The sequence below is a fragment of the Hoplias malabaricus genome, chromosome 4 (assembly GCF_029633855.1).
Source record: "Hoplias malabaricus isolate fHopMal1 chromosome 4, fHopMal1.hap1, whole genome shotgun sequence".
Lineage (NCBI taxonomy): Eukaryota > Metazoa > Chordata > Actinopteri > Characiformes > Erythrinidae > Hoplias > Hoplias malabaricus.
Genome location: NC_089803.1, coordinates 51,481,023 through 51,625,201, shown reverse-complemented (window position 1 = coordinate 51,625,201; position 144,179 = coordinate 51,481,023). Strand labels below are relative to the sequence as shown.

The window sequence follows — 144,179 nt, the reverse complement described above, 5'->3', positions numbered from 1 at the left end:
AGACTTGAGGTTTTTGTAAACACAGTGGAGAACAGCCGGACATGAAAAGAACAGGGCTGTATTAGATGAGAGTTACATAATGACACAGCTCCACTGATGGGCTTTGAATAGAGCTGTTTTAAGAACAAGAAATACAGAAAAAACCCCAAATCACTATTTTTCTTAACAAAGAGTAAACCTTGAACCTTAATGGACTTTTGGAGGTCTCCAGATTTTGCTGAGATTTCTCTCTCAGAATCTTCCTCTGCAAAATCCACAAATGTCCAAAGATAACGTCTGTGTCTATGTCTTGTATTGCTAAGGCATATTTCAACCTAATTAAATAGTTTTTTTTAAAGAAAAAAAGGCTTCAATAGAGTATAATCACCATTTAAACATTTAAAATGCAGTATTTTTATTGGTCAGAAAAATAACTACTAAACCTTTTGCCAAACCAGTTCATTCTGTTGCTTAAGACGCCAGCTCGCTCAAATACGACATGGGGCTAATTTCCAAATGACGCAATCACAGTCCTCTGGTGCTCTTTAATTGGATGTGATGCATTGTCTCAACCGGTAGAGGGCACTAAAACTTTAAATTAATATCCGACTTTGAAAATCGTGTAAGAGTCAAGTGATATTTTATCAGTGGTTCTGCATTGACCGGTGTCATTCCAAATGCTCAGCCTATTCAAGGGGTTTCTAGGTAATTTCATTACAACAAAACGGACGTCGTACCACTAAATGATGAGATACTACAGCACAAATAGAAAGGACACGATTTCTCTCATTTCTTCATGCTTTGCTCATCACTGTAAACACACATTGAGACCCGACCTGAAGCAGTAATGTTTAGACAAGCTACAATGTCACATGATGCAATTTAAATATATATATTTCTTTTGAAACCTTCATGACTCAATAAAACTTATCCAAAGTGAAACATTTAAAAGGCACTAGGTAAGATTTGGTATTTTTGCACCTGGGCTTCCCCTAGAGTTGCATATTTACAGCATTGTAATTAATTGAAGGTGGAAGTGAAACTGAGGGGGGTGCTTTCCAACCCACCTCCAAAGGTTAACATAGTGCAGTTTCTGCAGTGCTGAGCCTGGAGTAGCAATGAAAGAGGGTCTATTCTCCCTGTTACAGGTCAGCAAATATCACAGTCATTTTGAAGCTGTAATTCCAATAAAGGGGCAGTATTAAGCACAATGGCAGGGAGCTCTGCCCATCCTAGTCTATTCACTTCTCTTCCACTTGCATGGTCAAGCAAAGGGTCAGTCTGTAACCATGGTAACAGCAACTTTGCCCTTTTGTAGTTAGTGGCCAGTGTCCCTGCGTTACCCCTGTATTTGTATCTTCCACAGAGCGTGACTTCTTCTGGAGTGGCACTCCCTTATGGAGTGTTAGTGGGGAGAGACCGGTTTGGGAAAGGCTGCAGAGCTTCTTAAATATAGAGGTCAGGACACTTAAGGCAAGTGTGCTAAGTGTATTAAATTAGAGCTGAAGCTAAACTTTTTACAGAACACAGGTTTCTCAGCCCCAGTTCTATTCTATTTAAATGAAAGGTGGCAATTGTTGGGAAATGCTGTTCTCTCTGGTTTGTTCATGTTCAGAAGCTCATTGTTTTTGAAGGTGGAATTATATATTTGAGGAGAAAAATGACTTTGTACATGGCTGAAGTTGAACTGAAATAACATGTCTTTGTTACTCAAGTTGTTTAGTTTTGTAGCACTTTCGGTTTGTGTTTACTTTCACACAGTTAATGCTCACCTGATTTGGAAGAGAAAAAAATCAAGCATACAAAATCAACGTTACCCAACTATGGAGCAGGAATAATGGTAGAAAGTTAAAACTGAGTTCTCTCCATTGTCTAAAAAAATCCAGATGCTTTTTTTCTACCATGAGCAGAGAACAAGAGGAAGCCTGGCAAGAAATATATTCTTTTGCCCATTTACTGACACTGGGGCTTCATAAACATATTAGACCAGTTTCAAGCATGCAAACAGTGGAGAACTAGCAAGTGGTGAGTAAAATCAAAATTTTATAAAATGGTGAACTTTGCCTTTAATTTGTATTGTATTTTTTATAATAAGCTGCTACAAAGTACCTTTCCAGAATACTGGATTGATTGTGAGCAGGGCTCACTTAAAAATAAAATCTCAGGTTGATTACGCTGGATAACATCAGTTAATAGTATGAAATATATAATTAAATAAAATAAATTAAATAAATAAGGAAGGATCTCACAGACAAACCAAGATGAAAAAGGGGAAGGCTTCCTTCTCTGGGTCTGAGCGTGGATTTGACACATGACAAATAATAAAAGCGACACATATATAAAGAGGAAACATTCATGGGAAGAATCAATGATAAATGTCAGTCAAAGAGTTTAGCAGTTCATGAAGGGGTTGGCAGGAGTCAAGCTAATTCCAAAACATCACAGAGGTTCAGGACATGTGGTGGTAGACTATTGTGTAAACACTGTGGAGCATCCAAGTGTGGGTTAAATGGATTACAGCACTCATTTACAAGACACCAAATATTGAGGAAAAGGAATTTTATTCATTTAAACTTTGGGTGTGAGTGGAATGTTACAGCAAGTCTGAATATGACTGATTCAGGATGTGTAGATCAGATCAACCAATTCACAAGGAAGGGGTACTGTTGGTTCACTGAGTTCAGCAAAACGAGCGAAGAATTGATCCCCAGTCATTATAACCGATTTCAAATGGTGCTAGAAGACAAGATCGACTCTAAGCACCAGAGGAAATCAGTCATCCTTTAGTGGGGAGAGCGTGGAGTGGAAGTCTGTGTGAGCGCAAGAGAGGAGCTCTTACCTCACTAAACGCAGAACGTTTCAGTAGATAAAACAAAGATATATCACATCGAATTTAATCATTAATTGATGCAAGGGGCAACATGATTGATACCATTTTGTTTGGCAATGCCTCAGATACAGAACTGTGCAAATGACTAACAAAAGTCTATATTTAATTTATAGTCACCCTCTTATTTAATGGTCAGGACCCCACAGGACCACCACGCAGCTGGTACGTTATGGCTGGTGGATCATTCTCAGTGCTGCAGTGATACAGAAGTGGTGGTGTTGTGCTATATATAATATTTGAGGTCAGGGACGGTCCTATTGAATAGTGCTGAATTTTGGCTTCATTTATCCAGATTTATTGAAAAATCTATCTTTGGTAAATGCTGCCATGGCACTTTCCTTAATGCCTTAATCTATGTGGGCTAATCTGGAGTGTCCAGAGAAATCACCGCCCATTGTTCTTCCATAGATTCTTCTTCACAGCTGTACACTGGTTGTTATTCTTCTCCAGGAACACTGATTTCAAATGGTGCTAGACACGGTAGAACACATCTAAACCACCATATGAAACCAGCATCCAGGGAGAAGTTTTGTTTCACTCGTCACAGAGTTGATGGCCAGGTCCATGACCAACACAACAGGAAAGGAGAAAGGTCGACGACATAGCAGGTGGTACACTCGAACAGGAAGTGGCCGTGTCTGTGAAAACAAATGTCACCGTCATGGTTGCCATGGCAACACACCTCTGAGTGCTGACGTGGACCAAGCCTAGTTTCAGCTTTCAGACATTGTGACAGAGCAGCTGAGGAGAATGTCATCGTGACGCAGTGTCTTTTCTGTACAGAAAGACAGAAAAAACCAAACACAATAATTAAATTAAATCAAAACATACCTCTGACAAAACCCCTCCCACACAGATGGGATTTCACTACTGCTTTCTTTAAAGCTGATAAGGAAGCCAGGCTTTAAATTGAAGAGTTTTCAAATGAAGTGCAGAGTCATCTTCAAGCACAACCACAGCAGCACAGAAGGGAAGATCTAATTCCAAAAAAGAGGATAGCAGTTAAATTGCTGTTTTCCACTTAAGCCTCACTGGGGTGGGGGCATAGCCAGGACTACTTTGTATCTTTGTAATTCAGTGTCTGAAAGGGCCAGAAGTAACCCTGCATCAGCGGCTGCCGTGGGAGGATGACGTCTGCACTTCCAGGGCGACTACCAGGAGTTGGAAAACATGAGTCACGCAGAGCTCTCTAAACAATATCATCTTTTAAACTGGTCTGGACTTCAATCAACGATCCTGCCTGACCCGCGGCGTGGCATTCTGTGGGCTAATTTCAGAATGGCTGAATGAACATGCAACATTTACCTGTTCTACTTTTAGAGAACACAAACCTTCATGAAAAACCGTGTCACTGAAAATGTCAGTATCAAATAGGAATCCCCTTGAAAATTCAACAGAATTCAGGACTTAATCAGTGTACACAAAACTGGCCCTTACTGTATTGTTTACTAGTGTTTTAATACTAATTCTAATAAGGCTCTTCTGTTACTACGTACATTACGTACTTAAATTTGTAGTATAGATATTCAGAAGTTAGTCAGTCATTCACAACTTGTTTTCCTATGTTTAATGCTGTACTCCAGCAAAGCCATGAATTTAACGTAACAAGCTGTTGATACTTTGATTAATTTTATGCAAACAGCATCTTTAAATCATCAAACATAGCCTCAAACCTTAGTCAGTTGTTAAAATGATTCTCTGGTCAAATAAAGATTTTAACCTGTTAAAGTTTTCCATAAATAAACCTTAAACTACCCTAATTTTAAAGGAATACTAGGTAGAATTTGTATCCTAAGTTTACAGCTTAAAAATCATTTAGATGCTTCACTGACCTGTATTTGGGGTGAACAGAGCCTCTGCTATTGCTACTTCAGGCTCAGCACTGCAGAAACCACACTATGTAACTATGGGAGGAGTGTAAGAAACTAACCTTCTTTTTTGATTTGAACTTTACATTTGCTGTGGACTGCCAACATTTGCATATCGATAACTAGGGGAAGATTAAAATGAGTGATAACAAAAGCTGAACATCGAACATCGAAGTATTTCTTTTTTTTTTTTTTTTTAATATGTTTTATGGCATGAAAAGCATTGTAAAATTTACTTATAGACTACTCTGTCCAACATTGTTTTTGCAGTTGCTATGGAAATTGTGTGACATTGCAATGCATACTGGGCAAGATTTGCTTCTTAAGTGGGCATTAGCTTTGACTCGTTCTCTCGTCTTTCTGAAGGATCATATACCACACTTCACTTCAGCTAATACAGAAATGGAACTGCCCTTAAGATGGCGTCAGGGATTCCCCTGAGGGGAAGTAGCAAGGCGAAGTGGGCGAGGACAAGTTAAAACCAGAGTTGAAAATCAGGGCTAGTGTTCCTTTAATGTATCCTGAAAATGTGGTAAACTTCTGTAAAACTACAGCTTTTTTGTTGAGGACACTTGAGGGTGAAATATTCAAGTCGTTGGTTTTTTTGTGTTTGTTTGTTTGTTTTCCCTCACAGGCCCTGGCTGAACATAAATCCGTAACTAATACATAAAAACACTGATAAAATGTGTTCTGTCTATTTTTTAGGAGAACAGTGGACAACAAAATGGACACAAGATTGTGAATGTAAACCAATGGTGCTGCAGTAGAGAATATTACGTCATATGACAATTAATATATACAATTTAATAAGCTGGAATGCCACTTTAAGCAAAAAAAAAATTGCTTAAATGTAGATCCTTAAATTGTAAAAAATGTTAATGCAAAAATATATATACAGACTAGATTCAGGCACAAAGACAACAACTGCTCTCAAATGCTTGCAAATTAATTCAGAAGTATGCCTTTTTTAAGTGAAAAAATCAGACCATGTTAGCTGCACAACATCTGTTAAGACACCAGAAATGAGATGAGAAGCATGATGCACGATTCTGACACTTACCAACGTATTCACATAGACATGGTGTTTCACGCTGCAGCCACCTTGCCCTTCTATAACACAACTGTTGCTTTGTTTTATTGGTTAAATGGCTCTAGACTTTGAGTTCATCTTTAGATGTGATTATTAATCACCTGATCCATCTGCGGTACAGTGACAGGATCTCATATCGGCTTCAGTCGTGCTTTACACTGTAATAGAGGCCAAGTATAAAAGAACTAAACCAGTGCTTATGTAAGAGGAGGGAAATGCAGCCATGACTGCTACACATACTCACAGGTAACTGTCATCTGTTTCTGTTAAAGTCCTGCAGTGAAATGCCTTTACTCAATCTGACTGTGATGGATCTTCCAGTTGTCAACAACTGTCATATAAATTTTAATTGGTGGGTCACTCGTGAAAACCGACAACTGCCCCACCCCCACCCCCACACAAGACTATCAATAAACAAGACAGTGAGAGTTAGCAGACTGGCTAGAAGCTAATTGCTAGTATTTAATTGGCTGTATTAATCTACAATTTAATTGTATGAACTGTTGGTTTTTGGAATCAGAACTCTAGGCCCTTGACAGAAACTTGTCAACCAGTTAAAACATACTTACATTTTTGTAACACTACCCTTTATTCTGAATATAAGCTTGAGTACGTAGCAATAGACGGTACGTAACTGGCATCCTGTAATCTCAGACAAAGATATAATTAATTATTTTCCTCCAATATAGGAGGCACATGATTCAAAGCATGCTAGAATATCTATAAAATTGTTTGTTTAAGCAGCTAATTTTTGCCCAGGCTAAAAGATAAAATAGGAGAGTAGATAGGGCAGTTAGCATACATAGCAAACACTGCTTCACTTTCTATTTTCAGTTTAAAGTTAAATTTCATTAATTTAGTGGTGGAGAGGACATAACATTTAAATGCACTTACTATTAAATTTATGAGGGCAAATAAAAAAATACTCTAAAACCACAGTAGAGCATTGCTTTGACAGCTTTGTCGCATTGTTTCTATTTGACAGCTATGATTACCATAGAATAAACTAGTTTATTTAAATCAGTTTTTAGTTATTATAAAAAGGAATGTAAAAGGGTTTCAACTGAGAATATTCCAAAATAAATCTAATATTCCACAAAAAGGTACAATCCTCTCTTTCTGTCACTTCAAGGAAGTTGTGGAATTATCCTTTCATTGCTTGTGATACTGCATTTTATGTATGTTCTCTTGCAAATAAATTGCAGGCAGCAGCAAGTTTTGCAGTACTGTGAGTAAACAGAAAAAGGCAGTGCTTCAGTTTTAAACCTTAAACATGGCAATGACAGCAGTTAACAAGCTACAACAGAGAAAAGCAGCACTGGATTGTGAATATACTGCCAGCATGTGTGTGTGTGTGTGTGTGAGAGAGAGAGAGAGAGAGAGAGAGAGACCCACCATAGAGATGTTGTTCCCTCTATCCATTCACTCTACTTCCTTCTCCATTCTCTCCTAGGAAGTGACATGCAGAGACACACACACACACACACACACACACACACACACACACACACACACAGATGAATGGGTGATCATGGATCCCTACCATCAATGACATCACCTTCTTTCTTAACGCCTCCTGTCTCTGTCTTGTTTTTTGGTGAGAGTGACGAGAGCTGCCGTTTATGTAACCTCTCTCTCTCATTTGCTCACTCTCTCTTCTGGTGTTTTCGCCTAGTCAAAGCCTTCCAGGCACCCAACCAGGATGGGTAAACACTTTCCATTTTCACACTCCTACAAAGAGTGCTGGGTGTATTTGTGGTCCTGTGGAAGGCATGGTTTTGCCTGTAGTGGTGTTTTCCCTCTGTTAGCCTACAATATTCGTCCATAGCCTTTAATATATATATATATATATATACACACACACTTAGAAAAGGACTATTCTCTGTATGTCTGTACATTGATAATACCATCAATTCTGATGGCTGAAATTACGAATATATAACAGGAGATATGCCTTAACAAAACTCAAATAATATAAAAAAAATGGCCGTTCAGCTGCTTAATCTTTTCAAAGTCCCAACAGATTTAATCAGGCAGCCACCTTCTGATGTGTTTGTGCTCTTTCTTACTTTCTCTTCTCCCACTGACTGCCCCAGCACTGTCTAGGGGTCCATCCTTGTTCTGTACTACACACTAATACTATACAGTATATTGCTTCTGTCCAATGCATCTACAAAAGAGTAACTTCACAGAAGAAAGAACAAACCTTCTTAACTCTCAGTGGAAGTCAATGTGAAAAGAATTTAATTTTGTAATTGTGCATTTCTATTGGTGCATTCTCAATTCTCATGAAGTTGTCACAGAATGCAGGAAGACGGCTGCTGTGTTCAAAAGACATTGTAAGATATATTGTTTTCTTTGGAAACGACATATTAATCTTAATAGTTTGAGTTTGACAGGCTAGTGCACAAAATATTAACATACTTCACAGTTTCCTAGTAACAGGATGCAATGAACTGTTACTATGACAACACCATTTAGTTTTAAAGACTGAAACTCAAATACCCCCCTCCACACAGCATATTGCATAGTGTTGATCATAAAATAAATGTTTTTGCACTAATATATTGCATTGTATGTCAGATAATAAAAGAATTTATATTCAATATAAGTTTCACATCCCTCTAATATTTAGTGCACTGTCTGTGTGTAGTATTAGTTTACAGTGTGCGAAGTGCACTATGTAGGGAGTAGGGTATTATTTTTGACAGAATCTCCTCTTTTTGGATCAGTTGGATTGTGGACAATAGTGTCCATCATTATCATACTCAAACATCAAATGGTTTTAAGTATGCACTGTGGATTTGTTTGTATGCTCACCTTAGACACGTCTAACTTCACAACATACTACATACTCAAACACTAGATATAATTATTATGCATAGGTTAGAATAAGTGTGCAATTGGGATGCAGCTTGGTTCTTTTTATATGTTTGTCAATGTGACTTTGTAGGTGTTTTAAATTATGAAGATGCCGACAGGTAGTGAGCCAAAGTGAGAAGATTTATGTGGCCTTAGCCTCATCTGTCTCTGTGTGATTCAGCTGTGAATCCCTCCTCTTTGTTTAAAGTTTTTGCTTCTTCCTGGGGCAGTTTTCTCATCAGGGAGGTGGGGCACGTGTGGCAGTGCATCTGTAGCAAGCTTCATCCATCCAGCCTCCATGGGATTGGTCCACAAGTGTGTTATTCACTTTAGATGTTACTTACCAGTTGCCACTCTGTATCCAATGTTCCTGTTAGTTACAATATAATGTGACAATTCTGCTATTTTATGCAGTTGAAATGACCTTCTGAATGCACCTTTACCCCATGTATGGATGATAAGGAGAGGGAATTGTAGGTTGTGATAAAAGGAAAGTAGAGCGCTATTAGACAAGGGTATACAGAGGAGGGGAAGGAAAGGAAGGGAGATTATGTGAATGGTCATTATGGTCCAGGCAGGTAGTCTGCACATGTCAAGGACAAATAATCAATTGAGAATGGCTGAGGAGTGAGTAAAAGTAGGATGTGGCCATCACAGGACAGGAAGCATTACGCACAAACACACACACACAAAAGGTTATTCTGCCCCAGAGACAATTACCCACTATCGTCGTTCGTGTGTGTGCACAGAGTTATCATGCTGCCTTGAGGGAGCGGAAGGGTGAGTCATCAAATTTTTCTCTCCGACTTAATAAGACACATTAACAGCACCTCTGCCCAACAAAAATCCCTTACACACACACACACACACACAAACACCTCACACTCTCTCAATTTATTATAACCTGCTCTCGTAGCCTGCCTTGGAGAATTACAAAGGGGAAACAATCACCTATCCCATTTCTGTCATGTCAATGACCTGACATCCTGTCTTGGTGTGTGTGTGTGATAGAAGGACAGCAACATACATGCATACATACGTACATATTTATGTATGTATGTGTGTGTGTATTAATAAAAGCAACTAATTAGCGGATGACGAATTATCAAAGCGTGACACACTTCAGCAGTGAAGCAGTTGATCTTTCACACACACACAGAAATACACACACAGGCCTGATGTCTAAGCTGTGCGTTATTCCTGTAAGTGGTCCTTAGGGGAGCAGTCATTAAACAGTGAAGTTCCAGTAAAGCAGGCAGTAGGGGATGGTGATGACTACAGGTCCTCAGTGCAGCTGAGAGATAAAATGGATGCCTAATAAACTCCAGGCCCTTAAAAACCAGGGCCTCCTTCATCAGCTCTGTGACATAACACACTAATATCTGTAAAGCCACTTTGTGACAACAAGCAAAATATTAAGAGTTGGCTCAACTTGACACAACATTTTTGAAACTGTTATGAATCATTTGTATTGGTGCCAGGGCCTCATGCATGCCTGTGAACAGCCACACACCCACACACATCAATTTGTTTTCATACAGTCTGAGAACACGGGGTAGGTTCTGTAGGTCTCACCATTGCTGTCAAAACCTTTACGTGATTTTATATACATATATATATATATATATATATATACACACACATATATGAGCCAGGCTAATGGAAATAGCTGGAAATACAGTTACTGCCACAGACAACGAAATATTTTCTCATTCGATAAACGTACTGTTTTTGTAATTTCGCTAAATTAGTCTTTTTTGTCCCTTCAGCAGTTAACCGTTCTTATTTTATTCAATATATTGTTGCTGTCCAAAAAACATTTATCTTCAAACTAGTAACTTTATGGCAGAAGGAAAAACTCTTCTTAGCTATTAATCAAAGAAATTTTGGAGCATTTCTATTGGTCTATTCGTCATGAAATCTTCACACTGTGTGAAGGATGGCCACTGTGTTAACAAGATGAAGTTAAATAGAAATGAAGATACATATTGTGTGACAGCAAATAGTGTTTTGATATATTTTACACGAGATACATTTCTGAAGAACAACAAATGTTTTAATGATAATATACTGCATTTTTGCAGATTTGATCACTACATTACATAATACGGGAATTCAGGACGTATATTTTATATTCAATATTTTAAAGTTTCCTGCCAATTAAAGCCTATTAATCTTAAGAACCAAAGTCGAATATTTGATATATTTACCTCACTAAACTAAATGTGCTTTATATTTATTCGAAAAACAACTGCATTTTAAACATTCAACCATTAGTCAATACACAAAAGTATGTATGTTATCTCAGAATAAACCAGTGCTTCTCAATAACTATGTTCAGAATCATGTTGTTGAAGGTTTGCCCTGTTTCTTCTGATCGCTTCAAACTTCAGGACATTCTGTGTCTTGAAAATGTAAAAAAAAACACACTCACTCTCTCGCTCACGCACACACACATGCATTACCACAGAAAGCACCATGAACGGACTTATCAGAATAGATGTTTCCACTGACACAGAGTGAGTCATCTAAAACAAGCAGAGGAAAACTAATTTCACATCGTTTAAAGTAATTTCAGCCTAACCCTACAAACTAAAGCAACACGCCTTTCACCAACAGACATGAAAACAAGCCTATTAGCCTAATAGGCAACAGCCTAATAACCCGGCTCACCAAAGCAAAGAACAGAAGCTGGGAGCAGGTAGAATCTGTGTGGCAGGATCATCTTAAAGACTCCCCTCTGAGAAGGGTTGAGGGCTATTAGTTTTGCCCAGGGCTCACCACAGCACTGACACAGCTAATAAAGCACATCCATTGTGAGGGATGAGGGATTTAATGCAGCTGGGTGTGTGTGTGTGTGTGTGTGTGTGTGTAATAGAGATTGGTGGTAATATAGATCAGCCTATAGAGTTCAGGCTAGTGTTAATGCAGCTCAGCAAGTGCTGCTAGGTTCATGTATGGGCCAAGAGGAGTGATAGCTATAATGTCAGGACATAATGCACACTCTCTTTCTCTCTTACTATCTTTGACATCTCTCTCTCTCTCTCTCTCTCTCTCTCTCTCTCCCCCCAACCCCTTCCTTCCTCTCCCTATCCCTTAACCTTCCTAATATCTATCGTTCACTTTCACACCCTCTTTCTTGCTCTCTCTCTTTTACTCTCTCCCTCTGTCATTCCCCCTTTACTGCTCTTTCTTTAATTTCTCTCCTCAGTCTTTGAATCCCTTTGTTTCTATCCCTCTCCAGTTCCTCCCTTAACCTTCATAATTCCTCATTATTTCTCCATCTCCTTCATTCTCCCCCTTTTTTTTCTCTCTTCCTCTATCATTCTCCCTTCTGTCCTTTTTTCTCCCTCTCTTCAACCCTTTCCTTTCTTTCATTCACATGTTCCCTTCTTTCTACATCTCCTACATTCCCTCCCCTTTCCTCTCTTTCTCTCCTTCCTCTCATTTTCTCAATCTCCCTTTCCTTCCCTCTCACTCTCTCTTATTCATACTTATCACAACAATGAGTTGGATCCTCTACCATTTTCCTGCTCAGGAATTTATGGACTGAGAACTGCAGGTACTCTGACACACACACACACACACACACACACACACACACACACACAAGCTTTTGAGGGAATTCACTCCATATGCCCAATGAACTCTGCAGCTAAGCCTATATGATACAATACATAAGGTTTAATATGTTTTAGGAGTATAAAACGCCCACATAAGCAACATGTGCAGAACATAATCAGGCCGTGCTTTTCTTTCCCTACACTTGGGGCAGAATATCTTCTTCCTTAAACTAGATGCCCCGGAACTTTGGGTTTGGCTACATCTTCGGCCAGCTTTTGGTGTGCAATTTCTCTAGAATTTCTGGCAATTTTTCAGGGGAATTTCAAACATCTGGCTGGTTCTTTTGATGTGTTTACAGGAAGAGGCTGAACCTTGGCCCACTTCAGCTCTGCTCAGTGTGACACAGCCACGAGAGAACTGAACTTTTTGTGGCAAAAACAGATAAACAATCTTAACAGTCTAATTGGAGTGGAGCTCTAAATTTAGAGCCAGAGAAAATATCCAGTACTTCACAGCAGTATTGAGCATAACAACAGAGGGAAGGAGAAAGAGAGCTAGAGAGAGGGAGAGAGAGAGAGAGAGAGACAGAAAGAGAGGGGGGCAGAGAGACAATAGAGGGATATAGACAGAGAGAAAGAGAAAAGAGAGCACTCTCCATGTTGAAAGAATGAGTGAATCTGAGTCTGACAATCACATGTATGAGTGTGCACCCACACACACACAAGTGTGATGTGAGTAGAGGGGATGTCATTTGGTCTGCATCATATTAAACACTGCAGTCTTAATAATCGGTTGTCTGACTCACCATTGCCATTCCTTTCACTCTTGTGTGTGTGTGTGTGTGTTCATTTTCATAAACGTTCTTTATTAGAGGATGTGATTTCTATGATATTTACACAAGGGAGTCCCACAACAAGCCCTTCTGAGAATTCACCTGACTTCTGGGAATTCTGGTCTTATCAAAAGAATCATGGCCAAAAGCAGCATTACAGCATTTCAGTATTCTTTTACATACTCGTGTAAGTCTCATATTGCTTGGCATGACCACATGACTTACCCCCAACAATAACCACAGGTAACCTCCCCCAGCTCGCCTATTAAATAAAAGGGCCACATCAATCGCTCCCTGCCTTGTGTGCTAAAACTACCACAGAGTGCTACTGCAACACTAAACCAGAACCAGACGCATGATGCAATTCTAAACTATTACTAGTAATTCTTTGGAAAACAGCCCTACTTAAACATCTTGTTATTTAACTGTAAATCTTAAGAGACAGGCCAGCAGTGTTTTACAAACTATAATACAGAAAACAGATTTACAGCTAATAATAGTAATAATTTATAATCGGTCACGAAGCCCCATTACACCCACATAAGCATTCCACAAACGTTGGAAATATTGAGTTGAAATAAGAGTTACCAAATATTGTTGGTAACTGCACTGCACTGTTTGTCTCAGCACTGCAATGACGTCTAAAATCATGTGAAGCCATTTAGACCAAGTAACACACTGAACAAAACAAACATATACCACTGTGTCGTTTGCGCCAAGAAAGAGGTGAATCTGTAAAATTTGTCCCAACTTTCTTTATCCCAGTTGCTATGAAAGAATGTCCGTGTAGATGGAACATTATGGATTTTTCCATATCTACTATCTGTAAGCTAAATATTAGTTGTACAAATATGTTTTAAAGCGTTTTTGTGTAAAGTACAATTGTAATTCAAAATTCAAACATTCTCCCACTCTTTTGTCATTTTATGCTAACTGTTGTGTAGTGTTAAATATGTTTGTCATCAAAAATAACACTAGTCATTTTATTAAATATAAACTATTAAGGTGTAAATTAAAGGTGACGTTCACAACTGTAATCATTCATTCATTCATTCATTATCTCACACCTACGGACATTTTTTGAGTCACCAATCAACGTACCAACGTGTGTTTTTGGACTGTGGGAGGAAACCGGACACCTGGAGGAAACCCATACGGACACGGGGAGAACACACCAAACTCCTCACAGACAGTCACCCGGAGGAAACCCATGCAGACACAGGGAGAACACACCACACTCCTCACAGACAGTCACCCGGAGTGGGACTCGAACCCACAACCTCCAGGTCGAATTGCATGTTGCATGCTCCAAACTGGTCTAATGTGTTTACAAAGTCCTGTATTAGTTTTTGCAACGTCAGTTGTAAAAAGCACTATATAAATACACTTTGATTTGATTTGGTGTCAATAAATGGCTAAAGAAGCAAAGACAATGGAGAGACCTCCAAACATTGAAAAGCAATAAGAATATTGCTCTATTCCTTCTTCATACATGGGTAATATTAACTTATTTTTGCTGTTTCAGATTACGTAATTTGGAACTGACTCTAAATTTCAGAAAGCAGTAATAGCATGAATGTAAACACAGGCCGAAAGCGCTACAAAACTAAACAACTTGAGTTACAAATTAATTTTGATGGTACAAATAAACTTTACAGAATGAACATTAGTTAAAATTTAGCCATGTACAAACAACAGTTGGTTTTTCCCTCAAATATACCGTTCAATCTTAGAAGACTTGGAGCTTCTGAACATAAACAAACCAGAGAGAACAGCATTTCCCCAATATCGTAGATATTCCTATTGGTACACTATGTACACTATCTTTAAATCATCTAAACCAAAACTCATACATATCTTTGGATACGATATTATCCCCAAGGACAAAACAAATCAATGTACGTTTTTGCTGTGCTTTTTTCCGGTCACGCTTTATTTGGATGGTACCCTGTAAATTATGTACACATAATTAAAAGATTCACAAATGTTCTGGTGATACTTAGATGATTATCATCAACATTTATGGTTAGGGTTAGGTTTACGAGTAGGATTGGGTTTTGCCTTGAGCTTAACAATAAAGATAGGGTTAGGGTTATGGATAGATTTAAAAGATCTTTTACATTCAACTTCAAGTTCAGTTGCAGTTAATAGGTACTTGAAGATATAGTGAGCATCTACAAACCATCTAGAGTAGACCATCCAAATAAAGTGTTACCTTTTTCCTTCATGGAACTCATAATGAATGTGGTCATGAATATATACAAAAAAAAACCTACTTAATTATTAAGTTAATTTTTGTTAAATAAAATGACAATTGTCATTTTTGAGACCACACAACAGCAGGAGAATGTTTGAATTCTAAAGTATAATTATATATTGTACAAACATTATTTAAACCTTATTTATACACCTAAAAACTATGAAGAATGAGAAATGTTATTGTGAGCCTACATGCAGTAGATGCCCTTGCTAAATGAAGGGTTAAAAGCTGCTTTGAAGTCTGTTTGGATGCTATACAGAGATGCTATATGTCTCAAAATGACTCATCTATAGCTGCCAGCCAGGGACCACCCCTCCTCCCCATTCCAAAGCTACCAGACCACCAGTAGTGTAGTAGCTTTGGCTTCTCCTTAGATCAGGCCCCATTTGCTTTTCATTTCTTGCTTAGAGCCTCACTTCCTCTGAGTCAGGCGACAAGCAGCCCCTAAATCACTCCATCTGTCAGTGTGCCGAACTCTAGTGATGATTAATCGTCAAAAAAAAATAAAAAGGAGTGAAAAAGCAGCCACGATTGCCTGAGTGCACCCAGACACCCTTGTAACTCAGTGGAGCTGCTGATGGGCTGCGTTCCGCTGCAGGCTTCCAACTAACCACGAGGACGACTCATATAGGAGAAATCCCTCAGCTCTTGCCTCTCTGGCCATGACCCAGGACCACTTCCCAAAAACCCAAAGGCTGAGGGGAAAAAAATGAAAGAAGAAAGGACTTACGGTAAACACCCCTCTCTTTCCTGGAATTACTAGGAACTGGATGACTGTACCAAACAACAATAAACTCTCAGACGTTAGTGGATGAACCCTGTAGTAGGATACAGTCAGTATCAAAAAACAATCGTGTGTGTGTGTGTGTGTGTGTGTGGCAACATCAAACCATACACCGCTACGTTGTAGTGGGTGTGTTTAATGATCAACGAATCATTTTATTGCACCCATAAAGCAGGGAATTAAGGAGTGAAATACAGTACCAGGGAAGAAGACATTGTAAAATTAGTCTATGCCACTCAAGCAAATAAAATAAGTTTTGCCACTGCAGATTGCACTGTTCACACAAATTCAAATGTAATGGATCAGCCTGGACTTTGGGTGTCCCCATTATGACAAATCACATCAACCTTTTTAAGTGATCCCTAACAGTTATGCTTATGTGATTTCTGACACAACAGTTTATTTATTTATCTAATAATGTTTATCTACTGTATGCACAGTGAAAAGATGTGACTCAAAATTTGAGTGCTATCTGTTTTCTGAGATAACAATATGACGTACGAGTCACAAGGACAATATGATGGGCAAGACTATTTGCTATTACTTAACAATTTAACACTGCTGAAGGCAAGTGTGTCATGATTTCATTGTGACGCTCCACTGACCTAATATACCAAAATATGTTCTATCTATTACATTCTGGTGGCACGGTGGCGCAGCAGTAGTGACGGGTAGGACATTGGTTTCCTCCCATGGTCGAAAACCACACGTTGGTAGGTGGATTGGTGTGTGTGCTGCCCTGTGAAGGACTGGCGCCCCCTCTGCCTTGCGCCCAGTGATTCCGGGTGGGCTGCGGACCCACCGTGACCATGAATTGGATAAGCGGTTTCAGACAATGAATGAATGAACAACTATCTGGCAGATATTCTATTGTTTGGTACCTACTCTACTGAGCTGTACATGCTTGGTATCTGTTTTTTTTCCTTTTCACTATAAATCCCCCCCCCAAAAACCTTAAAGGAAACACATCCCTAACAGGAACCACATGGATTGGAGACCACAACAACAGCAGTGGTAATGTTAAGTGTTGTTTATTCAGGGCATTTGTGTGTTGTTGTTTTTTTTTTTTTGGGACTGAACAAAGCTTCACAAATCAGTTCAGACAGACAAGTATAATTGTTCATTCCTTGTTGCATGTCCATCTCTCACTGGATTTCAAGGAAGGTTTGAAACTCTTCAAAGGACCACAGCATAATTTGACATGTTGCCTTTGTAAGTCAGATAAAAACAAATGTGATTTCTTACTATAGCTTGGAGACTTTAGTAAACGGCTTATTTGCCTGCATTTCTCAAATCCCTCTGGCCAATCAGCGCTCTGCAATGTATATATGTCATGTTTAGTGCCTACACTTTCAGAAAAATGATACAGAACAGGCACATTATTGTTCACTAGTGTTCGAAATGTGTAAATGTTCCTTTAAAAGTATCACATTGGTCTCAGAGTCCAGCTGTGTTCCCTAGAAGTACATTACATTCTCTTCTCCAGAAGGAGAGGGAGATATTTGCAAGGTTTCATTGCAGAACTGTGTAAAATAAAAGAAAAAAAAAATAAGTTCTGGAGATGAAATTGGTCATATGAGATCAATACAACTAAAAATCTAAAATTAATACAGAATATGGCACAATTATGAGCCCTAACTAAAAGTATATATGTACTCTTAAGGGTACCACCACAGTGTGAGTACCATTTGTAAGAGTGTGCTCGCCCAGCTTGGAAACAGGAGTGAGCAGGGACGAAAAGAAGCTTTACCAGCTTTGCCTAATGGAAAAGCAAAAGAGCTGGGCAAAGCCAAGTTGTGTACTGTAGGGACCATGCAGTGGAAAAGCAACATTATACAGAATGACTTATACTTTTCATTTGGTGTGAACAATATAAATGTGTTTCCACCAGGAGAAAGCAGAACAATAGTTCACTAGCAGGTGAAAAGAGACCCTCAGGGTTTTAAAAACTACATTACATTTGTTTGATGACTACCCAAGTATAAGCTGCTTGTCTGAGGGGGATTCAAATACAATGCCCAAAACGGTCTAGAATAGCCACTTTTCAAACATGGGTTCCAGTATTACACAGCACAACTGAATCAATGCGGTGTCCTATGAGAGTGATGATTCCCCTGAGAAGTTTAACTGTCTTCCTACCTCTCTGCACCCTTCCCACTGTGATTAGCTTCTTAACACCATGGCACCATGCCAGTTCTGATCTCTCTGACATCTTCCTCCAGTAATTTTTCAGTCCTCCTCCATTACCATGGCAATGTCCATAGCTTTTAAAATCAATAACTACACAAAACTCATCCCCTAAGACTCCTTCCACCCACAAATTATTGCACTGGGCTCAATTAGTAACCGGACACTCTGTAAAACACTCAACACTGCGTGCTCTTCTAAACTTACATCTAACATGATTGAATTCAGCTAGTTCAACATCAGACCACAAGAGAGAGAGAGAGAGAGACAGAGGGAATGTGACATAGAATATGGCCAAAGGTTTGTGGACATCTGTTCATCCAACGTTTCTTCTGAAATCTATGGTATATAGAATCTACTTGTCTGGGAGGATTTCCCAATAGACTTTGGTACATTTCACTGAGAATCTGATAGCATGATGTTGGACAATTAGTCTTGGATCACAAAACACCACTTCAGTTCATTCTAAAGCTATTGGATGAAGTTTCCTCCATCCAGAACACACAGTTTCAAAGCTCCACAACCCAAATGCAGAGGGGTTTTTAAACCTCTACCCAGCACTTGGCATTGAGCATGAAGTTCATAAGCATGAACTTGGCATTCAGCAGCTTAACCAAAGCTATCTGATTCATGCTTTTATAAACAGGAATTATATACAAGCTGTGCATACACAATTTGATGTTTGTGTCCACAAAAACTGAGAAAGAGAGAGAGAGAGAAAAAAGTCAAGTTGATGAAATGTTTCATGAATGTTATACACATTTCATTCGATACATTTTAACATTATCAGTAATGATAAACCACATTCTTACCAGAGGCTGTAAAGTATGGAACTGAGATCTCTATCACAAACTATGGAGATCCACAAATGAAAGGGGAATTTGGTAACCCTGTAATATTTACAGTCTAAATAACGAACACAATAAGAACAGTCCAGCTTGACCTGCTCGGCCTCATAAAACAATGAGGTCATGGTTTGGTGCAGCCATGGCGGTCCTAAAGGAATCCAGAAACAAACCAAACCTGTTCCGGACCTAAATACTGCAAACACTGAGGGGTGAGCCAAATCTCACTATAATCCCGCCTGCCTTACACATGCCACAGTGTGTGTTCTCAAACGCACTCATCCATCCAAGCAAATACAGTAACAACCACAGTCATTCAGTCTTCACACTTATTACATCACTGATCTAATCCCATAGTAACTCACCTTTGTTTTTAAATATTTTTAAGGTATTTATATTCAATACATTAAGAATTCTGTGAGTATTTAATAAATTCATTCATACATTTATCATCTATAACTACTTCATCCTAATCAGTGTGGCAGTGGGTCTGGAGCCCACCTGAAATCACGAGGCGACAGGCAAGCTAATAAATGATAAATAATGAATTATGATTTTAATAAAAGAAATCCATATTTATTTATACAGCACTTTTAATCATTAAATCTAAAAGTGCTCTGCATAGGAAGATAAAGTAGAGCTATTCTCTAAACATTATGTGCTCTAAATGATTTAACAGCCCAACTGCACACTGCAAGAAAGTGTAGAATCAGAACAAAACCTTGAATCTTTATTTTTGAGTTCTTCATTGTTTACATAATGAACATGCCAACTTTCGTTAACATTTCCCACAACAGTCAAAATGCAATATAAACACTTTAAAATGACATAAATTTCATCAGTATTTAACTCATACTGAAAATTAAGAACATCTTTTATTGTTATTGTGTTTTTTTTGTGTGCAGGGGGGTGGTATTGTCTTGTCAGCTACAATACATTAGCATACATTTTTTTTGTCTGATTCTTTGATTTTTTAATCTAATGTCTTTGAATTTGAGTTGATCCTAATATTCTCAAGAGTCTATACAGTCCAAAGAGCCGTCCACAGTCCAAAAAACACACGTTGGTAGGTGGATTGGCTGCTCAAAAGTGTCCATAGATGTGAGTGTGTCAGTAAATGTGTGAGTGTGTCACTCTGTGAAGGACTGGTGTCCCCTACAGGGTGTGTTACTACTTTGTGCCCAGTGATTGCGGTTAGGCTTCGGACACACCGTGACCCTGAACTGGCTAAGTGGTTACAGGAAATGAAAGAATGAATTAATTAATAGTTAGTAGTCAGCAAGTCAGTTATTTTAGATGTGTTTCTAAAATTAAACAGTCTTAGAGGCATTACTGATATGTTTCACTGTAAAACATCTATTATGTGTAACTGAAAATCTCAGTTTGATTTAATACCCATTTGTATTATTCTATACATACACCTGAAATATTTTTGTATTGTAATGTTAAGATGTTGGGAGTCACATTAGAGAACCCAGAAATATCATAATGGGTTAAATCCCATTTTCCATTTTCTCATTTCAAATGAAAATGTAGAGAAATATTTGATTTTGCCTGCTTGTTATTTACCCATCACACCTTTGAGGATAACCTATCATAAACACTCCACTGCGTCTTTACATTTATTTGAGGCTCTGTGCTCTTTCTTGAGCTACTTTAACTTGACATGCCCACGGACGATGTCATGTTGAAGAGCCTGCTCTTCTTTGGTTCCAGCTGTGAATTAACTTTTCTTGTTCAGAAATTTGGCAATGTGCCAAAAGGTTTCAAATTATGTTTGCGAATGGAAACCAAACTAGTTCCGCTTTGCTGGAAAAAGGATATATTGTCCTCCTTTGCAAATCATTTGATAGGTACTAACCATTAGGAAACTTGTGTAGTAAATATGTAATTAATAATGTGATTGTTATTACATTGAAATAGGTTAAAAATACAGACATGGGATAAAATGTCCTGATATATGTTCAAGCGCACGCACACACACACAAACACACACGTACACAGATGCCTGGCTGTGTGAAGCTGAGTTTCAGTTCATTGGCTGTTTGTGTGCGTGGCAATGTCGTCATTACTTGTCACGTCCTGTCAGCTGGTGTGAGAACAGTCTAAAAATCCCAGCCAGTGTTACTGAATTGCTCGCCTCCCTCCACAAACATGTTTTTCCTAGTCTTCCTGGGAGCTCCAATTGTCCGCATAACAAGTGAGCATGCATACACACACTCTCAGACACACACCCTCTCTTTACACATGAGCACACTGACGAAAAGGGGGGGTGTGGTTCTCACAAAATTTGCGTCAGAGTGAGTGCCCTCATTTTATCCTTATTTTTGTGTTTTCTCTCTCTCACTCTCTTTCTGTGTCTGGTCCTCATTTGCCTTACTCTTTCATGATATTCCTATTTTTATCACTCCCTCTATCTCTCTACATCATACATTAAAAAATGAACACACACACACACAGAGAGAGAGAGAGAGAGAGAGAGAGAGAGAGAGAGAGAGAGAGAGAAGAGAGAGAGAGAGAGAGAAAGAGAGAGAGAAAGAGAGAGAGAGAGAAAGAGAGAGAGAGAGAGAGAGAGAGAGAGAGAGAGCTTGGCCAGGTAAACTGCGCAGCACAGTGTACTGAAAGTGTGGAGCAGTACAGTGTTAGCCTGAGTTGCCAGATTCAGTTACCTTTCCGTTTGACGTGCTTTCAGCTCTCAGTTTCACACAGATGCATGTACAAAACAACACACACATCCACAAACACAAACTCATTTTTTGGAACCAAATCATACATGCAATTATTAAACAATACATACTCATAATTAATTGTTAATTATTAATTATCTAGTCATACACTCACAACGTATAGCATTCAGGTTTTTCTCTCCAAGCACACAAAGTGTGCACTCAAGCACAGAAAATCACCTGAATTAAAGTAGGGTACCCTTCATGCCTATTGCAGCTTCAACGATATTTGCTATTGGCTGCATGGTTTAGCTCCTTTACAGCTTTTAATCTCCATATTTATAGCACAGTGCAGCGGGAATGTGTCATTACATATCAGTGTAAACAATTTTTTAAATTTTAATTTCAACTACAAGTGTATCTGTCCACCCGATTTTATGGAAATAATGACTTCAAGAGGAGGTCTAGAGGTATGTTTATGAGAGCTGCATATTTGAGAAAGGAAACATTATTAGAAATCCAAGAGTTAACAAGTTACAGAGAGATAAAATCTGTAAAATGCAAGGCAATGGTGAAGAGAGAGGAGGGAGATAATATCTTATCTGATCATTTATCATGTATTTACCTATGCACATACCTCATAAAAGGCCTGATCCTATACCAACGGCTGTGAGTTGGACTTGAGTGATCTGTTTACCTGTGCTCCATTATGCATCCAAATGCAGATCTTGATTGCTGAGAGAGAGAGAGAGAGAGAGAGAGAGAGAGAGAGAGAGAGATTGAGCGCACATGAGCATTTCTTTCTAAAGCTGGGTGTGCCTATCTAAGCAGCACAGAACATCCAAATTCAAAAATACATACAATCATAAAAAAAAAGAGAGAAAAGGAAGCACACACCCATGAGAGAGAATTAAAGAAATATGGCACCACTGTGGAGTGAGCGAGAGAGAGAGAGAGTAACAGAGGGAGCAAGAGAGAGAGAGAGAGAGAGAGAGAGAATAACTCCACCCTCACCCTCTTTGGCAATGTATTCCTCTCTCTCTCTCTTTCTTACTCTCACTCTCTCTCACACACACACCTATACATCTGCAAGTCAGCATTGGGTGATTTCACAACTAAATCACATGTTTATTTAATCAAAAGTGTTAAATAAACAGTGATGGTTTTTGTTTTATTGCTCCTGACCTCAATGAAGCAGCGTGCAGTCCTTCCTTCACAAACCCAGTTTCCTATCTGGATGTTTGTGAAATGCAATAAAAACAACAATCTGTGATTTTGTTAATTCTGTTGGATTTTTATGAGAAAGGGGCAATTAATAAATAAATAATAAAAAATAATTGATAGAATATTTAAAGTACACTCCACTATAAAAGGTGAATAAACAGTACCAGTCAAATGTTTGGACACACCCACTTTGTTTCGGCCATTTTCCACATACTGTGAATGTACAGTACCAGTCAAAAATTTTGACTTCTCATTCAAGACTTTACAACTATGAAGGAACACATATGGAATGATGTAGTAAACAAAAAAGTATTAAACAAAACAGAATATGTTTTATACTTTAGATTCTTAAGTAGCCAACTTTTGCTTTGATGACAGCTTTGCACACTCTTGGCGTTCTCTTAATCAGCTTCATGAGGTTGTCACCTGGAATGGTTGAACAGCTGTGGCCTCATCAAGAGTTCATTTGTAGAACTGCTGGCCTTCTTAATGTGTTTGAGACCATAACTTGTGTTGTGCAGAGGTAGAGACTGGTACACAGTTCTATACAGTGAATAGCCCTATTCTACACTTTTGACTGGTACTGTAAAAGGGTTAAAACAAGCACCTACCACATGCACAAACACAGCTAGCAAAGGTAGCTTGTGGCTCACAATATTTTGGCACATTTTCAACTAGCAAGATTTTATTTCTTTAAAAAGAATTTAGCTTTTTATATATATATATATATATATATATATATATATATATTCTCTGTCCATGTAGGGCAAGGCTGGGCATCACTGTTGAATGTGTGCGTCTTTTGAGCCCTCAGATGGCACTGCATTAGAAACCGTTCTAAACATAGCTCAATGAGATTTGAAGTATGTCAGAAAACAGCTGTCATTTAACACAATCAGCTGCTGCTAGTTTCAGCCTGCTTTGGGGGACAACAGACATCAAGTTCTCTGTGCAAATAACAAAATATACCAGAGTGTTATCAGCGAAAGATGAAAAAGTCAAACTCTGTCACGGTATGCGGGGGCATCAGCGTCCATTACATGAATGACGTACATAGGTAAAAATGTAACTTTGGAGAGAGACCAAAGATGGAGGCACCATGGAAGCATTTATTGACATTTTTGAGAGAGACCCCAGGCCCCTGACGTTAACATCACTGAGTGAATTTGTGATTACTTGGACTGCAAGATGAAAAAGTGTAACCAGATTTTAAGACAGAAATTCGGAGGTGTGGAAAAATACCTCTGCAAGTGTCTTTGAAAAACTCAGGACTCTCTGGCAAAATAAACACTGAACAAGTGCAGGGTGGTCTCTAACAGTACTGCACACACACACGACCGCCTTTGCTGCACACCCAGCACCTCTTGGCTCCAGGCCTCCTGTATGTCACTGAATGCAGCTCAGTGGTGTTTAAATGTCGAGTCGCTCACACACTCTCCTAACAGCAATCCCACTTACTATAACCACCATGCCAAGGTCTGTTGCCCTGGAGACCAGGGAGGAGAGGAAGGACTCACCCCTCATGCCTGGGTGACCCTGTCCTGACCGAATAAATGCACACACACACACCTCTGACTGAATGGAAGTTCCCTTTTAGCTTCCAATATTTCTCTCTCTCTCTCTCTCTCTCTCTCTCTCTCTCTCTCTCTCTCTCTCTCTCTCTCTCTCTCTCTCTCTCTCTCTCTCTCTCTCTCTCTCTCTCTCTCTCTCTCTCTCCCTCCCCCTCCCTCCCTCCCTCCCTCCCTCCCTCCCTCTATATTCCTCTGATTTTCATCTATTTTTAACTATAGATTCTAGAGTCTGTGCAAAACTGTGAGTTGCTCTTTTGCAGGAACCACTTTCCACATCACTAAAGTTCACTCTTAATTGGTTTCAGCATCTTCCTCTAAGCATGGTTTTGTATTCTATATAAATTCAAAGTCTTTTCCCTATATTTCTCGATTTTTAATTATTTGGAAATAGATAGGAGCACCATTTTAAACCCAAGTATCTGACTTCAATACCCTAGAAAAGAATAGCATTTTTTTATTGTTACAGTCTTGTAATGAGAGTAATATAACAATAACAGGAACATGATACGTCATTAAGGCATTTGTTGCTATCAGTACTTGAAGCACTCTGTACAAATAAAAAAACACTAATGATACAGTTTAGAAATCATTGTTTTCTTGTATGTGGAACTTCTGTTGCAATTTCAGATTAATGTGGTACATGATCAAACATTTTCAAGTATTATGCCCTATTTTCTTTCATTTTTTTTTTTTTTTGATAAATAACTCCTACTTGTCAATCAATGATCATAATTAGTGGCTATTGTGGTGGTCTATGGCCTGACATGCTTTGGAATTAAACACTCAAAACAATCAGAGTGTTACCCCTAAATCATTAAAGCCCCATTTGGATGGGATTGGTTTTACGTGGGGTGATGTTAAATGATGTCATTTTACCACAGGATGTCGGTAATGTTTACGATGGATTCACGACGAATAAGAAATTGTGGTTTGAATAACAGAAAATGGGCTGGGTACTCGATTCACATACTGCCGTCACATCAAAGAACACAATATTATGTCGTTTTGGCTGCTTCCTATTAGAATATTTGTGGGTGTGTTTTTCCATGTGGATCAGACACAGCAGTGCTACTGGAGTTTTTAGAATGTCACTTCTGTTCCAAGACCAGCCCACGAACCAAAGCTCTCCAGCCCTCAACAATCTTATTGTCTAGTTTTTCATAACTTATAATGTGGCTCATTCATAATCCTTCAAGCAAGTATTATAACTAATGTTATTAATCGTTTAATTGTATTAACTGAATTAGGCAGATACATATTCATAGTGCATAAATAGGCTGGTACTGTGCACAGCTGCCAGACTTTCACTCCTCTAAATAACATTTTACGTCTCCTTGAGAATTTGAGTGTGCGGCATCCTTCAACACCTGAGATTAGCCATGCACTTGAAGGAGTCATCTAATTTGTGCCATACATTACGTCACCAAATGCCTCCTCTAATGCCTCCCTTCTTGTGAAAATCCATGAAAAACTCCAAACGGTGCATGTTAAAAGATGTGAAAGCAACATTGCCACAAGTAAAACTTACTCCTTTTAAATATTGCTTAAGGGGCCCATCACTTACTAAGGGGCACAATACATACTGTAAGGTGAACAGGTAAACAGCAGGAAACCCCATATACTCAGAAGTCAATTATAAGCCAAGATGAGGTTGCTGTATCTTGAACAAACAAAGCCAACTGGTTTTCTTCTACAGAGCAAAATGTCTCAATTATGGGCCATGGTCATCTACTGTACACTACAGGTGCAGAAGGTAGATTTTAGCTTTAAAATACTGGAGTACTCCTTTAAGATGTATGTGTCTAAATGTGTAATAAATCTAGAGCCAATGAGTTCAGTTACGCGAAGCTCTGAAAGGGACATCCCCTTGAGCCCAGAGTCTGACTACATTTGACCCTGATCTTAAGGATTCCAGGAGCACTGACATCATCACTCAGTGCCACAGCCCTAGTCTCATTAGTGGAGCTTGTGATTAAAGCATGTGATGACGCTGAGTGATGAGGAAGCAGCGTGCAAACGCGCTAACGATAGTGAACTTTTCAGAACCCCAATGAATCAGCAGTTCTGGAGACAGAATTAGGCCTGAGACTGTGCACTGTTCCTGCAAACATACAGACACAGTGGGTTAACTAGGATCTTATAGGCCCCACTGAAAAGAAAATGAATGGGCCCCAGCATATGAAAATTAGTCACTCATTCATTTTCATTCATTAAAGTTAAATTAAATCTAATGTGAACTTGTTCTTGGGGTGACTGGGGTCTAATTGGAATCAGGGCACCAGTCCATCGCCAGACATAGCACACCTGTGGACAGTTTTCCATGGCCAGTCAACCTAAAGAGATGTGTTTCCGGATGGTGGGAGGAAACCAGTGGTTTGTGCTACCATGTCGAAATGTGCTACCATAGTGCAGTTTATAAGTATAGCTGCCTAAATAAAGCAGTAAGTAGGATATTTCGATAGGTTAAATATAGCCTCTCAGAAGGCCACTTTCCGAAAGAAGTATAAGCAGGAGATATGCCCAGCCTAAATCCCAACATGAGGGTAAATATATGGTAATTACGATTATAATACGTTGTTTTATTGTTTAAAAATCACTGATTCACCATGTGCGGTTTTGAAACACTCAAACAAATAATAACAGTGAGTTAAGACTGAGACTCAGTTAGCATAGCATGATAGTTAGCATAGTTTGTCAGGACACCTGAGCATCCAGAGGAAGCCTATGCCACAGGGAAAACACCCCAAAACTACCCTCCTCCAAAATTACATAGTTCAGTTTCTGCAGTTCTATAAAGTTTTATGAAGTTTATATACTCCCCATTACAGGTCCAGTGAAGCATCACAATGATTTTGAAGCTGCAATCTTAAGGTAAAAATACTACCTAGTGTTGCTTCCTAGTGTATTTAAGCTGATGTGCAGCTGTTGTAAAGAAATTCTGATAGAAATTGGTCTATGGATATTAGGTTGCACTGTAAAATAGCTTCCAGGAAGAAACAATTAAGACGTTAACTCACACACTGTTAGCGAGAGGACAGTTAATGGGTGGGGACAAACTGTGTGGGCACCACACCAACACCATGAGTGATATTACATACTCATTCCTGGAGTTTAGGTGTGGATTGTATCAAACGACAAAACACCAAAAAGACCAAACCCACAGTAAGAGACTGTATATATATATATATATATATATATATATATATATATATATATATATATATATATATATATGTAAAAATAAAATATAAAATGTGTATATATATATAAAACAAACAAAATTTTGATTATTTAAAACTTCTTCTCAGTAGCGCCTGAGCACTGCACTGTAATGTTTCTCACATCACATATTTCTTAGCTCTAACAAGACCCTTATCTGACTATTGAGCACCTACAGTGTACAGTTCCTCTCTAAATATTTGATTTCCAGAGAAGCTTATCATTGATTACATGAAAGTATGTAAGCTCATGAGTATTGCTTACAGTAGCCTTAATCTTCCGCATGTGTCACTCACAAATCAGAAATCAACAGAGACTGCACTGATCCAATATCAAGCAGTGGGCCAATATCAGCAAAAAAAAAAAAACCCTGGACTGAAGTTTGGAAAGGAAAAAATGAATCTAATCTAAACTTGTAAAAGACATAGCATGAAATAGTGCACACTCACTTTTTTGTGATATGTTACTAGCTGTGTATGTCTTCACACAGGTTAGTAGTATGTTTAAAGCAACATTAGATAAAAATTACATCTTCAAAATCATTGTGATTCACTGACCAGACTAGAGCCTCTCTCATTGAAACTCCGGGCTCAGCACCGAAAAAATGCACTGTGTACAGCACTGTGTAAACCAATCCCCTCCCTCCTCTCTCCCCCTTGATTTCAGCACTGCGCTGTAAAAAAGAATTACACTCTACAGCTGCAGGGGGAGCCCAGGAGCAAAAATACCAAAGCTTTAAAGGAACACTAGATAATGTTTGGGGGAAGGGGGGTGGTTCTGGGGTTCACCGTAGGGCAATTTATTTTAACAAATCAATATGAAGGGCTGGGGGGGGGGGGGTTACCTACCCTCCTCCAAAGGTTACATAATTCAGTTTCTGCAGTGCTGTGCCCAGAGTAGCAACAACAGAGGCTCTTTTCTCTCAGTCACAATGATTTGGAAGCGGTGTTCCTTTAAGTAGCTTGGGTATATGGTCCAATTTTAATTTTTTTTATTTACTGCAGATTTACGTAACCATATAACACACGTTTCCAATAGTTGGAATTAGGCAAAACACTCAGGGCTGCCTAAAATGGCTGACCACTGTCTTTAATATAATAACACAGCTTCACTGTGTAACTAATGTTAATTGTTTGCACTAAGTCAGTGTGTCTTGTCTAAACCACATCTAAACTTGTGCACAACCTTTATAACGAACTGCAGTGCTGAGTCTAGGCTAAATGCTATTAATGGTATGGGGAAGAGAAATCAGACAGCACCTGTATAGTACATTAATGTTTTGGCATTAAGTCCTATCTCGATGCTCATGATACACAAGCCCACACTGATACATAGACCAAACAAATGTGTATACCACCCCCTTAGTGATGTTTCTCTTATGTTTATGGCATGACGTTGCTGCTCAAGCTGTCATCTGGAGAGAAATAGTTGTACTCTTTACTCTATCACAAACACTGAAAAAGTGTTCCCAGTAAAAACTGATCATTTAAAAGCTTATTTATTTGTAACCAACACATACATCAGATTGGTATCATCCAGTATTCAATGTTTTAACCAAGTTTATCAAGTACACAACATTTATAAAGTGCCAGCTACATATACCAATACCACACCTGCGCACACACATTTACACACACAGTATTCACTTCTAAAAGGTTTCACACACCCACAGCTCTAACTACAGTAACATTCTCTACAAACACCTCAGATGAAATAGTAACACTCACTCACTGAGATCTCTCGATCAGAGCTGCAGTCCATCTTTATCGCCTTCAACAACTTTGAGGAAAACAGAGGAAGATAGAGAGACAGAGAGTGAAACAGAAAGAGAGAAGCAGTTGAGCTCCGTCTTCTACAGCATACTGAAAGGAATGATTGGAGCTGAGCTGCCTCTCCTGCATCTGTGTGTTGTGTGTGTGTGCGCGTGCGTGTAACAGTCATCTACGACACATCCAGTCAATCCATGACTACCAAGTGACTCAACAAGTAAGCCATCTCTTCTCACTTTCTCTTTCTCTCCCTTTCTTTCCCTCCCTCTCCCTGTTTTTCCCCGTCGCTCTTTCAGTAAATGATTTAATTCTGACTCATCACTTGTTGCACTTCCCTCTGTGACCACTAGGTGGACACTTCACACGAAAGCCACAAGCAATCAGGTGCACTGTGGTCATGTAGTTAGTTCGACAGACGCTGGGCACTGGTTTGTGTTTGAAGAACGAGTGAGGTTCAGTGGGAGTGAACACGCTACTACAGAGTGAAAATCAAAAACAACATGTCACCGCAAACAGATGTTTCAGACCCTTTTTGGACTGTACATAGCTCCAAGCTTATAATCATCTGGAAAGCAGAAGGGAGACTTCTGCCCAAACTAGTCGCAAGATAAACACCTACTGCTTCAGTAAAACCAAATGGTCTACAGCACATCTCTCTCTCTCTCTCTCTCTCTCTCTCTCTCTCTCTCTATCTCTCTATCTATCTCTTTATCTCTCTCTCTTTCTCTCTCTCTCTATCTCTATCTCTCTCTCTATCTATCTCTCTCTCTATCTATCTCTCTTTCTCTCTCTCTCTATCTCTCTCTCTATCTATCTATCTCTCTCTCTATCTATCTTTCTCTCTCTCTCTCTCTATCTATCTCTCTTTCTCTCTCTCTCTATCTATCTCTCTTTCTCTCTATCTTTCTCTCTCTATCTATCTCTCTATCTCTCTTTCTCTATCTCTCTCTCTCTCTTTATCTCTCTTTCTCTCTCTCTCTATCTCTCTCTCTATCTATCTCTCTTTCTCTTTATCTCTCTCTCTCTATCTCTCTTTCTCTCTCTCTCTCTATCTCTCTTTCTCTGTCTCTCTATCTATCTCTCTCTCTCTATCTCTCTCTCTCTATCTATCTCTCTTTCTCTATCTCTCTCTCTCTCTATCTCTTTCTCTCTCTCTCTCTTTCTCTCTCTCTCTTTCTCTCTCTCTCTCTCTCTCTATCTCTCTTTCTCTCTCTCTATCTATCTCTCTTTCTCTCTCTCTCTATCTATCTCTCTTTCTCTCTCTATCTATCTCTCTTTCTCTCTATCTCTCTTTCTCTCTCTCTCTCTATCTATCTCTCTCTCTCTCTCTTTATCTCTCTATCTCTCTCACTATCTATCTTTCTCTCTCTCTCTATCTCTCTTTCTCTATCTATCTATCTCTCTTTCTCTCTCTATCTCTCTTTCTCTCTCTCTCTCTCTCTATCTCTCTTTCTCTCTCTATCTATCTCTCTCTCTCTATCTCTCTTTCTCCCTCTATCTTTCTTTCTCTATCTCTTTCTCTATCTCTCTTTCTCTCTTTCTCTATCTCTCTTTCTCTATCTCTGCAGTTTTTACAAAAAAAAATATTTTAAATAATTTTTAAAAATAAATGATAATAATAATAATAATAATAATGCCATGGATTAAAGCAGTGGTTATTTTCTATTAATTAAGATACATTTTCTGTTATATATATTGCTATGATAATATACAGAAGTAATCTATTAATTCTATGAATTAAAGAGACTCTAGGTAAGAGTTTTTTTTATCCTGGGGTTCGCTCTAGTGTAATTCATTTTAACTTTTTTTTTCAGATTCACTTTTACAGATCAGTGAATCGTCACGGATCTGAAGCTTTAATTCTCAGGTAAAAATATTACATAATGTTCCTTTAGTTCCTTTTGTGATTGTGATGTCACAACTCATGGAATTTGTTACACACAATACACAAGCTGTGTGTTACTGTGTCAACTGGTGATGATTGGTGATAAAAAGGTATATTAATAGTTCTAACTCTTTTTCAGACTGTGATTTCAATGCTCATTTTTTACATTCATTATCTGTAACTGCTTATCCAGTTCAGGGTCACGGTGATTTCAATATGGAAATGATTAATCTTTCAGCCCTACATACCAGTGTTTATTACTAATTTTGTGCAGCCTTTCCTGGGAGCACCGTACTGTTGCACATGCTGACATCAAACACACAAATGTAACCCTGACCTTGACATGGAAATATTAGGCTAATTACTTGTACAATAAAAGCAATTTATAAAAAGAAAAACATTAAAACACCGGATATGGTTGGCCGATTCATCTGTCTCTTCTACCTTTTGCTGATGGTTCTTCTACTGTCCATGGAACACTTTCCAACTCCTGAAGGCCTTACTAATGGGAGCGCTCGCTTGACCTAAAAACCATTTTAAGCCCATTGTTTCAAACTAACAGAAAACAATAAACTAGATAGTAACAACATTATAACAACCATATAAACATGCATTCAACACATATTCTTTTGCATGAAAAGTACAACGCCAAATTTTCAGAAACAATTAGGCCTTTACTCTTCAGGTTCCCCAGTACACAGCGCACACGCTAAATATTTACACATAACTGAGATGTTTCAAATTACCATAAAACATGGTACCCATTTTCACATGCCTGCACTATGACAGGTATCTTTGAGCTTGTATTTGAATGGAAAATTCCACATATAGACTCATTTTCACCGCCAAACTGATTGCATTACGGCAGATCGGACACTGTGACAGGTGCCTCTGTAAGTCACTGTTCAGGAATCCAGCGGTAGACCTCACAGTCACACACACACACACGCACCAGAGCAGATGGGGTCGGCTCTGGCGCCGCAGTGGAGCAACTCATGCTGTGGTCATGTGACTCAGCTCACAGGAACGTGATGGTCAGTCACTGTGGAGTGTGGATGTGTGTGCGTGAATCTTCTTCTCTGCCCACTGACCCTTTACCCAGTTAACCCCTCTTGGTTCACTCCATTTCTCTCTCCCTGTCTCTCATACACACACACACACATATATATATAAATCAGCAGGTAGTGTCACTGTCACACAGCTCCAGGGGCCTGGAGGTTGTGGGTTCGATTCCTCTGGGTGACTGTCTGTGAGGAGTGTGGTGTGTTCTCCCTGTGTCCGCGTGGGTTTCCTCCGGGTGACTGTCTGTGAGGAGTTGGTGTGTTCTCCCTGTGTCCGCGTGGGTTTCCTCTGGGTGACTGTCTGTGAGGAGTGTGGTGTGTTCTCCCTGTGTCCACGTGGGTTTCCTCCGGGTGACTGTCTGTGAGGAGTGTGGTGTGTTCTCCCTGTGTCCACGTGGGTTTCCTCCGGGTGCTCCAGTTTCCTCCCACAGTCCAAAAACACACGTTGGTAGGTGGATTGGCGACTCAAAAGTGTCCGTAGGTATGAGTGTGTGAGTGAATGTGAGTGTGTGTATGATATATATATATATATATATATATATATATATATATATATATATATATATATATATATATATATATATATCACCCGCTCTCATTTGTCATTCACACACAAATCCCACAAATCCCCTCCAGCCTTCAGCTGTGTAACGCGTAGGAATCCATCAGAAGGACACACTTCTTTCCTCTCTTCCTTTCCCCTGTCCATCCATCTATCCATTCTTCTCCCTTCCCTTACTAATAGACCAAAGAAGTGACCACAACCTGTAGCTCATTGCTGAAGATGGGTTTGCAATCTGTCGGTACAGTTAGTACATTATTATTTCTTCTCAAAGCACTAATTGCATTACATATTTGCAGACCTAGGGGTGGCACGGTGGCACAGCAAGTAGGTGGCGCAGTCACACAGCTCCAGGGACCTGGAGGTTGTGGGTTCGATTCCCGCTCCGGGTGACTGTCTGTGAGGAGTGTGGTGTGTTCTCTCTGTGTCTGCGTGGGTTTCCTCCGGGTGCTCCGGTTTCCTCCCACAGTCCAAAAACACACGTTGGTAGGTGGATTGGCAGCTCAAAAGTGTCCGTAGGTGGGGGTGTGTGTGTGTGTGTGTGTCTGTGTTGCCCTGTGAAGGACTGGCGCGCCCTTCAGGGTGTATTCCCGCCTTGCGCCCAATGATTCCAGGTAGGCTCTGGACCCCCTGCAACCCTGACTTGGATAAGTGGTTACAGATAATGAATGAATGAATGAATTTGCAGAACTTATTTACAAGTTGCAAACTTTATGAAAAAACACCACACCTGGGTGTGAACTCAAGAGCTGGAAAGCTCAAGTTCTGCACTAATCTTGATGGTTCTCACCTGTTTTGTCATCAGGGCAACTGAGGCCAATTTAATGCCATCTGTATTATATCTTCTCTATTCAGTGTCGTGTTACGGAAACGTATTGCTGCCAAACACTGTAAAAAAAAATCCTCAGTACGTCACCATTATGAGATAAGCATCTCGTATTATGAGATAGTATCTCATTATTATGAGATGTTATGTCGTAATGATGAGATAAGTATAATTATAGCACTCATATGAGCCTGTAATTATGTATTACAAATGTGTTATTGTGGTAATTAAAACTGTGAATAAAAACTTACAAAGAAGTTAAATTTAGCCATGTACAAACAAAAGTGTGTTTATCCTCAAGTGTACCATTCCACATAAAAAGACAGAGCTTCTGAACATTTAAAAGAGAGCTGTAGTTCCCTGTTGCCCTGTGAAGGACTGGCGCCCCCTCCAGGGTGTATTCCCGCCTTGCGCCCAATGACTCCAGGTAGGCTCTGGACCCACCGCGACCCTGAACTGGATAAGGGTTACAGACAATGAATGAATGAATGAATGAATGTAGTTCCCCTTAGGAATGACAAAAAAAGGACTACTTGAATAGGTAACTAAATCTGTAACATCCAGGTTTTATTTCCTGGGTTGTCACCATTATTTGAAATTATGTGACTTTGTGAGGGGAATCTCATAATTATGACCAACAAAATTCTGTGTGCGTTCTATATTCATATTTCAGTTTTATAAGTGATTCATCTCTTCTGGCAATTTTTATTTACTAATTTATTTATTTTTAATTTATTTGATTTTATTTATTTATTTGCTTCCTTCTTACTACTTTTGATGTTGGTGAAGTTTTATATACAAAAATGTCATATGTCATCATTACATAACCATTTTCCAACTTCTCTTTATCCCACAGCATTAAATAGGCAGTTCTTGTTGTGTTGTTAAACACTGATTTATGTAAATGACATTTACTCTCACTGGCTGTTCTGTATTGTGTGTCTTGGTCAAAAAAAAAGAAGAAGAAGAAGAAGAAGTCTGGGAACATACAGAACAAACTGTTCAGTTCAAGCTGAAATCCTAGCTGAAACTTTCCAACTCCTTCTGGGTGTCTGTACCCTTTGGAAGAGTTTAAAGTCAACTTGTGTTCAAGTTGACAAGTCAAGTTTAATGTCGTGACATGTCTGTTTCCCCCAAAATGGACACTGAATCAGCCACTTCCAGTTTTGGAAAAAGTGAAAGTGGTGGGGAAAACTGAAAGCATTTTGGAAAATTCCACCCCCTTGAAAACTCAACTGGAACATTTAGAGTTCTTTTGCACATAGCTGGGATTCCTGCACCTCAGTCTGATCTGCTTTTGGAGATGCTAGAGTTACACCTGATGATGGACAAGACAAACATTCATTTATTCATTTTCAGTAACCATTCGTCCAATTCAGGGTCGGAAATACACCCTGGAGGGACACCAGTCCTTTGCGAGCAAAAACAACTAGGAACACTTTTGAGTCACCAATAAACCTACCAACGTGTGTTTTTGGACCGTGGGAGGAAACCCACACAGACACGGGGAGAATACACCACACTCCTCACGGACTAAAAAAAAATACTTTAAACATTTATTAAAATATCTAGTTGGTAATAAAATACTGATCACCTTGAATGTCTAGTATTTCAAACTTAATTGTCCACAGCATTGTTCCATTTATGCAACGTGTCACTCTCTGTGCTATGTGAACCTGCTGAATGTTTGAAATACATTCATCACTAATCCTATTTTAGCTCTTTAGATCGCAGTTAAAGTTCAGTGTGGAAGGTGTGGCAAGGAACAGAGGCCAAAAGTCCTTCAGCACCATATAACAACACACAACATCAAGCAAACACTCGCCTACACACACTTACATGTACATTCCTCACATTCTCCGGGCCAGGTATACAAGGAAGGAAGACTCACACTCAAGAGTTTCTCATACAACAAACACAGAGGCACTGCTGGAGCTACTGCAATAAAAACAAAGAAGTGCTATGACTACTTTTTCCTATAAGATATATACATCATTAAATATGTATTATATGATATTAAATAGACGTCATTTTTTTTACTATAAAATTACAGCTTCAAAATTATTACAATGCTCCACTTACCTTTTAAACAGTCTTTGCTTCTCTGGGCTCAAAACCGCAGAGGCTGCACTATGTAAGCGTTTGGAAACCTGGAAACCTTTCCATTGTTGTCAGTACAGTGCTGTAAATATTAATTGGATTGGAGAAGCTAAAAACCCAAATCTTACTTAGCTACTTATTGCATTACTGGCATGTCACCAGGAGAGTAGTACTAATTGCACACAATTTTTTAAAAGTGTGATTCTGTATCATTTATTTAGACCTGTCATTTTACATAACTTGCATGCCTCTGTGAATGTGAGCGTGAACTGCTGTGAACTCTAAACGAGCCATTTGCCAAAACATCTAATCACACTAAAATACAGCTGATGGATGATGATAGCCCCAAGCATAAACAGGCCAGACTTAATTTTCATTCAAAAAGAGCTTGGAAGCTTTACACATAATCAGTGATGAAGAGTGTACTGCACTCTTACTGAAAGTACACACCGACATGGTCAAATATTATTCAGGATAAAGCAAAAGCCATGATCTTTCGTGATATGGGAAATTAATTATTAGTGCACATAGCACAGATAACAGGAGGACATACTCAAATTAATCTTGGGAGATGTAAGGGATTAATTTTTTATAAGAACAACCCCAACAGAGCACACAAGACTAAGCACATTTTCTAGGTATTCACACACACACACACATAAATGAACATATATATCAGTCATGCTGACAAACTGCACAGAGATCCTCAGCCTTATAGATCAGACAACCATGACATCTCTCCCTCTCTCTCTCTCTCTCTCTCAGGCTTCATACATTATGCCCACACACATGGTCACATGTTAGGTTAACCTTGATGGCAGTGACACACACACACGTGCTCCCTGCAATCATCATTAACCTTGATCAGAAGCTGCAGAGAACACTATAAATCTTTCATACACACATGCAAGCACAAAACCCACACTGTGATCGGTCACCCTTGAGCCCTTTCCCACCTTTCGAAACGCAGCTCTCTCACACTTCAGTACAGCACTGAAAGATCCAGAACATTCTCTTTGTCCAAGCAATTACATAACTCCATCATATAACGGTCCGCAGATCCGCAGCAGCACCTTAAATAACACATCTTTTCAGATGTTTATTCACCTGTTGCCATGGAGATAGGGACGGAGACGTACATCATTTCGGGCGACACAAAACACGGGGTGTTATTGATATTTACTGTCATTATGACGGTAAAACAAAGCCTATATAAATTATCCTAAAGCCTCTGAATATTCCCACGCAAGTTGTCAACAGCTGTTGGATTCAATAAAGTAAGTGCGATTGCTTGTGAGGATTCAAACTCATTGACCCTGCACTTCACAAACAGAAGGGGAAGAGATTCATGCTTAATTTGCAGACTCAGTGTAGGAATAACCCTCAAACACACGTACACACACAGGCCAACACATTGGCCTGCACACACAAAAAGCTTTTAGGCCTATACTGTTATATAAATTTGATTCATGGACGTTTACTTCTGGATCACTACCTTCAAATATCCGCAAAGGTACTGGATGGAGCTCCAGCATTCCAAAAAGGTCCAGTGCTTGGGGGCTTTATACACTTCTGCCCATTCTTAGCATTGAATATGGTGACCTTAACCTCTTGTATGAGTGCAACGGTGTTCCATTTCATTTCATGCTTGCCTATAGAGATTATATAAACTGTATTTGCACAAATGAACATCTGTGTTCACAATTAGTTTACATCAATGTAGTTAAAAGAACACTAAGTATTGATTTAACTTAAAAGTACAGCTTCAAAATCACTGTGATGTTCCACTGACATGTGATAGTGAGAACAGAGCCTCTGCTGTTGCTATTTCACAGAGGTGGACAGTAACAAAGTAAATATTCATTATTGTACTCTGCCAGTATGTTTTGTTTATGTGTGAATAAAACCGTAACTGTTTGCACACGATAAATTCGCTCAGCATCGCCCGTGCAGCAGGCGGTGTGTCGCTGGTGGGTGTGTCCAACAGCTGCATATGTGTTGCATGCTTTAAGCTTGGGGTGGTGCCTTTGCAGCATGTGTACCAGAAAATCCAGAGCATTAGCAGCTCCGTTCTCACATGTGCTGACTCTGATTATAACCAGATTTTCGACTAGAACCAGGATTAAATCCATGTAAAGTCCGGGACAAATATTACGGGTGTTCCCAATCAAACATACAGCTTCTCCAGGTAAACTACTGAACATTTCTGGGTCACCGTCATGGGTGAAAGGGGCTTATGTAACTTTGGACGAAGGTAGGAAACCACCCCATGCTCTCTCCATCTCCCGCTTAATTTCAGGACAGTGTATTAAATATGAATTACTGAAGGGTGAGACCAGAAGCAAACACACTAAATCTTACCCAGTGTTCTTTTAATTCCACTGTGCATATGTTGCATAAACCTATGCAAACATATGAAAGCACTGAAACTAAGTTAACACATCCTGGACAGGGAACACCTGTATTTTATTCATTCATTCATTCATTATCTGTAACCGCTTATCCAATTCAGGGTCGCGGTGGGGCCGGAGCCTACCTGGAATCATTGGGCGCAAGGCGGGAATACACCCTGGAGGGGGCACCAGTCCTTCACAGGGCAACACACACACACACACACACTCAAACCTACGGACTCTTTTGAGTCACCAGAGGAAACCCACGTGGACACACGGAGAACACACCAAACTCCTCCCTGGATGTCCCTGGAGCTGTGTAACTGCAACACTACCTGCTGTGCCACTGTGCCGCCCTGTATTTTATTCAGAGAATCATATTTATAACATTTTATTTCAGTATTGGTGCCCAAATTCTTGCTGCCCACTGTATGTGTTCTCACATGTAAATACAAAAAAACAGTTTCAATAGAGCTGCTTCTTCCTTTCTTCATACAAAACTCATGAGTCACTTTACCATTACTACAGCAATCCGTCACCATTTAGGACAGCAGACCTAATACCCACCCCACCCCACTGCCCCCTCCAACAAGAACACACCTCTTGGAATGAACTATCGAGCCACTTAGTGGAGACGTTATTTATGAGTATTTTAAGTCAATACCAGCCCAGAAAAATTATAGATCGATCATCTGCATCGTGGTTCTTAACAGGAAGAGACTTCATGGAACTAATGAACACTTCGCTGCTTGATGAGCTATGAAACCTATTGATTTAGTACAGTTCAGACATATAAGTCACACGCTTAGGCTGAGATGCAATCAGGAGCATACGGTATATAGGCCACAGTCTCTTGTGAAGTTGGCATATTGTAGATACGTGTCACCATAATAAGAAAGTGCTGGTAGAAAGTTACTAATGTGAAAAGTTAGTGATGATCACACCTTATCCACTGACCACAGAAGAGCACTTTGTAGTCTTACCCTTCTCCTCAATGCTCAGGAACCCCACAGGACCACTACAGAGCAGGTAAAGTCAGAGACAGTAGCTGTAGTGTTGCTGTACAGTTTCTATGGATTTCTCTGAAAAAGTAAAGAATGGAGAAAGTCCACAATAGATATCACTGAGGCTTCTCTACATACGGAGCCCAAGCAACTCGGAGAGTGTTTGTGTACATGCAGAGTGTGTAAGGCTGAGAAACCTAGTCGCAGGCTCAGCCAGACCAAATCATCTGAGTAGTGAAATGCCACTGAACAGCCGTGCGGTCAGCTGGGCAGTTCAGCCTCCACTGGCAAATATCAAGAACTGTGCCCAAGCATTCCACAAGTTCCGCCAAACCTGGATGTGTTTGAACCACAGCTATGGACAACACCCATCACCGTCCACAAACCAAACTCACCACTCTCCCTCTCTTCTCTCCCTCTTTCCATGTAATTCTGGCTTCCTGTTTAAATTCAGTCTCCATCTTTCTCTCAAGATCCCTCTGTCACTCCATCTTGCTTTGTTTCTCTCTTTCTATACCACTTTCTCCCCCTCTGTCTCAATTTCCTTTCTTTCTCAACTCTCTTCTATTATTGTTGTCTTCCTTTCTCCTATTCTCTCATTTCCTCCCCGTTTCTCTTTCTCTACTTCTATTATTGCTCTCTCTCTCTCTCTCTCTCTCTCTCTCTCTCTCGTTAATGGATGAAGACATCACGACAAGGGGATACAATATGAGGGGTGTCACCTTCATTTCAGTTGTGTAGGCAGTAATAAGCTTTTCATTAAACATTTCATTGCAATGTGGCAAAGACAGCATGCTCATTTTAATTAGGAATATCGTGAAAGGCTAAATCTCTGCATAGTTTCGGCATGTTTGTGTCTGGGTGCTTTCTGCCCTGTCGCAGTGTGATTACCTTGAGAGAAAGAGACCACTCAGCAACAAGAGCACCTTAACGAGGCCATTCAGAGAACAGAACAGTTATATTATACAGCAGCAGAGAAATGGATTCTGAGAGAGAGAGGGAGAGAGAGATAGAGAGAGAGAGAGGGAGAAAGAGAGAGAGAGAGAGAGAGAGAGAGAGAGAGAGAGAGAGAAAGAGAGAGAGAGAGAGAGAGGGAGAAAGAGAGAGAGAGAGAGAGAGAGAGAAAGAAAAAGGTACAATAAAGGCGCTTTTATGTAAGACTTATTGAAGTTTCTTAGCTGGACTTTAACAATGCTGTTGAACTTTGGAGGCCACATTTACACTGTAGTTTTTTTTTTCCAAAGTAAGAACCTCTCAGTCAGTATAACACTCTGTGCTCTAATAGCCTTTGTTCTGGAACATTCTTGTACTAATGAGCTATAGAAGCTCAGTTTACTGCAGTTACACAGAGAACTGGACTCCAATCACACACTGCACATCAGCTTTTCTCATCACAGTGATCAGATAAGCACCTGAGACGGGGTACATACCGCCCCCTGGTGCGGAGATTCACAACTGCAGACCCACGTCTAAATGAGAGAATAACAAAGCTCATTCAAAGTAAACCATTCTATTTCTGAATAGACAAACTCTACCAGTGACTAAACAGCTTCAGTGAAAGTCAGGCTGAGTTTCCATGAGGTTAAACTTCTCTGGGACGATCCTTATGGATGCAGCTGGGATCACCACTCCCAACTCAGTGAAGAGAGGGAGTATATAAACACTTTTTCAGTATTTATTATTATATTTTATGCAATAATAAAAATAAATATTAAATGTTAATTCACTACATTCATGATCCCTATCATTGAAATCACCATCTTTAAATCATTGAAACCGAAACACACATATTTTGGATGCCATATGACCCCCAAGAACAGATCGATGTACACGTTTGTGCTGCATATTTTTTCTTGATGGAACTCATAACGAATGCCGTGGCCAATAAACTCTTCTCTAGCTTTTGTTGGTTAAAATGTGTCATTTTTAATACCTAACATTTACGTTACAAACGTGACAAAACAACAGGAGAGGGTTTGAAATATGTTACAATAATTAATTACACAAAAAAAACCCTACACTTTAAACTTAGATTAAAAAACTTACTTGTACTAAGTTCCTATAGAAAATAGGAGTAAAATTATATTACGTGAACTAATAGCTTTCTTCCACTGAAATGTTCATCGGTTGCACCTGAAGGGTTACTTGGATATTTTCCCACCCAACACATGACCCTTGTTTACCATGGTGTGCTTCTTGGCGTCTCCGTTTGAACATTGTGTTCCTGAAAGCCTTTTACAACAGCCATCTTACCCTGCCAAAGAATGTGCTTATTGGCATCACCTCTACGGCCGTGCCGGAGCAGGGCCCCAGGTTCCTTTCCTCCATTCTCTGCATCCATCTCTTCTTTTTCTTTCCAGTTTGCCATCAATTTCTTCACTTCTTCTTGCTCTTCATACAAATACACACTCTCTTTCCTTTTTAAACTATCCACCATCACCCCCCACCCCCTCTTGTTCTCTCTACACTACCTTTTTGTTATTTCTTCCTCTCAGTTTTCTAAACTATCCATTATCTTTTCTCCTCTTAATGCTTTCTCTGCTTTAGTCTCTCCTTTCAGCTTCTTCTTCCTCTCTTGCTCAGCATCGCTCTCATTTTTATAAACTCTTCTTTAATTTATCCCAAGTAGTCCTGCTCTCTCCATTTACTCTTCCTTGCCTCTCTCACTGCCTGTCTCTTATAAACATCCATTTATCTTCTCTGTCTGCATTTTTTTATACTATTCAAGCTCTATAGTCACTTTCCCCCTTCTCTGTGTCTTTGGCTTTCCATTTAAACTTTTTACTCTCTCTCCGTGTCTCTCTCTCTCTCTCATATTTTCTGTTTCCTTCATTCTTACTCTTGCTCTCTTGATTCTCTCTCCCTTTTTTATAAACATGCCATTATCTACTTTGTTTTTTCAAGTACTTTCTTAAATTACTTTATCTCTCCTTCATTCTTTGTTCTTTCCCCTTTACTCTCGCTCTTTCACATAAACAGCTCATTTTAAATCCCCTATTTCTAGTAATGAGAAATACAGAGAGAAAGAGATTGAATGTGTTCTGAGAAGGAGAGCTGCTTTAAAGTCCCGTTTGTGGCGAGAGCTTTGAGAGGGAGTGTTTCTCTGTGTGAGACCTGTTCGCGAATCGAGCTGTAGAAGTGAAAAGCGTTTTGTTTTGTGCGAGGGGGCCTCGGTCCCCGGAAACCCCGGCCAACACATCACTTTCCTGAGAAAAAAAAGGTAAAATCCCCGCGGGAGGTCTGGCAACATGCCAGGAAAACCTCATCCAACCACAAGGGCACTTTCTTTGATGGATACATGGCTCAGCCAATCAGACGCGAGTAATTTCCGAAGTAACTCCACGTCCTTCCTGTGCTGTTCTGACTGTGCACACTCTCTGTACGACTCACATACATGTACACACACACACACGCACGCGCACACAGTACTTATCTGTACATCACTCTCCAGATTGAAAAAAAAAGGCGCCAACAGAACTCTTTTTACTCAGTAGAATTTACTATCCTGTACCATTTGAAAGACATTTATTCAGCTTTTGTATAGTGTATTTGAAGCTAGTATTTTCTCTTCTGTGGAGAAAGAGTTAAATTTTTTTTGCAGATTATATATTAAATTAAGAAGGCACTGGTTGAATCTGAACACCAGATCATTAATACAATACAAAAGGTGAAGCGATGGGGACACTGTACCTAACAAATGGCACCATCCGTTAGATGAGACCTTAACCCAAGGCTTTAACTCTAGGCATTTCTTCAAAAAGCGTAGGGGCTTCCAAATCTGGCCTCCTAATAAACCACATATTCCCCCCCAAAAAATATAAAAAAAACCCCATAAATAAATAAATAAAAATTTCTCACACTCACGCATTCCCTCTACCTAAAAGCAAATGTGCGGTGAGCATGCTAGTGTTAAATAGCTGCTGTTGAATCATCCAAGTGGAAGCTGCAAAATGGTGGCCACTGAGGTGAATCCTTAATGTCCTAAAGAATGCAAAGCACTTTGGGTATTTAGAGAACTGTAAGTGTAACTATCAGTAACTTATTAATATAGGTATACGTAATATAGGTAAATAAAGACGCTAAATTACATAAGCACCATTCCACAATTCGTGTATATATATACACATATTCGTGTATATATATATATAAATTTGCCTCATTTAAATTCTCTGCTCCAACTTAAATGGCGCGTCAGTCGTATTCTGGCACTTTGGCACTATTTTAAGTGTAACAGAAATAAGAATAAGAAGCTGGCAAATAGGAAGCCAAATTCAGCCTTGTCTGGAGTTTGTGTCTGACATATTTAAGATTTCTAATAAATTTAATTACACACACACACGCTATCATCAGTGATCCAAAATGGAAATGGATACTTACAGATTCTAGTTTTGCATCAGGCTGAGTTTAAATAAGGCGGTAGTGATCTTTTGAAGGCTGGGCTAGTAGTGTGTAATTATAATGACAGTTGGTGGGCGTGGTTATTCTTGTGGAGGGTGTGGCACAGCTTGGTTGTGTTGAAATTAGTTGTAGTTGAAGCGCACCACCTTTTTTGGAAGAACACATTCCTAAAGAGAAGAGACCTCACTTTTCACAACTTTATTAATGGGAGATATGAATACAAGTAACTTATATGTGAACTGGCAAAGAAAATGTGTTTATTTACTTGGCTTAGTGACTTCGTCTCTTTAATCAGCAGTGTTAGGGAAACTGACATGATCCATGACACCGTTGTTAAGGTCATAATGATTGGTTCACAGAACAGAACCAAATGTTTTACAAGCACAACCATGTAACATTCCAGCACATCAACCTCCAGATCCACATTATTCAACTTGGCAGCTGTGGCCAATGGCAGCCATGGTGAACCCTGATTGGGACTGGAAGGTCGCCGAGTTGGATTCCCTCGACTAACCCCTTAATGCTCCCTTTGTGCTCTCCAGGTGTGTATTCACTGTACCTAATTACCAGTGTGTTTGTGTGTGTTCACTGCCACAGATGGGTTAAAAGCAGATTTCAAACTGAATGCACCGTTATACAATGACAATACAAGCACAGATTTCATTAAAAATCCTATAAAGAGTAAAGACAACCTCAGATTCACTTGTCGTTGCCCAAAACCACAACCTGAAGCAACACTCAGAGTCACTCACATATAACAGTATATATATCACTCACGAGTAACAGCATTAAAAGAACCCTGTCTGAAGAGCTCATCTCCAAAGCCAACTACATTAGAACAACTGCAGACAGAACAAAAGTCCACAGTGGCAAGACTGAAACACTCACCTGTGTTTGTCTAGAGAAGAGAGCGAGAGAGAGAAACAGAAAGCAATGTGGAGGACAAAAGAGAAGAGAAAACACACAGGAGTGAGAGAGACTAGAGACGAGCAAGACAGAATAAGAGAGGAAACAGATTGAAAACGCAGAGAGTGAAAGATAGGATATAAATGAAACAAAAAACAGCAAGAGAGTGGGAGAGCAGATAAAAAGTGAGATATTGGGGAGAGAGAGAGAGAGAGAGAGAGAGAGAAAGCATGAGAGAGATCAGTGTCTGAGAGCAAGATAGCAAAAATAGGGGTAAGAGAGATATAAAGTATATACACACTGTGAGTGCACTGTGTACTCACCTCAGTTATCAATCTGTCACTCTGTTTCAGCTCACATTAATCTCTATTTCTCACAGGACATAGCAGAGAAAACACACAGACGCTGCACTGTCCTTTCTCTTCCTTCACCAGAGAAACTCTCTCTCTGTCAATTCAGAAGTGACAACTCTGTATCTGTTTCTCTCACTAATGAAACTGGAGCATGACTCATGTTCACACACACACACACACACACACAGGTAACACTGTTCCTCCATACTGCAATCTTTGCTGTGATCTGTTATATCACCTATGGCCTGATGATTCATTCAGCATGCACAACTGGACAGAAAACACACACAACAACATTCAACTCCAAGCAGGTCAACAGGGCACATTTAACACCCCCCGCACACATATACATACAGAAGCACAAACACAAACACGCTTAGAGAAGCAGAAAAAGAGAGAAAGAATGAATCGGAATCAACCCAGCAAAGGAATAATAAGAGAAGAACAGGATTTCCATAGGCGGCTACATCCCGTTGAGCTTGCTAAGCAAATCTGTGTCCAGCTATCAGTCAAGAGTGACACTGGCTCGAACAAACACTCACACACACTAAAACATATGCACACACTGTCCCCTACTTCCACATAACACATTTCATCATTTGTTTAAACCTAAAGGGGAACTTTCCAGATCTGGTGAACTTCTTTGGAAAGGGTTAAAATGCATGAAATATGACGTGACATCCCAAACTGTAAAAAACACACAGTAGCTCACAGTAGCTTTAACTGTAACCAGAAGCCTAAATCATTTAATGCATCTGAAGGGCTATTTCACCAAAGGTTTTTAGACACATTGGACCATGAATACACTGGCTGAACCATGTTACAATAATATTGAGATAAATCTTTTGCCTAAATCTTATTTTTTAAAAGCTATAGATGGTGAAGGGGTACATGCCGAGTGATACAAAGACAAAATATTATCCCACATAGGTTTTTCCATAATTACCTATACTTTACCATAAGTAAAAACGTGTTAGATTTTCAACCCCCGGATCTTATCACCAAATCTATGTTCACACATTTCTCTACAATGCACCAATTCACAGCAAATTACTGTGAATGTTTATGTTTTCAACTGTGAATCACAAATCTGAAGAAATTTAGAAAAATGTGTGGGGTAATCCTTTAATTATAGATATAGCTTATGTTAAGCAATTCACATATAAAGCTGGCTTACTGTGTGTGTGTGTGTGTGTGTGTGTGTGTGTGTGTGTGTGTGTATGTGTGTCTTTGCATGCCGGAAGTCACTTTGGCCAAGAATCTTGTGCTCAATCTTATTAGCCAATATGTTGTGCCTGAAAGACGATGCTGCGATGCTGTAGTCATCATATATTTACAGGAGCACCATAGACAGAAACAACAACAAGCCCAAAGAAAACAAGATGCGAGGACACATTTGTTACAAAAGAACAGCACCTGTTTTCCATCTATGGTGACGTATCACTATCAAGCAGAATAAAAGATTATTCAGAGAAAGGGTCCTGTATTTATTAGTAAGTATTAACAAAGTAGTATCTTGCTGTTATGAGAAAATATGCTGTAATAATTAGGCTACCTGTCATAACAATGAGAACATCACCTTGAAATTAGGAAAGCATCTAATAAGAAAAATAATATTGTGAAAAAGCCATAAATAAACATAATTAATGATGTATTATGCCGTAAATATTATAAAGCCTATTAAAGTGTTGTCTTTTACTTGAATTAATTTACTGAATTAATACAGTAGTCCCTTTGTTCAGGGTAGAACAAAATGTAAAATGTTCATATTGTAAATAAAAATAATAATCATCATCATCTTCGAATAACAATGCTTTCTCAAACTAATCATATTTTTATATTATTTATTTTCAAATATCATAACATCGTAAGTTTGAGAAAGCATTGCTATTCTAAGATGATATGTGTGTATACATATTAACAGAGCAAATCTCATTATTATTCAGTAATAAACTACTACTAAAATGAGCTTGAAAATAGTGTCACTGTGTGGGAATTAAGATTTTAATGTTTTCATAGCCCTTCTGTTATGAATGTATATGTTTTCAGTTGCTTATTTTACTAAGAGTGATCTTCATCGCTTCAATAAACTCATACTGAAAGCAAGTTTTCTATATTCACTAATCAGGCATTTGAAATGACAACCTTGTTTCTACAACTGAAGACCATTGTTCTGACCCCTGAACAGCAGGGTGAAACAGGGTAAAAAACGTGGAGCTGGATGAAATGGGAAATGACTTTGGGAACAAGAAAGTAATTTTAACACATCAGTGACAACACATTATTATTTATATCAGGTTATATTATTGACAAAGGTCATTGCTGATCAGCCCTGTATTATCCGGGACACTTATATATAGCTGTACAGTTATCTAAAAGCCACTTTATCCCATTCAGGGTAGCGTTGGGTTGGAAGCCTACCCACAATCACTTGGTGCAAGGCAGGGCCACACCCTGGACGAGGGGCACCATACACTCACATATTCATGCACACACTCACACCTATGGACACTTTGGAATAACCAATCCATCTACCAGCATGTGCTTTTGGACTGAGGGAGAAAACCGGAGCACCTGGAGGATACCCACACAGACACAGGGAGAACACATCAAACTCCTTATCAACAGTGACCTAAGGCATGGCTTGAACCCACAAGCCCAGGCCCTGAATAGTTGGTTTTATGTCATTTTATGATCGTTGTTTTATATCATTCTACAATGAGTTCATACTGACATTACCTACATTTTTCATCTTGAAATAAATATGAAATAAAACTCAATAGAAATGAAAGAGCCCTCTTGAAAATGACAATACTCTTCATAAAATACTACTACAATACTTCAAAATAAACACTAAGACACAGCACAGAAGAAATAAAGTGCCCTATTTCTTATTATCTGCACATTTGGTATCGTTATCACCACAATCCGTGCTGCCCAATGTGAGAAAATGAGACAGAGATGCAGCCAAATAAACTGATAACAGATTTTCATCCAGTGAATTGCATCATGACTACTTCAGAATACAATGGGGAAACATGTAAATAAAGACAAACTGCTACTACTAAAATTAAGATCATTTTTGTTATCTTAACTATAATTGATTAATGATCATTTGAGACATTACTTAACAATTAAATGTTTAATATTAATAATTTTACCATTCGTCACCATTATGGGCTTAGGCTCTAACAGAATGAGTGAAGGAAATTTTTAAGCTAATCACTGTTTTTTCCATTCATTCATTGTCTTAACCACTTCTCCAGTTCAGGGATGAGGTGGGTCTGGAGTCTACACAGAATCTCTGGGCGCAAGGCAGTGTGGAGGGTGTGCCAGTCTTTTGCAGTGCGACACACACACTCACTCAGACACTCACACCTATGGACACTTTGAGTCACCAATCCACCTACCAACATGTGTTTTTGGACTGTGGGAGGAAACCAGAGCACCCGGAGGAAACCCACACAGACACAGTGAGAACACACCACACTCCTCACAGACAGTCACCCGGAGGAAACCCACGCAGACACAGGGAGAATACACCACACTCCTCACAGACAGTCACCCGGAGGAAACCCACGCAGACACAGTGAGAACACACCACACTCCTCACAGACAGTCCCTCAGAGCAGGGCACCACAGTGCCGCCCATCATCACCGTTGCAGCACCTGTGTGAATCATTACCACATACATAATTACAGGCACAGGAATGATTTATTGCTGCATTTAAAGCCATTTATAATATAAACAAGTTTTAGCAGTGGTGTTTTATCTCTCGCTCACTCTTTTCTGTGCCTCTCATGCACTGTCTTTCTCTACCAATGTAAATTTGTGCCCCCTTTTTTGCTTTTGCTCTTTTTTCTTTCTTTCATTCTCCTGCTCACTCGATTTTTCTTATTCACATATTTGCTCTGTCATATCTCCCTTTTGTCCCTGTCACACCTTCTTTAGCATATTTTAGAATATATATATGATCTGTTATAATGTTACGGTTGTTTCTTGAATATGGCAATAAAAATATAACTATTATTATTATTATTATTTTCTTTCTGACATTTCAAAAGTCTCAATATTGACATGGCACACGCAGCTCACTGGTAGGTACAAAGACATGTGATGACAGGTTTACAGTGTAAAGCAGTTAAAAAACCTTCACAGGTTGTCAGCAGATATAACTGTATCATTTGAAGAATACAGCAAAAGAAACAGTAACTGCTGCTGTAGCTGTGGAAGATTGTATGCACATACAGGCACAGTATTACCCACATGACCATGGCTGTGTGAGAACCAGATATGATTCCTTTCACTGATACAGGAAGAAAAATGCATGTCTAAATTATTATGGCTGCTTGTTATTGACCAAAATAATTACCAATCTGGATCACTTTTAGAGTGTTTACAAATTTATTAGCATTACATTTAATATGTGTCTACATACTGATTGTTTTGCTTTATTTTTGTTTTATATCTTAAACTGTATATATTTTTAATAAAATTTATGGCTTATTCAAAGTAGTACCTAATGTGTATAATACTATAAATGTATATCATGCATCATCCTCATCATTCTTTTATCATAATAATAAAATCTAAAGTTATCAAACTATAGAAAATATCCTACAGATTGTAAAGAAATAAAGCAGCAGGTTAATAAAAAAATCATGTTCACGTTGTAACCATTGTGTAAGTAAATATCGCCATCTACTGGCTGAATGTTGCAACTTTAGTGAAAATGCGAAGATGCTGTACAATTACGTCTGCACACGTAAAAAAAATACTTCTGTAGACGTAAAAATATGGCCCTAAATGCATGCCATACTCTTTCGGCTGGATTCTGCACGGCTCCTAAACAGAGAACACGATTTTCATTGGTTGTAATCTTTATTTAGCCAATCAGCAGCCAGAGTTATCTGTCCATCATTCAGTGCTGCAGCCAATGGAGTCACAGTCCCTCCTACAGCGGTTTGTTTTGCGGTGGCACTGAGAGCAGCAGGTCAGAACTGAAACACTGGGAACTACAGCTCTGCTTTAGATAGAACTAATGTTATCTGAAGCTCCCTATGACTTTCTTTAATCTGTACTTCGTCAAAGAAATTTGCTGCTATGAGGCAATTATCCCAGACCTCGCTGTTTTTTTATAGCACTGTAGCATTAACTGTGTAGCGAGTAAATTAGGCGATGGAGCACGAAAAGTAAAACTCCGCCAATCTCCTCCACCTCTGCTAGTATGGCATCCGATTTGTGCCAAAAAGAATTGCAAAAAAAAAAAATCATCTCAAACAATAAAACTTGCAAACAAAATATCCAGCTCTGACGTTTGTGCTCCATGACTTTTGCGTGTGAGTTCTGAGCGTGCTCTCAGTTTTGAGCTGCACGAGTTCTGAGTTATGTGCGTCTGATCCCTGAGTTTTGCAGCATTTTTGGCACGAACCTCTCGCGTGGGCGGGTTTTCTCAGGGGTGCCTTCCTATTGGCTAATAAGTTTTTGAGCGACAACTCAGTGCACTGACGTTGTTCTCGACTCAACTGCAGCAAGTGTGTGTTATTTGGCTTTGGGACTCCGCATGTGCCGAGTATCACGCAAATGAACGTTGCTGAATAGCTCTCATTGAATTTCTCCTTTCCGAATATTTAAACATATAGCCCCTTTTTGCTTAAACTGCATACTATTAGAACATTTTACATTTTTTGTCACTTCAGCTGTTCATGTTTATTAATATTAATAATACTTATTATTATAATTATTGCTGATTGCTAATATTGATTAATTATTTTTAAATGAATCAATCACATTTCTTCACAAAATGCGAAAATGACGATGGACTTTGCAGCAGTTAAATACAACTTTATTAAATTTGCATTAATTAATAGAACAGGAACATCTCTCACACTCCTTATTGTCATGTTTCTCTTTTCTTCGACCTCATGTAACACAAAATGCACATATGAAATGTGTTAAAAACAGAGTAACTCTGATCATCAAAATAAAATTTGAGAGATTAAAAAATAATAGCCGTTGTGGAATAGGTTCAATACGTTAGTACATTCTGAACAGGAGCTCAAGCACTCATATATAAAACATTTTTTCTGTTTCATCCAGAGTAAACACAGACATCACTGTGCATTTACCTCAGATCAGTATCTACGAGAGACAAACAGGGTTGTGTTCACAATAATTTTTTTTAGTGGAAACTACCAATCTACACTGATATCGTCGGACTTTGCCGGTATCTCAGCGTTTTACAACAGTAAATCAAAGAGAGTATTCGCGTTTACGTAAAATCCCCACTGTGTCTCTCCACCGCTGAGCTGCAACGTGGAGTACGCATGCGCAGTCCAAAATACATTGGACACTGAGTTGTCGCTTGAAAACGTATTAGCCAATGGGAAGGCACCCCTGAGAAAACCCGCCCACGCGAGAGGTTTGTGCCAAAACTGCTCGCAAAACTCAGGGATCAGGCGCACAAAACTGAGAGCGCTCGCGTACGGAAGCCGTGCAGCTCGCACACAAAACTTAGAGAGCACGAACTCGAAACACTCGTGCACAAAACAGAGAGCACGCGCAGAACTCAGAGCTCACGCGCAAATGTCATGGAACACAAACGTCAGAACTGGATATTTTGTTTGCAAGTTTTATGTTTGAGATTTATTTTTTTTTGTGCGATTCTTTTTGGCACAAATCTGATTCCAGACGCCGTCTGATCTTCAAGGTAAATACACTTAATAGAACCAGTCTATTTCTTTACATTCCCTTTTATGTATTTTTTTAAATAAATTTTTGTTATTTATAAAGTATATTTTCTAATTTAAAAATACGTTACAAAATATAGGTGTGTTTTTTGTTTGTGTTTTTTTTTTTGGGGGGGGGGGCTGGACATAATAGCATTTCAATTAATTTTCATGGGGAATTTTAATTTGATATGCAAGCAAATTGAGTTACGAGCTCGTTCACAGAACGAATTAACGAATCGTACGTCAAGGTATTACCATATATATACACACACACACACACACCAGCACACACAAATGATCTCATTAATATTAACCATTCTGAATGTCATTTTGAATGGCTATTCTGATCACATTTCCTGTATTAATTTATACAATTTCTATTTTTTAGCTGCACATACATACTTTCCTCCCTAAACTGTACAAACTCTACAAATACTCATTACTCCCTTTTGTCTGTGAAGGTTTATGTATTAGCACTACACTAACTCAAATGCAAACTAAAACGTCTTGAGTTGTAACAGTCATGGGTCAAATGTCTACCAAAAGTCTTAAATTACCCTTGTGCGTAGGTATAAAACGAAACGGAAACCGTTTCCAGTTAATAGGGGAAAAAGTGGTCAGCAAGTGTGTGAACAGAGCAGGACCAAAGAAGACCAGACGGGACCACAGCGAGCTGACGGTTGATTATGTCGTTTGCGTGTGATGACTGGACAGAGTTTCTGGATGAGTGAGTTTAAAGATGACTGAAAGATTAGGCCTATATAAAACATTGTCACCATTACAGAGCTACGCTCATTTATCTTCACCAGATTCTAAGGCTCAAAAGTATTACTTTGCAGACATCATCGTCCATCCAACTAAAATCTTGAGACATCAATATATCGTCGCTGTCCAATTAATAACATGCATTTCCATTTTTGTCGATTTTAAGTTTACTACATCATTTGAACACAGCAGCTGTCCTTTACATTGTATGAACAACAATTTGACCATTCTATGAGTCTATCAAATATAATGTGTTATACTTTGACACAGCATATATGACAAGTGGAATTTTTATTATGTCCTCTGAGAAATGTGAAGCCAACCTCTACTTCTTTTCAAACTACTGCTAACACAGATGCCATTGGGACAGCTCAACCGGCTTAGAGGAGAACACTAACTGTCAAGATCTGCATTGCTAGGTAATAGATGCTCATGCTGGTTATCATTCTGAAGAAATGTTGGATAAGCCATTTACCACAAACTTTTAGCCAAATAGTTAACAAAACAGTTCATTTCCAACCAATTGAAACTTACATTTTTAGTTCTTTTATAATGATATCAGTCATAAAAATATCATATAATTCAGGTCATAGATTATTCTGCTGAAGATGTCGGGCTGCATTGTGACTTGGCAGTTTGTGACATGCTCGTGTTGCCCTGACAACGCCATGACAGCTGGGCTGATGTGTGGGTGGTCATTCTGTCTTTGTGCCATTCTTATCTTATCGGACTTGTTAATGTTTATTAAGGTTGGTGAGTTTTCACTCGCACAAACACCCACATATGAAGCTCCACACACACATAAAGCCAATAGATGCTCAAATAATCTCCCAGACATGGCCCTGGCTTTTACACATTCAGCATATCTCCATGGCAATCGGTGTGCTGAGAGTTTTTTAAGGTGGCAATGTAAAGCTGAAAGAATGAGCAAGTTGCTCTTTTAGTACTTGTAGAAAGTAAAAAAAAAAACATTAAGTTTATTCCTGCTTTTAACTTTAATAAAAACACATCAGCAATAAATGACTACCTCCAACATGTTCTCATCCATTCTCATTATAGAGATATTATAATAAGATAATAATAACTTGCAATAATGTCATATGTTGTTATAAAATTCTGTCATGCTACATCTAAGGTGTCTCACATAGGGCTCTTTTGTAGAGCAGCCGTCTAAGATTTGTCCTATCATCATTTGAATAAAAGTATGAATTTTCATATTTCAGAACCAGAAGAACCTGCTAGTAATCAGAGCATCAGCTGCGATATCCACATTCGCGTCACAGTGTTACATACTGATATTCAAATGGCAGTTTCGACACTCCCAATTTCCAAATTGTTGTTCAGTTTATCAGCATATGACGGAGTGTCTAAAAGCTCATGTTACTTATTATTTTAAGCTTAGTGCTAAATAATTTAAGTAGAATTACTCATTATTTAGTGTTCATTTTGGAATGTTACTTCTTTAGTAAAAACAAGACATGCTACTTTTATCACTTCCAAAAATACTGTATCACTGAAATTTTTTTAAAATGTTCACTTGTAAATATTTTCACAATATTCAGTTGCCTCATTAATGACATCACAACCTTCTAAACACAAACTGAGCAGCTAATAACTAGAATACTAGTATATCGACGCATATATGATACCTCTCAACTTGTAAGGTTATAAAGAACCTAAAAGAACACTAGGAAATGTTAGGTGTTTTTGCTCTTGGGTTCCCCCTACAGTTGCAGAGTGTTTTCCTACCCTCCTCCAAACGTCACATAGTGCAGTTTCTGAAGTGCTGAGCCCAGAATAGAATTGGCAGAGGCTCTATTCTCACTATTACAGGTCAGTGAAACATCACAATGGTTTTGAAGGTAAAAATACTACCTAGTGTTCATTAAAGGTCATTTTCACACAATATTATTGCATCAAAGTGTTAAAATCACCTAGAGAAAAGCTGTAGGCTCTATCTTGTTGCAGTTGAATTTATTCCCTGTTATTCCTGTATATGCCAGAGCACAGAAGTGTCAGGCATTATATGTATCTTGCATCCACACAAGACCAAAACGTCATGTGTTTACACTGCAGAAACAATAGAGTCAATAGCCTGTGAACCTTACAACATCTACGCCTTCTTTTAGTTTGAAATTATGCTACCGGGCCATAGGTCAAGGACTTGACATGGTGTACAATAAACTACGCCTTTGACTGCACACATGGAACAGCTTTGTATAAGTTAACTCTGCTTGGATTCCATTCAATCTGTGCTTGCTTTTCAGAGCATTTCAACTTCTTTCTTTTCTCCTATTAAAGTAGGTAAACACAAGATAGATCTGTATTCTCTTTCTCTCTCTCCCTCCATCTTTTTCTTGTTTTAAATTCAGACATCTTTGCTATCGTTCTTTGTAGGAGGGGAAACACAATGAAGGAAGTTTATTGCAAAATGACTCACGCATGCCTTCCCAGATGCTGACCTCCAGGGGGTTGCTATGACGATCCAGCCCTATGGAGATGGACTTTGACAAAGTTGCAAACCAATGACCCAGATCCCACTGCCAATGCCATGCTGCCATGTGACGACTGCACTCCCCAAAGGCACTCCCGGCAAAGCTGGCAGCCAATAAGAAATGAGCAATTTACATTAAATCTAAAGTGACCTTCATGAACAACTCTTGAAGGAATAGTCCAGTGTCCATCTATCTTCTGTGTCTGCAACATATGGTAAATTACCATGGACAAACATTTTGATGCTTTTGCTTAGAAAAGAACACACAATGTTCATCAATAGAGTGTTTGTCCTTTGCTGCTGTAACAGCTTTTACTGTTCTGGAATGGCTTTATACCAGATGTTGATACATTTCATATACTGTATATTTAATTATTTATTTCATTTTTTTAAATAATTTGATTGCATTCACCCACATTACGGAGATCAAGTTATGTTATTAGAGAGCCCATTTTGTTGGCAGTGCTTTTCTATGAAAATTGCAGAAGCTGTATCTGTGCATCTTTCAAATGACTTTGTCAGCAATGAGTGCATCTAATGCTCTTTACTAATTTACTAATTAGTTTACTAATTAGAAGAGATGTCTAGTGAGATGGAGGAATACACCCTGGAGGGGGCACCAGTCCTTCACAGGGCAACACACACACACACTCACTGTTGCGGACACTTTTGAGTCGCCAATCCACTTACCAACGTGATTTTTGGGACCATGGGAGGAAACTGGAGCACCCACACGGACACGGAAAGAACACACCAAACTCCTCAGACAGTCACCCGGAGTGGGACTTCAACCCACAACCTTCAGGTCCCTGGAGCTGTGTGACTTTTAGAAATTTAGAATTCAATGTAATCTTGCTTTTATCAATTATATTGATTTCCCCTCTAATTCTGTTTATCTTTTTTTTTTGTTACTTCTGTTATATTGTCCCCCACTGTGTGTTCATCATGTAATCACATGATTCTCCTCCATTCAATCTTCCACATGAAAGCAATATGGAGAACTATGTGATTACATGTGTCCAAGCAGCTTGCGTCTAAGATAAATGCTGTGTCTGTAATTTGGACCTACAATAATTACAATACACACAATACATACACATACAATAATTTGACTCAAAAAAAATACCAGCTTTAATTCTTGAGCATATTCACAGTACACAAGCCTTATATATAATTCATTAACCATAATCAACGTGAAATGTTTAATAATCAATTTATCATTAATTAATTATTCATGATATTTGATTTGATGTTATATCACCCAGCACTGCTGTTTACATATAGTGAACATTTTTTCCCCTCTCTCTGAAAAAACCTTCTCATTGTAAAGGGTCTTTAAGTATGTGAAAGGCACTATATAAAAGTGTGCCTTATTATTAAATGAAGCCTATGGACAGTTGCTGATCTGTCCACAAGCTTCTTCTGCAGTTGTGTTTCGCTACTGGGTTTACTGTATTAGCGCAGAAATATTATAGTCTGGGGCAAATGAATGCTACAGATGAAGTAGATAAAGGACACTAAGATATCCACCCATGGCTATTAGTCCAAGAACTAATAATACAAACTAAACCTTGCTCTCTCTGGGTGGGCAGGATGGCCTTCCTTTCCCCTCTGCTGCTCAGCAAGAAGCCAAGTGTTCAGCTGGCCTCAGACCAGGTCCAGTAGACTTCTAAAATGGTCCAAAATGTTCTGTATTCCAGAGTGTGTCAAGTTATGTTGAACCAACAATCTGGATCACCTTGAAGACCTGATTAAGAATGCTTCTATAAACTGGTGTGTTAGAACTGGCACACACTGCTCAACTGAAAGCATTATTAACGAGAGCATAGTTAGTCATGGATAACATGGGAGTGTTGCTGTCCCACAGCTCCAGGGTCCTGTGCTTGTGGGTTCAGTCCCTGCCCCAGCTCTCTGTCTGTGAGGAGTTTGTTGTGTTCTCATTGGGTCTGTGTGAATGACAGGGTGTGGCGTCCTGTAATGGACTGGATCCTCATCACGGGTGTGTTCCTGCCTTAAGCCCAAAGATTGCGGAAGAGCTCTGGACCCACAAAGACAATGAATACATGACTGAATAATTAGTCCTGTTAAGCTAAATTTAGCGCATTACCTCATGTACATGTTGCATTCTTTGTAACAAAATTAAAAAATAAAACAAATTGAATTATCAAAACTCAAAAAACTGAACTATTTTGGCGTATATTTTGTGCTCAAACCTGTGTAGTAGGTGAAAAAGTGGCCCTGACTAAATTGGGGGCAAAAACAATTTGAAAACAATAATATTATTTATTACAGGAGACCTTCTGGTCAGTCAGACGTCTGATGCGTTTGCTGTTTAACCTGACAGCAGCCTCTGTAATTTTCCAAAACTGGTTAGCCGTGGAAAATCCACACAGAATAAAACTGCTGAAATAGGTTTTACGACAAGTCAGCATGACTAAGGCTTTCTCTGTTTGACAATGTTTCCTTCTGTGTTTGCACTTTCACCTTTAACCTCTGTGTACAACACCTAGTGGAATGATGATCAAGTACAGCTTTGTGCTTTACAGGAAGGAGGAAGTGCAAGATTAGTGTGTTTGCACAGTGTGTGTTTGTATATAAAAAAAATGAGGTTTTCAGTGTCGGACTACATTCCATCTTGATTTAAAAATATTATAATGCATACCTTTCTGGACTGAACCAAAGAAGAAAAGCGAGCAAAACACCACATGGCAAATCAATCAAAGTGAAAAGAGAAAAAAACCCACACGTACAAATAGATACAAGAAATGAAGCTTCCGCAAGGCTACACATACGTACTTTGATGTGCTCTGTTGGCAACTGGAGTGAACAGTCATGTGATTTATTTTTTTAGCAAGTGTATGCATTGTGAAACCAGTGTGGCACGAACTCAAACACGACATATGATAATACTGAGTCATGTACATTAAAGCAAATTGTGGACTGCATTACTTTTACACACATACACACTTTTCCCTGAAGCGTACACATCGAGCTCCAAAACCAAGGTATATTTAGTTATTCCCTGTATAAAGCAATTAAGTGAGAAGACCCCAATCATCTCAGGCTGCTTATTATGTCTGCATACATGATGATGTCTATATATGTGTGTGTGTGTGTGTGTGTGTGTGTGAGTGCACAGAAGCGCAAGCATGCATTTTCACAGCAAAGACAAACCACTTCCGAAAAATTGAGCAAAACAGCAATAACAGGACCGTTCTAATGTCCTTATTTAGAAACCTTAGACACTTTTTGGGTTTGGGTTTATTTTGGATTAGGCATAGAAAATCTTATGAGCTCAATTTCCCAAATAAGGATTAAAGGAACATTGGGTATGATATGGTAAACCCCACCCACACACACACACACACACAGGTTACAGAGTTACAGAATGTAATTCACCTTTACAGCATTGTCCAAAAATTCATTTGGAGGCAGGATGGTGATTTCCTACCCTCCTACAGAGGTTACATAACGCTGTTTCTGCAGTGCTGAGTCTGGAGTACAATGACAGAGGCTCTATTCTCCCTATTACAGGTCAGTGGAAGATCAACATTGTTTTGAAGCTATTCCTTTAAAGTAAAAATACAACCTGGTGTTCCTTTAAGCCTAGTACTAGATTACACATTCTGAATGGAGACTCTTCATTGGGCGGAGCCATAATATCAAGCCCTAGGTTTAATCAGACCATGAGGTTTCTATGTATAATGTTTTTGGCTTTGATTTTTGAACATGACACATTCTAAGTGTTAACATTCTGGGTGGAAACATTTAGCACTATAGAATGAAACAAGCGTGTGTTTGGTCTTTTGTCGGAAAGTTGACAGCTCCATTTTTTAGACCCCAGTGCTCATAAAGAACCCCTGCAGTCTGAGAATCTGCTCTCAAAGACCCATGGATAAAAGAGCTTCACTCCGCTTAGTCTGATACAGGCAATACCACACACACACACACACACACACACACTTAGATGGAGAGTGGATGCATGTGGGAGGGTGTGTGTTAAGAGACTGTGACTAATAGGCTATTCTGTGTTCAGTTACACACAGTTAAGGGGATAAAGTGGTCAGAGCTCAAATTCAGAGATGAGGGGCTACTGATGTTTTCAAATGAGCTAGATTTTTAATAAACCTGCATTTATACAACAGAATTCACAATCTCTGTAATTTCTGCATATTACAATACAGATGCAAATATCAGATATATGCAAAAGGCACAACAGCACTCAGTAACATTAACAAAATAAATTAATAATCAACTTCATAAATATGGTTTGCTACTATGACTTGTTTAAAAAAAAAATATGGAATACAACTTTAGGACTATATTTACTAAGGATGCATCTGACATATTCCAGTGGTAATTATTAATACTTAGTGTTACCTAGAGTACCTCCAGAGGTACAACTCCAACTCCAGTTCCTTTCTACAGTTTTTATTGTACATGCGATTTAGTTATTTTTATATTGTTATTTTATTGTCTCTCCTGACAGTAAACCGAGAGGACATGTGATAATAAATTTAAATTTCAGCATGGTGGGGTGAACTAATCTCTGCGTGTACATGCAAATTTTGGGTTTTGTTTGTGTGTGTGTGTGTGTGTGTTAAGGCGTGAGTGTGTTTGTCTATGTAGTGTATATCTTGATGAGAGAATGACACATGCCCTCAGTCTGACAACAACACGGAGCTGTAAACTTAAACCATAAATACAGTAACCAACAGCTTCTATAACTACATTCATTTTTACAGTATATGTTCAAATGTTTGTAGACACCACTTACAGGGCTTGAAAATCCACAGTTTATGTAAATTTCCATAGAAAACCATTGGCAACATTGGGCTGTGTAGCATTAGTTCTCTAGGTTTGCGGTACGATCCAGTACAGTTGGGACTGGTGAGAATAGCTTTTATCAGTCAGTATCTGATGTTACTGAGGTTTGTGTAGCTAACCTCATAACCTTCATGAAGAGACTTTCTTTAGTCATTTGTTTTATCCTAGTAAGAAAAATGATTCAGCCCCATTGAATATAAATGTTGGTAATATATGAAAATATATATTGCATACTCTCAGAAAAAAAACAAAAACGGTCACTGTGGTGGTAGCTTTTGCTGTCACTCCGGTGGTGCCCTCAACGACTTTCAGTTAGGGAACATTTTTCTAGAATATTCTACATTGATTTTATAGTAGATTTTCATTTCATATGATCATCATCTCCAGGACTTATAATTTGTCTTCCACACAATTCTATAATAAAAGATTACAAATTTTACCTCTTCTTCTGGAGAAGATAATGTAATGTACAACAGGACTTTAAAACCACTGTTGTACCTTTATGCTGTTTGTACCTACAGCGAACACAAATGCACCTGTACAGTACTTTTTCCCCTGAGTGTGATAAAGCCCATACAGCAGGAAGCTGTCATATTTTAAATAGTATCAGTGCAGTTTCGCCCTCTAGTGGTCAGACATTGGTCCCAAAGACGTGGATCAGACCACTGCTGTTTGATGTCAGGTATATCTATCAGCTGATCCATCTTACAGCAGTATTTGATATGAAAATCAATCAGTGAGATGATTTGCAGTCTGGCTGCTTTCTCTGTTGAAGGAAGATAAGAGCTGCTTTCAGCTCTGAGCTATCGTGGCTTAGGGGTGGGAAATAAGCAGACGTACATGAGGATAAGATCATGAGACACATGGTTATGTAACGTATATACAGTAGTATGTACAACGGACGAGAGCAAGCACAAAAGAGGAAGAGAGTGAGACTAACAGAGGACAGCATATGTAAACTAGCACAAAAAGCATGCAACATTAATGACCATTGTTTCCTAACAGTAGGGTCGTTATATACAGTACTTTACATAAGGTCATGCATTCAAATGTATACATCCTTTCCACATTACTAAAATACATCATCAGTTATTTGCTTTTAAGTAACTTACTGTTGGCCATATGCTAATATGCTATATGCTAATTATGCTAAAAATGCATGTTATGTAAGTAATGTGAATTCAGTGAATTACTATCTTAGCAACATCTTCAACGCTGAGCATTTTCTCGTATTGTACCTGGTTCTGCACCTTGTTTTTTCTCACTATTCCATATATACATCACTGGTCTTTTTTTCATGCCTGCAATGAGGGCTATGGCCTCAGGCTTTAGTTCAGTGTGTGAAAGAGAGAGAACTATTGGGGCATAACGATACAGGAACAGCCACAAATAACTTCCAACACACACATACACTTCATTTAATCACACTAGTTCAACTTAGAGACTGACTAAAGGGCACAGAATTCAAAGAAACACACAAAACAGAATGAAACTTAAAAGGTACTGATAAGGAACAGAAAGCAAAAGAAAAGCTGACATACTTGAATCTGTGCTGTGTATGAACTTACATGGCTGATCTGACAATTTAATCATTTTATACACGTTCACCGCATGTCCAAAATATAGTAGTGTACAGTTAATTTTAGGCTCACTTATTGTGCAAACGAAATGGGACTGTACACAAAAAGAGCAGCTACACAAAATAGAGGCTGTTACATCTACAAAGGGAAGCAAATTACCTGTGAATATCCATTATTTCCTAAGAAATCTGGGATTAAAAAAATAAAATTATATATATTTATATCTAAATATATGCGTGTGTTTACTAATGCAACAGTGGTGTAACGAGTGGCTTTCTCAGAGCGTGTGCCAGCTGCCTACGTGTCTGGCAGGGAGATCATTCATGTCAAAGGTCTGCGCGGCTGCACTAAAGAAAGCTCTGGAAGCCCTGGCAGGCTCAACAGCCACTGACCCAACTTCCTTGCATCGACTACAACCTGATTTTAGACCTCTCCGCAGTGTATTTTGAAGTTTGGAGCTGCAATAACAGCCACTAGGTGGAGGCAGGTGTGTCCAATCCGGCCCGGACCAGGAGAATAATACATGGTCATGATGACCACAGCGTCAGGTCACTGATTCTTTTTTTGCTGATGTAATACTGTCATGTGGGTGGCCAGGGCAGTGGAGTTCAATTCTGATTCTCAGCTCATCTTTGGGGGAAAAACAGAACAGTCGAGCTAGAGGGGATATGAAAATAAAATTAAAGTAACTGTCTTTACAAAAAACTGTCTTCAGATTCTTGTTAAAGTTTTACATTTGTATTTTACACAGCTGACCATTTTGGAGTATAAAGTTAAATACATCTTTTTTATACTAGTTAAACATAAAATAATTAAAGTGTAAGTACATTTTTCCACCTATTTTCTTCATTGTTATTTATCTATAAATATCTATCTATATACCATAATTTGGATATGTATCTGAAAATAATTATTAAAAATGATTAATATCTCAATATTAAAAAAACACCAAAAATAACGTATATGTTTGACATTTGTTTTAGTAGGCGTCAAGGAAGAACAAATCTAACATTCTTCTGCTGTCACTGCTTAAAACTTCAGCTTCTAAGGCTTAAACGAGAAAGAAACGTGATAGGAACTGTAGGGTAAAATATGGGAACAAGCAAGCAATCGGCCAAGAGTCACTTAGATCTAAGTTTAGTATAATTTCACTTTCAAATATGCAAAACAATTCAGTCCACCTATTAACCTCACTACAACCAATAAGATTACTGCCAACAGGATGTCTTTTTTTGGCCTTATTTCTCATTCTTCTATTACAGTTCTCTCATATATGCTCATGATCTTCATAATATATTCTCATGCACTCTTGTATTTGTGGTGCATGCTTTAAAGCTTGTACACTGATATGGGCTTTACAATTATACTGTAAGGTAGAAAATGGCCCAGTAATTCATGAGGGAGGATGGGTAAGGTGGCTAAATATGGCGGCCATACCAGGTCCATTTAAAACAAATGTAGGCCACTGAGGCAGAGAGATACAAAAAGAGAGCGAGAAGAGAAACAGCTTTGTTGTGTTTCAGTGGGGTTTCGCAACTGTTTCACAGACAAGGAAAAGGAATGGGGAAACGGCACTTAAGAGAAAGTAAGTGAAATACTTTGGGAAAGACAGAAAGAATCTCTCTCTCTCTCTCTCTCTCTCTCTCATTGTTGGAATCATTCCTTGAAAAAATAAGGACCCACAATTTTCTGAGAAATAAGTTCAAACCTAAACTAAACCTAAAGTTATTCACATATATTATTGTTTATTCCATAGTTAATACAAATCAGAATTAGCTTTTAATTGTATACTGAATAAATTATTTTAAATAATAAAATAATCGAAAATAGCATGTACAAAATGATGGGACCTTTAGCCTTGTATTTTGGTGCAACAACCTTTACAGTCAATCACTAAAACTAATCAATCTGCACCTGTTGAGAGGTTGTCCGGCCAAATTTCCCTAAGAAAACTGCTCTAACTGTCTTAAGTTTGAAGGGTGTCTTCTCCAGACTGCAGGTTCAATTTGTTGATGTTTAGTTTACTACATCACTTGAACAAAGCAAATGTCCTTCACATTTTGTGAATCTTTCAAATAGAATGGACCAATAGCAATGCTCCAAAATGACTTGAAATAAAACCTTTATACATTGTCTTCCATTGACAATGTTCTCTCAGCTCCACTGACATTACAGGAGCACATTGTAGACTGTTGTTGTACAAACATAAGAAGGAATACCATGGTTGCCTGCTTTAATTCATCCATTCATTCACTGTCCGTTGTAACTGTTTATCCACTTCTGGGTTCTAGCCATCTATTCAGTTGGCATTTTTAAATAAACTGGTCAAGCTCTCCCTTGTATATATGTGTTGATAATCTTATACTGGTGTAGGCTGTCTAATTTGTCCCATTTAATACATAAGCAAATGCACTGACCATGGAAATGTTGTATGTCTAAGTTGGTGCACTATGAGTCAGCTTTTTTATGGCTAGTCCACTATGGGGCAGTTGGGCAGTGCAAGCAAAAACAAGGCAATTTCGTGGTCAAGAGTCTGATGCGTCCGAGGTAGAGGAATTGCAGTCAGGTGATTGTAATGAGGCACAAATTGAGCTCACTTTGAAGAGACAAACAGCATTCTGCTGGCTGCACAACTGTGTCCCATTGATCTGTTTGTGGGCTTTATTCCTGCCAGTTTACTCGCTTCCCTCTGCTGCATTCAGATCTATCATGTTCTTCAGAGAGAGAGAGGCATGGTTTTAAATATGAGATGAGGCTCGCTTTTTCCTCTGACTGAGATGACCCAGTGGAATTGACCTGATTTCCACTTGCCCCAAAAGGCCTCATCCTCAAAAAAAAAGGCTTCTATATGACTTCTATGCATCCCCCCCCCCAGGTGCAAGAGATGCAAAAGCCAACCTCTGCCATTTTTTTGGTGATGCATCAGTGCCCACAGTATGGGTGACTTGCTTAGTGTGAAGGTACTAATGATGATGTGAAGTCACTTTTTTGGGATTGTAAATAAACAAATGCTGTCATCAACTATATGTGTTTTCCTGTGGAGTTCATGGTTATTTCAGCTTGGCTATGTTATATCTCATTCTGCATGAGCTTGACAGATCAGATTCTTGCTTAATTTTTTTTTCAATCCAACTTTTCAAAAGAAAAACAAGGTTTTATATATTAGTTATGTGAAGATAATATCTAGATTAGAAGGTTTCTGTCAACTCCTCCATATACTGCTAATAACACCTCCTCTAAGGTGTGTTCCATGGTACGCTCCGGACAGACTATGACCCTGAAATTCATAAGCGGTTACAGACAATGAATGAATGAATAATAACATATTAGGTAAGACAAGGTTCAGCCCAAAGTCAAGAACATCTAAAGGAGAGGTCAGGGTCATTCCACTGGCCAATCATCAAGTTATTCAGTTTTACTGAGAACTGCTGCTTTGTGAAATAGCCCTTAGAGTTCAGAGGCAGCCATAATCAACAGTGTAATGCTGCAGCAGGTATTCATCCTGCTTTCCTACTTTCCTAATTCTGCTTTGGGCTCTAACTTAGGCTGAGGGGATGGACTGTGCATAAGGAACATCTTGTCCTCTTTGGTTGGTTGCAATCAAAGCATTCTCAGTGGACTCTGCCAAGTCAAGCTTGTGTCATTACTCTGTGAAAACGTATCCTCTTTATGCCGGTCACTTTCAAAGCTGTGGTTTGTCTTTCTCACTCGTCCATGCCCATTTTGCTCTCTCCTCTCTCTCTCACTCTCTGACACACACACACACACACACACACACACACACACACACACACACACAAAATCTCAGGCCAGGTCTTGATAGATGGGGTTTTGAGTAGGTGGATTGGAGTGCCCATGGAGGGTTGCTCTTTGTCAGGGGCATCCTGAGTGAGATGTGGTTTCGCATTGAATGCAGCCCGACTGCAAGACTGTGCCAGCTTCGCCTGCCCAGGCACATTCTTCTCCCATTCAGAGCTTTGGGAACCGAGGACTCAGTCCAGAAGAGCAGGACATGAATATCCCCCACCCAGTCCTCCATAATCCTCTAGTCCTTTCTAGTCCTTACCTTTAAGCAATATTTTACATACAAATGTAAACATTTCCTCCCTTAACTCAAAGCAGCTAAGGGATGTTTGCTTCTTTAAATTTTGCACTGGAGCTACTCAGGTAATGTAGCTAGTAAATAACAAAACTGTATACCTAGAAGCATTATAAAAGAGGAGGAGGAAGTTTGCAGGTTTATAAATGAAAAAGGAAGCAAGTTACACCTTTTTACTGGGAAAATCCTGCAGCTTATTTAAAAATGAGCCAGCTGGCATATTAGTAAACGAACAAGCAGGAAATTCCCCACTTGTGGAATATATGAATACACATTAGCAGGAATACATTATGCTTTTATTGTTATTTGAGGTTAATGATACAACACTTGATAAGAATTCTGCAGTGAATTAAAAATGCTTTTGAAAAGTTCAAATGGCTTTCTGTTTTAAAGGTGCACTATCTAAGATTTTACACATTTATATAAATTAAACAACTCATTTCAATGAAAAGGTGTAGTGGAGTTGAGGCATCATGAGCAGAGAAACAAGCCACACACAGATAGCCCCACCCTCTGGAAACTTTGGCCCTCCTCACGTTTGTTTTTTTTCTCCCCAACAAGGCTGACCCCACCCGCAAATCTTTCTCTAAGCAAGATGGTGGATTCCACTACCAAATATTCACATGTTCCTCCACTGAGTAAAACTCGTTCTTCTATAAAAACAGCCACTAACACAGAGTGAGACATCACAATAATCAATGCCGGATGCTGTTCCAATAAGTAGAAAATGTGCTGCTGAAATGCTGCAACAAGATTCTGAACTCATGGTTATTCTCCTAGAAGGGCTCTCCCAGGTCAGTGACTCTTGATGTGGGGTGATGGTGCACAGACTAATATTGCTTTCTCTACTCTAACTCCCTTCATTAGGAAAATTTCACCTTAAAAGTTTAAGTGTTTTTCCATTTAGAGCATTTACTCACTTATATTCAGGGTGCTTTATTTACTTTTCTTAGTTGTACTTACCTTTTTTGGGTTAAAACACAATGTTCATCAGCACCATTTAAGGTGGAGTGGAAAATTTGAATGAGAAGCTGACTACTGCAAAGAGGGAGAGCCTGAGGTCACTGCCACTCGGCTCACCGGTCACATTTTTTCCCCATGATCTGGACCTGGTTTATCTACCCTCCCGCCAGAGGGAGAACATCTGTTATCATTGCCTATGCGCCAGTGAGGAGAGCTCCCTCATGCCCATGAAAAGTGCTCACCTTCACGATGATGAGGAGAGCTCAATCATGCTGGTGAACTTTGCTCACTTGTGCCATAACTGCACTGTTTTTAAACCGACAGAGAATGTCTACACTTTGCGTCCACACATTGAGTCCTCTGAGCACATTAAATACTCCTGTTCTCCCTGGACTTCCATATTCGTTTGAGGACCTCTGTAAGCACCTTGGATGATGGAAAAGCACCAAAAAAAACAATTATTAAACAGTTATTATAATGTTCCATGTATGTTTTCTAGATTGACTGGCATAATAACGTGAGCTGTTACAGAGATTATGAGCACCTTTAAATTTATAGATCTCTCATTTTTTCACAAAATTAATTTATTAATTCCATCTCTAATGGGAACGTAAACTACTATAACGGCGGCTGTAACGTTAAGTATTGTTTGCTCGTTGTGTATTCATGAAATGTTTTTGTTTATGACTAAACACAACCTAGCCTCGCATTAGTTCTGACATATCAGTATCTATTTTTGTTCCTTGTTGCACCATCTGGCTCTCGCTGGATTATTTTGTCGACCACCAGTCCAAGGGACATTTGAACCTCTTCAAAAGACCATGGCCTAATTTCAGGGGTTGCCGATGTGAGTCTGATAAAAACAAACATGACAGCTGTAGCTTGTTGATTTTACAAATATCTAAATTCTCTCTGGCCAATCAGTGCTCTGTAAGGTCATGTACCTTTTACACATTACACATCACGTTTCCCTACTCAGCTTGCTTGGAACCATGAGCAAGCAGGTACTAAAAAAGGTCCAGGCAAAATTTTTGCCTAATGGAAAACCATAATGAGTTGTACTGAGTCAAGAAGAGTAGTGTATGTACCATGCATTGTGCCATGAAAAGTGCCATTTCTTATATATCACCAAAATAGCAAACTGCAATTAGCAAATCATCAAAGCTGGGTTAGCTATGTTGCATACTGCTGTCTAATTTTACAGATGATATGTCAGAGTTTGAAACCACATGAGCAAGTCTATTTGAGATCATTTAGCAACTCTGTGTATGTTGAAGAAAGTGTGTTTAATGAAAAGGGAACGTAATTTGCAAGGTATAAGCTCCCATTACAAGGTATTCCATTAGCTTTGTAGCTCCAATGCACAAAGGTAATAAAACCTAGTATACAGAACATGTCTACAATTGAAAAGAGGGAAGAGGGAACCCTCTAAACATTATTTCTTTAAATAAGCCAGTCCAACTTTTTTGTTGCAGATTGTAGCTTACGTAATCAATTTTGTAAATCCTGAAGAGATATTGGAGGGGATTGAATGTCCTGTTATGGTGTTAAAACTGGGATGTTGTAGGAACTTGTCAAGCGTCTGTAAATGACAAGAGATTTAAAATCTACGTGTGAGAGGTGATGGCCGACAGACTTCAGTTTGCAGAGTTGTTTATTTCCCACACACACCACACAGAGATTATTGCCCTTTCTCTCTCTTTTTATCTCATCCTCTGTGTTTTTGTCCTTTTCTGCCTTGTTTCTATTCTACTTTTTTGCTCTCTCACTATTGCCATCTCTCTCTCTCTCTCTCTCTCTCTCTAGCGCAGGGTAATGGCGGCATCCTCTGCTCCTGCGCAGCTCTTCCTGCGTCATCGTTCACTTCCCTCCTGTTCGTCGGAAGTAAACACACAGAGTCACATGGGAACAGCAAGAATATGACCACACACTCACACACACACACACACACACACACACACCCGCAGTTTCATAGCTGAACTATAGAACAGCCTGGGTCACACGCACACATGCACACAGGCACAAATAAATCCCAAGAGGGCTAGAAGTGAGACTAATCATTTACAGGGGAATTCAGCATTTCTGTACAATTTCATTGTTTAAATGTTAGCAAACATGTTCAGAGAAGTTTGATGTAAAACAGTACAATGTGCAGGAATGTACCTACTTGGATGTCTTTACAAAGGTGTTAGGGTATCCAATATTTCCAATGTAAAAGGAGCTAAAAGCCACATTGACATCCAAAGCATCCACTAAACCTACCCATGTTGTTGAATTTTGCTGATAATAGTGAAATGGTAAATTGTAAAATCGTTTTATTTTAGTAGCAATTTCTTAGTAAATTTAGTAGTAATACTCTCCTTGTACCTCTGTTTACATCTGTAAAAAATTATGATTTGGTCTAAAAACATTTAGTAAAATACTGTGAAATTCTCTCTTAGATTTTTACCATTTAGCATGAAGTAACTTTCTGTGAATTTACTTTTATAGACATTAAATGTTTTCTGGGAGTTCATTACTGAGGACTTAATATGCAGCTGAGTCTGCTATTGTTTCTGATAATGATGTTCGCATAACGTTGCTTTCTGCTTAACTTTGCATGACATCAGAATTTTCAAAACGGTGACCAATAAAAAAAAGAACAAGTCAGAGTGACCCAGACTGACCCATGGCATTTGTGATGTCGTAATACACTTACAAAGATTATATTAGTGTTACCACACCAGAAAAGACTATACGCAAACATACACACATTTAAATACGACCAGGCTGTAAACACATGAAAAACCCAGTTTCCCACGTCCTACCACAAGCAGACACCACCTCCTCTTATGCACCATGTTAAACAATTAAACAAACACTTGAAGAAGAACTGTCAATAGTACTCTGTGTTCAGCAGGAAATGGCGCACTAACATTGCCGTGCCTACTCTGGGTTTTTTTTTAAAAAGGTTTTCAGTCCATTTGCATCAGTTGTTTTGCTACTGTTGACTCATCAAAAATCCAAGCAGCTTAGAGCCAGACAGCAGGGACTGGGGAGGCATAATAAGAGCTCATATTTCTCAGATTTGAAATATGGCTGTCACTATTAAACAACTAAAATTGATTATATTATTTTCAAATAAGCATTTCACCTTCTGAATGGTTTGTCATGAGCTGGAATTTGCTGATAATCCGTGTATTTAATTCTCCCACTGATACCTCTAATAATAAACACAGTGTTAGAGACAACCTTTAAAAAACACTACTATGGTATTTTTCTACAATGTATTATTTTTAATACTCTTATTGTAGTTGAACAAAGTCCTCTTAAAGACTCACTAGCTTATCATTTTCCTGTAAACTAATTTGTAATCTTTGAAAGGCTACCCATACTGTGTTACAACTGAGTTACACCCACTTTTATTGTTTGGTCTATTTTTCAAAAAAGTCTATGTTAAAATAATTGATAGATTACTCAAAAAAAATGAATACAGTCATCAGTGACAGCCATACATTCAACTGCCTTTTCTTGTATAAGATATTCTCATAGACTTGACAGCCTGTTTTCAAGATGCAAACCACAACTATTGAGCCCAGGAAATTGTGTGAATGTGGCCGCAGATAATCAGAGTGTTTTTTTTTCCACAGAGAAGAATCTAGAAAACACCGTTCTGGTTCTGGAGGCCTCGTGGCCATTGTATCTCTCATTATGGCTGTTATAACTCAGCTGATGACGCACACCATTATGTCTGTTTGTTTTACAGGCTCACATTTTACACGCATGCGAGATTGTTACCTCTACAACATTCATCCATGCATCACCACCACTTGCTGTATTCAGATGAAATGTTAATCTTGTCATTCTGCAGCATGCAACAGTGATTAAACTCCTCAGTTAATTCTCCCCAGACTAGAAAAATGGCACAGGGCCTAGTTATCCAGCTAATAAAAAAATAACAAAACAACACAACCCTCGTTTGCTAATTTCCACGCATTCCCACAACCACAGGCCACCCTTTTAAAAGTTGCAAATCTTCAAATATACACCAGAAAAACACCAGAAAATTCCATGTACATTGAGCCATTCTGATTATGTTTTTAAAAGAAACACATTTTTTGAACATTGGGTTCCCTCCACAGAGATTATGTCTAGTCCTGGACTACATTTTCATTTCCATGGAAAAATCTCCATTAATAGTATACTGTAGTCCAAGATTAGGTTTAAATTTTGTCCAGGAAACGTACCCGATTACTGGAGAGGTTTTGGTGTTGTATTTATTTTTATAGACGTTACCTACTTCCTGTTACTTGTTTTAAACCCTGGTCTGGGAATGACGCAATTATTCCCAACTTTCCTTGACCACAAAGTGGCCATGAATCTCAGTACAACTCATTGGCCATTATCTCCCAACATGCTCTCATAAACTAAGAAGAGAGTAGCAAAAACAAAAAGGAACTACAGATGGCATACTGTTATCATTGGGTATTGGTGTTAAACAGATATCACCATCAGTTATCAGAGGAAAAAATGATATAGCATAACAACTATACTCTTAGGGCGGCACGGTAGCACAGCAGGTAGTGTCGCAGTCACACAGCTCCAGGGTCCTGGAGGTTGTGGGTTCAAGTTCCGCTCCAGGTGACTGTGAGGAGTTTGGTGTGTTCTCCCCGTGTGTGCATGGGTTTCCTCTGGGTGCTCCGGTTTCCTCCCACAATCCAAAAACACACGTTGGTAGGTGGATTGGCGACTCAAAAGTGTCCGTAGGTGTGAGTGTGAGTGAATGTGTGAGTGAGTGTTGCCCTGTGAAGGATTGGCGCCCCCTCTAGGGTGTGTTCCTGCCTTGCAACCCGTGATTCCAGGTAGGCTCCGGACCCACTGCGACCCTGAACTGAATAAGCGCTTACAGATAATGAATGAATGAATGAATGAACTATACTCTGAAATAGCTCGCACTCACACTGTGAGATAACAGATTGTTACCTGCATAGTTCTTCCTGTGTGGGAGTACCATGCTGGGAATAGTCTGGTTGGCATAGCATACCATGCTCATCTAAAATATGGATTGTTTCCACCTAAGTTTCTTCATAATGAGATCAATCAATGAACAACGGATCAATGAAAATGACGTGAAGTTCAGTTTTAAGGAATGTATTTCTATAAACATTAGCTCTTATTAAAGCCAGGTCATTTTTGAAGAGACAATATCCTACTGGAAAAGTAAATGTGGTATTGTGCCAACTCTAATAGTAACTGATTAAATAAAAGTTAATTCCTTTGGACATAAAAATACTCGTGAGGATATATTATTATTATTATTATTATTATTACTGTTGCTGTTGTTGTTAATAATATTTTAAATACAAATAAAATAAATCACATCATAGTCCAAAGTAAATGTTACAAAAAATGTTAAAAAGATTCCCTTGGGACTTTTGTAGTCCAAAATAAACAATACATTTAAAACAATGTTTATATCAATAAAAATACTATTTTGTTCATGATAGGGGTCTTTTAAATGGCGTTGTCTGAGATCAGACCAATCATGGCCTATTTCTGGAAGCAGAATAAAAAGATTTATGAAACTAATTATTTTTACTTCCTGGTATTATTAATAACATATCCGGGCCTTTCCTAGGTTGAGTGTAATAAATACTAGATGATGTCTGCACAATCATCACCTCTCTCTCTCTCTCTCTCTCTGTACACACTCTGTATAAGTGTTTGCAGTTTCCACCCATAACCCTGTTTTTTTAAACTCTCTTTCCCCTTTAAACCATTTGTTTTGCGGCGCACTCTTGACACCACAGTGCATGCCCTATCAGGTGCCCGTTCACTAAAGCGAGGTTAAAAAATAAAAACGTGTCTATTTATACATAAAGCAGTTTAGAAAGCTACATTGAAAACAAGTGGTAAACCTGAAAACAGAAAACTGTGTGTATGTGTATGTGTATATATAGGGACTAATAAAGTTCTTTCTATCTACGTTCTCTGAGGTTTGATGACATCACAAAGCAGCAGGGGCCACTATCAAACCTAAGCCCTTTAGTCATTTCATTCAGCGTTTCACATAAAACAGGACTATGCTCTTTTATGTGATGGGCAGATGGTTCTATGTTATTAATGATACCCAGGACAGGCACAAAATCCTATACTATACGACTGTGGTACTGAGTACCACCGCTAATGTGGATAGATACAGATACAGTACCCCTACGTATCACCGTAGCATCAGCCATTAAAGTTGCATTAGTCATATATCAGTAATGTAAATGCTATAAGGTATAGATGTCGTATCTCTATATTACAACAAATAGCTACTTGAATATAACTTGCTTAGAGCACAGAATACACACATACAAAACCTCTATACAGTATACTTGCACATACGTATGAATAAACACGTCATTTTGTTAAGGGGAAAATTCAGCGACGCAACCCAATAAAGCTCTCTTCAGTCCTCAGTCTTAAACTGCATCTTAAGGCTCTAACAGCGAACGTGTCCGCCATATTCTCAACACGGTCTTCAGATAATAAAAGAAAGCGAAGTTAAATCAGGGAAATCATGTCTTACCGATTCGTGGTGCGGAGCTGGGTCCGGGTCTTCTACGCACTTCTTTTCTTCAGCGCACTCTCTCTCTCTTCTCTCTCTCTCTCTCTCTCTCTCTCTCTCTCCTGTTCCGCTTAACCTTGTGTAACGATGACGCTCATGGAGAAAAAAAAACAAAAACAAAACAAAACAAACAGCGCAACATGAGGAAAGTCCGCGAAGCCGGAGAACGCCTTCAAAAACATGTATCACCGCCTGAACTCGGGGGCGTTTGGAGGCTGGAGGATCTTTATGGGTTCAGCCGACAGCTCTCTGGTTACTGCGCACTTACGGGGAGCGAGCGCTGTGCGTGCGTGCGTGCGTGTTTGTGTGTGATGGGGAAGGGAGGGTGGTTAACTAGGGCTAGGCAATTTGTCGAAATTTCTAACACAATATTTAAAAGCTCACGATACGCGATAATAGTCACACACACGAACGTGGTGCGCTTGTAGTTTCCCGTTTAAAATGTCCGTACAGTGATTTTCATTCAACCTCTCGCACTTATTCGCCCACTCTTTTCGATGTATAACATGTTGTCGAAACTGACCACCTCAATGTCGCCCACCCCGGGGTTGATACTCGTGGTCTTAAAGGCCAAATCCCAACTTTGTATTTCAAGCTGCGCCACAGCGGCAGGAATGCGGACGTTGGCAGAGACGGAGAAAGACACGCGCGCGCGTTTCCATCAAACGAGCTCCACCCGGCCGCACTGATGGAGCTCAAACCTGCGCTTCTCCCCCCACCCCCGTCTCAGTGGATGACGCTTAAGTTGTCTCCTTGTTCACCGTCAGCATCTTTTCGCATTGCCCGTTCCACCTTAAACGGTACAGCAGTTACACTCAGGTCCAAGTGAAGTTGGCTCCCTATTTGAACAGTCTGGTCCACCTTAAATGGTACCGCGGTTTTACTGAGTCAGAACTGTTATGTGTAGCCGCTGCTACGTGCATTTAAGGTGGAATTGACAACTCAAATAATGAGTCAACTTCAGCTTCGTCCCGAGTGGCAGGTGCAGCTTTAAAACAGCCCCGCGTGAGCGCGTGTCTGTGCCGCCCCGGGCAGCTCGAGATCCTGGATCCGGGCTCCAGGTTACTCCGCCTCCATCTCTGAGACCCAGTCAGAGTTCGGGAACGCTGCTTCGTTTCTGTCTCGCTTGTTTTTCATTATGTCACGTCCATCATGTGACAGCGCAATGGGAACTTAAAGCGACCTCCCACGTGACTGAAGCAGCGAGGTAGCCGTGTTCTGTGGTTGTTTTCCCACCCGATTTCAGACAAACCCCGCCCTCCGGGCCTGGATTGGCTATTAGGGACCCACCTCTTTTGTGCGCGCTCGCGCGTGTGTTTGCGTATGTGTGTGTGTGTGTTTTGTATACACACTGAAAGATCCCTGAATTAAAATCAGCTAGCTTGTGTCTACACTCCTTGTCTAATTTTTCAGCTCCAATGACCACACAAGAGTATTTTGTAGTTCTACATTTATAGACTCTAGTCCACTTGATTCTCTGGATACTTTCTAATCCCAATACCACCCTTTTCTTTAATGGTCAGGACCACCACAGAGCAGAAATTATTTGGGTGGTGGATCATTCTCAGTGCTAAAGTGACACTGATGTGTTAGTGCATGGTGTGCTGGTATGAGTGGATCAGACACAGCAGGGGTGCTCAAGTTTTTAAACACCGTGCCCCATCACTGTCCACTCGGTTAGACACACCTACCACATTGTTGGCGTAAAGTGAGAGGCATTTGTTGCAGTGTGGTTGTGCATGTTGTCCTCTGGTCTTTCATCAGCGGACACATGTCGCTGTTGGCTGAATATTTCTGGTTAAGGAATATTCTCAGTGCAGTGACACAGATGGTTTTAAAAAAACGCCTAGCAGCACTGCTATGTCTGATCCACTCATAACAGCACAACACACAGTAGTATATCACCACCACGTGAATGTCACTGCAGCGTTAAGGATTAACCTGTGGTCCTGTGGTGGAAATGGGCATAAGAAAGCAGAAATGCAGGTGAACCACTGTCTGGAATTGTAGAACTACAAATAACCTTATGACAAACTCCTTGTTTCTACACTCATTAAAATAGCACTTTGTAATTCTACAATTACAGACTGTAGTCCAGCTATTGTTCTGCAAACTTTGCTAGCCCGCTTTCACACGGTTCTTCAAAACACCCAAGAAGACCAACACAGAGCAGGTAATATTTTGGATCATTGATCATCCTCAGTGCTGCGGTGACACTGATATGGTGGTGTGCTCTTGTGGGGGTATGAGACACAGTCGTGCTGCTAGAGTTTTTAAAACTCTCATTGTTGCTGATGGACTGTGAATAGTCCACAAACCAAAAATATGCAGCTGACAGTGTCCTGTGTCCACTGATGAAGGACTAGAGGGCGACCAACACAAACCATGCAGCAACAGATGAGCTACAAGGTGGGTGTCTAATAGAGTGGACAGTGGCAGTTAATTCCATTTTCATGTGGTGTTAATTCACTAAGACATTATGTTTTATGTAGTGTAATTTAATTGCAATGTGTGAATATTTAGCCCAGTAGTTATAGGCCTTGATGCTGTTTCATGTGGTCAAACAAAGCACTCCTGTCTGAGGCTGCTGTAATAGCCTTGGGTTGTTCTGGAGCATAATCTACCCCTTAAAGTGAGATGAAAAATGAGTATGCTGAAAGACTTTTTCTGAAATCCTATGCTGGACTATAAATTAGGCAAGTCACCAGTGGAGCCCCACCATTTACAGTAAATGAAAGAAGTTCTTGCCAAGAGCTTGGCGTGCACTTAGGATAAATTGCATTATCTCCTGCTCCTTACATCAGCAAGCGTCCAGTAAGAGACAGAGTCTCTCTGTGGCATGATTCACCGGAGCCAAAGTGCCTTTATCGGCAAGGTCATTTCATACACTGATAGCAGAGAATGATAATCAGCAGACGGGTACTATAACACTGGTTTAGATGTTGATTTAATCGCATCACATTTATGTGTGCTCTGAGAACATTCTGACCTGGACAATTCAGATATTTGGAGAGTGAGAGAAAGAGTGAGAGAGAGATAGATAAAGAGAGAGTGAGATAAACAGAGAGAGACAGAGAGATAAAATAGAACATGTAAAAGAGAGTGAAAGCAATGATACTACGTAGGAAATTAAGAGACAAATAGAATGAGAGAGATAGAGAGAGAGAGAGAGAGAGAAAGAGAGAGAGAGACAGAGAGAGAGAGAAAGAGAGAGAGAGAAAGAGAGACAGAGAGAGAGAGAAAGAGAGACAGAGAGAGAGAGAGAAAGAGAGACAGAGAGAGAGAGAATAAGAGACAGAGAGAGAGAGAAAGAGAGAGAAAGAGAGAGAGAGAAAGAGACAGAGAGAGAGAGAGAGAGAGAGAGAGAGAGCGAGAGAGAGAGAGAGAAAATACTAAGTAAAGTAAACGAAATACACAGGAATACAAATGGAATAAGTGAGACACATAATGATAAATAACATAAAAATTTATATTAATATATATGTATGTTAACATAGATGTAAAGTATTCTACGCCAATCCATTAGAGTTTCACATAGGGCCCACCACGCTCTCTTACTATCTGCAGCCACAAAAATTCTGTTAAATCCCATCACATGAGTACCCAAACCACTCACTATCACTAGCTCTTCATAGGAGTCATCAGGTAGGCATTGTTGGTGTTTTGATGTTTCGCTGAATTAAGCCCTCAACACCTCCAGAAGGCTCAACAGTGAAGTAGGACCCACCCCCTCCAAGCCAGGTTTACAGTCCTACCTTACCCTTTACCATCAATAACTGTAAATCCACACTGGCCTCCCTGGTAGCTAAGGCTGTACTTAGCCCCACTGGCACCGTTAATGCATGCTCAGCGCCACTAGTTCCATGTGAGCTTTACATGATACATCACCAACAATCCCAATAGCATCTCTACAGTGCATTTCCCAAGTAATCTGTGCTTTCCATATCCACAACCACTGACTAGACCTTTCAGCTATTTCTGATAACTCCTTCAAAGCTGCCCTTAGCTTCCAGCCCCTGATGCCGAACTGCACAAGCAGGGATGTGGCAGACTTGGCTACAAATCCCCTAACACCTATTTCCACTGGCCTTACATGTGCCTGCCACCCACGTTCCCTCACCTCAGCCACCAAGTCCACGTACTTCAGCTTCATCTACTGCGTCCTCAAATGGAACTGTTAACTCTATGAAATAAACTATCCATTTACTTTTAGAATAGAGCACTATGTCTAACCTCAGTATAGTTAACACAGTGCACTCTAGGACCTGCAGCTTTTTTTCCTACATCTACCAGCAGTTTCCAATCTCGTGCTTCACCCCATCTACCAGTATTTGTAGCCTGCACACATTCTAGAAAATATTCCCCCTCACGCACAAACCCAACTGTTTTATTACTACAGTACTACAGTAATTAAGTAGTGTTTTGCTATTTCTGTAATTGTCAGTTGAAATCAATAATTGAAAATGATATTGGAACTCTGCTTTGTTTGGTGTTCAGAGGCTCTGCAGATCATTTGAACTTGTAAAGTAGACAGTTCAGTATCCAGTTTAAAGACCCTCCAGAGCAGTGAATTAGAATGGATTACAGCCCCTTGTCTTGTTTCTCTTTGACCATGGTCATGATTTGGCAAACATTTTCAGCAGACTACCGCTGGACAACACTCAGCAGGGTACTCTCTAGCAACACATGCAAACAGAGGGACCCAGGGAGTTCTGGAGAGGCACTTAGATGAGCTGCTAATAAAAGGATGGAGGATCTTAAGAATTATTGAATTTAAAGTTGTCGTAAGGTATGTTGTAACTTAAAAAATCATCGTTATCCACAAATCTCAATTTTGGTGGATTTTTAGTTCACAACATCATTTGAACACTGCAGCTGTCTTTCACATTGTATGAAAACTTCATGATGAATGAACTTGAATGAAATGTATTTACATTGACACCCATGGAATATTTAAAATTGTTTTCTTCTCTTGTAAAGTTGCTATAAGTTTTTTATTGGACAGCAACAAAAGACAAGCTTCATTGACTAGATAAATGCATATCTACTACATACTGAGAAAGGAAATGTTTATTATAAAATAATTAATTGTGAAAGACTACTTTGAAAAAAGTACATCATTAGCTGTAGCTGTATAAGTTGCATGAAATTGAAAGCTCCACAAAAATATTACTTTGTGAAACCTGTCAGCACCTGCACAGTGTTTTCATATTAGCAGTATTTCCTCAAGTACAGGTCATACAAATCACATCATATTTTCCAATCCAATATTTAGTTCTACTTAAGTATATGATTGAGCAAGTTGATTTGTATTTAGCCATTCACATTTAGTTACTAATTCCCCACAGGCCAACTTCAGATGGTGCTTTTCATTCAGTTTATTGTTTTTGTTGTAGTTAATTCTGTTTTGGTGGTCACGGCATATGTACTGCTCTGTTATTGGTCATAAATGTGTTGGATGTATTAAGATGTTCCACTGCAGTTCTGTGTGTTACTCAATATTTGAAAGCAAATTTTTGAATGGATACTTTATAATTTACTCCTGCTTTTACTGCAGTAATGCGTTTATTAATAACAAAAGATTACTTGAGCAGATTTCTGGTAATATGGGAGATACTTTAAGGGAGAGTATTATTAGACACTTCAAGAGAGAATGCCAGAGAGAAAGCAAGGCACTTTTTGAGGGACAGTAGAGAGGCAGTCGCAGGGGACTGTCTCTTTAAGAGACACTGTCACTCCCACATTAGACTTGTAGATTGCGCTGCTTGTTATTTGTGCTACAAGATGGCGGTGGCTCCTGAGAGCAGAGTGCTGTCCTACAGTGTATATAAATGGAGTTCTTACTCCTCGACATATTTACCAGAGTGAGTAGCACCACGGAAAACAACACCTGGCCTCTGTTGTTCACCCGTTTGCAATGTGGCTGTAAATCAGTGTGTGCTGTTAAATTCGTAGTCTGATGTGGAGAACGGGCCCAGTAATGGTGCCGATACTTCATCTAACGTTAGCAAGGCACTAGGCTCTATTACAGACAGCTTCCAAAAGATAAAATTATTAAGCTCTCGGAGGCGTGTTGTTCTTTGTTTCTCGGTTAACTGTGACCAAGCTCACAGCCCACCTGTTTTAGCGGTGCAAACACCATGATAAAACTGGTTTCTTGGTCGCCAGCTTCTTATTCGAATTTACCTTTCCACCTTAAATGTCTGAAGAACTGCTTCTGTAGTTAAGGTGGAACGGACACATTTCTGCAAGAAGCGTGCTTTAGCTTTATTGGGACAAGTTCAAGCGCGGAAATTGTTTTGCTGTAGTATAGATAAAGCAAGAAAACAGTTTAATAATCTATGTACGTCATGTCTGCAGCCAGTGTTATCGTTAAATAAATCATTGTGAATGGAAAAAAACGACAGCTTGCTTGTTATCGTCAGTTACCTGGTAATTTTAAAAAAGAAAGATGGCATCCTCTAGCTTTGTGGTTTTTTTTTTTCTCCATGAACATTTTAACGCTGTTTTCAAATACTAACAATTTTTAGTTCTTGATATATAGCTAACGTTGTAGATCAACTTCAACTTTATGCTAAAGGTATTAACATGCTAGTACTGTTAGTGTTAGTTTTAGACCCAGTTCGTTTTGACGGTTAAAAAATATATCACAATTTAAACTTATTGACATACGGCGACTTACCTGTGCCATAATTCAATATAGGAGCACTCAATCTTATTCGACATTTCATATACTGCACTGTCTAGTTCAACAGGGTTATTTAGCTTTATTAATAATGTAACACTCCGTAGGAGGATGTCCTTATGCGAGAACCTTTAACACAATAAAATATACAATATTATCACGCACTTCTAGCCTTCACTTTATTGTTGGCCCTCAGTGGATGCTGCTGAAGCAGCTGCTAATGGAGAAATATGACACCTTTTAATTTTATCACTTGCAGGCTATTATTAACAGGTTAGTAAGCAAAAGTGATCTATCCATGCCTTAAATGTGGTAAAATAACATAACAATTGACATTAATATATGTACATAGGTGGGAATTAACTTCTTGTTGGCGTTTTTAAAGAAACAATAATGTGCATCTTCAAATGTGGTGCTCAAAATTAATGCATAAATAGCATTATTTATTAGCTAAATGTAAGACATGTAAAATATAAAATGTGCTATATTTGAAAGCAATACATGCTTTTTTTGTTTTTAAATCTCACTTTGAAATTTACTAGAGGAGCAGTTAATACAGTAAAAGTGTTTTTTCTTGAACACCTTCTTAGCTCACAATAGCCTTGACCAGTGGTGAGAGATATGGCAAAATATAATTTCTCAATAATAATAATTGTAGTTGTCATGAAACATATTGCAATGCTGAGATAATACCATGCAGAAGTAGTGCCAAGTTTAAAAGTTACCATAAAAACACTATTTTATTTGGTATTTCACACTGAACTGAATCCGGTTGAACTCAACTTATTAGTCCTACGTGCATGCTGCTTCCTAGCTACTATTAGAAGTGTAATGTGACACTATAAGTGACCTATGTCACTATTTTTGTCTCTAAAGCTTTTATCCCCAAGTTGGTAAACCAATGTTATGTAACTATGGTCACATTGTAGCCAAATAATCTAAATATAGAGATAATCCATATAATCGTGTCAAAATACATGATAATATTAAAGATCACTTGGCCACGTAGGCGCCACTCACTTTTCCATTGAACTGTCTCTTCGAATTATTTAATTTGCTGTTTGATACAAGTGTCTAAATGACACTTTTTTTTTCTGCTAACTTTGTTCTGTCATTTTACATGTGCTGTAATGAATGTCACCAGTTACAATATAAGCTCATGCTTTTTGTTTTTTTGTTGTCAGGAACATTTTGGTGGACAAACCCAGTGACCAGTCTTCCAGGTGGTCATCTGAAAGTAATTACCCTCCACAGGTAAATATCTAGGCCACATTTAGCTCTATGTGAAAACTTTCACACATACAGTCAAATGGTATGGATAAGCTTGAAAGCTATGTCTAAACAATCTGGAGCAAGTGATTTTTCATACCATTGTTAGTGTAATTTGCAGTTAATGAGTTTCAGAGTATTTTACTTTGTTTATGTAAATCTTCAATTTGAGCAGTGCCCTGCTTTTGAAAAAGCAATTTAACAGATGCAGTGCAATGAGTGTTGTTGGGGTGTGGTGGTAACAGTGAAGCAGGGAAGTGTAGGAGTGCATGTCAGAATTAGCCATCACACTTATTGGCTTTATGAGTTGAGCTCTGAGAAAGCCAGATATGGTGTAGGCACATGTCCTGTTCTTCCTCCTCCAGTGCCAGGCACTGAGAGCCCTGTGGACCACAGGATACCAGCTCCAAAAGCAGACAGCCGGCCTAGGGCCCTGTGAGCTTGCAGCTGCTGCTCTCTATCGGCTGCTCTTTCGCATCTCCGTACTGTCTGCAGCCAAACCCACGGTTCCCTTGTTTGTGAAGCTCACTGTGTCTGAGTCACTTGCCTCCTCTGAGCTGCTCTTGGTCCTCCTCTCTTTCCCAATGGATCCTTGTACAATAAAACCACCAATATCTTTTGATGTAATGTTAGGTAAAAACCTCACTATGTTGTGATGGGTGTTGCCAAGATTCAGCTCACCAAATTTTTCAGTGGTTTGGATAAAAAAACACATGAGTGATCTCAGTTTCTTAATTACATAAATATTTGCTGATAATGCCACTTGTGCCAATGAAATACAACATCCATATTTTTTTTTTAGCAGTTTCCCTTATGATTCTAAATGTAGATCTTTAGTAAGTGAAAATTGTTTTTCCAAATACCTAATCAAAGTCCCAATGATGATACTGGTGCTAAAATCAATTAACTAACTGACTGATCTCTAGTCAAATAGATGAGATGGTTGTGTGAATTTGTATGTGAACAAAACCCCCCCCCAAAAAAGGGATGGCATAGACACTATATGAAATCTTGATTTGAATGGTTCAGTCAAATGCACTGAGATGCATTTTTTCCACATGAAGATTTTCAAATGATGTGAGATGAAGTGTCCTAGAAAGATATAAGCTGCAGTGTGTTCTTTTTTGAGAACAAAGCCTGTATAGCTGTCCCTTCCTCATCTGAAATATATGGCTGCCTTTGCTGAGAGAGGTGAGAGAGGGAAATGGGTAGTGAAGGTTAAATGCTTGTGAGTTGTTTCACATGAGTCTTTAGGTTAGTTGTAATTTTGCTTGCATCTCAGTCATTAACTTATATAGGAGCTGTCTATTGCTGCCTTTTTTTATTGAATTGTAAATGAAGCATTTAAAACCTGTGGTTTGATGAACTCATATCTTTTTGTTGGACTGTATGATGTGCAGCTTGTATATTCCAAGATAATGTAGTGCTGCTGACGTCATAATCCATTTAAGAAGAGTTGACGGGAAGCAGATTCATACAGAAGACAATACACCTTAAATCCTCCCTGTCTTTGTTCAGTTTGAATGCTGCACCTCTGTACCATGAACGTGAATCGCAGGGCAGCAAGTAGAAGTCAGTGTTATAAGATATAGACTTTAGTGTTGATACTTGTTTCTGTAAATTAGGGACCTGTGTCCCCCCCCACCCCCTTCAGTAATATACAAAATAAGTTTCTGTTGTCTCCTTGGCACAGTATGTGCAGGTCTGATAATCTTGTGGTTAGGCATAGAGGAAATTGAAAGTGCTTTGCCTGGGGTACATTCGCATGCATGTTCAACTTTTAACCCCTGTTTTAACTGCACACCTGAAATATTGTGGTGTTACTAAACCACACAATCCTCCGCTGTTAGAGGTAGTGATCCCTGTGGTTTAGGGAAGTGTTAAATTTGCTCATAGTCACGTAAGTTTGACAGTAGGTTTACTTCTGCATGCTTAAACTTCTAGAGCTTGAGTGAAGTGAAGTTTCTGAGCCGATTTGTAATCAGTTACTTTAGCTTAAACCGAGCTTATATGAATATTAAATTGTTAATATTGTCTGTCCACGTTCTTATTAAGCATTTTGTTTCTTCTTGTTATAAACCATGTGCTTCCTTCATGATTCTCTAGCTTGTAGATATGTCTTACGTCTCCAGTGATGTACTGGATGTGGGGGGAGTTTTTGTTGTACAGTGCGTCTTGGAGAGACAGATGTTTTGCATTGCTTGGTCTAAAAATATAATCCTGATACTCAAGACATGACAAGATGACGTGACCAGGTGTAAATGGGGTCACTGAGGTGTTACATGTATTGAGGCATATTGAGCGGTAGTCAAATAACTATCACTAGATTCTTTCAGGAGATTATTGCTCAGATTAATTTCTGTGTGAAACGCAAGCTTCTTATCGCTAATCACTGGGAGTCAGGCTTGCCACCTCCTGACATTAATTGAAAAAATATTATTAATATTACTTGTTGTACTAGTAGAATTGGACTAGTCTTTTACATTATGAAAGACTAATAAAACATTATTATTATGATTAATATATATTATTACCAATTTATAAATGTTATTTATGCTTGATATACTGAATTATGCTGTGTTTTCTATAGCCTAAAATTCGGCAAAGATGAATGTTATGAAATGCTGTATTCACCTTGTCCTGTTTATTTCCATCATTGGTGCTGTGAAGAGAAAGTAATGCTATATAGATTCTTATCAAGTGACAGGGCTTAATTGGTTCTGGTGGTCTTTGTAAAAGCCAAGGCTATATGATAAAATGCTACTAAGACAGTTTTCAATGGCCTGGTGTCCTTGGTTCATGGCTTTCAAAAATATGGTGCAAAAGCTTCATTAGAATTTTTTCTTTCTCTGGAAGTAGGTCACATTGGAAGGGTATTCAGTGTTCAGCTATAAAATTAAAATCACTTTAATGTGCACTTTGTAGTTCTACATTTATAGTCTGTTGTCCATCTGTTGCTCTGTGTACTTTATTAGCCACTCTGTTTTTAAATGTTCAAGACCTCCATAGGACCAACACAGAGTGGGTATTATTTGTGTACTTTATGATCATCAGCACTACAGTGACTGGTGCTATTGCCTCCACCAAGAATTGTCAAATAATATTGACTGTGATTGGACGTTGTTCTAAAAATATTACTCCAGCAGTACTGCTCCACTTATCCCAGAACAACAAGAACACACCACAGGTACATCTGTGTCACTGCAGTGATGACAGTGGTCCTCCACTCCAGTAATATCTGCAGTGTTCTGTGGGGTTCCTGACCACTGTAAGTTGCCTATATGGTTCGTGCAGCAGATAAAATGTACAGTGATTGTACAAAGAAGGTCACTTTAATATTAGTTTTAAGGAATCTCAGCTTCTTGAGTTACCACATATTTATTATTTACAGTAGTACTGGTACCAGGGTATGAAAGTGCATAGTTGGCAGTGGCACGGCTAAAATAATTAAATAAAAAAAAGGGTAATGCAAAGTGCATTTAAACTGAACTGTATGTAAAATGGAAGTCTTAAATAATCTAGTGAATTGGCCACATTTCCTGTAGAGTGGCTTGCAAATGATGAGAATTAGTGCTAGGATGTGTTGTAAGGTTCCCTTTTTTTCCTTAAGTATTTAAGTCTTAAATATGTTTACTTGTGTTTTCCATTAAGTTGTAAGACTGCATGCTTCACTTGAATTTTTTACAACATTGTTTGCAAATAAATTCTTAAACATTGTATGGTTCTTAAACATGACAAATGGTGATTGACATCAGCCTCAAATTGTTTTAATGAACTATTTCTATAAATCTTCTTTTGGAAATATATGGTGTTTTCATATTCTAATGCACATGTAATTTAATTGCTGATATAATACTTTTTCACCTCCTGTAGTACTTGATCTTAAAACTGGAGAGACCAGCCATTGTTCTAAGTATAACCTATGGGAAATATGAGAAAACCCATGTGTGCAACCTGAAGAAGTTTAAGGTTTTTGGAGGTATGAGCGAGGAAAACATGACTGAACTCTTGTCTAGGTGAGTGGAGGATGATGTACAGCTAAATATTTAAACAATATAGAACATGGGTATGTTATGTGTTTAATCATGAGAAAGCATCAGTAAAATGAGATGTAATTAACAGAATTGTCAGGTTGTGTGTTTGGTTTACTCCATTTTTTCATATATTTGTCACAACTGTTTTCCTTGAAGAATTTTGCCTTCTGCTAAATGATTTTTACATGAAAGGTTTCCTGGGATCTTTCCTCTTTTTCTCACAGTGGCCTTAAGAATGACTTTAATAAGGAGACATTTACGTTAAAGCACAAGATAGATGAGCAGATGTTCCCTTGCAGATACGTTAAAATAGGTGAGTGATTCACCACACTGATACAGCAGGATGAGCTAACCAGAATGACTCAGTGAGTGTGACTGTCTTGCATGGCATCATGTTTAGGGGAATAATAAAAGTGAGTAAAAACAAGTGACGAGATGATCAATTTATTGGAAAGATAAGTGAGGTGTTGCAAGAAACAATTCACCTGTAATCTTTTATGGTCCATTGTTTGGGGTATCAAATTAACACATTAATATTGTGTTACTGTTAACGCAAAGTTTTAACAGTGTTCCTTTTTTTATGTAAACAAGTCCTGCTGAACCTTCTTTGGGGTCTGATGTTTCTAAATTGAAACAAACATTTTGCAAAACTAGTGGCAGTAGTAAGTACTTGGTGATGGAATATAACCGGCTAACCGGAGACAAGCTGTAGTCATTTCAGCTCATTTACTTTGTTTTTAAAAATTTTGGATGGTAAAAGGATTTTTACTTCACACAGCTCACTGTAGAAAATAACAGCGGTAATAACTCAGAGCATCTCTATATTTCTTTGTAGTGTAACTAAAATGAATGATCACTGGATTAGGAACATCTACCTTGCATCTTCACTCATCTGTTTTATAAGCTTCATTTAGTTTGTTTTGCGCTGGTATGGATCAGACACACTGAAGTGCAGCTTGAGTTTTTAAACACTTTGGACTCTCACTGTCCACTATTAGACACACCTACCGTATTTTCCGCACTATAAGGCGCACCGGATTATAAGGCGCACCTTCATTGAATGACCTATTTTAAAACTTTTTCCATATGTAAGGCGCACCGGATTATAAGGCGCATACAATAGACGCTACAGTAGAGGCTGGGGGTTACGTTATGCATCAATTAGATGGAGCTGCGCTAAAGGGAATGTCAACAAAACAGTCAGATAGGTCAGTTCAACTTTATTAATAGATTACAACCCAGCGTAGTTTAAGGTAAAACATGTAGTGCAATGTTAATATACCCCACATAGTGGGGGGGGGGGGACTTTTCCTCGATTCAATAATCACAATATAGTAACACTCGAAATAGTGCAAAGCGATAACAATATATCAATAACTCAACGTTGCTCAAACGTTAAAATCACACAGCACACAAAATAAACACGTAAAGCTCACTTTACTAAGTTATTCCTCTATTCCCGTGTTCTTCAGCGTGACTGATCGCCTTGAGTTTAAACTCTGCATCATATGCGTGTCTCTTAATAGGAGCCATTTTGGGGTCTTTACATAAAAAACAAATGGAAATGAAATATATACCGGTATATATCCAGCATGCACCGCGCGCGGAAGAAAATGAAGTAGGCGGCTGCTTACTGTAGTTGCGAGACCTGGCTCAATATTGGTCCATATATAAGGCGCACCGGATTATAAGGCGCACTGTCGGCTTTTGAGATAATTTGAGTTTTTTAGGTGCGCCTTATAGTGCGGAAAATACGGTACATCATTGGGCCAACTTGTAGATGTAAAATGAGAGACTGTTGCTGCAGTTTGTGTTGGTTGTCCTTCATCGGTGGACACGGATCTGTTGGCTGGATACTTTTGGTTGGTGGACTATACTCTGTCCAGTAGTGACACTGAGGGCTTTAAAAACTCTAGCAGCCCTGCTGTAACTGATCCACTCATACCAGTGCAACACATTAACACACCACAAAAACGTTATTGTCACTGCAGCACTGAGAATGATCCACCACCCAAATGATACCTGCTCTGTGGGGTTCCTGAACATTTGAAGAGCAGGGTGAAATGGGGGTAAGAAAGTATTCAGAGAAACAGGTGGACTACAGTCTGTAATCGTAGAACTACAAAGCGCTCCTGTGTGGTCAGTGGAGCTGATAGACAATGAAAGTAAATAGACAATGAGTGTACAAGGTAGGTGTTCCTTTTCCAGTGGTCATTTGTTGTATATTTATTATATATATGTATAAAACTCTTATTTCTATCACTATGTGCACATTTTTGAAACAGGAATATCTATACTTCAGGTTTGAATAAAGACCATAACATCATTTACTTGCTGTTAACTACTCTGACTGATGCAAATAATTTTTATATATGAAACTGTTAGTGGAAAAACATTTATTTTTCATTGCTTTTCATGACCTTTCAAATTACAAATCTTTTTTTCAGTTTTATGCTATTAATTGTGTATGATTCGGGTGTTTACATCTAGCACTTTGGCATAGTGTCAATGGATTTTCAGATTTAGCTTCAAAAAGATCTTGCCCTGTAAATTACATTGATAGTTACAATATATTAACATAAGGTTTTATTTAGATTTATATATCTTTATATAAGTAATTAAAATGGCAAATGTTTTGCAGTGCCTGTTCCTAATTCTATTTTGCTGTCTTGTTTGATTCAGTACCACTGATGTCATGGGGCCCCAGTTTTAACTTCAGTATCTGGTACATTGAGCTTCATGGAATAGAAGATCCAGATGTAGTCCAGCCATGCCTTAACTGGTACAGCAAGGTGAGTTCCCCTGTTATACCAGTGCTGACACCTCAGTAAGAAACAGATGGTTCTTTACTCACTACTGTTTATACAAGATAGATCAGTGCCAGATGGTTGAGAGTGCACCCCTGGTGTATTTTGTATTGGTATATATTGTATTAGTATAATTCCAGTATTCTCAGTGTTGTACATTTTGTGTTACTTTGTAATCCAAATTAATATGGAATTAGAAAATAAATAAATTAGAAATAAATAAATCAATGAATAAAAGTGGAATTAAATAAAGGGGGAAAAATTCAATGAGGAATATTAAAACAAATTAAATAAATACTGAAATAAATAAAAAGACTTAATATGGGACATAAACCAAAAACAATTAATTAGATAAATAAATCCAGAGGTGTGCTATTTTTGGGCAGTAAGCTTGATGTTGTTTAGCTCTTTGATAAAAGTACACTAAAATTTGTAAGCAGTACTACACCTGATGGAGTTTGGAGAGTTAACGTAATTCGTGCTGTATTGTCTATTGGTTGTTAGGGACGCACTGATCCGACATTTTCAGTTCCGATACGATACATAATCAGTCTATACCCCATACCGATCCAATACCATTGTTGAATTGGTAAACCATAAACCTTTTGGGAGAGACTTAAAGCACAAGAATAGACTTAAACATAATTAACAAAAATAATAACAAAATATAACAAATTACCACATAGATATAAATGTACTGAAATACTATTTATTTGTCGCTAAAATTAAAAGTTGTGAAGGACCTTGGCACAGCATTCAAATAAAAAAAAAAAAGAGTCAAACTTCTTAAAATACATGAAAATAAATAAAATGTCAGTCAAAAATTTAAAAATGTAGCTTCTCTTTGACAAACACACAAACAGTAATAAATTTTATTTTTACATATTTAGTGTACAGAAATAAAATCTACCAGCTGAACCTAATAATAAACAACTAACTTGGTTAAATACAATCAGTAATCAAACACTGTAAACATGCAAGCCGAAAATGAGGGGAAAAAAAAGTAGCTTCAATAACTTTTTTGAATTGAAAGTGAGTTGATCTGTCTCATGCATCTACCTATTTATCCGATACCTGATCCAGCGGATTTTGTTAATATCGGGACCGATATTGATCCTAATATCAGATCAGTGCATTCCTTTTGGCTATGGTCCCTAAAAATGAATACGCTGCATCAGAGCAGAATACGCTGTGGCCCAGTTTTGTAAGGACTGGACAAGCAATTTTCAACTCAAAAAAAAAAAAAAAAAATTCTTGATGACACTACATTATCTGTCAGAAAAAAGAAATGTACATGTAGTGTCACACCTGTCACCAAATTCCCTGACTGTGTTTGGTGGGTTTTGAATATTGCAGTGGTAGCTGTTTGTTTAGAAAATACTAATATATCTGAGAAAATCACTAGGGGTTTCAAACAAATGACGTGTACAGTGAGTCGGAGTTGTCACATCCTGCGTAACCAATGAGAAAGCTGATATCTGTTCTGCCTGAAGCACCTTCCCTCTGAACATCTGTTGGCCGATTAAGTGTGAAGTTCATACCCTATAGTGAATGCATGGTAGCTTAGATACAATGGAACTGTAGTATACAGAACTACTACTAAGAACAGTGAAATGCGTTACTTTATAAGCTCCATATCATTGTATTCATTAACGTTTATGGAAAATGAATGAGTAAGCTTGTGAATGTACTAAATTTGTAGTGAATTATTAACTGTATTGTTTGCACCTCAGTCATAACTTTAGTCAGCTATCTAGATAACACAAATCTTTTGCTTTGTTTTGGGTACAAAGTGAGCCCTAAATCAAAGTACTATAGTTTTTATTTTGAACAATTTCTTGTCCCCTATGCAGTACCGTGAACAGGAGGCCATCCGCCTATGCCTGAAGCACTTCCGGCAACACAACTACACAGAGGCCTTTGAGTCCCTGCAGAAAAAGACACGTATTGCTCTGGAGCACCCTATGCTCACTCACCTCCATGAACGCTTGGTCCTGCGTGGAGACTTTGACGCCTGTGAAGAGCTTATTGACAAGGCTGTTAGAGGTAATCATGTACTAATGTATAGCTGTCACTTTGCCTCCACAGTTTTAATTTTCTGACATTAAACTGAGCCAACATTAGGTCTAAGAAACTTTCGTCATATTAACCCACTACATTTTATTGCTAGGTTTAAGCTTAATTTATAGAAACAATTTAATATTTTATGTAAAAACATTAATATTTTTATTAAAACTTCAAACATTAGAAAAATCACATTTAAAAAATTTCTCTTATTTTTCCTCCTCCACTTTTGAGGAAAGACACAGTAAAAGTCATATACTTCATGTACATTTACATAAAAAAGGAGAAAACATTTGCTTCTTGTTTTAGCGTCACATAACATGGCTATGCAAATTTAGGTTGTTGTCCATTTTATCCTCATTTGCATAAATACATTATATTGTGACCTTTAAAAAAATATCTGCATTTATCTGCATATCGGTTATAACAATCAGGTTAGAAGTTCTGTTTTGGAACATTCCTGGTTACGCTGTCAGAGCTGGGATATTTTTAAACAAACTCAAGTGAACTTTCACAGGTTCAGGTTTAACAAGTTTAGTATTGCTGGTTGTCTGGAAGTTTAAAATAAACTATTCACAGCATATGATAAAAGATTAGCCCTTGAATCATCCTGCTTCTCCTGTTTTTGACTTCAAATGTTTGTTTGTTTATTTATTTATTAATTTTTTCCCATTTTGCAGATGGCTTGTTTAATCAATACATCAGCCAGCAGGAGTACAAACCTCGTTGGAGTCAGATTATCCCGAAATGCACCAAAGGTAGAGTACATGTTAACAACTCTTATACAGGCACTCTGTGGTCTCCCAGGCTGTGGGGAGTGCATGGCTGTGCTATTAAATGTCTTGTATGCCTGGAAGATAAAAGACTGTTTTGATATTCTCTTGTTCTCTCTCCCCTTCTCTGTTCATGTCCTCCTCAGCTGCTGTTTTTTTCCCCTCATAAATCATCCTGTTCCTTTATTTATTTTATCTTCTTTACTTTATCTTCTATAATTGTGTTGGACTTTTAGGGTCTGCTGCTTCCTGATCATCCACTTCTTCTGCTTTTTGTTTATTAGGTGATGGAGACGATAGTCGGCCTGGCATGAGAGGTGGTCATCAGATGGTTATCGATGTACAAACAGGTAGGATGCCCTCATGATTTTAATAAAGAAATATTCCCAAAACATTCTTACAGACAATAAACTTGATCTTTGGTTTACTCTAAAAAGGGGGAAACGTGTCTGCTAAGAGTGAATGTGCAGAACAATGTGCCGTTAGATGTGTATCACTGAACTTGCAGTAGGGGGTTTGAGTTGTTAGCAGTACTTTGTCTATATTTACTTGGTAATGAGAATTTGTGCATTTTTATTTTTTGCGTGCGACATTTCTCTGCAGTTTTGCTGCTGAGACGAGTAATCAATTCCAGTGTTCTCTTGTAGCCCTCCGGCCAGAGTGGCCTTGAGTTACCCCTCTGTAGCTGAGCTTTGTAGCTTCAACCCCATGTCTCATTGCCATAGCAATGCTGCCATGGTAACCCAGGCCTCTCAACCTGTCATGACTGTCTACTGCTGTGCTGATCTGCTACTTGAAAAGAGTTATTTTACCATAAGTAACTTCTTTTAATTTACATAACTAACAGAAATGGTGCATGTATTTAATGGTTGTTTTTTTATTATTTTTCTATGTATGAATTGCATATACGCACATATTATGAAAAATATTCTTATTGTGGAAGCAATTGCTATATTATTTGTTATGTATATACCTTATCTCAAGAGCATTGGCATTGAGTTGCTTTTCAAAAGAGGAGAACAAAGCAATGCTGAGTGCTTGAGACTGTTGAAATGAAGACATCTGGTTCCAAACAACTTCTCTCAGAATGACCGCAGGCTATAACTGTTATTATGCTCAGTATAATATCTCTCTCCATTTCTTTCTCTCGCTCTCTGTCTCTCTCTTGCACAGAGACAGTATATCTGTTTGGTGGTTGGGATGGCACGCAGGACTTGGCAGACTTTTGGGCCTATAGTGTGCAGGAAAACCAGTGGGCTTGTATCTCCAGAGACACAGAAAAAGAGGTGAAACAACATGAAATCGTGACTTTGGTGATGTATTTGCAACAGATTTAAAGCTTGTTTTTAGCAAAAACAGCATACTATGTTCCACTGTTAGATGTTGAAGCACCTTCGGTTTTTGTCTCACGTTATTTACCCCTGAGATTCTCTCTTGTGGCAGGGGTCGGTGAAATACAAACATAGTTGTGCTCATAACCATGGCCATTCACAAGGTAACCTAATACTGAATCAACCTAATCAGAGTGGAGTTGTGGTGTTCTGAGCTATTGTAAGGGAGTAGACCTTTCAGTATGAAGAGGTATTACTGGCTAGAGCCAAAAAAACATGTTGTGCTTCACTTTGGAGTGGAGTTTGCAATTTCCACAGCGTTCAGCAAATCCTGAACATTTGAACTATATCACAATTACATGCATTTCTTGACTGCTTTCAAAAGTAATTTGTTTGTAATTGGTTTCTTGCACATTACAGCCAGTTAATAAGTGGTTTCCGCACAATGTTGTAGTGCTCATAACTTTAAACATAATGAAGTCAACCTATTTGTAAAATAGTTAAACATAACCTAGTCGTGTATTGTCAGACTCTCTTTTTGCCACTTAATGTGGCCAAGAACTGCCTACCACAGCAGGATACGAAATTGAACTGACACGCAACAGGACCAATCGCATGCTATTTTGGCGTGACGTGTATTGGTGGCAGACAGCTAATCAGACTGCAACCGGCAGAATCCTGCCTGTGAGGCGAGCTTAGCACACTGAAAGTATCAGGCTCTCCGTCAACTGTAGCTATTGACGTCTGTGTCTGACGTCTGCATCTGTGGCTGAGACTACACACAACCCAAGGCGTTCACACGTGCTTACTAATTCGTAGACTCCTTTGTGTTTCCTGGCAGTATGAACTTTTCATATTAACTAATCTTTTTATATATAATTCAATTTCAAATGCCTTTTTGATAATGAGTAAATCATTGTGAAGTGCAAGACAAACCATTAAGCAAAATAACAGTCTCATCACGTCTTATGTCCCATTGCATATTCCGACTCAGTTAGCCTGAAGTGATGGAAATATATATATATTTTTTAACCTGAGCGTTTGTGTCAAAACATTGTGGTTGATATGAATTGAATGTGAATATAAATTAATCCTTCACTCTGGGCATGAGCAATTGTTTTGATGTGATAGACAAAACACGGGAGGTATGAACAGACAGAATAATGGCAATGGCATCATTTTTATAAATATTAAGGTCTACTCACTTGAAATATGGATTATTTATCATTTTTACATCAGTGTGTCTCCAAGGCTAGAGGGAGCAATGGTGCACTTACAGTCAACAATGTGCAGTCTTAATGCTTTTCTCTCAGCTTTCAAGTGATATGCTGCTTTAGAACTAACACTAGACACTAAAATCACAATATTTTGCATAATTTCTAGAAAATGACATGAGTTTCCATGTTGTGTTTTTTAATCATGGAAATAGTCTCCTCATAAAACACTCTATTAGACACCTGTCTCATTGGTCCACCTTGTAGAAGTAAATTAGGTGACAGTCTCATCTGTTGCTGCACAATTTGTGTTAATATCAGTCCAGTGACACTGAGGTGTTTAAAAACTCCAGCAGCACTGCTGTGTCAGATCCACTCTACACCAGAACAACACACACACGCACGCACCCACCACCACCACATAATTATGTATCACTTAAGTGCTAAATGTAAGTGTTGGCTAATACTAAACTATATTTGTATATTTTTCATTAATTTATAGTATATAATTAAATCAGGGCGGCACGGTGGCGCAGCAGGTTAGTGTCGCAGTCACACAGCTCCAGGGACCTGGAGGTTGTGGGTTCGATTCCCGCTCCGGGTGACTGTCTGTGAGGAGTGTGGTGTGTTCTCCCTGTGTCTGCGTGGGTTTCCTTCGGGTGACTGTCTGTGAGGAGTGTGGTGTGTTCTCTCTGTGTCTGTGTGGGTTTCCTCCGGGTGCTCCGGTTTCCTCCCACAGTCCAAAAACACACGTTGCAGGTGGATTGGCGACTCAAAAATTGTCCGTAGGTGTGAGTGTGTGAGTGAATGTGTGTGTGTGTGTGTTGCCCTGTGAAGGACTGGCGCCCCCTCCAGGGTGTATTACCGCCTTGCGCCCAATGATTCCAAGTAGGCCCTCGACCCACCGCGACCCTGAATTGGATAAGCGGTTACAAATAATGAATGAATGAATAATTAAAACATTTTACATGTATATTTTTTTTAAAACAGAACATTGCATTAAAGAATGTAAGTGCCTACCTGTTAACACCAAATGCCATTTCGTATTTTATGTTTATAATTTTTTTAAACGGCATTATTCAAAAATGAAACATAGCTGATCCTGATGGAATAAAATCACAAAACAGCACCTATATATAAAGGAACAATTATCCATTAAAATAAATAATTAGATAAATAAGTTAATAAAACATATAAAATGAATCTATTACTGCTTATTTACACCACACTCATTCGGGTGTTGCACACGTTTCAGCACAGTGGTATTTTAAATTGGCCAGTGGAGGTGGTGCAAAATCATGTACAAGAATTGCTACACTGCAAATGTCTATCCCTGTGTTTTGGTTGTTGTTCAAGTCAGAGATTTCTGTTTTACTTCTTTGTTTCAGAATGGTCCCAGTGCCCGTTCCTGTCATAAGATGTGCATTGACTCTCAGAGGAGGCAGATTTACACGCTGGGCCGTTATCTGGACTCTTCTGTCAGAAACAGCAAGTCTCTGAAGAGCGACTTCTACCGCTATGACATTGATGCCAACATGTGGACTCTGCTCAGCGAGGACACGTCAGCAGATGGTGGCCCCAAACTTGTGTTTGACCATCAGGTATTCCACTGTCTGTAAACTGCACTGGTTCTAGTAGATTGTATAGACAGTTCCTTACACTTTTGAACACACATTACCATGTATCTTCACGTAAAATGGCATAAAAACACATAAGCAAGGCTTTTTGTCATCTCTTTTTACAACACAGTGTAGTTTGAGACATCTGTATGATGATTTAGGCATTGAGATTTAAATGATGCTTTTTATTATGGCAAGTTTTAATTGCATGCTAAATAATCCTTAAAGCGTCTTTCTAAAACTAAATAAGCAAACATACTTTGCATAATCATCTATGTTTGGGAATTACAATAAGTTAAATAAGAGAGTATCTACCTATACAGTTTCTTCAGAAATATTTTTTACTTTCTACCTGTCTCACAGATGTGCATGGACTCAGAGAAACACATGATCTACACGTTTGGTGGCCGCATTCTTACATGCAATGGAAGTGTGGACGATGGACGGACTTCAGAGCCACAATTTAGCGGCCTGTATGCCTACCATTGCCAAACGGGTACCTGGAGCCTGCTTCGAGACGATTCCTGCAACGCCGGCCCAGAGGATGTCCAGTCCCGCATTGGTCACTGCATGTTGTTCCACACGGTTAGTTACATACAGGATTTAATTCCTTTCACCAAATAAATGTTCTGCTGTTTTAAATTGAGGTTTATTCGCAGTAGGGTAGTTTGGAGTTGGTATAGCAAGTTTAATTGCCCTGTGGTAGCTTGAGGAACATTTACAGGGATAGGGCAGTTTGAAAGAGCATATGTTTATTCATTCAGTACCCATCAAAGGTTTGGACACACCCACTCAGGGAGGGCTTCCTTTGTTTTGGGCCATATTGCACATATTTGGATGTACAGTACCAGTCAAAAGTTTGGTCATCTTCTCATTTAATGTTTTTTATTATTTTCTGCATTGTAAATGAATATGGAAGACTTTAAAACTATGAAGGAACACGTATGGAATGATGTAGTAAACAAAAAAAAGTATTAAACAAACCAGAATATGTTTTATACTTTAGATTCTTCAGTAGCCCCCTTTTGCTTTGATGACAGCTTTGCACACTCTTGGCGTTCTCTTAATCAGCTTCATGAGGTTGTCACCTGGAATGGTTTTCAGTGAACAGCTGTGGCCTCATCAAGAGTTCATTTGTATAACTGCTCGCCTTCTTAATGTGTTTGAGACCATAACTTGTGTTGTGCAGAGGTAGGGGCTGGTACACAGTTCTATACAGTGAATAGTCCTATTCCACCCATGACTAATGAAATTTTGATGGGTACTGTATATTACATAAAGGGTTCATCCAATCAGAGGCAACCAGACAATGTGACATTTAAATGACTGATACTCTACACTCAGTGCTCAAAATTTAAGCCAGATCTTGGTTATGAAATCAGGCATGGACATTTATTTATAGAAAATAATTGCAATGTCATTCACAATCACAGTGAGGTTTAAGCATCACCAGACCTTGAAGACAAATTTTTGATTTGGGTATTGCTGTCTTACAGTGAGCCAGTAAAGAAGAGGGTTGTGCGTTTCTGCTGGGGTATTCTTATGGGAACTCGACTCATTGCCGTTCAGAAATTTGTCATGTTAATATTTTTGTATACCCTCACTATTTTCAAAAGCTGACAGCTTCTCTAGTGTGGAGGCATGCCTTATTAACCTTAATAACCTTAATAAAATATTGAAATAACTTTTTTTTAAACTGAGAAGAAATTAACATTTGCTTTTAAGAACTTGAACTTGAGCATCCTGGAAAACATAGACTTAATATTTATAAGCTGCAAATAAAGAGGCCTGGGGAAAACTGCATATGTATGAGAGTATGCATGGGATTTCCTGTTGGTGAATGTTGCAGTAGATGTTGATGTTCGATTGTCTCTGTGTGTGTTTTTCAGAGGAACCGCTGCTTGTATGTCTTTGGAGGCCAGAGGTCCAAAACATACCTGAATGATTTCTTCAGCTATGACGTGGATGGCGACCATGTAGAAATAATCTCGGACGGCACCAAGAAAGATTCAGGCATGGGTAGGAATATGATGCCAAGGCTGCTGGCATCTGTGCTGCTGCTTCTTTATGGGCAGTAGATGTAATATAATTATAATATAGACAGACTGAGTCTGAGAGTTTTAATCGGGTTTAATGCACCATTTTACTGCTGGTATGGAGTTCAATAATGGTTGGTTGGTTTGCTCGGCATGGGTTTTGAATCCTGGTAAAATCCCATCAAACCTGAAATGTATGTGTAATGGCAATCTGATGTGGTGTGACATATCTGCTTATGCTCGAGTTTAAGAACAGATATGACATCATTGCTGGTCATAAAAATTCAAGGACATGGGCATTATGTCATCGTCACAGGAGTAAAGATGCTTCTTAGAGGGTAGGGCTGTCTGAAAGCATTCCTTAAAAGGACAGCGAAAAAATCTTGAGTATGAGAATGAGCTCATTCTCAGAAATAGATTGGAGTGAGGCATGCATGATGTCATTTCTTTGTAGTGTAAGCCACATGATGGAGGCATGATAAGAATTTGATCTCACTACTCACAGTCTTTCATTCTGACAGAAGACCAAAAAAAACAGCACCACAGGAATGAGAAAGTGATTAACAGGTAGACTAGATTGCTGACTAATAGGAAAGTTGAAGCTGTGTTACTGAAGCATAGAAATAAATAAGTGTTAACCTTATTTAGCAAAAACCAAGCTCAATCTTGAGTGGTTTTTCAAGTATGTTTGTCTGGCTTTCCATCCATCTAGCAACCATACCTCAGACTAAAACATTAGAGTTTGAGGTGAAAATTACTGAAATTTAAGCACTACTCAAAAATATGTCCATACCCAAACTGAAGTGAAATTGAGCCTGTGGTAATGAGCGTGTTTTAAACTTGCACACTGTTCTCATGTTTTCTTTGGTTTTCATATGGTAGATCTTCATGTCTCATTTTTTTTAAATAAAGAATATGATGATAACATGCCTGTTGCTTAGTTTGACAACAGGGTCCTGGCCTAAGCCAGACTGGGTCCAGCTTTGCTGGAACATAATCAGATTCCTCCCATCAGATTCTGAGAAATTAAGCCTTGTTCTCGAGAAGTGACAGAGTTTTTTTTTTAAATCCCTGTACGCCTACGTGGTGTGTGGTAATTTGCAAACCCAACACGCACAGTAATTTGATTGCTCAGTAGGGACACCACAGACAGTCGCATTAGCTCAACAAACAATGTGAAAGTAAGCATTCTCCAGCAAAGTGGATTTTTAAGCCTTGTCAGCTGACATTAATGGTGTGGGTTTAATATTGTCAGAAATCACATGACGAATGACAGGGAGGGAGAACATGTACCGGACCATGTAAATGCAGATAGTTGTCTATACAGAGGGGGAGAATTGGAGACAATGAGAAGATGTACAGGCTCAGGCTAGTCTCACATTTCCTTTCCTCATGAACTTTAAAATCTCATTCTCAGCCTCTGTGTTCTTTATTTGATAATATTCGCCTGTGTTTGTGTATTTGCTGCAGAGTGAAAGAGAAAGGGAGTGACAAAGAGAAAAGAACAGAATGTATTTTGGCAGTTAAGAGACTACAAGTCCAAACATTGTGCACATAATCAGTCTCAAATGTTTATTATGCTTCCTCTCTGAGTGATGAAAAATATTTGCCGGACCGCCTACCGGGCCAGTCTAGAAGAGACATTTTCTCTTACTGACTGACTCCTGATGTTGAAGCAAGCATGCGCAAGTAGGAACTGTCAGTTCAGCCATATTTCACAGAGAGAACTTTAGGTGGCGCATCGACACCGTCTGTTGTAAATTCAGCCATATTTCACACATCGCTTTTTCACCAACGAGAACTGCAGTGGTTCCAGTTTGTGAACTAAATTTGGAACCGTTCTGCATGTTTTCACCGACATAAACTGGTTCGCGAACCAGAAAAATGAATTCCTAGCTGGATTCAAAAGTAGAGTAGGTTCTTCAGCGCAAACCATGGCTTCGTCCGTGGGAGAGTCAAGGTTCAGTAACTCAAGAAAGCTCAATGAGCTCAATGAGCTCAGTGCCTCAAATACAGCGTTATTGCCCAATGGAGCTGAATGGGGTCATTTACAAAGTTTCATACAAATAAATATTAGGACATAAGACAAGAACGTGCTCTGTTTTTGTGTGTTTCTGGCAGACCTTGCATCTTGGCCAGACCCGTGGCCCAGCCTTGGTTAGCTATGTTTCTCCGCTGTTCACAAGCTCAGCAGGACTGCTCGGAACTCAGCAACGTTTACACATGTATTATATCTCACAGAGAGAGGAGGACTGCTGAATTTGTCTTATTTCACATGAGTGTGTGTCTTTGCCTGAAGTATTGTAAAGGGCAGTGGTGGGGAGACCTGGCATAAGTGTGTTTATAAAACTCCATATAGCTGCGCACAGCCACATACTTTACTCTAACCTGTTACACTGAATAAATAAGTAATTGTAATTCTTAAAATCAACACAATGTTCTTGGTCTCTTTTTTGTTGTTGTTCTTAGGCGGTTGATCATGTAGTATTTATTTTTATATAAAATGAACAAGAAAAACTCTGATGCCTGTGTTATGAAAAAAAAACTATGTGCTCCTTTTTTCATTTCTGCATGTATTAGTCCAGCCCTCCCATTTTTGTTGTTCAACATAATCACGTAAACAAAGACATTGATATGAAGCACCAAAGCTCCAGACCTTCCAAAGACAAGGATATGTTTTTTTGTTTTTTTTTTGGCTTTCCTGTTTTTGAAATGCCAGAAACACCTCTGTCACCTGCTCCTTGTTTTCAGAACCATCCTCACCAGTTAGTCTGTCCATAATCTGGTCTGGTGGAGTGGAAAACACTCAGTGCCATTGTACGTTGTCAAAAACTGCTTTAGGATTTAGACGTGTGTAAATACACCACTGATACCTAACCTAGCCTTGTGCACTGTCTTTGTTTATTCATGATCTTAGGCTGGTTACATTGCACATAAAAGCATTCTTAGCCTAAAAACAGCAGATAAAGCATGTGTACATAGGCTGGCTTTAAGGATAAACCAAGCGAAAAATGTTTGGGCCTTGGCTAGTTCCCGACAGCCACACTGTTGTGTTTTTTTTTTTTTTTTGCTCTATTGCTTAATCTGTACTGTTTATTTTTAAACTCCATCTGCTGTTATTTTTAATTGGTGGTAGATTTGATATATGCAGAGCTGCACAAAGTATGTTAAACAGCATCTGTTAAATATTTTAATTCTCTCAGGCAGATATTTATGATGTTCTGACCTCCCTCAGCATGTTCACTCTGTTTGGATGTCACATGCAGTAAGATTCCTGATGTTATTCAGCCTTTATTATTATTATTATTTATTTATTTTTTTCGCTCGTGTGCTGATAGTTTAGCTCGTCAAAAGTAAGTGACAGCTTCTTCCTCAATTGCAGTGTAAACACCGTCTGCTGCTGCCAAGGACACCAAGAAAACAGGATTATGAATAAATAAGCCATTACAGTCATATGTGGTCTCCTTGGTAGGTTCTTCAGACAGTGGTTTGCACTTGCCTGCATTGTTGGTAGCGAGGGGCACATATTTTTGTGGTCGGGTGCTCTTAATTCAGTTTGTCTGTGTAGCAGTAAGCATGAAATGCTGCAATCCACATATGATGACATTTAGTTCCATTTAAATATCAAATACCATGTCAGCAGCGGTTGAGGGTGCTGCTGATCAATGCTAATATGAACATGACATTGCATAACCAACTACTGAAATACTAAAATACCACTCAGTATATCTTGAAAAGAGTATTTTACCTGGATTTTTATATACCTGTTCATAATAAAAATAATAATAACATGCATGAGCTGACTAGCCTTAACTACTAACTTTAAGCCTTGAAAATTGTAGCCTACAGTAAAATACATTAGCGAAATGTTTGTTATTATTAATACAATGAACAATCAATGGATTAAGAACACCTTCCTTGTATCTACAAACATTGCTTCTGTGCGGTCAGTGGAAGTGAAAAAATTAACACTTTAGTTCTACACTTACAGACTGAAGTCCACCTGTTTCTCTGGATACTTTCTTATCCTAATTTGACCCTGTTCTTCAGTGGTCAGGACCCCCCCACACACACACAGCAGATATGACTTGGGTGAGAGTCTAATCTCAGCGCTGCAGTGATGGAGTGTTAGTGTGTGTTGAGCTGAAACATATGGCTCAGACACAACATTGCTGCTGGAGTTTTTAAAAACTGTCTACTCATTGTCCACTCTGTTAGATGCAGCTACTTTGATGGTTCACCTTGTAGACGTCAAGTCAAAGAATGTAACTCATCTGTTGCGGCACAGTTTGTGTAGGTCGTCCTCTAGGCTTACATCAGTGGACACAGGACTCTGTTGACTGAATATTTTTGGTTGGTGGACTATTCTCAGTCCAGCAGTAATACTGAAGGCTTTAAAAAAAAACTCCAGCAGCACTGTTGTCTGATCTAATCATACCAACACAACACACACTAACACACTACCACCACATCAGTGTCACTGCAGTGCTGAGAATTATCCACCCCTGAAACATTACCTGCTCTGCGGTAGTCCTGTAGCAGTCCTGAACATTGAAGGGCTTGTTGAAATGGGGATAAAGTATGTTTAGAATTGTAGAACTACAAGGTGCTCTTGTATGGTCAGTGGAACTGATAACATAAACAGTGAATGTAAATGCATGGTAGGTGTTCCTAATCTCCTCAGGTACTCTACATACTAAAAGTATAGTGAGTTTTCTGAAATGATCATCAGACCACCTTCTCCAGCATTCTTGTTATACAAGGTCAATATGTGTGTTTGTATACTACTTATTATGGACTACGTTTTTGTCGCCTGCTGCCTCTCAGCGCTTGTTTGCTGCCAAGGTGTTTGGACTCAGGCTAGCCAAAAGATTTTTTTTTTTTTAACCAAGATTCACGGTAGTGGTATGGCTTCACAGCTGATGCTGCTGTAGTTAATTTGCCATTGTGAAGCGACTGCAATTTGACCTTCCATTCGGCTCTGAACATTTGAAATAATTGCTAAACATTTTAAACTGCTTTACTTTTTAAGTGTGTGTGTGTGTGTGTATAAATGTCTTTTATATGAGAGGACTGTGGCTTCAAGACATAGATGTTGTAGCCAATAAAATATAGTATTACAATAAATTTCATTAGTCAAGGCCTTTTATTCTTAATAGAGTAGCAGTTATTAACAATGATAATACTATTTATTTTCAGTTATTGTTAATATATTTGTGATATATCAGTTCTTGTACACAATTTAACAGCTGTTTTAAGACTTGAGAGGAAAACAACAGCTCAATGTTTGACAAAAATCTAATTTGTAGAACTGTAACATAAACTAATTTTCCCACATGAAGTGCAGTGCTGACATTGTTCTGAAATTATTTTGATGTTGTTATATACAACTGGGAACATTACAGAAAGTTTTATTTGGCAGTATGTGAAGTGATGCTGTGTAAGTTCATTCTAGAGCAAGTAAAATGCACAAAAGGCAGATTCTACAATCTGTACCAGTATGAATTAAACACTAATTAGAAATGTTTAAAATAGAAGTGTTTCTATTCTGTTGGGCAAACAATTGTGGTAAATGTCATTGTTCTCAAGGGTGATTCCAAGACTGACAGCTTGAGTAGTCATTTATTATGAGTAGTTATAAATTAGTAAGTGTACAATGCCTGTTAAAGTACAATGCCTGCCTGTTTGGGCTGTTAATAATAACAATCAATTTTTTGTGTTTCAGTACCAATGACTGGGTTCACACAGCGTGCCACCATTGATCCAGAACTGAATGAAATTCACGTTCTTTCAGGCCTTAGCAAAGACAAGGACAAGCGGGAAGAGAATGTTCGCAACTCATTCTGGATCTATGACATTGCACGTAACAACTGGTGAGTATCTCTTTCTCTCTCTCTTCCTTCATATCAGCACAATCTCTCTGGCATCACTTGTCAAATATAAACCCACATATCCTGTTGGCAAAGAATGGTTTAAAATAAGAGCTTCCTTGCTCATAAAAACACTAAAAAACATTTTCAGTACTTTGCTGCTGTAAAGTAAAAATCTTAGCCTCTAAAGCACAAAACCTAAACTCAGTTAATCATTGCTACAGCTAATATTAAAATAGCTATGCTAGGGCTTCAAGCACAATGACATTTTGACCTTTGTGTATTAAGAGATGTGTAGAAAAAAAACAAGTGATTCAATTTCTGTAATTATATTTGCAAAGTTGTTTAGCTAACACTGAACCATTTTGTGATCTGTAGTTTACAAAACATTTTATATACTGCATTCTGACACAGTCCAGTGAGGTTATAGTCTTTTGGGTATTTTTGCCTTTGGAAAGATAAGTTTCTATTGGAATTCTTGGTTTGTACTCTAACATGGAGGCATAATGCAAATTTTGATCTTTTGTACAGTGCTCAGTTGCATAAATACAGCTTCTCAGCGCTCCCTCTTACACCAGAATTTTGCTCTGAGGTTAAAAGGTGCATGGCAGCCATGTTGGTTCGAAATTTCAGCATGTTTTTGATAATTATTCACAAGCAATCCCTTTTTAAACTTTTTCATACAGACGAATGAGAATCGATCCAAAATTGTAAACTAAATGTTCAAAATTATTTTATTAATTAGCATTTTGTACCCCCATTGTGTCAAACCAAATTTGACATGCTGTGTGAAAACATGGTTAAGAACAGTTGTGTCAGTTTTGGTCAAAATCAAAATTTCTTGATTGAGTTGTAACACATTTTTGATAACACTTTACCTACATGTTCTGCAGATTGCATCCAGATGTGACTGGAAAGTCCACATCTTTAATCAAGTGGGCCCAGGCACAATGCAAATATTGATCTTTTGTACGGTGCTCATGTTCCTTACATGTGTACAAGTCAGTATACAGTGAGATATACAAAATTTTAGTGCTGGAAAAATGAATATTGCCCATCAGGGGCAGCTCTTAAGGTATTCATAGGGCAATATAAGGTGACGTCAAGTGTTGTGGTGACTGACCCATGTCAAACATCTGCTTAATTCCAGTTCAGCCACAGAATATCCATTAAGTCTGTGAAGTCCTCAAATCAACAAAGCATCTAATAGTTTAGGAGACTGAGCATCACGTGTCGATCTGCACTGTAATGCACCCTTGTGTCTGACCAGACTCATTGTGTGCCTCGATAGCTAGAAGGACTTCTACCAGTTGACAGAATATTTTGTCGTAGGTGTAGTTTTGGTCTTAGACCCAAATCAGCATAAGAAGAGAGGTTTAGAATAATTTTAATAGGATTTTAAAACTGTGTGTTTGAACCCATATTAATAATAAAAGTAATAATAATCTTGGAACATTAGGAAGAGTATCTGTTGGACCCTGGAGTCAGTGTACGATTACAAAGATTTTGCTTTCTTTGCCTGCTCACTGTCCTACATCCTTTAGGCCAAAGTAACATCAGAACTAGTGTGTGCCATAGAAACTGAATGGCCTTCAGTAAGTTTGGACCTCTCAGAAAAGGACAAGATGTTCTTGTGTTTGTATGTGTCCTTGAGGGGGAAACACGCTTTGTCCTGTTAGCTAATTTAAGTCTTTTCCTGTTAAATTCTGAAAGAACAATTTGTCAGGGTTTCCCTTGGTGCTGCTAAAATGGTTCCTGATGTTCTGTGTTTATAAACTGTTTGTCTTACAAAGTGTATTTACCTCTGTATTTAAACGGAGATACTTGCACATAGTTCAGTTGAAATAATTGAGAGATTGTGATTGTTATCAGAGTTTTCTTCACTAGGGCTGGGCGACGATCCTGATAGGAGCCTTTATATAGATAATGATACTAAAGATAGATACTCCTGATACTGTCCCAATCTGAAACTTAGATTTTCCTAGATAGTACTTTTACACAGTGCACACATCAAGTAAACTCGCATTAAGAAACAAACTGCCTGCATCCAAGCTGCTAATATTTTTATTTATTTATTTTTTATAACTAAGTAAACAAATGGTGTCTTCACTAACAGTTCATAAACATCATTTAATATTATTTGTAATCTTATTATCTAATGTGATTTTTATGTATAAAGAATTACTTTGATTCTAAAAAATTAAATGTAGTTTCTTTGGTAAAATGCTAAAACAAGACTTTTATTTATTGTTATATATATTTTTAAGCACTGACCTGTTTCTCTGGCGTCACCACAAAATCAACAAACCCCTGTAGGCGGGACTGTGACTCAATTGGCTGCAACACTAAATGATGGACAGCTAGGTCTGACTGCTGATTGGCTAAATAAAAGCGATGACCTATGACAAGCTCATTTTGGTTAGGAGCCGTGGAGTATCTGGCCCTCCGTCTGGCTGAGGGAGAGAAGCCTGTCTCAAACAAGTCATGGCCTTAACAGCGCTTCACCACTGGTTTTATATTTGTCCTTTGTTGACTTGTTTACAATGGTATAACTTCGTTTTGCCATATACGTATCGTGAAGTCTTATTGAATTAAAAAATATACCGGTATTATCGTGAACGATATTATATCACCCACCCCTATTCTTAACTCATAATGAATTGAAAAAGAAAAAACATATATATATATATATATATATATATATATATATATAAAACGTCTGCTTTAGGATTTTACTTAATTTTGCATCATACTTGGAGACGATTGAAATTATTGCTTATGCCTTAGCATCCACACTTAGGGTTTGTTCACACTGCATGGACAATCAGACTTTTATTGCCATATTTGATTTAAAGCAAGACAGTTTTCTGTAGTCAATGGTAAAATCCACATTAAATCTTTTACTTTTCTAGTTGTATTTCAGCCACATTTGTAGATGTTTGAAACCTGATTCAAATTATACATCTGATCATGCGAGCCAGTTTCAGCATGGAAAATCAGATTTCATTTTCATGTTTTTTTAATTTTGTGACTACCTTACACACTGAGGAAACCCTTGCTTTGTTCTAATGTCTTGAGTGATCTTGCAGAGGTGTATACCACCATCATTTATATATAAACAATTTGTTTTTTTTATTAGGGTGAACTAGAGTTTGGTAGCCCACCCCAGTTTCAAGCCACCACAGTGCAACTGCCATGTGCTTCTCAATAGGAGAAAACACATACATTTATTGATTTATAGTTACACTTATGTAGCACCTTTTTAGACACACAAGGATGCTTTACTGTCAACATTTAAATGACGTATATAGATGTGGTCTTAGAAAAATACAGAGAAAATGTTTCCCTCCACAACTTATTTAGAAAGACAACCGTCTTCATTAAAAGTTCCTGTACTGCATGTTCCTACCAGTCATTGCTTTTTTTTTATTGGTTCAGGTCCATTACCAAACTGTGTTGTTTGCGATAATTAAACCTTTAACGTTTTTCTTGCCTTCACAAAACATATCAAATTATACCTTATATTAAACATAGTCAACAGAAAGTAATGTATGCTGGGGATTTTATGTGTATTTGTTTGCTTATTCCTGTACTGCCTTAGTCAACACCACCCCTGCCTTATTACCATGAAAGCCAATGCAGCTAGGAGATACATATACATCAGATCTGCTCATTTGAAATATGGACAGCAAGTCTAAAGAACAGTTTTGAGAAGGAAATCCGATTTCCCCTGCAGTCTGCACAAAGGCTCATGCTCTTTAATATCTATTGGAGTTCAAACGGCCTAATACTGCATCAAGGCATTAGGTTTAGGGTTGGATTGAATGGAATGTTGTACACAAATATTAATGCATATTTAAACAGGTACATTTTTATATGCATGTGTGTGATTGAATTTTTGCAGGTCTTGTGTATATAAAAATGACCAGGCTGTGAAAGAGAACCCCAGTAAGACACTGCAGGAAGAAGAGCCGTGTCCTCGCTTCGCCCACCAACTAGTCTATGATGAGCTTCATAAGGTAAAAGTGCTCATTACAGTGATTAGAACTCCATTTATTAAAATGGTGGGACACTGAAAATGTGATTAAAACTGATTAAAAAAAAAAAAAAAAAAAAAAAACATTTTGTATTTTTTTAAACATTTATTCAGTTTATTCAGCCACTATTTTACAGACAAAATGGCAATGGCGTTTGCCTGCTGAAACACATGGGAATTCTGGGAGACAATGTTTTCTTGATAGCAGCTTATGTCTCTCCCAGAGGCAATTGCTCTAAGACTGCAAGGAAGGTTAGTTTCCCCTAAAATGTCAAAAAATAAGTGATCAAATATATACTGTTGTGTGTACATGTCATTGAATAAACAACGCGCTCAACTTTTGTTCAGAATCAGCTTCTTATCACTGGTAAAGACGCGGCTTTCCCGTAGCTTCACAGTGCTTTAAACAATGAGGACGCTGAGCGATCACAGAGTTCAATAGCGAAGCAGCGAAGTGCAGCAAAACGAGACGAGTGATTGGATAAATGCTGGGCTTTGTCCCCCCCATCGGACGCTCAGCGTCTCTGGGGGTCTATGGGGCAGTGGGCTGGCCTCAGCTGGCCCGGACGCTCAGCTTCTGCATGATGATTGGATGATCTGTCTGAGGCTGAATCCCTTTTTGATTGACAGTGAAATGAGCGAATCAGCGATCCTTTGGTGTAGAGATCCGTGGGAGCATTACATTTTCATTCTGTTCTGAGTTGAACCAGAGACTTTCTTAAACCTCTTAGCGGCATTTTCTTTGTTAAAAAACGACTAGCGACAAATCGAGCTTCTATTTCTGGTGGGTTTTTTGTAGCTGCTTGTGTTTGGAGACTGACTTCTATCACACTTTCTGACTTCTATCTCAGTTTCTGTCCAGCGGGTGCTGCTAAACCCCTCCACCGTCACAAAGCACTCACAGGCGGACACACTTCACATGGGCCAAGGCCGTTTAAGCAGCCTAGCTCTGCTGGCCATTGAGAGGACACTAGTCAAGTCCCTGGAAAAGACGCCTTGTTGGTACGACAGGGTCACAGATCATTTTCTTGAAAAGGAACAGAGAGTAGAATTTTACGTATAAATAAACCGACACATTTTATGATGTAGGCCGAAATTGAGCTTCCCCTCCTTGAAAGACCAGCATCCGCCACTGGTCTCTCCGTAATAGAAATATAAGCCTCTGCGTCAATGATACCTTCACATATATACAGATCATCAGTGCAGTCACAGATGCTCTTTTTTGAGCTTTTCTTCGTAACTTTGTACCTTTTTTCTTTGTTTTTATTTTTTGTTATCTTTGGCATGTAGGATCTTGCATCAGTTTATTCCAGAAAACAAGCTGAAACGTAGACTCATCTGAACACAAAACATGTTTTCACCTACATTGGTCCCAGAGAACTTGCCGGTGTTACAGTATTTATTAATAAATGGCTTCCTCTTCACATAACATATGGATTTGGGTTGCATTTTTTGATTTAGCGACTTATTTGGACGTTTTCAATGAAAACCAATGCAGCTAGAAGAGCATGACAACAGTCTCTAAAGAGGGACATTAATTTTCTAAGAATTTCTTACTTTGTGCTTGTCGAAACTTATTTGGAGTGTGTTGCAGGCATCAGATTGAAGAATGAGTTGGTTTACAAAACCCAGTCAGATTGTTCAGTGAAAACATTCTCCATTAAATAAATATTCAAGATGATAATTAAATGTCCCAACTTTTCTGGAAATGGTGTTTCGATTGTATATGTTCTATTTATGCTTTTTTTAGGAAATGGGTATGGGGGTCAGGAAATGAGAATGCTGTCTGTATACTGTCTTTACTTTGTTGTCTTGTATGCCACAACATTCTATGGTTCCTTAATTGACACATGCTGCTTTGTGGATGTCATTGCAACAGGTGCATTACCTCTTTGGAGGAAACCCTGGAAAGTCAAGCTCTCCCAAGATGCGCCTCGATGATTTCTGGTCTTTGAAGCTATGTAGGCCCTCTAAAGAATATCTGCTCAGACACTGCAAATACCTCATCCGCAAATACAGGTACCGTTCTATTAATATGTGTGGTTTTGTGCTGCTGTCGTATTTAGCCCCAGTGGATTATAAGATAGGGTTTCATGGTGTATTAATTATATGACCATAGAATAAAATTAACTTGAATTAACGTAGATAATTATCCCATAGGACATTTAAAGGACATTTACTTTAAAGGACATTTATTTTAATGAGTCTAAAGTATGCAAAGGTGGTAGTGAGAAAGTTTCTCTTTTTTTTATTTACCAGTAGTCCTAAAAGGTTCTTTAAATGCTATGATATGTTGCATTAAAGCTGACGTTTTAAATTAGAGCTGTTTTATTTCCATGACTCAGTGTTATTACATGCGACATAGTGCCATCTAATGGTTTGTTTTAGCCACTGCTGCATTTCAAAGGTCATGACTGTACATTCTATCACAATATAAACTCATTATGTCTGGTATTATATGCCACTAATTTGTTTGTCTTTACGTAGTTTGGTATATACACAGAAAGATTTATATTTAAATACCCATTCCTGCTCAAACTGATGGGGAGAGACCTTAGTGAATGTAGCAGACCAGAGGGCTATTTATTAAGTCGTCTTTAAGTTAACCCTCACTGGAATAAAAATAATGGCAGAGATTGTGTAGTGGCATTAGAGACAAGTATGGCTTGTTACGATTCGCCTGCCCTGCTTCTCTGGCTCCCCCTCATGGATGTACCTGCCCATAACAGTCCTCCTCCACCACACATAAAAACCATGGACTTTTTGTGTATGTGCAGATTTGAGGAGAAAGCCCAGACAGAGCCGCTGAGTGCCCTAAAGTACCTACAGAATGACCTCTCTCTGACTGTGGACCACTCTGACCCTGATGAAACAAAAGAGGTAGGACCTCATCCAGTGACATTACTGCACAGCTCTCTAAACTGAGGCAGATGTATCTAATACAGTAAAATGTGTTTCAGTGTTTGTCTGTTTATTTACTTTTATTCATGAGTAGTATTAAGCTCTGTAATGCTTTTCATGCAATTTCATTTTATTTAATTTACATTTTGATAAACCTTGATGAACTCTGTATTCCAAATATTGACACTCTTTTGCATTATTATTACCCTGTGTCCCCCAGTTTCAGCTTCTGCCCTCTGCTCTCTTCAAGTCCAGCTCAGACTTCATCCCCCTAGGTACGACAGCTGCCATCTAACTTGCTTTAACTAAGTTTCATGCAGCTGTGCCAGACAGTGCCAGTGTTTTTAAGCTTTTTTAAATCTGTGTCTTAATTGTGACTTGTTCTGGTATTTCTTTTTGACTTTGCTTATGGGCACATGTTTTCTCCTCCTCCTGTTTTAGGATTTTCAGATGTGGATCAGACATACGCTCAGCGCACGCAGCTCTTTGACACACTGGTTAACTTCTTCCCCGATAACATGACCCCACCCAAGGGTAACCTTGTCGACCTCATCACCCTGTAGCCCCGACTCCTCACTACCACACACCTCTTTATGCCTCTTGGACTCCTCCCACTGAAAGCAGAAGTTATTTTTCTACATTACAAATCTTTCACTTCAGAATTGACACCCCCTGACACACCCACTGAATGTGTTATCTTCTTCAGATAGGGGGAAATGCTTCTGAAGTAACACTGATACTTATTTAATCAACAACTGAACAATCTTTGAAATATATATGTAACTTATATGGAGGATATATTAAGCCAAATCTAAAGTCAATGAAGTGGGTTTATATTTTTCCTTTATTTTTTTTTCTCTCATGCCCTCCCTGAAGGAATGCATATTTTTCTTTTCCTCCAGGATGAGCAAGCAAGGTGTAATCCACAAATATGCCAAAACATTGTTTTTCTGTGTTGTTTTATCCTGATTCAGTTTGAAGTTTAGATAAGGGTTTTTTTTTTAAGCGCTTACTGTAGGAAGAATAATTTTAAAATGATCATCAGATCTCTGATGTAGCCCACCACACTTCAACAACTGGTAAACAACTGTGGCAGCTGTTTTCCTATCTTTGTGGGCTGTATACTGTAGCATTGGATTGCCGTTGTGAAAGGTTTTGCGGAGACTGCTGTTATGCGAGTGTAATTTCTGTTTGCACTCTTTCGAAACCTGCAAGATTATACGTTTGTGAATGTATTTCTCTTTACCCTTGCTGCCTTTTATTTTTTTTTTTATTTTATTTATTTTTTTTTTCCTCTTTTCTCTTAAATGAAGTCTCAGTTTTGAACCTGCTGCTGTCAGGACATGGTCTCATGAGAATGGAGCTTGAGCTCAGTAGTTCAGTAGCGCAGACTTACACCACTTTAATGAACTGTTCAGGCAGTTGTACACCTAAGACGAGTCCGTACAAAACCACTGGTGCTAAATGAGTAATGCAGTCATTTCAATTCCAGTTTCACCGATAGCAGCACTGAGCAGGTACATTTACTCTTAAATTCTGTCTCAAAGCAGTTAATAGGAATTCACTCTCAGCTACGCAGTTGTTCAGATCTTTGAATGATTGATCTATGCTCAGCCCACAAATCCAGATTGGTCTAAGAGCTGTGTATGAGGCAACATCGCAAATGTAACTTTCCCTACCGCAGGTGAGGAGTGCAGCATAATTTGTTATTGTAATGTATCCTAACGTGAAGTGATCTTTTGTTGTGAGACAAAAACCAAGGTCTGATGAAACTAAGCTTAAAAATATGAAATCATGTTAATGAGAAAAGCCCTGGAAACAAGCGTTGTTGCTGCGGTTTCTTGTGTTGAACAGGATTTTTGCCAATGTTCTCTAAATCTCATCCCACCAAGAAGCAGTTGCTATGAAAGAATGCCTTTGTGGGCAAAGCATAGGTGGATACATAAAGAAATAATGCTGGCAGATCAGATTTATTTTTCTTTTTCAGAGTTCAGTGCCAAACGGCACAACCACCTGGCACTCCAATGAGCCTTACTGGGGACCAGAAGAAGTGTTATAGCCCCCTTTTACCATCCGTTGTCAGTAGTGAGTCTGTGTCTGTCTGTGTGAGGTTTGCACTTGTCCAGTACGTCTTGGAGAATCAAGGTACTTCTGCATTACCTTTGCCATTGTTTTTGTGGATGGCCATGAGTGTGAGTGAGTGCACTGATCCAGTGATTTTTATTTTTATTATTTTTTTTTTTACTCCCCCCACCCCTGTCTCATGAGAGCACTACTGGACAAGAATGTTTTAGAGGTAGTCTTCCATATGATTTATGATGTAGTGTGTAAATACAGACCTGTGTACATGTATGTATGTATATAAGATCTACTATTGAAGTATTCCTATTGGCCTGACTGGAAAGCATTTTTCCACTGAATGCCAAGTATGTTGGGACATTGTATTGAATTGATTGGTTAATAGTGTTCATGCTTAGCCATATTGGTTAAATTGACTACATCTGAAAGCTGTTCAGTTTGATTCTCTCTCTTGGGTCTTCTATGAAATGATTGCATACAGTTGCAGTTACATTTAGATAATCTTTGAGACTGATTGCTAGGAATATTGATGTTCACCATTTTCCACAGATGTCCTTGTCAGCAGTGTTGCTTGGGATTTAGGGATCCCAGTACAGTATAGGACACTTACTGGGCACCCATACTTTTTTATCACAATTCTTAAACTTGGGGCTTAAAGCTGCACTAGATAACATTGGGGGATTTGGAGACACCTCTGTTGGAATCGTGTAATTGCAAGCAGTGTGCAGAAGGACATCGTTTAATTTTCGCTTCATGTCTCTTCTACAACTAGATGAAACTAATGATGGCATGTATATTAGAAGAATTTTCAACGTAGAACTCTGTCAAAAGGTTATCCAAAGGATATGTTTTCCAAGAATGTTTAAATATCTAAATTATTTGCCATTATAGGGTGTGGCCCAGCAGGTAATGTTGCTGTCACACAGCGCTGGTGTCCTGGAATCTATCCCTACCGCAATATGTTATCTATGAGGAGATTGGTTTGTTCTCCGTGTGTCTATATGGGTTCCCTCGAGGTGCTCTAGGCTGTTTCTCAAAACGAAGGACACAAACAATGAACTTCTCCAGCCATGAACCGATGCATCCTCATTATTTTGGATGACGCAAGAACAACATCCTGGTGTTTTAACCATCCTTGCCGTCCGTGTTGTTGTGTATTGGAACGTAACTCCAGCAGTGGATGATGACATCAAGCAAGAACATGAGAATTTAAGAACGCATATTGAGAAGCAGCCCTAGTTTCCTCACGCAGTCCATAACTGCATTGGTAGGTTGATTGGCTATACAAAATGTATTTTAAAAAGTGTGTGCTGTAACCCTGGGCCTGAGCCTCATTTAATGGAAGTGATCTACCAGGAAATGTCTGCTGTGAAATCTGTGCAGATTCCAGTGTGCGTAATGATCCATGATCCATGGTGATGCCTAGCAGCTGAAAGATGATCTGCTATTGTCATTAAAATTCCATCACTGTGATGCTGATTTTGCTTGTCAGACCAAATCTTTACAAATCTAGTGCAGCTTTAAGTACTCTCAAACTGAATTAGTTTTCCATTTTCACCCTTCTTGGATTCAAACCATCTCCATAGTTGTTTATAGGACTTCATCCGAGTTAGAGCTTTGGGTGCTGCTTTAGTAATTTAAAGACTTGTGTTTCAGGAAGGTGGGGCATATAGAAAAATGCGAAAAACACAGTGGTAGCATCTTTATGAACTGTGAGGTCAAATCGCTTCTTTTGATGTGGATTCTCTATGAAATAAAAATCAAGCCTCTCCATTTTTAATTTCTCTCCTGGATCCCAATTCCCTTCCATTTATTTGGGTTTAGTGGGCTATATGAACACTACACTGTGGCTAATATGAATGTGTAGAACATTTAAAAAAAAAAAAAAACCTAAACACAAAAAAAAGCATTGTATGTAATGTATATAATGAATAAAGATTGTATTTTGTTCAGGTTTTCTAAGTAAATTTCAATGCCTCAATTGTTTATTTTTTTTTCTCCATCTGATTTTTTTTAAAAACCGCACCACGTCCTTTAAACAACAGAAACAACACTTTAATATTAAAAGGACATAATTGTTTCCTTGAGGAAAATATAAAATAAAACAAAATAATCAACAGCAGTGACTTCCAGTGTATCAGACCCCTGTTGTTTGCCTTTCTTGGCAAACCCAAACTATAATACAAGCTATAAAATACATATAAAAGATTTTATCAGTGGAAAGCAAACCCCATAATGTGGATGTGCAGGAGATACCCATGAATGGTTCCTATAGTATTTGAGAAGTCCAAATAGTGCTTTCATAACTAAACCACAATGAATTATACATAATAATTTAAATATTTGTGCAACAGATTATGGAGGAAGGAAATACCTAACCCAAACTGCTGCAGATTGTAGTGTTACATGAGAGAAGAGAACTCTAAACTTGATAGTTTAAGAAATAATCAGCATATGTACAAGCACTTCATCTCTCGTCAGGACCCTTGAGGGCTCAGACATTTCGTCATAAGTTAGAAACTGGATCAGGCTCCATTCAGTTTTGATCAGGTGTAGTTCTGCAGGATTTACTATTTTCTTCTTTCTTATGGATTCAGTCCGCTTTAATCAGAATATTTAAATAGTTGCAGTGGTGAAACATGAAAATAAATACATTTGTTTACATTTACATTGTAAATATTTGTAAGGTCGAAGTTGTTGAATCTGCGTTTGTGAATCGAGTCACGAGTTTTCCATGACGTGCATTTGTTCATTTTTACTGTTTTAGGGCGTGTGGGGACAACGTAAATGGAGACGAATTTGCGCAGCATTTAATGTGGAAGTTCGAACAAAAACCCGCCCAATTCACTGAATTCAGCTTCATTTCACAGACCGTTAGGAGCGGGGGATCACTGTGGAACGCTTGAAAGTGCCTTAAGTTTAACGAGTCCAGCGGATCGTCCCTAATTTCGCTGCAGAATAGGGTTGTCAAATAAAATACTTTAAAATCATTCCGTATTTGGACGCTAAAAGCGGTGTTGCGTATTGTTTCAGACAGACACCCTCAGACGGAGGGCGGGTACCCCACGGCTCCTAAACAGAATAAGCGCTTCTCATTGGTCATCACTTTTATTTAGCCAATCCGCAGCCAGAGTTATTTGTCTGTCATTTACTACGGCAGCCAATGGAGTCGTAGTCCCAGTTGTTTTGCTGCGGCCCTGACAGGAATATGTCAGTCCTGAAACACTGGGGAAAACAACAGTGTTCGCCTGCAGGCCACATTTGTGGATCAGGCTGCTGTGTGTGGAGCGGGGGAAATGCGAAGGGAAAGTCTCAAAATCCAAAAACCCGCGCGAGGAAATGAACAAATGCACGTGACGGAAAACTCGTGAGTGATTCGATTCACAAACGCAGATTCAACAATTTACAAATAAAATTTAAATTCGAGACTTTGACTTTACAAATATATTCAATGTAAATGCATACAAATGTATTTATTTTCACATATAAATATATATCTCTGAAAACCAAAAACATGTATTTATGAATGTAACTGTATTTGTACAAACTGCAGACTGTGAGACACAGATTGGGACGTGTTCATTTGTGAACAGTGAAACATATCTGTGACTTAATTTGTGGATTAACATTTACGCATTTGTAAAGTACTTTGAGACTAATCTCTCTCCGTACATTACTACTCACTGATGCTTTCACATGGCAGTGTCAAAGCTGCACAACTTAAACAGGCCTAGTCTAAAATACCAGGATGATCATGATCCATCCATAGGTCTCTCCCTACTTACTACAACCTATGATCCAGCAATCCAAATAATATATATCTGTGTTGTCACGTGCTCTAAAATCTTTGCTAACCCCCATAGAGACTTCATACATAAGCACTTAATGTATACATAAATAAATATTGAATGTTTTATGAACATTTCTTACTAGTATTGTAAGATGATACACACTATATTCAAAAGTTGTGTTCCTTTCTCTTAACAGCTTAAACGGGTAGTCATTTTGGACATAGATGTTTCCCAGTAAACATTGTGCCGTTGATGCAACGTTGAAATAACGTAATGACTGCCGTCTAATCAACGTTCTCTTAAGGTTGAAAATGAAAGTTGAAAAGACGTCCAAACACAGACATTGAAAAGACGACTATTAGACGTATTTTGGACGTCCATTGACGTTATCGATTGGTCACCATTTTTAAGATGGAGTTTGGACGTCCGTTGACGTTTAAAATATGTCCTTGACGGACAGACTACTTTTAGACCTATTTTGAACGTCCAGGGACGTTCCTTGTTTACTGGGTTAGTTGTATAAACACACAGGTTTCGTAATTGCCATAAAAATACATGAAACTTTCTTTATTATTCACTGTTTATGCGTATGCTCTGAAGTCTCTATGTAGGTAGGTTTCACATAAAATGTAACTAAAGCAACAAATACAAATCCAACAATTTTTCAATGCTCTTAAAAAATATATGAAAATGAAGCCCTACATTTTTTTTCAGTGTTAAGGCGCACGGACAGCAAACAGACCCTTGTTCATTAATCTGTATACCTTTAGTTTGAAATATTTCTCTTCTATGGCTTCTGCCCTTTTGGCTTTAAATCAGGTTAAGTCGATGTTTCCAATTTCTGTTTGGCCTCTAAACAGTACTCTGAGCAGTCTGAGTCATCTGTATGTTTTGACCCTTTTGTGATCTGTACTGGAAGGCCTTTGCTAAGCTGGGCTTGTGCCCTTTACAGATGAGTGTCCTCCTCGTCAGGTAAATCCTCTTTGGCCAGGTTATCCATGGGCACAATCCAGCTGTCGTTGAACTCTCCATTCAGCGCCATCTTTTTCTCCTGCATCTCCGGCTGCACCTCCATCACTTCCAGTGTGGGGTTGTCATGGTAGCCATTCTCCACAGTCTGAAGCTCCTCTGTCAGGTGTTGCTGTAGGGGCATGGTCATGGAAGAGACAAAGCCATGTGAATAAAGTACCTGAATAAAGTGGACAGTTTATAGTAGACCTCCATTAAGAATGCACCTTTATTCAGAATTCTGTACTGTCCAAGACTGAACTTAATCCCAATGTGTTTTCCCTGCTTTAAAAGAGCACTATATAAGATTTACTTTTTGCTCCAGGACTCCCCCTACTGTTGCAGAGTGAAATTTGCTTTTATAGCACTGCCCTGAAATCAAGGAGGAGGGTGGTGGTGGTTTCCTACCCTCCTCCAAAAGTTACACAATGCAGTTTATGGTTCAATTCTAGGGCTGTTGTAATAACTGCAATAGGGCAATACCGCACTATTAACCAGCCAACCACAAGGAATGGTAAGAACCATCACCACCGCTGTGTATACATGTTTTCCCTTTCATTGCAGGTTCTTTCATGTTTTACAATTTGGTGTGTGTACTGAGGCAGCAGGTAGTGTCGCAGTCACACAGCTCCAGGGACCTGGAGGTTGTGGGTTCGATTCCCGCTCCAGGTGACTGTGAGGAGTTGGTGTGTTCTCCCCGTGTCCGCGTGGGTTTCCTCCGGGTGCTCCGGTTTCCTCCCACAGTCCAAAAACACACATTGGTAGGTGGATTGGCGACTCAGAAGTGTGTGTGTGTGTGTCTGTGTTGCCCTGTGAAGAACTGGCGCCCCCTCCAGGGTGTATTCCCGCCTTGTGCCCAATGATTCCAGGTAGACTCTGGACCCACCGCGACCCTGAACTGGATAAGGGTTACAGATGAATGAATGAATGTGTGTAATGAATGTTTTCCCAACTTCTGGCATCTGAACAGCTGAGTGTCAGTCTTCCGTTTTATAAAATGGGCACGATGGCAACAAACTTGGTCACAAAACCAAATGCAACTTCGACAGTTTGGGAGCATTTCAGCTTTCAACCAAATGAAAAGGGAGAGCCAGGCAATTCAGATGAGGCGATATGCAAAATCTGTACCAGAAAAGTGGCTGCGAAACAGGGAAATCTCTAACTCTCTAGCTACCTATAATCCAGCTATCGAAGCCCTGTCTCCTCCAGAGTCATGGAGTAGCCTCAAAAGAAACAGTTCAGACCAGTTCCATGTGACAATAAGGGTTCTACCATTTGAATCAGGATGAATTAAGTAATTTGGGGCAATAATAGTATATCGCAGTTTTGAACCCTGTTAAAACACAGCACATCACTCCCTATTAGAGGAGAGTGAAGCATCACATTAATTTTGAAGCTGTAATTGAAAGTAAAAATACTAGTTGTTTATTTAATAGACTGTCTATCCATTTGTAATAGTAGCAGCCTCTACACCTCCAAGATGACTTTACACTAGATATTACTGCTAGTAATGCTGCTGCAAGGTATTGATAATAAAATAATCGCAATAATAATATTTAAATTACTAAGTTTAATTTGATTGCATTCGTCTAAAGAACCTCAAATGTTGCTCCATTCACTGTTTCTGGTATATACATGTCAAACAGAACCCTTGGCTCTACATACTATAGGTATCTGTTCTCACTAACACTTTTGCCAGTGAAAGCTATAAAATCCTCACTGCAATGTTCCTAATCTTTATGTAAAGCCTCCAACAAAGGTGGACATGCTATCATTATGTCAGAAATAAGCCTTGATTTCAGATGAAATATTGCACAAGGAACGTTTGGCTATTGTATTAATATACACTATCAGCTGTTTATAATACCTGAAAACCATTAATTCATTCATTGTCAGTAATTATCCAGTTTAGAGTCGCGGTGGGTTTGGAGCCTTCCAGGAATCACTGGGTGCAAGGTGGGAAGGCCCCAGTCCAGAGCGACACACACTCACACCTATGAACACTTTCAAGTAGATAATCACTCTACCAATGTGTGTTTTGGATCATGGGAGGAGACCGGAGCTACTTGAAAACCATGTGTCTCCAAAATAGTAATGTTATAGTAGAAGGAGAAATCCTTAACTTTCAATAAAAGTCAACGATAAAATGTATTCGAAGTCATTTTACAGCATATCTATTGGTAAATTCATCATGAAAGTTTCCCACAATGTGAATGACTTCTGCTTTGTTAAAATGACATAGTAAACCAAATATCAACAAAAAGATATATGTCTCAAATTGATGTATTGTGTTCTTTGCTGCAAAAGATGAGTGCTTTTTTTTTACCTGGTTCTTCCTATAAGACCTGTGGTGAAATATGCAGTACGTAGCAAAACAAGCAAATATGAACACCAGTGCGCCACACGAAGACAAGATGGCAATCAGTGTGGTGGGTATCGTGCTGGGTAAGGGGGTGGGATCAGGATTTTCCTACAGGGAATAAAAGAAACGCATTCAGAGAGGACCTTATCACAAAATGCATAGATAATATGATCATGAATAAAGTAACATGCCTTACATTTTCGATCTGATTATAGATTTTCTGTGCCAAGGATGCATCAACTACAAAGATAAAAAAATATGATTGACCTGCAAGCAGAAGCAACTGCAGTGGAATATTAGAAAAGGTTTTTTTTTTAATTATTGAAAAGGCTTCCTGGAGCAAAAGTTGCAATAATCTCACCATGTAGAGCCACAGAAATTATTTTTTCATCTGGTCCTGTCGTATGATTGAAAGAGCAGTCAGCGGGTAAACTGAAGTTTTGTAAGAGCAATCGACACGTTTTGACAAAGTTATTATCCTGTGGAAAACAAATGAACAAACAGTTTCACTTCCCAAATCTAGAAGGACGTCCTTATGACTTAAAATGTCCTTAGGGGTCTATGCACCACTTCTGATCGATGTCAGCTACTTTAATGCAAACATTACTGACATAGGCACTGCACACCGAATGGTTACTGGATTAGAAAACCTACCTTGTATCTACACTCATTGTCCATTTGATCTGCTCCACTGGACATACAGGAGCGCTTTGTAGTTTTACAATTACAGACAAGTCCGCTTGTTTCTCTGCATACTTTCTTATCCCCATTTCACCTTGCTCCTCAATGGTCAGGAGCTCTGCATAAATTATTTGGGTGGTGGATCATTTTCAGTGCTGCAGTAACACTGACGTGGCGGTGTGTTAGTGTGTGTTGTGCTGGTAGGAGTGAGGAGGACTAGAGGATGAACAACACAAACTGCAGCAACCGATAAGCTACTGTCTCTGACTTTACATCTATAAGGTGGACCAACACGATAGGGGTGGACAGTGAGTGGATACGTTTTCAAAACTCGTGCAGCACTGCTGTGTCTGTTCCACTCACACCAATGCCACACTAATACACCACAACCACTTCAGTGTCACTACAGCACTGAGAATTTTCCACCACCCAAACCGTTCCTGCTCTGTGGTGGTTCTCTGGAGGTCCTGACCATTGAAGAGCAGGGTGAAAAAAGAAAAAGGTGCTCCTGTATGGTGAATAGAGCTGATTAAATGTACAGTGTGTGTAGATACAAGATAGCTGTTCCTAATCTAGTGATTGTTCAGTGTATATCGTCGCTTTCCAAAGAAAAATATGTATCTCCAATTTTTGGAATTTTTAATTTACTATATAATTTGATCACAATAGTTGTCCTCACATGAACGGACTAATAGAAATGCTCTAAAATTAGTTGTAATAAAATATTTTTATATTAACATCCACTGAAAGTTAATTAGGTTTTTTCCTTCTCCTGTAAAGTTACTCTTATTTTTCTTTGGACAGTGATGATATTCTCCATAGAAAAGCACATGAAGGGAATGTCTACAGTTGTGGGGAACTGCGCAGTTCTCTGGTTTGTTTACGTTTAGAAAATCCATATCTTTTAAGGTGGAATGGAACATTTGAGTAAAAAAAAAACAAAAAAACTGCTCTTTGAACATGGCTGAAGTTTAAGTTTTTTTTCACTGCATTACCACGGAAACTCTTTGTAACACAAGTTGTTTAGTTCTCTAGTTCTCAAATTTAAAGTGTGTTCCTACCTAAATAATCAGAAACAGCAAAATGAGTCAATATTACACCCCTATGGAGCAGGAATAAAGCAATATCCTCATCTCTTTTGACGACTTTCAATGTTCGGATGGATCTTTGCCATTTTTCCAACATGAGCTGAAGAAGCCTTGTCTAGTGTGTCTGACTGAGCCACGTTGTAAAACACATTCGACCAGTTTCCAGCGCGCAAAACTGGCTTGAGAGTCAGCAAATGGCGAGGAAACATCTTCTGAATTTTATATAAAATATATTTTTTTAATTATGTGAACGTCGCCTTTAAGAACAGAAAGGGGACACAATAGAGCCTGAGTCCAGGTGATGGCTGAAATAGGCATTAAGATCCCCAAAGGTTATGGAGTACGACCTCTATTCAGTAATAAGTTTCATTATATTTGGAACATTTCTGTGAGGATTTGATTTCATTCAAAGTTAAAAAGATTAGTCAGGCCACAATATTGGTTGATGATGATTAATTCTGGATAAAAAAAAAACGACACTCCAACTCAAAATCCCAAAAGTCCTTAATGGAACTCCACAGCACAAAATGCAGCTCCTCTGCTCCACAGCCTAATGTTGAAAGATTTTTACCCCTCTAGTTGATGCTTGGCATTGGAAATGGTGACCCCATCTCATGTGTAGCTGTTTTAGATTGCAGGGTCACGTTTCTTTTCAGTGCTTATTTCTGGAGATTATACAAGCTGTCAGTAATGGGTGTAGCTTAAAGTAGCTGAATTCACTCATTTAGTCCCTGCACTATTGTCATCTCCAGAGTTTAGAGTACAAATGTAAGCAGCTATGTTTAAAGCTTGTTTAAACCTTGAAATAGTATTACCGTTTCCTTCTGAGTTTCATTCCAGGTGATTTTCTTCTGCAGAAAAAAACAGCGAAGCATTAACTGTCATGATCAGCATGTTGAAATTTAAACAAAAACATGTTAAATAATGATCTTACTGTTAAGGCATACTCCGTTTTTGGAGGTGCACTTGTGGAAGTATGGCTCACAGATGAAGTGTACACAACTAAAAAATAATAATAAAAATAAACATCACAATCATATCTCTTAAGTCATGATGCACAAAATGCTCAACAAAGGGCACTATTCAATATTTCACTTTCGCTGTGGATGGAAACAATGCTGAATGTCATAATTTTGCATGAGCTGTAGAATTCTGGAAAATTACAAATACACAGCTTGCAAAGTTTAGCACATCCCTTGCAAAAATACTAGTTTAGATGAAGATAGCTTTTGCCTGATATCCCTGCTTTGCTTTATGTAACCACCTACGAATCTTTCTATTTTTGTAGAAAACATTTCTTATCATTCATCTATGATTTGACCTGTGACATTTTTAATCTGTAAATCAAGATATTTTGATTTTTTATCAGATGTTTTCTCTCAAGGGTTCTTCTTTTTACTGATTTAGTTTTATGATTACTTCTGAATGTGTATTTTTGTCATTTGAGAAAATCTCTGAATAACTTAATATCTGTTATATTTTTTTGCCAAAAATTTATTAACAAATCTTACAATAGTTAAAACATACTTAAAAATGACCCATCTTTGCTCTAATTACAGAAACACAATACAGAGTTTTTTATGTATATAAAAGTTTGTTGCAGCAGCTTTCTTACTCTAAGAATTCGGCCATTTTAATAATGGCTTTGTCAAACAGCATGGGATATCAACACTTCTATGTCTATATGTTTCTGAAACACAGTATTAAAGACAAAATACCTTGTGTAGAACTTGTCACTGTTGTTAAATCAGCAGGAGGTTTGTTAAGCAGAACAATGGTACTTTTGTCATCAGTCTCATGAGGAATGGTAGTGGCGTGTGTGGACAGGAATTGATCTGATGTAGAACAATGTTTAGATTAGATAATCATCTGGTTGCATTTAAGAAAATGTCTATATGTCTATATGTCTCCTTGTCTATATGGCTCAGAATCACTAGATTAAATACTGTTTAAGTGCCTTGAGTAGTGGCATGCTGGTTGGGCAGGAGACCTTTTGTTTTGTTTATCAGGATTATTATATATTATTATTATATGTGAATTGGAGGGAAAAAATATATGGCTCAGAAATAATTAATTAAATACTTATTAAATACTTTTGTTAGATGTGCTCTCTGTTATTGGATTAACAGTTGATTTAGCACTGGGAGCAACAGATGTTTTGTCATCTTCAGTTGGTTTGGACTGGGAGCTATGCCCTGTAAATATAAAGTTTAAATAAAGTTTAGTTTAGATATATGATAATCTGCTTGCTTTTTATCATATATATATATATATATATAAAACATTGGAATACATACCTCCTATAAAGGTGCTCACAGATGTTGGATTAACAGTTTTATTATCTTCTGTATTTGTGGTTTGAAGCAAATTGTCTGTAAAAAGAATGTTCTGAATTATATATATAGTAATCTGATTGCAATAAGAAGGTGGAAAGTCAAGAGGAAAGAACAGGAATTTCAATACTTTCAATCTCTCAATTTGCAATCATTTTCTGGGAGAAATACTTCATTTTCTGGAAAAATTTCAGGGCTGCCAACACTTTCGGCCATGACAGTATATATGACATACAAATACTAGATCAAAACAGTGATTAAATACCTTTAAAGTTGGTACTGGTTTCTGTTGATTTAGTAGTCATAATGTTGTCTTGTGTGTCAGGATTAACAGAATCATGTGGAAAAAAATGTGATATATGATAATCTGCTCCAATTAATAAAGTAGAAAATCAAAGGCATTCACTGAAAATACAGGCTTTTCATGGGGTATCAACATTTCTATCTGTATATGACTCTGAAAAATTTAAATTTAAATAATGATTTTAATACCTCTAGTAGATGTTGGAGAATTTAAAGGTGATGTCGTAATAGCAGGATCTGGTGTGTGTTTAGTACTGTGATCAGGAGAAGTACTAGTTGTTTGGACTTGAGGGGTTTCTGAAAGAAATTGTAGAGAATTAATTAATAAATTGTAATTAAAGAAGCAGGATGTCAAATAGAAATAACTGAAAGAACAGATGTTTTAATGCTTTTCTGTCCGTATGGCTCAGAAACACTGGATTAAATACAGATTAAATACCTCGTGTAGTGGTGTTCAGTGTCGTTGTATAAGTGGATGATTTTTCACTGGTAGCAGTGGATGTGGAGGAAACCACTGCAGAAATAAAGTTCGATTAGATACAGGATAATCTCCTTAAATTAGGGAAGCAGCGAGTTAAAGGGAAATAACTGAAAGGAGTCTCAGAAACACTAGATTTAATACTGATTAAATACCTTGTGTAGAACTGATCACTGTTGTTGGATTCACTGTACTTTTTCCCCCGGGAGTAGTAGTTGTTTCATCTGTTAGTGGTTTAAGATTATGTGTGGTTGAAACCTCTGAAGAAATAAAGATAGATGCATGATCATTTGCACTTACATTAAGGAAGCAGAGATTAATATATATATAGTATATCAGTACTACTAAATTAAATACTGATTATATACCTTTTGTTGGGGTGATCGTTGATGCTGTAGTAATGGTTGTAGCAAAGGTAGTAACAACAGAGGCATCTGAGTATTGGAGGAAAAATCCTACAGAAAAATAGTTTAATTAGATATACAATAATCTGCTTTAAGGAAGCAACATTTCAATCAGGGAAATAACTATGTCTCCAAAACTGGAGTTGGTTCTAAAAGGATGTGTAACTGTCAATACATTTCACAGGAAAAAGGGAAACCAGATTTACAACTCAAACAACATAGTTGCAGGTGTTTATAAACCAACCAGAACAAAAAGTGGTAGCCTTCAGCACTGGTCACTAAAGGTACAACTACAGTAAATGTACCTTTAAAGGTACAACAGTGGTTTTAAAGTCCAGTTGTGTTCCTAAATATACATTATACTCTTATTCTATACATCTTACTCTTCTCCAGAAGGTGAATATTTGTAAGATTTTATTAGAGAACTGTGAAAAATAAAAACAACACAATATAAGTCATGGAGATGAAAGGGGGCATATTAAATCGATACAACTTTAAAAGCTACACTTATGTTGAGGGTACCACCACAGTGACAACATTTCTGACAGTGTAGGGGTTTACAAGAAACAAAAGATTTGCAATTACAGTCCCATAAATTATGAGGTGGGGGGGGGTTGTATGTTAAAAAAAATTAAATCAATGCAAATCAAGAATTTGTGTCGCCCTGTGAAGGACTGGCGCCCCCTCCAGGGTGTATTCCCGCCCTGCGCCCAATGATTCCAGGTAGGCTCTGGACCCACCGCGACCCTGGATAAGGGTTACAGATAATGAATGAATGAATGAAATCAAGAATTTGATCATTCTTTCAAACCGTTATTTAACAGACAAAATTACAACAAACTCCAAAGATCCAGAATTAATGCAGAAAACATCTCCACAGGAACTGAGCTTATTTACCATAAGTTCACGGTACTTTTTTCCCTGGGAGTAGTAGTTGTTTTATCTGTTAGTTGTTTAAGATTGTGTGGATGAAACCTTTGCACTTACATTAAGGAAGCAGAAATATATATATATATATCAGTGTATAGTATATCAGTACTACTAAAATTAAAGACTAGTGTTATGGCCAAAAATGTACATGTGAAATTATTTCTCAAAATCTGGTGGTTTATTGGTGTATAGTGATATCTTTAGGACAGAATAGGATCTTTATTGTCACACACTAAGTTATATATATAATAATATCTTTATTATTATTTATTTGTTTGTTTATAGCACGACTGGAATCTTATATAGTTTTGCCCATTTATTGCTGTGTGAGGAGTATGTAAAAATGATCTTGTACATAATGAAGGCTTTGGGTACTGTTAGATTTGCTTGGCTGCACAAAATACAATATGCAAGAAGGAATAAAAGAAGGGGAAAAAAAAGAGAGAAGTGTCTAAGTGCAGAACCTACTGAAAGATGTTGGTGAGAGAAAGAGAGAGAGAGAGAAAGAGAGAGACTACAACTTAAAAATTAATTTTAGCTTTGATGACATGTTTTTTACTTCTTTATTTACTCAGCCTCATATATCACTCTCAAGACGCTGTGGTTCTATCTTTAGGTTCTACCAGCAGTTGCCTGCTTTTCTCTATCTACAAGACTGCTAATTGTGATCCTATCAGTGTGTGGGCCATGTGGAGATGCTCTGCTCCCACATTCACTCATCTTAATCCCATTTGCTCCCGCTCAGGCACACTGTGTGCTCTTGGACAGCCCTTGGTCACATAATACATTCCTTCCAGGGTTATCATTCCCTCTGATAACAGCAGGATATCCCCCAGTGGATGGACAGGCAGCAAAAGCCCTTAATGCTCCACTCTTCATTCTGGATCTACCGTGTTCCACATCACAGGGGAAATGTTTGCAATTCCGCTGCTATGGTCTAACCATAAGTGACACAGAGGGGTTTAAAAACCACTTGTACCAGTGCAGCACACAGTAACACCACCACCACTTCACTGTTACTGCAGCATTGATAATGGTTCTGTGGTGTTCTTGTGCATTAAAAGACAGTGAAAAAAGGGGCAAAACGTGCAGAGCAACAGTTTGTAATTGTCAAAGTGACCCTATAGGGACAGTGGATTTGAAAAAAATATATATACATACACAATTACACCATATGTATATAGCAGTAATATATTTGCTGTCAAGAATATGATCTTATATATCATCACTGTCCAATCAAAAACATTCATTCTTTCATTCATTGTCTGTAACCCTTATCCAGTTCAGGGTCACGGTGGGTCCAGAGCCTACCTGGAATCATTGGGCGCAAATCACATTCACTCACACCTATGGAAACTTTTGAGTCGCCAATCCACCTACCAACGTGTGTTTTTGGACTGTGGGAGGAAACCGGAGCCACATTTAAATTATTGTAAACAATTTCCCAATTCCAGACATTGGAATTCTCCTGTATGGTTGCTACAGATTTCATTTATGGGCAATTTTAAGACCAGAACTAGGCGTAGCCTATGTCTGGGGAACTGCACCATAAAATATGTGATAGTGTCCTCCCTTAGTCGGATTTGTTGTAAGCACAGAGCTTTGTTGAAGCTGCCAAATAAAGAGGATAGTCGGATGTAAGGGTGGAGACCTGTTGAATGGTTTGTCTTCCTGCTGCTGTTAAGGTTGTAAAAGATAACAACAAGGCAATAAATCACACTCATGAACACACAGAGAGTACTTAAACTACTTGTCCAAATGCTTATGCACACATGCTCTGCTATCATTTCTGAAATTAATTGTATGAGTAATGGTATGACCACTGGGAAATAGTCCAGCCAACAAATCTGGGATGAGCTGGAGTGGCTAATCGTCCAACATCTGTACCAGACCTCAATGATGTTTATTTGACTGAATGCAGTCAAATCGTCACAGCAATAAAATGCTTCTAAGCGTCTAATACAATGCTTTCTCAGAAGAAAGCATTAAGGCATTAAAAGTGGAGGAACAACTCCCTATTGATCCAAAGCTGTGAGATGGTACCCCATCTCTCCAAAGATTATGGTTCCACTTGTCTACAGTCCACTTGGTTGAGGTGGGGGATGGGGGCTTTATGCCATTGTAGCCGACGCTTGCCATTTTTTGCATATGAATGTACTATCAGCAAATAAGCATTTAAATAAGACGCCTGACAGTGATGCCCTCTACTAGCTCCGAGCTCCACTTGCTGTGCTCTGGGCTCCTGGGACCCCAGCAACCTCCAATATCCTCCACCTCCCAGCTTCAAGAAATGACGGTTTCCTTTTCTGCGCTAATTGAACAGGTCTGCAGACACTGCGTTAAGAATACTGGGGGTGTCTTTGTGGGTCTAAGCTTAATACAGCTCACAGCTTTCCCTCTCCACCAAAAACGAGGAGAAAAGAGGGGCTGTGAATGAAAAAAAAATGTTTGGAATGAATAATAGGATAGTAGAAGAAAGGGAGACTGAGAAGGGGACTGACAGGGTTAGAAGGAGGAGTTCCCTGGGCACATTCCTCACCACACACATACACACACACAAAACACTACACGCTGTCATTAGAGTATGCTAATAAACCCATAGAAAGCTGAGAGGCACTTTGTCTTCACAGTAGCAGTGTAAAGGAAATGTAAAAGTGACAGGTTTTTTAATCAGTTACAATGGATATGGTGTATGTCTATATATATATATATATATATATATATATATATATATATAATAACAAGTTTTCCCAAATATAAATATAAATATTCCAGTCATGTTTGCATATTCACTTTTATGATTGAAAATTGTAATCACAATTTATTTAAGAAATTATTTTACTAAAAATCTAAATCAGTGTATGTTAACTCTTTTTTCATGCCTCTAAACTCTGATAAAAGTTTTAAAATAGATCAAACTGTCAAATGTAAAAATGTGAGTGTCTATTACCTAATTTCAAACTTTAAAAATTAAGATAGAAATAAATGTATTATATTAATCCTGAAGTAAAATAATCTAGAAACTATTAACTGCTTTCTATCTATCTATCTATCTATCTATCTATCTATCTATCTATCTATCTATCTATCTATCTATCTATCTATCTATCTATCTATCTATCCATCCATCTATCCATGTATCTATCTATCTATCTATCTATCTATCTATCTATCTATCTATCTATCTATCTGGAGATTATTTTTTATATTCAAATTTAATCGTTCCTTAAAATTGTAGGTAATATCTTTCACTATTTCCCACCCCATGTTCTAACCCCAAAGAGATAAGATTCTGATTTCACTTCAAAGCCCAATCTTAAAAGCAAATGACATGATAGCTAAATGATATATAAGATATTCATCCTCAGTATTATTACACAATTTTTTACACTATGTTTAATTTTTGTACATGAATAAAGCATGAATATAGAACTAAAAATAAGAATGATTAGATTTACAAGTATTACTTTTACATTGCACTGGCTTCCTGTCTCATGGCTTTCATAGTAAAACTGGAAAGAAACTGCATTGTATCTGTGATGAATGAGAAAAAGTTCAGCTTTTTTTCTTAAAGGTCATGGAGCACAATAAGCCTTCGCTTCCCTTTCACATACTGTACCTTGTAGAACTAAGCTCTGATACTTAATAAATTATAGTTCATCAACGGACAGTTTTATGGACAGCTCTTCTCATTCCACCTTGAAATGGACCGAGCATTGAGGTCAGGGAGTAAACGCTGCAGATGTGGGAAATGGGAGGTAGAGGGAGGAAGCACATGGTAGTGCCAGTCTCAAGATGATTAATAATAAATAAAGCAGAGGAGCAGAACAGAGAGTGACGGCAGGCCCGCCTTAGGAATTTGATGATAAGCAAACAAGTCTCTGTTTTTACACACCCACAAATGTTGGGACACACAGCCACAAAAGCAGAGATATTTAAATATTTCCAGTGTTCAATCAACTCATCCTGAATTCCCTGCTGTGAGATATCGGTGACATGTCACTGGTGGCAAGGGAAGAACAGAAAATGGAGCATATAACCACACCTTCTGTGGGAAAAGGATGCCGGGACAATTCTTTCCCATCTATTGTTCTCTACTTTCTCAAGGACTGTGCCGAACAGTTCTGCCAAGTGCCAGGCATAACAAAAGCTTGGCTGCTACAGCTGTATGCAACTCACTGTATCTGTTTGCATTATTTCAGCGACATCTTTCCACTGAAAAGGTGTAAACACTTGTGAAAAAAAATAGTACAAAGTTATACCCGCACTTTGAATCGTCAGAGTTAATTGTACATTTTCAAAAATGTTAAAGAATTCACCTCAAACTCTTATTGTTCTGTTTCCATACCATTATATGCTCGATTAACTCAACATAATTATTCATATCATATATTGTAATGTATATTTATTCTTAAAAATGTAAATAAAATATATATTTTTGTTGTTGCTGATGAGTATTAAAATGACCATGTTTCCATATGGACTCTCAAAAATAGCTTCGCTAATGATATACCTTTTATACTCATAAATAATTGTGTAAAGTATTAAAAAGTATTATTTGAATAGCTGTTGTTTGTCTGTTAGAGGAGACTACAGTTTGAGTGACGTCTATAGAAAGGCTTACTCTTGTTAAACTTAGAAGAAATATAGAAGCACAAAATGAAAGAAACACAGAACTCCCTCAGCTTTCCTCAGCTACTTCAACTCTTCAGGGTTTTGCACAAACAGGTGCAGCACGCGCCTAATTAAAAAATAACAGAACTCCCCACACGACCTCTCCATCGATGCTTGGAGAGTCGATTCACTTGATAAAGAATTGATTCTTTTAATTACAAAGTATACACTATGAAAGGGGAACGAATACTAAGCCGACACCTATGGACCTTGAGATACTGAAATATATAATTGAATTAATCTGATCCTATCCTTCCTTGCGCCCAATGATTCCAGGTAGGCTCTGGAACTGGAAAAGCGGTTACAGATAATGAATTAATGAATGATCCTATCCTGTAACAAACCTGTATAATGCCATGCATTTAGCTGTGTATTTGTGCAAATTCTGGTTATAATTATTTTATTATTAATAATAATTAGAGAATAATACATTTTCTGTAACTGCTTTATCCTGTTCAGGGTTGTGGTAGGTCTGGAGCTAACGCAGACTCATTGGGCGCAAGGAAGGAAAACACCCTAGACAGCGTCAGTCCATCACTATCACAAGCACCACACACTCACTCACACACACATGAATACATACACTCACAGCTATGGACAATTTTGAGTAGCCAATCCACCTACCAATGTATGTTTTTTGGACTCTGGGAGGAAACATGGGCACCTGGAAGAAACCCACACAAACACAAGGAGAACAAACTCAGAACCTTGGAGTTGTGTGACCGAGACCCAGTTGCACCATCATGCCACCTATTCATTCATTATCTGTAACTGCTTATCCAATTCAGGGTCGCGGTGGGTCCAGAGTCTACCTGGAATCATTGGGCGCAAGGCGGGAATACACCCTGGAGGGGGCGCCAGTCCTTCACAGGGCAATACAGACACACACACACATTCATGCCTACGAACACTTTTGAGTCGCCAATCCACCTACCAACATGTGTTTTTGGACTGTGGGAGGAAACCGGAGCACCCGGAGGAAGCCCACGCGGACACGGGGAGAACACACCAACTCCTCACAGACAGTCACCCGGAGCGGGAATCGAACCCACAACCTCCAGGCCCCTGGAGCTGTGTGACTGCGACACTACCTGCTGCCCATGCCTATTATTATTATTATTATTATTATTGTTATTATTATTGTTATTGTTGTTGTTATACTGTATTTCCAATGATGAATGAATATAAGAAATTAGCTTGCTATTGGGTTTATTCTGGTTTTAGGGAATTAGGCCCAGAGCGAGTTGTTTCAACTGGATTTGTGAATCGATTCCTTTGGTAAAAGATCCATTCGTTCACAAATCTGACATCGCTGCTCAGCCAGAGACCGTTAGGTAAACAAATTTCAGTAGGTTTAACAGCTGAAGAAAAGCCCAGTTCAGCAGATGTTTACCTTCCCACGTTTCGTGTGGAAGTGTTTTAAACAGTTATAGCATACTGTGGGCGAACCAATTCAGTCGGAAATCTATCTGTTAAAACCGCGAAGTATCAGTTACAGCTAATTTAGCAGCATGTTCTTCTTTAAAACTAAGTTATAGCTTTGTCCTTTCGGAGACGGGCTTGCTGCCGCATAATGAAACATGCTTTTAGATTAGTGAAGGAAATATAGTACATCAACCCTAACACAAGTAAATGTCAATATGTTTGGACTACGTTTGAACAAGAATGGTATATTTTTTTTTTCTTCACACGTGGACCATATTTACACGTTTGAATCCAGTCATTTCAGAGAAACTGTGATTATCAAACGGACCAGCATCTCCGGTTGAGTTAAGAAGTTTATTGTAAAGAAGGAAAAAAGAAAACAGTCTTACCTATCACAAGAAATGTCCACAGAATTGCTGCTCTCGTCCACATTGTTGCGTTTGTTTCAGGGATTCTTGACTCCGGGGGTGTACAGCGGCTCAGTGAATGGGGGCCAGGAGAGAAGAGTTAGATAAAGTTGAAGCGTTGGTGAGGCGCTTGGTTCCGCTTATCTCCTCGAGTTTGTATGAGTTGCTGCTCTAAATGATTTTGCGCCGGTGCTTAGATTTTGCGCTGAAAGCCAAGAATGCTTTTGTGGTGGGCTCGGCTCTCAGAGTGTCCCCCTCCCTGACCAGACCGTGGGGGGATTGTGGTTTAAGTGTTTGCTGGGTTTCCTTGGCTGCGCTGTGGTGGTGCTGCTGGGTCTCTCTCTCTCTCTCTCTCTCTCTCTCTCTCTCTCTCTCTCTCTCTCTCTCTTCTCTCTCTCTCTCTCTCTTTCTCTCTCTCTTCTCTCTTCTCTCTCTCTCACTCTCTCTCTCTCTCTCTCTTTCTCTCTCTCTCTCTCTCTGTCTCTCTCTCTCTCTCTCTCTCTCTCCCTCTCTCTGTCTCTCTCTCTCTCTCTCCCTCTCTCTCTCTCTCTCTCCCTCTCTCTCTCTCTCTCTCTCTCTCTCTCTCTCTCTCTCTCTCTCTCTCTCTCTCTCTCTCTCTCTCTCTCTCTTTCTCTCTCTCTCTGTCTCTCTCTCCCTCTCTCTCTCTCTCTCTCTCTCTCCCTCTCTCTTGAATCTTCAGGAGGCGTGCTGTGTGTTCCCTGAGTTCTGAGCTTTTGGTCACTCTCAGGGTCAGGGGCTGTTTAACGTCTCCTGTCCTCGGCTCTGCCCATGTGTGAAATCTCTCACTGCTGATATGATTATGCCGAATTCTCCAGAGACCCAATAAAAACTCCTCAGTGAACATACTCCACCACAATAACAATGAAATAGAAACTGATACCTGTCGTATTTAGACACGCATCCGGTGACAGGTCTGGTTGATTTTTATGTAAAAATAAATTAACATTTTTAAATTGTGGCATTAAACGTGATTTTTATTCATATCTTTTTTATTTTACATGGTCAACATAGGTTTTGCCCAATGCCCAGCGAATGTTACCTGAATTCAGGAAATAAAACATGCAATATAGAATATCATCCCAGTAAACAAGTAACGTCCCTGAACGTTCAAAATAGGTCTAAAAATAGTCTGTCCGTCAAGGACATATTTTAAACGTCAATGGACGTCCAAATTCCATCTTAATAAGTTAGTTAAGTGGTGACCAACCGATAACGTCAGTGGACGTCCAAAATGCGTTTTATACAAGTAATTTATTTCGGGACCAATTAATAACGTCAATGGACGTCCAAAGTACGTCTAATAGTCGTCTTTTCAATGTCTGTGTTTGGACGTCTTTTCAACTTTCATTTTCAACCTTAAGAGAACGTTGATTAGACGGCAGTCATTACGTTATTTCAACGTTGAATCAACGGCTAATTGTTTACTGGGATATTGTTTGCAAAACCAACGTTTTTTGTTTTATTTGCCCAGGATTATTAAGTATAATGCAGCAAATAAACTCTAATGTTTTATTACATAAAACAAAGTACTATATATATATATATATATATATATATATATATATATATATATATATAAAGTATTTGTTTTCATATAGCAAATCGTCTTTTCACAGGCAAACATTGTGCATACATCTGTCCTTTTGACCCATGTAACCTGAATGCAGTAAAATCTCGAACCTGGACTTTGTCTGTCACCAAATTTGAGGTATGGTCGGAGGATTTTCCTTCTTTCTTTAAGGGGTAGAACTAAAACATTGATATTGCTGATATGAAACACCATGTATTGTCCTTCCATGGTTAGAAAAAAATTAGTACATTCCAATGATTTACTTCAATTGTGTTCAGTATTTCCATGTTAATATATTAAATAAATTAATTAGTCTTAATTATGGCAGTACTTGTATTATGAAGTAATTTAACTTTACCTATGTTTTCTACATTAATATCATTTGTACATTTTTTTGATGAGAATATTTTATGTTGAACACAGTTTTTGATTCTAACAGATGTTTTGCACTATTCTCTTTATGCTGTTTGTTAAAAATGTCTTCATTCTACTGTGCTCTGATTTTATGCCCCATGGATTAGTTTGGTAAAGGACAAACTTTATTTCAAAACAGATGCTGAGCAAAACAGTCTGTGCTGCTGAGCTATAAATAACAAACCCAAATGATACACCCAAGCTATTACTGATGGTACAAATAGACAGAGAAATGTTATCAAAAATGTATTTTATCATTGGTTTCTATGAACGAATGCAGTACATGAAAGCATTTCAAAGTTATATAGTTCATTTATTTTCTGCATAGACATCTTTAGACCTTTACTTATTAGCAGGTATCGGTATTATCTGTCCATTTAGATTATCTCCCAGGGACTTTTAGGAAGACTGACCATATAGTGTAAGGATCATATTTCTCCAACATACCATTCACATAAATCAGGGAAATCTGATTCTTGTTATGGTAATTATACCACCATAGAGAGATCTGATAAAACCTCTCATAACTATCACTGATTTTGGTGTTTGAGGCTCCAAATTTGTGCCTGATGTCAAAAAGTGATGTCATACTTTCATTTTAGTCATATTACTGACTGATACAATTTATTTGGTGACTATTGGGTACTAAGGCGGCACGGTGGTACAGCAGGTAGTGTTGCAGTCACACAGCTCCAGGGACCTGGAGGTCATGGATTCTAGTCCCACTCCGGGTGATTCTGTGAGGAGTTGGTGTGTTCTCCCTGTGTCTGCGTGGGTTTCCTCCGGGTGCTCTGGTTTCCTCCCACAGTCCAAAAACACACGTTGGTAGGTGGATTGGTGACTCAAAGTATCCAAAAGTGTGAGTGAATGTGTGTCGCATTGTGAAGGACTGGTACCCCCTCCATGGTGAGTTCCTGTCTTGGGCCCAGTTATTCCAGGCAGGCCCCGGACCCACCACAACCCCGAACTGGAAAAGCGGTTACAGACAATAAATGGATATTTGGTACTAAGCACAAAAAGTAAGGAAATTTGTGTTTGGTAGATTATTTCTTTTTTGTAACAATGCTTCTTTGGCAATAAATCTTATACCGTTGGAAGCCTGTTAATTTCCCTTTTCAATGGTGCCACATTTGTAAGGAACATGCATTTGTGGGATGAGCAGTAGAGCTGAGTATGTGGGTTGTGCCCATGAAAAAATTGCCAAATCCTATCTGCCAAAGCCACACAAATTATTCTGCCATTGACTCGTTTGGTGGACTGGATGATTGAAGTTTGAAGAAACAAGATATATTGGCAATTTAACAATTTTTTCATTTAACAAACAATAGCCTCAGTAGTGTGTGGAAGATCCATACACAGCCACAACAGCTTGGCACCTCCTCCGCATGCTGGTTACCAGCCTGGTCACACACTGCTTAGGGATGACATCCCATTCCATGTTTCCATCCCATTCAATGTGGTTGTGTTGGTCACTCTGGCACAAACAGCACGCCCAAGCTGATCCCACACGTGTTCAATGAGGTTGAGGTTAGGACTGCTGGCAGGCCATTTCATCCTCTCCACTCCCAAATTCTGAGGAATAGCCATAGGCCATATCCTGCAAACCTTGACTGCAAATCTGTAGAAGACCGCCTAAGGTACCTAGCTGAGACAGGGTGAGGAAACTATCTTCTTGGGGTGTTGTCTTCTTGGGACGTCCACTTCGCTGTCTGTCTCTGACATCCCCCATTATATAGAACTTGGCCTTTAATTTGGAGATGGTACTAGGGCTCACTCCAAATAATGCTGCAACTTGGTTTTGCGGAACAGCAGCTTGAAGTTGCCCTATCCAGATCAGTCACACGTGACATTATTGGAGCAGACCACTGTAGAAGGGCCCATGCTTACAGGTGCTGCCAATCAGGTGCCAGTCACATGCCAATCAGGCACATGATTGGCAGCAGCTGGGGGTACTAGAAACTCAAAACAAGTGTCAATAGCAACAGCAAAATAAGCTGTTTGGCAATGGCAGAGAGGATTTAGCAAATTTTTCATGGGCGTAACCCACATATTCTGCTCTACTGCTCATCCCTCACATGCATGTTCCTTACAAATGTGGCACCATTTAAGAGAGAAATTAACAGGCTTTTCAATGGTATAAGATTTATTGCCAAGAAGCATTGTTACAACAAAGAAATAATCTACCAAACAAAAATTTCCTTACTTTTTGTGCTAAGTTTATTATACAATTGAGGAGGAATTTTATGCAGGCTTGCATATCATCACTTTCCAAGGAATGACATGTCAGTCATGTCCCATTTTTCCAATTTTTAGTTTACTACATGATTTGAACACAACAGCTGTCCTTCATATTGTGTGAACATTTTCTGATGAATGGATCAATAAAGATGCTCAAAAATTTATACTTTGACTTCCATTTAATGTTAAGAAGGGTTTTCTTTCTCATATAAAGTTATATGTTAAAACAATATGTTTATCTTTTGACAGCAACATATTAGACAATAATTCTACTTTATAATAGCAATCCAGAAAAAAAAAACATTTCATTCATCAAGTAAATTAACTGAACATATTACTTTTGATAAATTATTTTGACATTTAAATCACAGTTTAAAAGAGTGATTTTTAAAACAGCAAGACTTTATTAGCATAAACATTACATCAGTGGGTAAAGAACTTGTTTGTAAGATGGTTTGGTTCATTTATTTAATAAGATAAAAAAATAAAAAAATTGCATAAAGATTATTGATCCAAATGTGTCAGGCCCAAGACAGCACCAGACAACCAATCAAGATGGCAGAGAAAATGGAATCTTAATAATCGTGTGTGGTAATTACATGTTCTGTATGTATCAAAAGTATAAGAAGTTTGTATAGCCTTTGTGAATTAATATACATATGGTATGCAGTTCTCAGCAGATTGTTCTTAATTGTTCTCAAGCAGATCCTTTGTTAAATATATAAGGTCTGGGCACTGAATCAAGTCCGTTCCTATTTTAGTCACAATAAAGAGGGCCCAAGGTGATGCTCAACTTAATACAATTGTATTGAAGTCTGACCACAGCCCATGGCGTTGAAGTTTGGCTGCTTGCTTGTTATTAAGAGCGGAGGGGAAATGTTAGCTTGCATGACAAATAGGCTTGATAAACATATGGGCGTGGGGCTGCCTTCCTGGCCGTCTCACTGTGGCCTGAAATAGCAACTAAAAAATTCACTAGGCCATCGCCCTCTTGTACTCTCTGACATGGATCCCACTGGGATTAAAAGGTTTGTGAACCTCAAACACACATTTGTAGGACCTTACTTTTCTGTTTTTTTTTAATTGAGGCTTCAAAGGATTTAAAGATAAATAGCCAAGAGTGATGTCACTGTTGTCACTGTCACTGATCTGTTATATGATTTGATCTATCCCTTTAGTAAGTCACAAATAAAACATTACATTAAATTACATGCATGTGACAAAAAACCTAGTGAGACAGAATGAATGAAAGAGAGAGAGAGCTGTGATAGACAATTGAAGGCATGATCTGAGGCTTTGTCATGTTACAAGAAGTCAGTGTTGAATTATTCCCAGAAAAAAGGGCTTAACAAAAGGCGTAAGAGATTGTATCTTCTATCCCTGCAACAGTGAGGTAATTTGTTTGATCTGTCTGCTTTCCAAACTGATTAAATGAGTCGTTGCACATTTCTAGCTTTTTAAATTACTTTAAAATGTTCTATAATAAAAAAAAAATCAGATATTAATCAAGAAACGCAGAAAGCATATATTTAACAGAAAATATTTTTCTTTAGACTTTGACCACTGCAAACCCTTTTAGACCCAGGTTTAAATGTTGTCACACAGTACAAGGAAAGACAAACCCACCTGATTTTTTTTTTCCACACGTGGAGCAAGAGAGGAGCTATACTTTTTTAAATAATGTTGTTTGTCCCTCTAAGAATTTGCCCCAATGCTCTACACAATTATTATTTAATAATTTTATTTAAATCTCGTTAATAGTTTCACCCCTTCCTGAATCCCCCTCGATTATATGAAGTAAAACCAACATCAGAAGGGTGGGGCTGAACATGTGCTTCCTCTGAGTCGTATGAGGTCAACCCACTATTTGTTTTTTAGCTGGTACTAATGCACCACCACTGAATATCTGAACGTTCCAGAGGAGAACTGAAACTGTCCTGATCTGTCACATCAGCTGACAAATGCTTGAAACAGTATAGTATGGGGGAGGTGTAGGACAATACTACCTACCTACAGAGTAAGGCTAATTGTTCTCCATTGGTCTCCAGGCCTCAGATGTCTGAGGAATCACCAGGGATTAATCCCGTGATCTCCTGTAAATAGACCCAAAGCTTAGACAGCTATCACCTTGTAGACCTGGAGCTTGATTTTCGATTGCATTCAGGCCAGAAAACATTAATGAGGTCAGGCATTGAGGTTGCTGATTAGTCCTGATTCACAATAAGTACTCTGTAACTCATGCTAAAGGCAACAAATGGTGCCCCAGCGCCCCAACACAGTTCCATTGCTTCCTTCCCAGTTTACAGCTGGGATACATCTGAATTGATGCTTTTGTTTCATTTTGTGTTATTCCATCTTTCTTGCATTTCTATACAATCTGTCAGCAGGCAGTTTGACACCTGTACATATCATGACTGCACCTTCAAGTATAGTGGAAATCCCTAATTCCAAACAGCATTTAGAATGTTATATTTTATACAAGCACCTGTAGAAAGACATTCCTTCATTGCCACATGAACATGGCGTTGTGTAGATGCAATGAAGTTTGGATTTGCATTTGAATTTTTTTTTTCCCCAGAAGATTTGAGGACTGTTCTGATGCTCAGGTCTGGTGAGATGTACTGTTGATGTTATTTGCAGCATGCAGGTTCCATGGCTTACTGAATTCTTCCCCTGTTAGCTCAGCAGCTCACAGCTATGCCTCATTAGAGGCTGACAATGATGGGAGCATTTGAGGAATGTGAGCGCACATTCAACTTGCTCTGCCTCTCAGTGCAGATGCACAGCAGTGATGCTGTGCCAAGTACCAGCAGGACAGGGTCAAGGCCTCCTCCTCAACCCCACACCCTTCAGACATCCATTTAGCACTGTTTACATCTAGGCATGGGCTGGCTTTGATTGCCTGACGCACAGCACCATACTTCACCATGTGGTGGATCACACATTTCTCTGCTGAGCTGATTGGAGCTGACATACAGTGTGAATTATCTGACATGTGAAAAAGAGCTGAGGAGCAATGAAACTGTGTTCTTTGAAGCAATGAAGCATCAACCATTGCCTTTGTGATCTGTTAAAACAGGATTTTCAGCCATATCTAAACAACATCAGTAATTGACCTCTTAAAGGTTCTCTTAGATGAATGCCATCAAAATCTAATCAAAACTTTCCCATATCTAGTTTAAAGCCTTCAGTAAAAATGCAGAAGCTGTGAATGTAGCAAAGGCAGATTCCAAAACAAGAGGCTGATATCAACAGATAATGCTGGAAAATTATCAGAGAGCAACAATGACTTTTTAATACTGTCACAAATCCATCTGGAAGTAGCAGAAGCTTAATAGTATTAAAAAGAATTATGTGGCATGTAACTCCATTCATTAATTCATTGAATAAAACTGCTTATCTAGTTCAGGGTCGCGGTGGGTCTGGAGCCTACCCGGAATCACTGGGTGTAAGGCGGGAGCACACCCTGGAGGGGGCACTAGTCCTTCACAGGGCAACACACACACTCTCACACCTACGGACACTTTTGAGTCGCCAATCCATCTACCAACGTGTGTTTTTGGACTGTGGGAGGAAAATGGGGCACCTGGAGGAAACCCACACGGACACAGGGAGAACACACCAACTGCTCACAGACACCCAGAGCGGGGCTTGAACCCACAACCTCCAGATCCCTGGAGCTGTGTGACCGTGACACTACTTGCTGCTCCACCCCACGTGGAGTGGAGCCTTTTTTGAGGGTAGTAAATAGGTACCATATTTAAAAAATCTGCAATAAACCATAACGAACAACCATAGCATCATGGAATAAAACATTTAACCATGTAAAGGATCAGTTGGGCAGTCAAAACATTTTTTGATTTGTTACAGTTAAATATTGAATTAATGAAGAGTGTCCTTTGTTTCTCATTTTAAGTGAAGAGTGCAACTATCTATAGATAATTTTAAAGCTTAACTGAACTGTTACTGATAGATATGCAACCAATCTCTATTGGTACTCCAGTTGACAAAGCCATCTTTAATTATTAGATTATTTCAATGTAAAATAATGCTTCTAATCTTGCTGTGGGAAAAATGGTATGACAAATTAATTTGACAAAAGCAAGGCACAAAAAAAGTGGTCTGTTTCATGAAAAATCTTGATACAAATACAAATACAGAGAACTCTTACTGGGAAAAAAATACAAAAGGGAACAATTCAAGACATTGTTTTACATCAGTCTCTTTTCACTGTGTGCTGTATGTGATGGACTCCGATTGTAACAGATTCCCCTAACGCTGCACTGTTCCACGTTTAATGGGGTAAATGGAACAATTGGAAAGAAACAGACCCAAAATCTTATCGTTCTTACACATGTGTGCATTTCAGTATTCAGAGCAAGTGAGAGTGGAGGAGTGAACCCAACCTGACACAAAGAAATGCATCGGTTTATCATAGGAAGGCAAAACAGATGACTCCTCTGCCTCCTGTCATGCTGACATTCACACTCCTAAGGAATTCCTTTACCATAAACTCCTAAAAGGTTCTTAAATGGTTCTTGGCTTGGGTGTACATTTCCAGGATACACCTATAATTTTCATAGGATGCTTAACATTATCTTTGAAGGGTCACATTTCCCACATCTGCAAAAAATCTTCACAGAATAAGTACTGATAAAAAGGAACTAAAAGTGCTTTTTTTTTAGCATCTCACCAAAGAACCACTCCTTGCTGTTTTTTTTATTTTTTTTTATTTGAGAATTCCAAAACACAGTCATGCCACATATTTACATTTATTCATGTAATAACTCAAGTTTGCAGATATATTTCAGCTATATTGATTGCCTTTCATTTGAAAGCAGATTTGTGATATCAGTTTCTTAGCTTGTACAGGAATGGACTCAAAAGAGGCTGTAGGAGTTGACAGGACACAGAACACTCTGCACCTCGTTATCAGAAGCTTCGTACCAAGAGGAGCCAACCCCAGAGGGAGGTAAAGTGTGTGTGTGTGTGTGTGTGTGTATGTACCTAAGTAACCCATACAGGTCGTTGATCACAGAGAATCACGTTCCTCTCTCTGGTACTTTATTGAAAAATAAGACATAAAGTCATATGAAAAGGTTTGAAACATAATGATGTTGTTGACTTTCTAAGTGAAAAAATATAGCACATTCTAGAAAACATGGAGCTATGACACATGACTGTAAGAGTTTGATGAAGCTTTGGAGCTTAACTACATCTACCATGTTAAAGTGATCCCTGCTTTTTAAAGATGTTCTGGATGCAGCTCTTTGAGAATGTTGTGTTATTCAACAATGGATAAGCAAGAGGAGCTCACGAGTTGTAAATATAAAATGATCAGCTGTGTGATTTATGTGTGACATTCATCCAGCTTGAAATCCTGGTGCATTGCTTAATGGAGCCTCAAAATCAGAAGCAAAGATTTAAATAAATAGGGACTTTGTAGCTTAAATAAAACTAAGAAAACATTCATGCAGTAATAACATGGTGCAAACACACATATGCTCTATACAGCATAAAAACATGAACACGGAGCAAAAAAATAAATAAATAAAGAAATAGGGCAGAAGGAACAAACTAATTTTGTGTGTGTGTGTGTGTGTGTGTGTAAACGAATGTGGGATATTTTGTGTTTTTGGTATTGTGTTCTTTACTTTTGTCTTGTTCTCATCTTGTTTGCATTTTTTTTTGTTTCTACTTCTCTTTCCTGTTATGATTGGCCTCTCCTCGCCACTGTACTGACGTTTCTTACAGGCAAATCTGGAGAACTGGTGTTCATATTTTAGTGGCAATTTCTTTTAAAAAAAGGAATACATAAGATCTGAACCTTCAATGAACTGTCAGCTTCATATTTAAATGATGAAGAAGGAGTGCTACTGTATTAATCACCTTGGGGACAGTGGGAATGCATCTAACTCACCTGTGGCACTGACAACACAGAGACACACTAATCAGCACTTGTCTTTGCTTTTAGCTACAGTGCACCGGCGAACTGGAAACACTACAGGAAACGCTAAGCTTAGCTTGCTGGTGTCACTCAGTCTTTTAATTTATAACCACTTCCATGCAGCCTGTAAGTGTTTTGCTTGATTTTATTTTTATTTCCTTTATCATTCTTTTGTTTAGGTTTGTATTATGATTATGATTATTTTAGTTAATAGTGTTATTTCTTTTAATATTTTTAGTCATCACTTTCTGTTTTTAGTGCTGTTTGTCTTATGTTCCATTTATTCTTCCTCTTCCAGCGTCTTCCCGAGATTTCAGAGCTCACAGAAAATGTGTCAGAATTGGTGTGAAGTTTCCACTACCTTAAAAATAGCATCCATTTTTTATATGTGATTATTTGTAATGTTTTTTAAAATTATTTGTTTATTTGTTTATTTTTTGTGTAGGATATAAATGCCTATAAGCAAAATATATTTATTTGTCCGTTGGGTGGCTAACTTTCTTTTAAATATATAAGTGGAGAGCATAAAAGCTGGAGTTTAAACACATATGTCAGTAATAGGTGGATTTTACAATGGGGTTTGTTAATCCAGTGACAGTAAGTACAGAATCAATACTTAAAAACCATGAAACCGTGTGGTCATAATGTAATGTGCAATTATTTAACCCATCTGTAGCAGGGAATACACACACACTAGTGCACTACGGAGTTGTGAACACACCCAGAGCAATGGGCAGCCACCCCCGGCACCCGGGGTGTAGTTGTGTCTTGCTCAAGGGCACCTCAGCTGTGGATTGAGGGAGGAGGACAGTGTTGTTCCTTTACTTCCACCGATCATGGTCCTAAGCCCTCTTCTCTATCCATTAGGCCATGGCTCCCAGTCATGTCTTTAGTGCTGATTTCTTGTGTATGCAGTTCATACTATGGCAGGTTTTTGGGGCACAGCTTTGAGAAAGAACAATGGAACATTCCCTTGGTATCAGTGTTGATGAGATCCTGTCTAATTGGAGGAGCTTAATGATGACCTTTGACTCTCAGTCATCTTTCGATTTGGTCATCTGTGTCTGGCCTGATATCCCAGAGCCTTGTGGTCTTATCAGTGCAGACAACTGTAAAGCTCTCTTAAGTGACTGATACAGCCTGGACAAGAGATCCATACCAGTTGTTCATTCACCCCAGGGGTCCTACCCACGCAACTTTACCCAACAAAGAGCCTCTGTCTCCTGGGATCGTCCTCCTTGACAGGCCTCCTCCCTGGAAGTGGAGTGGTGGATGGAGCTTGAAGAAACAATGCAGGATGGAGGATACAATATGTCCCGTTTTATTTTTAGTCTATTCTTAGTGTTGGCTATAAGAGTCTCAGAGCAAAAAAACAAAAAATCTAAGGAGCAAAAAATCTGAGGAAGGATTTAAGTGGAAGAGAATCATGGGGGTGCAGGGGAAAATAGATTTTTGTTGTTTTGTAGAGCTTGGGGGTTTCGACAGTTCTTAACGGCCTAGAAATATTCTGTTTATTCAAAGAGTGAGAGGGGCACAGGAAGCAGCCAACAGAACCTTCCCCAGGAACAGGAGTAGGGCGATCCCTCTCTTTCTAAAGGAGGAAATGGTGCGCATGGGTGGAGGCCTGCCAAAGGCCATTTCCAGTCTGGAACACCCGGGTAAAGCATACTGCTCAGAAGTAGCGGAAAAGCATATGAATGAGTAATAGTCTATACATCTGCAACCTGTAACATCCTGTCCCTGCCTTGCCTTGTTTATCTCCTTCCATGTGCTTTTACTGTTGTATTGGTTCTGTTACTCCAACCTTGCTCCTCCCTTAGCCTGCCCATGTCATGTGTTGCACACGGGCGTGGTTGGTCTTCATGGTCAGCCAATTGGTTGTTCAACGTGGATTTATTGCATTTATACCACTTGTCTTTAATTTTTCCCTGGCCTTGTCATATTTTTTGTAATTTCCATCATGATCCATGTCCTTGCTTCTTTGTGTCTCTGTGTTCTCAGTAATGTTCTAGTTCTTTCTATGCTTTGTGATTTTTAGATTTTGTTACTTTTATTCTGTTAGTCTTATTTATATATTTATTATTATTATTATTATTATTATTGTTTTGTATGGAAATTACAACCATTTTTGCAGTTGCTAAAGCCTCTTTCACATATGTACTCAGAAGAAACTCCAGAGTATCAGGTCCGTAGATGAGCTCCTAGTAGTTCTTTCACACATGTAGTGTATACCAGGA

At 38.7% G+C, this 144,179-nt stretch overlaps 2 protein-coding genes and 1 long non-coding RNA gene across 4 annotated transcripts; 2 read left to right on the top strand and 1 right to left on the bottom strand.

Annotated features, from left to right (window-relative positions):
- Positions 1 to 78,926: 78,926 nt before the first annotated feature.
- mkln1 (muskelin 1, intracellular mediator containing kelch motifs) lies at positions 78,927 to 113,614 on the top strand. Its single transcript, XM_066667087.1, has 18 exons — positions 78,927 to 79,014; positions 81,020 to 81,089; positions 84,978 to 85,120; positions 85,363 to 85,451; positions 87,821 to 87,930; positions 89,799 to 89,991; positions 90,690 to 90,767; positions 91,067 to 91,132; positions 91,956 to 92,068; positions 94,716 to 94,928; positions 95,310 to 95,531; positions 96,836 to 96,965; positions 102,708 to 102,855; positions 106,757 to 106,871; positions 108,768 to 108,907; positions 109,666 to 109,768; positions 110,010 to 110,064; positions 110,231 to 113,614. The coding sequence occupies exons 1-18, from the start codon at positions 78,935 to 78,937 to the stop codon at positions 110,350 to 110,352; spliced, it is 2,190 nt and encodes a 729-aa protein (XP_066523184.1). The 5' UTR covers positions 78,927 to 78,934; the 3' UTR covers positions 110,353 to 113,614.
- A 529-nt stretch (positions 113,615 to 114,143) lies between these two features.
- Positions 114,144 to 132,044, bottom strand: podxl (podocalyxin-like). 2 transcript variants are annotated; one of them, XM_066667088.1, is made up of 15 exons: positions 131,735 to 132,044; positions 124,281 to 124,367; positions 124,068 to 124,172; positions 123,874 to 123,948; positions 123,624 to 123,731; positions 123,397 to 123,444; positions 123,096 to 123,170; positions 122,892 to 122,993; positions 122,517 to 122,633; positions 121,733 to 121,800; positions 121,614 to 121,649; positions 119,391 to 119,508; positions 119,226 to 119,269; positions 118,994 to 119,137; positions 114,144 to 116,800 (listed from the first exon to the last, which is right to left on the bottom strand). In XM_066667088.1, the coding sequence occupies exons 1-15, from the start codon at positions 131,775 to 131,777 to the stop codon at positions 116,606 to 116,608; spliced, it is 1,365 nt and encodes a 454-aa protein (XP_066523185.1). In that variant the 5' UTR covers positions 131,778 to 132,044; the 3' UTR covers positions 114,144 to 116,605. The 2 variants fall into 2 exon arrangements, with proteins under 2 accessions (XP_066523185.1, XP_066523186.1); XM_066667089.1 differs by lacking the exons at positions 119,226 to 119,269; positions 119,391 to 119,508.
- A 1,343-nt stretch (positions 132,045 to 133,387) lies between these two features.
- LOC136693871 (uncharacterized) lies at positions 133,388 to 142,336 on the top strand. The gene is made up of 4 exons (XR_010802122.1): positions 133,388 to 133,481; positions 140,859 to 140,967; positions 141,970 to 142,068; positions 142,241 to 142,336. It is a non-coding gene; the product is annotated as an uncharacterized lncRNA (long non-coding RNA).
- Positions 142,337 to 144,179: the final 1,843 nt, after the last annotated feature.

Bases quoted from the DNA above. Each gene is read 5' to 3' on its own strand.
- mkln1 (XM_066667087.1), top strand. From the start codon at position 78,935: ATGGCGGTGGCTCCTGAGAGCAGAGTGCTGTCCTACAGTGTATATAAA. The intron at 90,768-91,066 runs GTAGAGTACATG...TTTGTTTATTAG, and splicing joins TATCCCGAAATGCACCAAAG to GTGATGGAGACGATAGTCGG. The intron at 106,872-108,767 runs GTAAAAGTGCTC...TCATTGCAACAG, and splicing joins TCTATGATGAGCTTCATAAG to GTGCATTACCTCTTTGGAGG.
- podxl (XM_066667088.1), bottom strand. From the start codon at position 131,777: ATGTGGACGAGAGCAGCAATTCTGTGGACATTTCTTGTGATAG. The intron at 124,173-124,280 runs GTATATAATCAG...TTATTTCTTCAG, and splicing joins AACGATCACCCCAACAAAAG to AGGTTTCAACCACACATAAT. The intron at 116,801-118,993 runs GTAAAAAAAAAG...ATGCCCCTACAG, and splicing joins GGTCTTATAGGAAGAACCAG to CAACACCTGACAGAGGAGCT.